Source organism: Miniopterus natalensis, chromosome X (assembly GCF_054644295.1).
Source record: "Miniopterus natalensis isolate mMinNat1 chromosome X, mMinNat1.hap1, whole genome shotgun sequence".
NCBI lineage: Eukaryota > Metazoa > Chordata > Mammalia > Chiroptera > Miniopteridae > Miniopterus > Miniopterus natalensis.
In genome coordinates, this window is record NC_142103.1 from 10,618,854 (window position 1) to 10,739,372 (window position 120,519).

The window sequence follows — 120,519 nt, forward strand, 5'->3', positions numbered from 1 at the left end:
AGAGAAACATCGATGTGAGAGAGATACATCGATTGGTTGCCTCCCACATGCACCCCAACCAGGGTTGAGCCTGCAACCAAGGCATGTGCCCTTGGCTGGAATCGAACCTGAGGCCCTTCAGGCCATGGGCCAGAACTCTAACCACTGAGCCAAACCGGCTAGGGCTGAACTTGATTGTCCTTTAAGTCGTTTTCTGCATTATTAGTGTTCACTGCCTAAATTGATTGTAAGCTATCTCAGAGCAGAGACTTTTTTCTCAGGACAGGGACAATGTGCTCCCCCCCCCCCCAAAAAAAAAAAAAAAACACTGGCAAAATGCTGAGCAAGTGCTTGGTTGCTTGGTTGGATGATGCTAGGTAACAGGACTTACTGTAAAAATGAACCTCTGCCCTGGCCGGTGTGGCTCAGTTGGTTGCGTGTTGTCCCATGGACCGAAAGGTTACTGGTTCCATTCCTGGTCAGGGCACATGCCCGGGTTGTGGCTCGATCCCCAGCAGCAGATAGATGTTTCACTCTCACATCGATGTTCCCCTTTCCCTCTCTCTTCCTCTCTCTCTAAAAATCAGTAAAAAATAAAAATGAGCCTCTGCCTTGTAGCCTCTGTTCTTGTAATCCAAGTTATCAGACCCCCATCACTTCACCCACTGCTATGGCTTGCCACTTAACCCAAGTATCACAGGGAACGATTTCTGACTGTACAGACGAGCAGTGCCAGTTGAGGTTTGGCCCTCGATAGCTGGCCTGTAATTAGCTGGGCCACAGCACAGTGCAGAACAGAGCTAGTCACACCCTGCAAAGAAGAGTTGGGGCTCTGCCAAAATATCGAGCATTTGGAACCCACCCACTTGATTTCAACCTCGCTTTTCTTTGCCGTTTTACAAATGCTATCAGGTGGCACATCAGCACCTCTTCTTGATGGTACTAGCCTTTGCCCGGCCACCTGTGAGGCACAGCAGGAGATGTCCTCACACTTTAGCTGGAGAGATAGACCCAAGGGAAGGAAGTATGACTGGAAAGAGGTCAGAGTATGCCTCTTAGTGGAGCATGAGGTCCACATATGTGACTTTGTTGTTGTTGCTTCCATTAACAGGGCCTGTTTTGGAGACAAGAGACTTAAGGCAGAAAAGGATAGGGGTGGGGAGTTCACAGTGACCTACTGCAGGCTGCTTCCTTGAAGGAAAATCAGCTCCTCTAGAGACCCATTTATACAAAGGAACGCTCCCCTCCCTCCCACCGCTACCCCTTCCCTTTCCCGCTCCTCTAAAGTTTGGCTGTGGCAATAGCCCCTCTGTCCTTCCCTGACTCCACCTAAAGCTGTGCACCCGTTGCCCTAGAGATCGTTGGGACTCAATCCCAGGGCCCTGCTCTCTGAGCAGAGGGGAAGTCCTGCTGGGGCCAGAGGTGAAGCAGGACTGCCACTGGCCTCTTTCCCATCTTATCAGGGAACTTCTGGCGGGCACAGACACATGTACAAAAAAACACACACAGAGACACACAGCCCAGCCAGTGATGACGTTCCCCTGCCTGGCTGGTTCTACAGATGGGTGTGACTAGGTCAGAGTACAGGGAAGGTCTAAATATTTAGATACTGAACTGCCAAGCCATGGTAGGAAAACAGGGATCATCTCAAAAAGAACATTTTGGAAAAGAAACGCAGCCCCTGACATCCAGAAGCTGACCTGGGACTGTCAGCTAGGCCTTGGTGTTGCTACAAACTGGCCTGGCGCTCACCACTAGGCCTGTGTGTTCTGTTGAACATAAACAGATTTAGTGGCATTAGCATGGTACAGGCTGCTCTGACCATGGTGGACCTAGACAAAAACAAGACTACTCCATAATCCTGTGTAAACACAGACAAAAACATTAACATTGCCCAAACCACAGAGATGATCAAAAACACTCCCCTTTCCTGGCTAATCTGAGTGACTGCTGCTTCCTTACCACCTACAGCATTGGCTTCGCTCTAGTATGCCCTCCTAGTGGGTATGATTTATTTAATAAAATGCCCAATCATTGAATTTCCCTGCTTCCTGACAGCATCCAATCCAGAGCAAAGCTCAGCTTCTTTAAACCCTCCCCAAATCATCCAGGCCAGCCCAAATCCTATCAAGTCCTTTCTAGCACCCTCTTCCTGAGACACCCCAGAGTTCCCCCTCACTTCAGTGAGCATGAACCCAACTTGTTCAACCACGAGTGTCCTGGTGGTCTCTGGCTAGTAGGTGTTGACAGCTTTGGGGACAAAGAGCCAAAATATCTTCCATAGGCCCACTACCAGGCAGAGACCCCTGTGAATTTTGGCTAGTTTTGTACCTTCCTGAAGATCTTGCCTCATCCCAGTAGAGCCTCCAAGGTCCGTGTCTTAGTTGGGGAAAGCCCGAGTCATGTCTGGAACAGAGGTGCTGGCTTCCCAGGCAGGTTCCCACCTATGATGTCTTGTCATTTGCAGCACAACACAGAGATGCCTCTGGAGGAGCATCTAATGTGGGTTTTGAATTCATGAATACATACGTACACTAATAAGGGTATTTGTTGGTCAGCTAGCAAACATTTACTGCACAGCTGCTGAGTGCCATGGTACAAGAGTCACTGGAGATAAGAAGATGTGTAATGTAGTCCCTGCTCTCAGTGGCTTTGTAACTTAACCTAGTAGTGGACACAGACAGGTCAAGAAGAACTATCAGTGCAACGTAAGTGCTGGGAGTGTGGTGTGTGAGTTCAGATTGGTACTTCTTTACTCCAGATTGCTTTATAGTTCTGCTTCTACCTAGTCTAGGCTTTTCTTCTTTTTTTAAATCCTTACCCAAGGATATCTTTTCATTGATTTGAGAGAGGGAGGGAGAGAGAAACACTGATGTGAGAAAAGAAACATCAATTGGTTGCCTCTTGTACACCCCTGACCGGGGATCAAGACTTCAACCTAGGTATGTGCCCTAGGCGGGAACCCACAGCCTTTTGGTGCACGGGACTACGCTCTAAGCCACTGAGCCACCCGGCCAGGGCGTCTAGGCTTTTCTTTCACCGATCCCATTATGGTTCTCCCTCCATTCTAACGTTGGTGTCTTCTCTTTCATCCTTAGGAACAGAACATGGACATGTTCGCTATGCTTACATGAATGTGTAATGTGCTTAATACAGAGGATAGAGGTGACATTCAGAGATTCTGCCTCTTTCTCTTCACTTTTCCCCAGTGCCTTCATTTTCTCCGCCCCCTCTCGGAATCTCTGTCGGTCCCCCTCCCTGTTTACTTTCTTCCTGTGTTTTTTCTTCAGGTTCCAGTAAGTGCTCCCTGCCCATGTGTTTTTTCCCCAAAGAGGAAATCTGGATCTGAGTCTCGGCTCTACCATTCACTGCTGGAGAAACAGGGCAGCCACTTTCCTAAATCCCAGCAGCCTCATCTGTAAAATGAGGGGAACATACTAGATCATCTCTCCACACTCAGCTCTAACCTCCTGTATATGGCAAATCTCTTGGGTGCTTGCATAGGACTTTCTTCGTCTTCCCATGGACTCAGCTGCCTTTGATCTCTAAGGCCGAGAGCAGATGCTAATGGGACCCAAAGCCCCTGGCAAAGATCTCTGCTGTCCCTTTGGCTCAACTAGATCTACAGGTTCAGTTTCGTGTGTGTTTGTTCGTAGCTTATGATGCTTCTTTAGCAAGTTACATGTAGACCTAGAACCCCTAGAAGCCACACTGCTGCCTTATTTGTCCTCCATGGAGAGTATGGCAGCCTCAGAACTGGCTCCCTGAAAGGTGACATCCTTTAGCCCCTAAAAAAGTTGGCTTCAAGCCCAGAATTTCCCCAGGAAGGCTTGATGGTGGGATTATTCTCAGGCATAATCCTACCCAACCATTTAATGGCTCCAATCCCTGACAAACACACCCTGCAGAGCTGCTGGCTGGACAGCCACCATAACCCAGGGCAGCTCTCAACTTCATGCCAAAAGAGGAGCTCAGAACCCCTCCCCCCTCATGCCATAAAAGCCCCAAGATCAGCCTGTTCACTCCCTTTGCTCTTAGCCCATAGCCACTTCGACACTGGCCATGGCCTTGACAGAGCCCTGCCTGGAAGTGCAGTGACAAGTGAGCCAGGAAGCTTGCAAGCTTCGGCAGCATCAGGCTCTTGGCTCTTACGGTGGAGACAAAAGGACACTTCATCCAATACCAGGATTTGCTGGGTGGGAAAAGTTGCTCAAGGATCACCACCCTCTGGAGGGAAAAGGGAGCGTCTGGTGTTTCAGAGACCAGCAGAGATCCTTCAGCTTGAAGCCTTCCCTGGCCCTGGCCTGAGGCATTTAGCCACCTTGTTGAGACTAATATCCCAAGCAACCAGTGTGGGATTCTGGTCTTCCACTCCAGTGGAAGTCCTTAAACTAGGGACACAATAGGATAGGGGGTGTGTGAAAAGAGAGAATCCTTGGCTTCAAAGTCACCCCCACCTCAACCTGCACCCAGCCAGTACCAAATCCTAGGAGGAAGGGCCACAGTGACCTATCTGGTGACCAGTTTGATTTAATGCAAGGTTCCAGGGCAGCTCAAGGCTCAGGGCACTCTCTACTTGTCCCCAGGGTGACACAAGTCCTGTATGCTGCCCTGTTCATGGGAACAGTACATTCCGAAGAAGAGAGCTCACCTTCCAAGTGACCTTCTCAGTCAGTTCCGAAGCCCAGAGGAGGGAAGGAAACCCCCACGCCCTAGGCCAGCAGGTGTTCCCTGTGGGAGATGGATAGTTGCAAAAGGATACCTTAGTGGGAGTTTCGCTCAGAGCTGGAAATAGGCGGTTCCCCGGGAGCTGGGAGCAGCCCCGCGGGGACAGGAGGAAGGGGGCGGGGAGGGGGGCAGGCAGGGACAGGAAAAAAGGGATTGAGGGGCAGTTTCATGGTGTGTGCGGGGGAGGGGGTGGGGAATTCTCATGAGTCAGCGAATCGGGCTCAGTGTGACCTCACTGCTTCCCGGGAAGAGGCGCCTTGGGCTAGAGGCCGCTGGGAGCGCGGCAGCAGATGCCGGGTCGGAGCGGCCGGCAGCCTGTGACTGGCCGGGCTCGGGGCTGGCCGGGCCTGCTGGGGCCGGGGCTGGGGCGGCGAGGGGAAGGCACGCGCGAGCCCGGAAGGCTCTGGCCGGGAAGCTGACCTCTCCCCTCTACTCCAGGGCTCCAGTTCCCTCCTGGGCCCCAGGCGCCTCGCCACTCGGGTCTTGCCTGCAGATGGTGCTGCGGAGGCGCCCTGGGCGCACGTCTGGGGTCGGGGGTGGAGCTCAGCCAGCGGGGATCTGGCCTTTGGAAGGCGAGCGAGCGGAGAAAGGGGGTGGCCAAGCTAAGGCAGGAGGGGCCGCCAGAACCCTCCCCCGCCCAGTCCAGGGGGCCCGGCGCTCCCCGCACGTGGCAGGAGTTGTGGAGAGCCTACCTGCCGCGCTGGCGCCCAGGCTTGGGGCTGGCTCCTGCGCGTTTCTAAATAGTCCAGTCCCTCAGGCCACCTCCCTGGCCGTGGAGCTCTGGGCAGCTCACTTTCAGCAAAGGGATTGTGGTTTCAGAATGGCTTTCCTCTCCGCGGACGGCGCTCTTGACCCGCGGGCAGTGGAATGGAAACTTTGAGTCGCGTCTTGGGCGTTGGAGGTGGGTTTTCCTGAACAGCCACTCTCTAGCCTGGCACCCTTGAGGCCCAGAATGTATCTCCTGCACAGGGATAGACTTTGGCTGGTGCTGCGACTCAGTCTGGGACCAGGGCTTAGCCTAGATGAGGGGTTGGGTCTCAGCCTCGGACTGGATGTAGGGGGATGGTTAAGGATTCCAGGCTTGTCAATCTGGTAGTCAGCAGCCACAAAGAAAAAACCTCAGAGGCCCATGTAGGGCTCAAACTTGCAACCTTGGCTTCGGTAGATAGAACTCTGTGTCCTGCCTCCTTGCAAGCGCTGAGCTCTAGAAGGCTTGATGCTGCTGACCTCACGTTGGTTCATATTGTGCGGTGGCCGTCTAGTTAACATATTGAGTATCTGGGCACAAAAATAACCTGTGGCCAGACACCTTTAAGCTGGAAAAAAAAGAGTTGTTGGGGCTCTCACCCTCCTCAGAGGTTCCAGTGGCTACTCCCATGAAACAACTTTACATATGTACAGAGTGCGTTTCCTTTTCCTGTGCCAAGATAAAAAAGCTATGCCCTGTCCTAGTGTTCTGGGTGCTAATTCTCCCTGTTTTCAGGATGTCCAAAGCCATCTGAGAAAGTTATCTAAGGATTTTCCATGAGGAAGAGGAAAGGGGTAAAAAAAAAGGAAGAAAGAAAGGAAAAAATCACCAAAAACCCAAAGGATCCTAAACGTTCCCAGGTTTCAGTGTGTGCCAGGAGAAATACCGGCTGTCTCCCGCCCAGACCTCAGAGCCCGGGCCTCCTTCCTACAGGGCGGTGCCCAGCTATTCCTGGAAACTCCCTCCTTTCTACTAACCCCTTCCCCAAGGTGTCTCCTCCCAGAGCCTGTCCTAGGAAAGGGATTGTATCGTCAAAGCTTGATGTCTTCTGTCCTCTCTCTCTGTCCCCAACCTGACTAGCCACAGTCCTCAGTCTGCCCCCTCCTTTGATGCCCTCGAGCTGGCTTCTCCCGGAGTAGGGCCTGAGCTGTGGCCTCTCCCTCCAACCTGGCCCAGTGCCCCACTAGGTGACTAGGACAGGATCTGATATGCTAATTTGTGTTAATGTGATAATGGGCTCTAATTGGGTCACGTGCTAGCCCCTGGCCAATTTCTAGCCCGGCCTCCCGGCCTCGGCCCCAAGTGGAGGCTGCAGGGATGGGAATTTCTGGCTGACTAATCTCCACAGCCGGCTGCAGGGGGCGGGGGAGTGGGAGGAACTGAAGCCTGGGACGATCCCAGGGTGCTGGTGCCTTCGAGCTGCTGCCTCGGTTTCAGTTTCATCCTTGGCTGACACTTTCCTCCGACTAGTGGAATTGCTTTGGTTCCCCTCCAACCTCTCTCCCCTCCCCAGCTGCACCCCTTTGGACTGCTAGCTTCCCTCAGCCAGCCCTTCACTTCTTGAGGGGAGAGATGGGAAGATAATTTGGCAGCAATGAGGAAAAAATGTACACGTAGACACCCTCAGACACACAGGCTTACATACCATACTGCCTTACAGGCGAACGCATGAGGGGCCTCGAAACTCACATCCTAGAGTTGGCCCTTGCTAGTGCGCCCCCCCCCCCCACACACACGGGCCAGGAGGACACACACATAGGCAGGCAAGGCCCTACAGATACCCATCCCACACACAGACCCACACACAACCGCTCACACACAAACCAGCAGCAGCCGCCGAGTTGGATGGCTTCCTCAAAAGAGGGCTGGAAAGTTTGTTTGCTGCCAGCGAAGGGGCCTAGACATTCCGTGAAATGACTCATACTGCACCTTTATAGACATTAAATGTTGTATTTTTCTGGATTAAACAACAACAACCCTGGACCCCTGTCATGGGGGCAGGGCGAGGAAACTGAGGAGTGGCTTCATTCCCATTGGGCCTCTGTCTAGCGCATGCCTCAGGCTTGTCCTTACCTCTCTGTGGGATGGGGCAATCCTGAAAGAGCAGAATCATCTACCTCCTGGCACAAACCTCGGCCTGGAGCCGCCCCTTGGCAGGATGTGAAGTGGGTGAAATTAGGAGCTGACGAGCCCCCTCAGAGCCTCTCCCCACTATGCCACCTCATCCCCAGTCCCAAGGAGTTGGAGCCAAGCATAGTGCCCCCACTGTGGTAGCCCAGTCTGAGTGCTTCCTGATCTCTCTTTCCATTCAAACACTCCTTCCCAACTCTCGTGTCCATTCTTACTGCCACCGCCCTGCCCAACTCCAGGGGGCACTATTCCCTGTAGGTAATTTGTAGTGCCCCAATGCAATGCCACTGGAGCCCCCTCCACTCCCCTGAGCCTCCCTGGGAGGGAATACCCAGCTTGATGACTGCTTGTCCCTGTCCCCCAGCCCACCCAAGGACCCACAGAAGGCCTCCACGTGTTGGCATCCCTCTGCTCCCCACCCCTTGGCCCAGATGTGGCCAAGACCTCATTAGGCCCACTCTTTTTCCCTGTGGGCCATGAGGGGAAGCACCTTTGGAGCATCATTTAGCATCTCTGCAGGGCCTGGTGGCACAGTGCAGCCACCTGCCACAGTGCAACACAAGATAGGTGTTGGGCCAGCAGATGTGGAGGGTTGATGGGTTAAATCTGGCTTCACCAGAGTGGCTCGAAAACTCTGGATGCTTCTGTGCCTCTGATAGGTGCCCCAGAGCAGGCTCCTACCCTCTGCCCTGGTCTCAGGGACTTTTCCAAGCTAAGCCTGGCTCCCAGATAGGGACTAGGGACCAGTGGAATTAGAGATGCCATGGGGCTTGCCTTCATTTGCTGAACTCTGCCCCAAACCACTTCTGCCTCATCTTTTTGCAAATGAACCACAAGATTAGGTCCCTCCTCCTCCTCCTACCCCACAAATCTCCCACCAACCCAGAGGGGGCCTGAAGGGCACTGAATTTGCCCCCCCCCCCCCAAATAAAGCACTAGGCCTGCAAAGGGCACCTCCTATATCAGGGTTGCCATCTCCCTCCAGGCAGGCCCCTGAGCTGCTTGTCCAGCCCTCTGAGAAGTGAAACCCAGCAGTCCTCTGAAGTTTTGTAGGGGCTCTCACGGTGCCAAGTCCTGGAGAGCAAAGGTATAACTCCATTTAAGTGAGAGCAGGGTTCAGTCAGAAGAGCAAGTGGCTTTCCAAGAGCCCCAGGCAGGGAAGGTGGTAGGCCAGATGAAAGTTACGGTCAGGGAAGTTGCTCCCAACCTCACTTTTCCACCCATATGCCTGTGCTTTGGCGTAGGCAATCTCCACCCTCGTTACCCCCTAATATGAACCAGGGCAACAGACCATCATCCCAGGAGGGAGCACTTTGGTATAAACTCTCCCAAGGAATTCTATTTTGCAGCTATTCAACAATCTTTTTTTAATTTTTTATCCTCAAGGACATTTTCTCCACCGATTTCTAGAGAGAGTAGAAAGGAGGGAGGGGAGACAGAGAGAGAGTGAGAGAGCAGGAGGGAGGGAGGGAGAGAGAGAAAGAAGCATTGATGTGAGAGAGACACATCGATTGGCTGCCTCCTGCACGTGCTCCCACCAGGAACCTGCAACCTTGGTACATGCCCTTGATCCCTTGACTGGGAATTGAACTTGAGACCCTTCAGTCCACAGACTTACTCTCTAACCACTGAGCAAAACCGGCCAGGGCTCAATAATGTTTTTAGAACAAACACTCCTTATGGTACCCTGCCACAACCTGGGACTTAGAGGTTTCTGCCTATCATTGAATCCAGCTAGGGCCTGGTCATGTAAACCCAATAGAGGCAAACCTGGAGTTACTGAACCTATTGACACAGGCGTGATTACTGGCTGGATAGATGGGATTATAGGGAGCTACTCAGCCTCACAGGTGGGAGGGTTCCTTTTGAACTATAACTTTTCTCCTGGTTTTTGAATATGCTTCTCATTCCAAAAGTCTGATTGATAGGCAGCTTTTCTAGCATGTGTCTTTGGTGGAAAGTACGGGTGATGGCCACAGATGCTGTGGCAGTGTGGTATTTTGTTCTGGCCAAGGGCTTGAATAGAATTTCAGGCCAAGGGGTTCAGGGAGAGGGAAGCAACCTTGTCTCCAAAGAACCTGGGGTGATCTGCAAAAGAACATAGGCTGTCAGGCACTACTTAAAAGAGGGGACAAAGAGGGGCTGAGAAAGTTGCTGAGATGGAAAGGCAAGTTGAGTGGAAAAGTGGGAGGTATCCCTACGCAGGCTATGGGCAGCCAGGAGGCCCCTTCACTCCTGAATGATCCAGGTTCTGAGGCCTGACTGGACTAAATAGGGGTTGGAGAATGAGGGAAAAACAGGGCTGGAAGGAAAGAGGCTGAGAGTGCACGCTGGATGGCGAGGCCTGGGCATCCACGGGCAACTGGGCAATTCGAGAAGGGGAATTCCTGCCAAGTCAGGGAATGAGCCATTGGCAGAGACAGCGTGGCTGTCATCAGGAGTAGTGATCTCAGCCTGCTGGCCCCGCCTGGCTGCAGCTCACCCGACGGGGTGAGTGGAAGAGCAGGGAGTCAGGTAGGGAAGGGCTGGCGGGCTGGGGAGCAGCAACAAGGTCATTGGGAAGGGCAGCCCGGCTGACCTGGAGCCACGAAGGTCATTCAGGTGACCCATGGCTCCCCAAGGTGAGCTTGGCACAAGATTTTCATCAAGGCGGTAGGGTTTGCTTTGGCTGTAACTCCCAGATCATGGGGCTGTGGTTAGTTCCGAGTGGCTGGGGAAGGTGGAAACTTGTGGGATTCCCACAAACTGTGGGCTCCAGGTCACTGGCAGGCATTAGGGCCAGTCACTGTGAGCTGGTCCGGGCAGCACTGTCCTCTCTCCCCACGCTTCCCAAGAGGAAGACCTCTCTCTGCTCTGGCTCTTCTTTTCTTGAGGCTCTAGCCTTGGTTTAAACCACAAACACTCACAGGAGAGATCCACCATTAGTCTTCCAAATCTTCTGGCCTGGCCCCGTCAGACCTCCCCACTCTCCCACCTCAAGAGCTGGGTAGAGAAAAGCGAAATAAAGATGAAGACATACTGAAGGTCACCAACGTTTATCGGGGGCTTGCTGGGCACCAGGCAACGCCATAGACACAGGTTACCTCATCCAATCCTCAGCACAGCCTTGTGAGGTGGGTTCTTTTTCTCTCTCACAGCAACAGTATTTTTAATAATCTCTAATTCAAAATTATTCAAATGTCCCTAAACAGCAGAATGAATAAATACATCATGATGCAGTTCCAAACATTATACTATACAACAAGAATGAATGATCTATAACTATCTGCAGCAACGTAGATGGATCTTACAAAGTGTTGGTCAAAAGAAGCCAGACGCAACGACATTTATAGCATAACATTCCATTTATATAAAATACAGAAAGAGATAAAGCTAATATATGCCCCAAGAAGACAGTGGTACCCTTTTTGGAGAGTGAGGTAGGTTCTTATCCCCAATTTAAAAATAAAGGAAGTGAGGCTTAGAGAGTTTAGTTGACTTGCTTAAAGACACACAGTTGGAATAGGAACCCAGGTCTGTCTATTGTTAGAGACCCATTGAATTCTCAGCAACATGGAAAAGTGTGTGTGTATCCATTTGTGAGTTTCAAGGTCAAGATAAAGGGGACTTAGGGGACAACTGGGACCTACCACAAATTTGATAGCAGAACCTCATGGACAAGAGGCCTGCAGAGAACTGTGTGTCTCTAGGACCTGGATTCCCCTGGGGGAAGTGTGCACACTTAGAAAAGAAAAAAAAGTGGAAAATTTGCTTGGCGCTTATTTCAGGGACTTGGCTATAGGTAGCCAAGAGGTCTCAAGGGCCAGTGCCCCACTGCAGCCCCTAGGGCTTTCCCTGGAAACCTGTCACGGGCAGCTGCCTTCTCAGGCATCATCAGTCACCACTCCTGTCCCCCAGTCCTGTGCCAACGACCATCTTTTCCCAAGGCTGGGGAAGCAGGCTGGTGCTGGTGGCTGAGCAGGTCCCTGAGCCTCAGGCTCTTTGGGCACGCCTGCCCCTCAGAGGGCCCTCCTGCCCCTGGGGGCTTTTCAGCCTTGCTGCTTTCTGCCAAAGAGATGCCAGGGCTGAGGCCTTGTTGGCACCCTCTTCGAGACTGTATAGAGCCATAAGGAGGGACAATTGCCAGCGCCTCCCTCCTAGAGCCTCCTAGTTGTAGGATGAGGAGGGGAGGCTTGTGTGGCGGCTGAGGCAGGTCAAAGGAGAGGGAGGGTAAGGGGGAGAAAGAAGAAACTGGGGTTCAAGTGGGTGCCTCAGGCAGAGCAGCCTGGCTTTGGACAGAAGGGGGCATGAGAATTCTCCCAGCACCCCAACTCGGGCTGCCTTTGCACCTGCTGTGGCAGCCCAGAACCTCTTTCCCCAGCCCTTCCCCCATTCATATTCATCCGACCCCTTCCACCAGGAGCCCTAGGCCTGACTTCTCTCAGAAGTCCCCCAAACTCCGCAGTCGCCCCAAGCTCAGGATGCGTTTGGCCAGGGACTCCACGGCATTTGGGATTTATTCTCAAATTGCATTCTCTGGGCATCTCCTGGCCTCACCCACTCGCTCACCCCGCCCGACCTCCAGGTCCGCACGCGGCGGCAGCTCCATAATCCGGAGTTCGGGGCTCGGGCCAAAGGCGTCGAGCAAGCGGCATGTGCAGGCCCAGGCGGCTGCATCGGGCCATCCGTAGTCCCCGGAGAACGTAGTTTCCTCCAGGGCACCGTGCGGGGTGCTTCCCGCCGGGGCCCAGGCGGAGCACCGGCTGTGCTCTCTGGGGGCGCCCGGCCCTCGGCGTCCCCGGGGGCCAGCGAGCCGCGAGGGGAAGGAGAGGCCGCGCGGGCCCCTGGCACGGCTCCCCCTGCCGTGCTGGCGACAGCGGCGGGCCCCGGGTGGAGGGGCGCTGTTTCCACCGCGACGCCTCCGCCCTCCGCCGCTCCCTCCCTCCCTCCGCCCGCGCGCCCGCGGTCCCTCCCGTCGGTCCCTCCCTCCAGCTCTTCCCTCCCTCCCACCCAGCCTCCTTCGCGCCCGCCCCAGCCGCCGCCTGAGGGGACGTGTGTGGCTCTGGTGCAATTTCCCCTTTCGCTCGCTCGTTCGGCGCAGGTCTCGGCCGGCTCGCGCCCCCTCCCCGGGCGCCCCCACCGGCCGCCAGGGCCCCGCCGCGTCCGCCCCGCCCGCCGGAGCCGTTTCCTCAGGGGCGCCGCGGGTTCACCTGGTATTTGCATCTCGCCCTCTAACTTGCCATTGGCGGCGCGACGTGTGGGAGAGCCAGCGCCTCGCCCGCCCGCCCGGCCCGCCGGCCCCCGCGCTGAGGTGAGTCACGGGCGCGGGGCCGCGGGGCCGGCGGGCGGGGAGAGGGCAGGAAGGAGGGAGGCGGACGCTGGCCCGGCGGCCGCGGGGACCGACCGGCGCGGCGCTCAACTTCCACTTCTCCTTTCGCCGGCGCCGAGATCCCGGCGCCACTGGCCCGGCCCGGCTTCTCGGGGGAGCGGGCGGGCTGGCGGGGCTGGGGACCCGGAGGCTCGGCCCCCGGAGCGGGGAGGGGACGCGGCGACCGAGCCCACTACGCCTCAGGTACGTCGATGGCGCCGTTTCTCGGAGCCTTCGGGGACTTCGAAAAGTTTGTCCGAGGGCGGGAGCCGGGCCGCGGGGCCGCGGGGTGTGGGGTTGGGGGCCCGGGAAAGGGGGGGGAGCCGCTGCGTGTCGAGTCCCGCCCTGGCCTCGCCCCACCGCGTGGACGTTGGGGAACCCGGCGCCCGATCCTGGGGTTAGAAGCGGAATTGGTTTCCCGAGGCGGGGTCGGGGATCGTTTTCCCTCCGTCTCGGGCAGCCTGTGTCCGTTGACGGGACCGAACGCGACCACAGGCCCCCAAAGCTGGGTGCCTGAGGGCGGGAGGTTGGGCGGGTCCGTGGCTGGGCTGTTAGTTCGATCGATCCAACGGCCCGGAGGGCTTCTGGGGCCCAGAGCCTTAGGGTGAAATACACACTCACACACACACACGTTCACACGGACACACACACACACTCTCACACACACACGAATCATTGGATCGCCCAAATAGAGACCTCTTGGCGGGGTGGGGGCCGGAGTTTGCTTGCGAGCCACAGGCAGCCCTCCCTCTCCCGCTCCCGCTCCCGCGTTCCCGCTCTCCCGGGTTCTCCCGCCTCCCTGTTCCTGCCGCCGCTGGCGAGGGCAGTCCGCAGCCACACGGCGCGGGATCCCTGCCGACAGCGCGGAGACTGCTGAGGCGGGAGTGGCTTTACGAACTCTTGGTCCCCCCACCGCACCCTAACTCTGCCGCCCTTTCCCGAGACCGTGTTCGGGGACAGTGCATTTCTGACCAGAATCACCTCCTGACCCCTTGGCACCTGGCTCGTTCGGGCTCTCCCTGGCTGCTCCCACCACCACCACACCCCAACCGTGGGATTTGATGGCCTTTTGAGTCCTGCCCCCCATCCCTCTGCCCGAGATTGAGGCCTGTCTAGTCCTGCAGCTTCTTCTGGTTAATGTTTGACAGTTCATTGTGGCTAATCATTTTAATTAGCTCTTAAAATGGGGAGGAACAGTTAACCTTGGACTTCTCGATTTTTGCCTGGTGGGGCCTCAAATGGGAGGAGTGCTGGGGAGATGGGGAGGTAGGAGCGGAAGTGAGGTCACCACCCCAGGGCCTCAGCCACCAAGGCTGGGCCCCAACAGCTGGTGGGCACGCCCACCCATCGGGGACTCACCCCCTAAGAGCTCACCCCTGGCCTGATTGCCAGGTGGGAGGGGGATGAAGGGAACAAATCTAGCTCTCCCCTTTGGCACTGAAAATGCCCAGGGAACACGTATGCCTGGCAAGAATGCAAATCCCTCCTCACAGTGAGTTACACAGGGTTTGGCCGGTTATAAGGCGCTTCCTACCATTAATTCAGTGGACCCAGAGCACAAACAGCTTATCGGGGAGTTATCTTGAGTTAAGTGAAGGACTGAACTGTTCTGGAGACTTCCTAAGGCCAGCTGGTGTGAGGAAGAGGCTGCCTTGCATGTGGTTGTCTCTGAGCCTGGGTTCAAAGGCTGGGATTTCTGGGGGGGGAGGGGGCGTTGAGCAGGCTCCACGTTGCCACCCTCACCCAGCCTCCACTGTGAGCCTAAGGAGTGGCTTGTTTGCAACTATGTCTGGCATTCCTCCCACTGCTGCACTGTTTGCTCGGTGGTTGCTCAGGAACTGGCGCCCACCCATGGACAAGCTGGGGGCCTGAAACCCACCCTCCTCCTGCCTAGGGCTAAGAGGTGGCACAGTGGCTTCTGACTCCTCTGTCCTATATTGGGATCTAAAAATGAAGGTGCTGTGATCTATCATTCGTGGGCCTGATTGAAAGGATGTGCAGAACACCCCAAACTGCAAAATTCAGAGCTTTTGTCCCCAAAAGCCCCAGCCAGAAGCAAGTGAGGGGGACTGTTTTCCCAGGGAAATCCCTGATCCTGTTTGACCTTGGCCCTCGCCATCCCCCCCCTCCCAACTTTTTCATTTTCCCTCCAATCCTTAGAGCCAGACTGTTTGGGTTTTAATCTAGCTTTCTGATTTATTAGCCATGTGCTCACAATCAATTGTATGCCTCTGTTTCCTCATCTGTCTAATGGGACCCACCTCACAAGGTTGTTCCGATGATCATGACAGTATGTGGCACACAGTAAGCACAGACTAGCATAATGATATTGCCCAACTCAGTGCCTAAAGCTCAGGTTCAACTCAGCAAGCATTTGCTGAGAACCAGGACCAGGCACCAGTGGCAGTGAGGAAAGTGTGGTCAAGAGGATACCACCCGCTGTTGGGGAGCCCAGCCCAGGTGGGTGGGGGTGGAGGGGTGGAGAGAGTGGCTGGGTCATCTGTATAAATAACCGTAAGTCAAAACCACACAGCAATCCTTGAGCTAGTGTGAAGAGCTAGGTACCCCCTTGCCTGGGGGGCCCTGGCTGGGTTCTGGTCTGGATGCCCCCCCAGGCCTGTCCAGGAATTTGGGTGAATGACAGGGAAAGGGAGACCTCGTTCCTATGTGGGCTGCAGTGGCAAGTGTTCAGTGGTGTCATTTGTTCGGTTTCAGGGCAGGTTGACATTATTTAGGGCTACCCCCAAAAACCCCTCTGACCCCAGGAGTGGCAGGGCCCATGCCTGTCATGGCCCTTACATGCCCCAGGGGGTTCCCAATGAGCTGGGAAGGGCTTTGAACAGCCTCCGCTCCTCAGGCTTGGGGCTGACCCCCAGCCCTGGCTTGCTTTTCTCTCTGGGTTTTCTAAACTGCAAAGAGGTTTCTGGCTTCGCTGCCATTTTATTCCCTTTGTGGTTCTCAGACTGAAAACTAGTATTGCAGGGGAGAAAATAAACTCATCCACGGTACCCAGAATTCCATGGGCGCTTGTGTAGGTATCAGAGGCTTTTCTCATCAACACCAACCTGCCTGCAAATCTCTGGCCGCTGAGCCTAAGTGGCCTGTAATTGTCCCTGCCGCTAATGCCCTGTAGCCCGGGCCCCAGCGCTGGTTGCCAAGGAACTGCTGGTTGTGGAGCTTATGAGGGTTCTGACCTCATAGCAGCTGCTGAGTTTTGATTTGACAGACATTTATTAGCACCTACTGTGTGCCCAACCTGTGCTAGGTGCTGTGGGGGAGGCGCACGAAGGAGGCCGTGGGGCGAGAGATGACTAAGACACCGAAACAATCAGAGGCTAGGACAAACAGACAGGCCAGTGACTGGTCAGGTGCTAATTGTGCTCCTTGGAGCAGGGGCCAGAGGCGGCCAGGGCTCTGAGGTCAGCAGCAGCTGGAGGAGGGAGGGAAGGCTTTGTGAGGGATGAGCCTCAAGCTAGACCTTGAAGGGGGGTGGGGTGGCACAGGGAGATTTGACTAGGCAGAAAGGAGAGAAAAAATACCTTCCTCCCTGTACCCTGGCCACAGATTGACCTTGGAAGCCTGGAGAATTGTTTGGCAAGTGTGTGTCACATAAAAGACCAGGTCAGTCAGTGTGGGTGGCTCAGTGCAGACCCCAGTCGCCACTCTAGGAGGTATAAAGTGCCTGGCCCAGACCAGAAGCCCAGCCTGTATTGATAAGACACAAAGGATGGCCAGGCTTCCCTGCCACCCAAGCTGAGGGGATTTCATTTTGACATCACCCTCCCGCCCCACCCCACTCCCAGGCCCTGGTGAGAAGAGAGGGGGAAAGAGAGATAGGGGATACCAAAGGAACAGGAAAACTGACACACCACAGGTGTTCATAGCAGCCACAGGCTGGTTGGGTCTCACCTTCTCTGGGCTTCTGGGAGTTCTTGGGAAGCCCAGGGGTACAGGTGGGGGACAGTGATTTTCATTTTCTCATCCATCTGAGGACCAAGGGTCTAAAGATTTCCACGTGTCTACCGGGCAAGGGCAAGGGCAAGTACTAGCCATATATTTGTTTTGCTGCTTTTGTGTCTCCTGTGGCCGGGCATAGAGGGGAACTTTGCCGTTGTTGGGTTTAATTGGATATAAACACCTGGACGCACACATGCCTCCAGCGCATCACTTTTCCTCTCTCATTGCCCTCTTGTCCTGCCCCCTCCCCGGGAACATTGCAACACCGCAGGGGCACGCCAGAGTGCTCTGACTTCTTGGACAAGAAATTGTATCCTAAGGTGAGTTTCTTTGCAAAGAGACCCCAGCCTGCTCCCAGGGTAAGGAGGAGGGGAGGGTCAGGCAGTAAGGGGAGGTGTTTCATGCAGGAGAGTCTGCAAGGGAAAGTGCCAGAACATTTCTCAGACAGACCAACAAGAAGCAAGAGGCCAGGCAGCTTGCCCAGGCTGAGCAAACTTTTTCTTAGGCTCCCTCCTTCTTGATGGATCACTTTCTTGTTCCAGTGCTGGCACTTCCTGCTCCATAGTCCACCTGCCCCTCCTGGAGCTTCCTTCCCTTTTCTAGTCTAACCCAAAATCCTTCTCAAGAAGCGTATTGTCTAGAAGCAGGGAAGGGCATAGGCTCTCTACCTTCATATCCCAGACTTACCGCTTACTGGCCATGTGACTGGGTTCTTCGCTTAACTACTCCGGGTCTCAGTGCCCACCTCACAGGGCTGGAGTCCAGATTAAAGGAGATAATGCATGTAAAGCACTCAGTATGGTGTCTGGCAAATAGTAGCTTCCCAATACGTGCAAGCTGTTATTATTCCTGTGGCTGTTGTTGTTGTTGTTATCGTTTCCCCTTCACACACCCGTGACTTTGCCAGGCTCCAGGGGATGAACTGCTTCTCTGGCAGTGCTGGCAGGGTATGCCATATACATTCCTAAAACCAAGAGGAAGGTTTTCCACATCTTTCTGCTAACTTTTGTTAATGCTCCCATCACACAGGATAAGGAGGCAATGTGAAAGAAGATTGTGTTTGTGTGTGTGTGTGTGTGTGTGTGTGTGTGTGTATAGAGGGAGACTCATCTTTAATATTTTTATTAACGTTGCCATCTTTCTCCCTTCACTTTTATCTTGAGCATCATTCGCTGCAGGAATCAGGGTAAGTTAGTTCCTTTGAGAGCAGGCCTCACATTCCACCCCTGGCGAGTATTTAGCAATCATCAGTTTGTTGTTTTTACACTACTGAATGAAGAATTCTGGGAGCTGACTGGCCAACACTGCTCACTTTCTCCCTCTTTTCGCTGGAGTAGATGATGGGTCCATTCTGGACCAATGCCCGGGAGGCCTGGGGTTAGAACTGGGGCACTGCCTTTGCCCAGAAGACTTCCTAGGGGGCTGGGCCATTCCAGTTCCAAAGGCCTCCCAGAAAGTAACTTGGAGATTCCATCTGCTATCAAATGGGTTGTGTTTGCTTGAGGAGCCTGTGGCCACCCGCATGGCCAGGAGGCCCAGGATAAACTGGATCACCCTTGGACCACCCCTGGAACCACTTCACTCAGTCCCTTGGTCCAGCCCCTCAGATTAGAATTGCTAGGCCTCAGGGGATTGGAGAGTGGGCAATTAGTTTTAATCTCCCCAAATTCCCGATGACCGGATAACAAGGAGGTACTTAGACATACATTTAAGAGCTAATATGTCTTTTTCCCATAATGCCTTCAGAGGATAAGAGACGCTAGTTCAGCTCTGCTGATTCTCTAAAATCCATGCACAGAAAACACCTCTCTCATTAGGTGACCACTTTCTTGGCGCCAAGCTAATCTTACACACACACACACGTACACACACATGCACACGCACACACACAACGAAACAAGCCCAGCCTCCTGCTCTGAAGGATCTAAACCCAGATCTAGAGCTGTAGCAATACATATGCACATAGTCCTGCAGCAGGCTATGGCACTTAAGATTTGGAGATTGGGTTATAGTGGGGGTCCACGGCTAATCTAGAGGAAAGTCATTCTCCATTCTCAGCTTCATTGGGAAGGCTTCCTGGAGGTGAGAGAGCAGATGATTTTTCAAAATAGGAAAGAGAGCATTGGCTGTGCTATAGGGGCATTCGAGGCTAGGTGGGACAGTAACCCTGGCATGAGAGTGAACACAAGATTAAACAACACAAACCCACTAGAATCAGCCCACTCAGTAAGTCCCAAGGTTCAGAATTTGTCTCTACTGGTGGCACCAAAGAATGTTTTCTAGGAGAGCATGGGTGTTCTTGCTTCTTTTGTCTTTATTGCTGTTATAGAATAAAACTGTACATTGTTAGATTACATAGTAATGTAATTATGTTACATAGTAATGTGACTTAGTAAAATTACAGAGTGCCATTATTATATCTATCTGGGGAACTGAACTTTCTCTTTATTTAACAGCTTTATTGAGGTAATGTTGACATACAAGAAACTGTACATATTTAAAGTGTGCACTTTGATAATATTTGACATATGTAGATACTCATGAAACCATCACCCCTGAAAGTTTCCTTGGGCATCTTTCCAATTTCATGTTCTCATCCTGAGCAACCACTTATCTTTCTGTCACTATCTATTACTGTGTATTTTCTTTTTAAATTGAAGTATACTTGACATATAATATTGTGTAACTTTAAGGTGTACAACATGTTTATTTGAACATTTACATATTGTAATATGGCTGCTGTTGTGATAATTAGCACTTCTATCACTTTACATAATTATCCATTTTTTTAAAATATATTTTTATTGATTTCAGAGAGAGGAAGGGAGAGGGAGAGAGAGAGAGATAGAAACATCAATGATGACAGAGTCATTGATTGGCTGCCTCCTGCACACCCCCGACTGGGGATGGAGCCCACAACCCAGGCACATGCCCTGACCAGGAATCGAACCGTGATCTCCTGGATCCTGGGTCAGTGCTCAACCGCTGACCATGCCGGCCCGGGCTATCCTTTCTTTTTAGTGATTGGAGTAATTAAGATCAAGTCTCTTAGAAAGTTTGATGATTATAACACATTATTGCTGTCCTATAGTCACTATACTGTGCACTGGAGCTCTAGGGTTTATTTACTACCCATTATAATTGCTTTCATTCTCTAGAGTTTTATATAAATGGAATCATGTAGCATGTACTCTCATTTTGTATGGCTTCTTTCATCCAGCATATTTACTTTAAGACTCATCTATGTTCTTATACATATTAGTATTGCATTCCTTTTTACTACTAAGTAGCATTCCATTGTATGGATATACCATATATTGTTAATCATCAGTTGATGAACATTGCATGGTCCCCCCCCCCCACACACACACAGTTTTTGGCTATTACAAACAAAGCTGCTATGAACATCTATGTACAAATCTTTGTGTGACTATATGTATCCTTTTTTCTTGGTTACATACCTAGGAGTTTGATGGCTGAATTGTACAGAATTTGTACGTTCAACTTTTTAAGGAACCGTGAAACTTTTTTACAAAGTGGCTGTACCATTTCACATTCCCACCAGCAGTATATGAGGCTTGCAATTGCTCCATATCCTCTCCAAAACTTGGTGTGGGCAGCCTTTTTAGTTTTAGCCATTCTAACAGATGGGCAGTGGTATCTCACTGTGATTTTTTTATTTGTATTTCCCTAATGACTGATGATGTTGAGCATCTTTTTATGCACTTATTTGTCACCCATATATCTTCTTTGGTGAGATGTCCATTTAAATCTTTTGCCCATTTGGAAATTGACTTTTTTTTTCTCGTAGTTGAGGTTTGAGAGCTCTTTACATATTCTGGATACAAGACCTTTATCAGATACATGCTTTGCAAAGATTTTCTCCCCGACTGTAGCTCATCCTTTCATTCTCTTCACAGTGTCTTTTGAAGAGTGGAAGACTTTAATTTTGATAAAGTCCAACTAATCAATTTTTACTTTTATGGATCATGCTTTTGGTGTTGTATCTAAAAATTTCTTCACCTAGCCCCAGGTCACAATTTTTTTTTCTACTTTTAAAATTTTTTCAATTACAGTTGATATTCAATATTATTATACATTAGTTTTAGGTGTACAGCTTAGTGGATATATGTGTGTGTGTGTGTGTGTGTGTGCACGCGCTGTCCCAAATGGTAAGATTTTATTCTTTTTTAGGTCCAAGTAATATTCCTTTGTATATATACCACCACTTTTTAAAAAATAGTTTATTGATTTTTAGAGAGAGAGGAAGGGAGAAGAAAGAAACATCAATGTGAAAGTGCAACATGGATGGGCTGCCTCCTGCATGCCCCTTACTGGGTGTGAGCCCACAGCCCTGGCATGTGCTCTGACTGGGAACTGAACCAACAACCTCTCAGTGCACCGGACAACTCCCAACCAAGCCACAGGGGCCAGGGCATATATCGCTACTTTTTATCCACTCACCTATTGATGGACACCTGGGTGTTTCCATATTTTGACTATTGTAAATAATGCTGCAATGAACATAAGGGTGCATATATCTTTTTGAATTAATGTTTTGGATTTCTTCAGATAAATACCCAGGAGTGGAATTGCTGGGTCATGAGGTAGTTCTATTTTTTTAAATTTTTTTTATTTTGAGGAACTTCCACACTGTTTTCCACAGTGGCTGCCCCAGTCTGCATTCCCACCAACAGTGCATGAGGGTTCCCTTCTCTCCACACCCTCGCCAGCACTCGTTGTTTGTGGGTTTATTGATGGTAGCCATTCTGGCAGGTGTGAGGTGATATCTCACTGTGGTTTTAATTTGCATTTCTCTAATGATTAGTGATGTTAGCTGTTTTTCATATGTCCATTGGCCATCTGTATGTTCTCTATGGAGAAATGTATATTCAGATTCTCTGCCCATTTTTTAAAATTGGATCGTTTGTTTTCTTGGTGTTAAGTTTGTATGAGTTCATTATAAATTTTGAACATTAACCTCTTATTGGATATATCATTGGCAAATATTTTCTCTCATTCAGTATGCTGTCTTTTCATTTTGTTGATGGTTCCTTTGTTGTGCTAAACTTTTTAGTTTGATGTAGTCCCATTTGGTTTTCTTTCGTTTCCCTTGCCTGAGACAATATATCAGAAAAAACATTGTTATGAGAAATGTCAGAGATTTTACTGCCTATGTTTTAGGATTTTTATGGTATCAAGTTTTACATTTAAGTCTTTAATCCATTTTGAGTTTATGCTTGTGTATGGTGTAAGAAGATGGTCTAGTTTCATTTTTTTGCCTGTATCTGTCCAGTTTTCCCAACACCATTTATTGACTAGACCGTTTCTACCCCATTGTGTATTCTTGCTCCCTTCATCAAATATTAATTGACCATAAAGTTGTGAGTTTATTTCTGGGCTCTCTATTCTCTCCCATTGATCTGTGTGTCTGATTTATGCCAGTACCATGCTGTTTTGATTACTATAGCCTTGTAGTATAGTTTGATATCTAGCAGTGTGATACCTCCATTTTTTTTCTTCTTTCACAAGATAGCTGTGGCTTTTGGGGGCTTTTGTGGGTCCATATAAATTTTAGGATTACTTGTTCTAGTTCTTTGAAAAATGCCGTTGGTATCTACAGATTGCTTTGGGTAGTATGGACACTTTAATGATGTTAATTCTTCCTGTCCATGTGCACGTGCTTCCATTTAGTTGTATCTTCTTCAGTTTCTTTCTTCAGTGCCTTATAATTTTCCAAGTTCAGGTCTTTTATTCTTTGGTTAAATTTATTCCTAGATATTTTATGTCTTTGATGCAATTTTCAATGCGATTGTTTCCTTAATTTCTCTTTTTGATAGTTCGTTTTTGGTGTATAAAATTGCAATGGATTTCTGAATATTAATTTTGTATCCTGCTACTTTACTGAATTCATTTATCAGTTCTAATAGTGTGTGGGTGGGCAAGTATTTTGTCTCAGGTTTTCTTTGAGAAGTTTTATAGTTGTAGGCTTTACATTTTGGTCTTTGATTCATTTCAAGTTAATTTTTCTGTATGATGAGAAGTATGGATCCGAATTCATTTTTTTTTACATATAGATATCCAATTACTCCAGCACCATTTGTTGAAAACGCTATCATTATTCTACTGCAGTGTCCTTATATATGTGGACTTATTTCTGGACTCCATATTCTGTTTCATTGATTGATCTATTTGTTTATCCTTATGCCAATACCAATTGTTTTGATTACTGTAGCTTTATAATCATTCTTGAAATCAGATAGTGTTTGCTCTTCAATTCTGTTCTTTTTCAAAGATGTTTTTGCCTATTTTAAGTTATTTAAAATTTCATATGAATTTTAGAATTAGGTTGTCAGTATCTCTTTTTTATGCTTGAATTTATCCCGTTTACATTAATAGCTACAACAGGCATACTTGGCTGTGCTTTTGTGATCTTATTTTGTAATCATGGATGGCCCTGATGTGACTGTCATTTTAGATGTTTTATTGGTACGCGTCAGCTAAAAAGTTCCTTAACTTCACTATGCATTCGCAAAATAGGACTATTTATGTGCCCTTCTTTTATAACCCATTTTTTGTAATGCACCAAACTAATATATATGGCCCCTTGTAACTATCTGAATATTATATCCGTAAAGAACTGATTGGATCTGTTCTAAATTATAGTTATATATCTTGCTCCAAACATTCTTTTATTTTTATTTTTAAGTTTTTTCTATTTCCTTCCCATTCCCCTACTTCCCTGCCCTCTGGCAGCCATCAGCTTCTCCTCTATGCCTGTGGGTCTGTTTCCAGTTTGTTTTGTATATTCATGTGTGTTGTTTAATCCCACAGATAAGTGAGATCATACAGTATCTGTCTTTCTCTGTCTCACTTATTTCACTCAGCATGTCTTCTAGGTCCATCCGTGTTGCTGCAAACAGCAAGGTTTCATTCTTTTTTATTGCTGAATAATACATCTTTCAAATTAGTGTTTTTGTTTTCTTCAGATAAATACACAGAAGTGGAACTGCTGGATCATATGGCAGCTCTATTTTTATTTATTTTTAATTTTTTGTTGTTAATCCTTACCCTAGGCCTTTGGGTGCATGTGCTGATGCTCTAACCACAGAGCCATGCCAGCCAGGGTAGCAGCTCTATTTTTAATTTTTTGAGGAATCTCCATACTGTTTTCCATGGTGGCTGCATTAATTTACAGTCCTACCAACAGCGTATAAGAATAGCCCATTTTTGGTGAATGTGTCCATGATTATCTGCTCCATACGTTGTTTTATAGATGTCAGTCATATCCCTTTTCAACCTTATCTGTCTAGACAACACAAGGCCTCTTTAAAAAAAAAAAAAAAAAAAGTTGTTCTCTTATAGTTATCCTCACACCCCATTCTCTTGAATCATTTTAGCTCTTAAAACGGATCCAGCATTACGAAGTCTGTCCCAAGGGTCCAATGACCAGACCAGCACCCAATATCCCTGGGGTTGAAACACTGGTTTTGTACAAAAAGTCAATGCTTTAATGATGGCCTGATTGATCATCAGCTGCCCTCTTGCTGCTTGGAATAAACGGCTCTAGGTGGTATGTGTTTCCCCTAACAGAGGCCAGCAGCAAAAGGGACAAGTAATGTGCCAGCCTGGAGACCTCTGCTTCCTAACTCTATCCCTATCCCCAGACTCTATCTAGCAGGACCTGGACTCTCTTTTCTAGAGATTTTACTCAGGCTGAGAATTTACAGGGACTTAATCCATGAATGTCCAGACCTGTGTTAGAGTCAGAAGATGCGATAGGCTTTAATCCCACGGATTTTACTGCCTGTTGGGGAAACAAGACATACACATGAATTAAAGAACAATTCGAGACCTGTGGGATTAAGAGATTTTGTGGTGGAATTTAAGGGCTTTGGGAGTTTAGAGAAGGGGGCCTCCATGGGTGTGGACTCTAGTTATCAGGGTGTAACCAGCTCCATGGGTTTGGGGACTTGGTTGGGACCTTGCTGGATGGGCACTATTTGATTAAGCAAAACAGAGCAGCAAGGGCATGGCAGGCCTGAGAAACTCTGTGAATGAGCCTGGAATGTTCCCTCAGGGGACCATGAGGAGACCACTGGGCTTGAAGCCCAGGCTTGAGTTGGGAAATCATGGGAAACAAGGCTGAGTAGGTAGGGTGGGGTCAGACTGTGAAGGACCTTTGGAAACCAAGCAGATGAGTTTGGACTCTAAAGCTGTGCCTAGTATGGCTGGTGTGGCCACAGCCATAGATCTAAATGTGTGCCCTGGAGTAGGAGTTGGCACCAGCTCAAAGGCTGAGGGAGGAGCTAGGGAGAGGCAGGGCCAGGACTGGAACTTAATCTTCCTCACACCCAGTCAAGTGGGCTTTCTGTTGCACCGAGCCTCAGTGTTAGCTTTTTCAAAGGTTTTCACATCCACTCTGTACAGTTTCCTAACAGAGACCACAGGCCGGGGGAGTAGATGGTAGATGCCAGCTTGCTCCTTGGCTAATGGTGTAATGGGAGGCAGAGCCACTGCGAAACAGCCCTGGCTCACCTATCCACAGGTCTGCTCCACTGTTGCCCGGGGGCCTTCCTTAGGCTAAAGCAAGGCAACTCCAGATGGTCTTTTAAAACGAAAATGTGTTAAGGAGAGAGGTGACATATTAACCCATTAACACATGAACATTAAGTGGTTTATATATCTGAGCAGTGGGAAAGTCATTCCTGGGGAGATGGGATGGTGGCCTGCGGAAGCCCTGATTGCGACTAGGGTCAGTAAGCTTGAGAGGAGCTCTGGGCAGCATGAGATCTATAGTGGAGGGGGAGGAGGGGAGGTCCAAGGCTGTGAGAGCCATGTGACATAGCATGCCTGTGGTTACATAGCCCATTAATGGCAAAATTGTCTGAGCAAACTTTTTCCAAACTTTCCCACCCTAGCGCCCCAAACTATTGAACTATGCTTTGCACCTAGAAAGACACAGTCTCATAAAATTTCTCTGGAGTATGACATTTTATCTTTATGTTGCAACCTACTGCCTAAATATAGTTTCATTGATTTATCAGTGAACAAAATGGAAGCCCGTGGAAGATAAGCCAGGTTTGGACAATGGCTTTGATTCCTGCTCTGGGGCTTTGTCAGCTTTAACAGGCAGGCCCTGTCCCTGTGAGCCCTGCCTGTGGACAGGCCAGAACTTGAACTATCAGTATCTTAGCCCGAATGCTGGAAGGGAAATCCATCACCTGCAGCGTGTTCATTTGCCTACTGTCCCCATATCCTCCCCCTCCTTGGTTCAAATGTAAACTTTGTGTTCTGGGAGAAAGTTGTTGAACTTGCTCAGTGGTCAGCTCTGGCCTCAGCCTTTGGGTAGGTGAGCAGATCCCAGGGTGGGATGGAGACAGCGTGGGACCCATGAGGTTCTGAAGTCTGGGCATGGATTGGTGGAAGTCATGCCCACAGATTCCCCAACTTTTCCTCCTCCAGCACACTCAGTCTGCAGCCCCTCATTCCACCCCACCTTTAGCCTTCCGGCCTAGTGCTGCACACACCCCCCCCCCCACCTCTTAGTGGCTGAACACAAAAGGGCCAAGGAAGCACTCCAGGTCAAAGAACCTCCTCAGCAGCCTAAACACCTCATTCCTGTCCCAGTAGCCTGCCCACAGAGACAAGACAATATAGAAAGAACAAAGCGTGCTGTCCCCCAGCTTGGGCAAGGTAGATAAAGCACTATGAATATTCAGGTTTCAGTAGTGAGCCTTCATCCACACACCAGGGCCTGCACGGGAGGGTGCCTCTCCAGACTACTGTGCCTGTAGTGACGAAACCACAGCAGGTAGGGCCCTGGGCAGGCTGGTGGGGCGGGGCAGCCGGCTGGGTGAGGCCCAGATTCCCCAGGCTGATAAGGCAGCCTGTAAACACCCAGCAAGGGGAGGGGGCAGAGGGCAGGCGACCAGATGGCAGGAGAAGGGGGGAACCGGAGGCCAGGCCTAGCTGCAGGAAGTGGGGCTTGATGTGGAAACATCCTGTCCAGCGGGGGCTAGACCAGTGGCCATCAGCAATCACTCCCTCCTCTGCAGAGGCAAGCTCAGCACAAGGTGGGGCTGCCTGGGCTCCAGGCCAAGAAACTGGTTCCTGACGTCTCCAGAGGACGTGATCAATGGGTCTCTATTATAGGTGATTCTCTCACTTAGCACTGCTGGAGGGGAAATCAGCGCCAAGCTACCCCCCACAGAGAAAGGCAGTGGTAGAGCCTTGGATGGTGTGACCAAGTGGTTAGAGCATCTCACACTGAAGGGTCTCGGGTTCGATTCCCAGTTAAGAGCAGGTACCTCGGTTGCAAGTTCGATCCCCAGCCCGGTCAGGACATGTGTGGGAGGCAACCAATCAATACATCTCTCTCACATCGATGTTTCTCTCACTCTCTTCCTCCCTCCCTTCTAATCTCTCTAAAAATTAATAGAAAAAATATTCTCAGGTGAGGATTAACAAAACAAAAAAGGCAGCAGAACTGTCTGAGAGAATTTGACTCTCACCGGAAAGTCCTGGTCATCACTAGCAGTGAAGGGCATCGATTGGAACACCTAATTATGTCCAAGGCCCACTGTAGCACTCCCAGGACATGCCATTCTATTCCATCTTGCAGTTCTTTATAATTAATTAGAATCTCAGAGCTGGCAGAGCCTTTTGCAAGGGATCACCAAACTCATTTACTCTACACATGGGGACGCTGGGATCCAGAGAGGGGCATCGTCATGTTCATGGCAGACCTTAGTTAAAGCCCCTGCCCTAGAGCATTTTCCACTGTCTACCCTGTTCCTTTAGGTTCAGCTGCCAGCCTGCAGGCACAGGGCTGGCCTTGCCTTGCATACTTGCTGAACCTCGGTAGTTATCCTTGCTTACGGTTATGGTGAGGCTGGCAGGAGAGAGCCCCAGAGACATAATTCAGAAGACCTGGAGTCTGGCCTGAGCTGCTCCGTCAACTCATGTGCGGCCTCTAGTGAACTGCTACCCCTCTCTGGGTATCGATTTTTTAAAAATTATAGCTTTATTAGATATAGTTCAATAGCATATAATTCATCCAATTGAAGTACACAATTCAGTGACTTCATGTACACAGAGTTGTATATCCATCACCAGAATCCACTTAGAAATATTTTCATCACCCCGCAAAGAAACTCTCTACCCATTAGCAGTCACTCCCCATTTCCCCACAACCTCTGGGCCTCAGTTTTGAAGATTCATTTGCTCTGGAAGTGGTTTTTTGGGGAGAAACCCCCCAGCAATACTATTCAGGCAGATGGGCTAACCCAGTTTACTGAGAACTTAGCTATGAAGAGACCTGACCACAGCGAAGAATAGGGTAGACCCAGCAGTAAGCCCATGAGTGCTCAGGTCTGACTTTCCATAAATATTTGAATGAGCATGTGAACCAACACCCCAAGATAAGAACTCAGACCTACATATGTGTCAGCCAAGAGCAAGTGTATATTTATGGGGCAGGGACCACACCATGGCCACTCCAGGTCTCCAGGAACTCTCTGGAAGCAGTAGGCCCCTGAGGGACAGGAATCGCATCAGTTTCCTTCATACCAGAGCTGGAAGCCTCCTGCTCCACAATACCCTTCCTCCACAGCTGGCCACAGAGGTGCAACTTGTCACCATTTTGGTACAGACTTGGCCCAGGAAGTTAGGATTCACTTATATGGAGCTTTGGTTGAGATTGAGGCCCCAGGGGGAATGGAACATTGGCTTAGGGAGCTTTTGTTGAAGGGGCATCATAGAGGCTCTGAGCCTTCGAAGTTGGGTCTTGTGAGCAAGGCCTGAACTACGGATCTGAGCAGCTGCTCACCAGCATGGGGCAGAGGGAAAAGCATGGACTTTGAGATCAAGGTTACACAGGCCTGGGTTTGAGTTCTGCCACCATTCTTAACAGGCAGCGTGACCTTGATCTTGTTACCTAATCTTTTCTGAGCCTCACTTCTGTATCTTAAATGGAACTATTAAGGCAGGATTATTACCAAAAGAGATTTCACTGAAAACAAAGTTCAAAGAGCAAAATATTTGGAAATAAACCTGGGTTCAAAAAGCGAAATATTTGAAAATAAACTAACTCTGCCACTGACCAACTACTTTGTTGAAAGAATTAAAGGAGAGAGCCCAGTAAAGTGCCTGGGGTAACACCAGCCCCACAGCTTGTACTCAGTAAATGTAAGTCCCTATCTCCTTTCCTCTGCTCCATCCTGTCACCCTGTAATTTTTACTGTTTGCCCTCTTCCCCAGAAGCAGAGGGAACAACTTGAAGTGACATCAGAAGGCACAAAAGAAAATCTTAGGTTTAAACAAGTACATGTGCCCCTATGTCCCTCCCTCAACAGGCCCATGGGTGAAGGCTGCAGTGGCCACATCTGCCGTCCCTGGCCCAGCACTAGCTCAAATGAGTGCCAACCCCGAAAGCACTTGCCCTGAGCTGGCACTGATCTCAAGCACTTCCACCCCCTCCGCCCCAACTAGATGTCTTTTTTTTTTTTTTTTTCTTAAAATGTATTCATTATTATTTTTTAATCCTCACTTGAGGACATGCTTAGAGAGAGGAAGAGAGGAGGGAGGCAGAGAGGGAGGGAGGAAGGAATGTCAATGGAAGAGAGAAACATCAATTGGCTGCCTTCTGAACATGCCCCAACCAGGGGTCGAACCTGCAACCTGGGTATGTGCCCTGACCGGGGATGGAACCAGCAACCTTTCAGTGCACAGGACAACGCTCAACCAACTGAGCTACTCGGGCCAGGCTAGATGCGCTTTCTAAACATATGCCACCAACTTTGAATTGGGCTTGTAATCAAATCTTGGCCTTTGGTTTGCACTGCAGATGTTGGGAGGGGCTGGCAGGAGCCAAGGTGCACATCCAGATGTTGTCTCTAAGACTTTTGGCATCCGTCATACCAGCTGTGAAGAAGTATTTACTACACCTTCCAGGGGTGTAGTAAACAGGCTAGTGTGGAGCAGGCACTCCCCTTAGGGCCCTATCTCTGGGGCACTGGGTCCTATTTGCCCTGAGGGAGTAGGGAGAGGGAAAGTGGGATTCTACTCTTTTGATAGGAGGCCTGGCTGGGCAAGGCTCTTGGTTAAAGGCACAAGAGGATGACCTCTCAGAGAGGTAGCAAAACCATCTTCCCATCCATAGTTTTTGTTGGCCCACCCAGAACCATCATTTCTAAGGGGTGGGGTCCCCTTAGCTTCTCTCACTACTACTTAAACCTCGTGGAACAATATTACCACAGGGAGGACCAAGGTGATGGTGTCTACCTACTACTAGGCCCCTGTCCCAGGCATCAAGGCTTCTAGAACCATCATCATGGATTTCTAACCTGTCCACAGGGCCTCGAGCAACTGGGCAGAGGTCCAGGGCCTCAAGCTGCTACTGCTTCTCTGACCCATTGCCTTGGGAAGGCCTAGCAGAGCTGGTCACTTGCCCACAGGATTCCTCACAGGCGCACAGCCCCACTGCTAGGAGCCCCACCTTGCAAGGCATCTGGGAGGTATTTACAAGTGGAAGTCATCACACCAAATCTGCCTTGGCTATGGAATGTGATAGCTTTCTGTTCCAGTCTCCTGGAAAATGCCACTAGTCTTGACACACGTAGTTTTCTCCATTGTTGCCTCTTCCATTGATGCTAATGACAGAATTATGCAAAATTATGAAGTGATATTGATTTCAGTGTCACCTGCTCTTCCAAACTAACCCCCACTGTGGGCCACTTTCCCCAGGCTCTTGCTTCAACCTGCCCTTCCCTTCCATTCGAAGCCACCCAGGGCTGGTCCTCAGCTCAGATGGACATTGACCTCAGCAGTTATTGTCCAGTCTCTTACCCAGTCTTCTAAGGCCAGGCTCACTCTGTCCCCAAGGTGATAGCTAGGTAAGCTGATGAACTCACCTTTACTCACCTGCTAACAGGATAGGATTTTTGGAAACAGCCCCAACTCCCTCCCAGGTTCCCACTCCCCTAGCCCAAACAGGCTGACAGAGGAGCTGCTGGGGCATCCTCTGGTGTAGACAGCTGTCTTCTCAGCCTTCCAGTGGAGGGTCCTCCTTGCTCTCCCTAAAAGCTCCTCCCTTCCCTGTGCTCTCTGACCTGTGTGGGACAGGGGCGGGGCTGGGAGGACCAGCAGGCCCTGAAGGGGAAACTGCTGAAACCCCTGGGACAGGAAGTGGCAGAGAGGGGCTGTTTCCTCAGGCAGAGCAGGGGTGCGGTGAGAGCTGGCCCTACCTCCTGCCTGCCGGCTGTGGGTCCTGGGAGGCTGGGGAGAGCTGAGAGCCTTTCTTTCCCTGTCCCCACCACTACAAAAGAATGGAAGCTCTTGGCCCACCAGATTGGAGGGGGAGCTCTCTCAGAGGAGGCCATGTTCCTTTTGCAGGGAGAGGAATTCTGAGAGAAAGGCAGACAGGTCAGCAGAAGGGAAGGGTGGAGCAGGGCAGGTGAGTATGGAGCCAGGGAGCCCACATTGGCAGCGGAAAACCACAGCTGGGCAGGGGAACCTTCTGTAAGCCCTTGTTGTGTGAGAAAGTGATCAGGACTGTGCCTGCTTGAAACTGTGTGAGTTATAAATGCAACAGATTGCTGACTCTCAGTCATAGGGCTAGAATGGACCTTAGACCATCCAGTCCAATCCCCTCATTGTGCAGCTTAGGGAACAAGAGGCCTGCAAAGCAGAAGTGACTTGCTCAAGGTCACACCATGGGCAGAGCTAGGACAGACTTTCTTTCTGATGAGAAGCTGCCAAGCTTGTATTTGGTGTTCCACACCTCCCTCCAGGCACCTCTGAATGCTCCGTGACGTTCTTCTCAGAAATGAACTTGATTAATCTATTCACTCTAAAGGGGGGTGAAGCCTTTAGTCTAGGAGTCAGCAAACTTTTCCTGCAAAGGACCAGATAGAAAATATTTTAGCCTTTGCAGCCCATGACAACAATTCAATTTAGAATGCAAGAGCAGCCACAGACAGTGTGTAAATAAATGTGCATAGTGTGTTCCAATAAAACTTTATTTGTGGATACTGGAATTTGAACTTCATATAATTTTCATGTGGCATGAAATATTATTCTTCTTTTCATTTTCTCCCCAATCTTAAAAAATGCAAACAGCATTCTTAGCTAATGGGCCATACAAAGATAGGAGGCAGCCTGGATTTGGGACATAGACCATGGTTTTTGTCCCCCGAGTTTGTCTAAGAAGTCAGGCTAAGGTGTGAGGAGAAGGAAGAGGGGAAGGAGAGAATATACCAGGTGGGGAGGAAGCACAGAAGGCATTTGCTTTAAATCTTGAAGACTGTGTGGGAATTGGAGCCACAGAAATTGAGGGAGGGCATACCAGGCATAGGAAACCGTGTGAACAAAGGCACAGAGCTGGGGAAGCCTCTGCAAAAGTTCACTGTGTTCTGCACATGCATGGCCTCATTGTTATTTGCCAGCCCTGGGCCATTGGCTGCTGTTTGCTCTCACCAGAGGAAAGGGTCGGCTTGATTGAGGATGCCGAGAGACAATGAGGAGGGAAGGAGGCAAGATCTCCTGGAAGTCACAGCAACTAGCTGTGTGACCTTCAGCAAGTCACTGCTCCCTCGAGAACTTGGTGTCCATGGTTGGATGATAGGAGGGATGGATTCGATGATCTTTCAGGCCCCTTTTAACTTTGATATCCTGGGATTCTGGGTCAAGGAGATGCTTTCAGCCACGTGGGTGAGGGGGAAGGAGACACCCCTGGGAACTCCTGGTGACATCAGAGCTTAGACTGCCCTCCCTGTCTGCCCAGGTCACACACCCCCATAGGCCATCTTTCCACCTCATCCTTCAGTGTACCCTCCCCTGGGTGTGGCCAGCGGTGGAGGGTGCATTTGGATGGGCCCAGAGCCCAGCAGCAAACCCAGCATGGCCCCTGGGGGAGTCCAGATCTGAGCAAGGAGCCTCCGCCTCAGTTTCTAGGACGTGAGCTGGCAAGGGTCATGACAAAGAACACTGTCCCTTCAATAAAAGTTATCTCACTTAATGTTCTGTCGGTGCCGAGTCACAGATTACCCCAGTTTCTAAAGAACAAAGTAATGGATTTAATTAGTCTCTGGTCAGTGTTTCTCTTCCCTCCCTCCCCACCCGGGCCCCCAAGGAAGCAAGCCAGCCTTTCTGGGGGTGGGGGTGGGGTGTGTGCCATTTGAAGCCACCTTTCATTCAGCACATGCAGCCTCTCCCACAGTACTGTGTCCAGATTGCCAGCCTCACCAGGCCAGGCCTGCTCCTTTGGCCGCTGAAGGCCTGTTGAGGCCCCTCTTACTGTATGTTTGTTTGTGTGTGTGAGTGTGTGTAGCAATGTGACTCTCTGGGTCCTCTTTTTACTACCATTAATCCTGGGGTTTTTCAGATAATCCCAACTTCAAAAGGTCCAAGCTGAACTCATCTTCTTGCCATATTTCCCGGCTCAGTCACTTCATATCTCAACATTCTTACAGCAAGAACAGATTATACATCTTGGAGTCTCTTCAAGTACTGCATTACCCCATACTCTGTAATCTCTCTCCTCGGGTAGCCCTGAGATTCACCTCCTGGACTCCAGCTGCCTCACCTGGTCTTCCGTCTCCTCCGCTCATACACCAGACCAAACCAGTCTTCCTAAAGAACTGCTTACTTTGCGCGCCTCCCTTGTTCAAGAATCCACAGTAGCTCCCAGTTGCTTTCTGTATTTTCACATTGTGCTACCTGGTGGATCTCGGGTCTATGCACTTACTCAACTCATTTCCCTGAATCCCCAGCCAATCCTTCCTCCCCAGAGGCAAGCTGGTTGCCTCTCCCTGACGTAAGTTTTACCGTTGTTGGTCATGTCTTCCCTCTGTTTTCATTTCATCTCACCATCTCCACTTCCCTTTCTTCCTGCCCATCGAGGTAATGGTATACTGAGGACTTAATGAGTGACCGTGGCCAAAAAGACACAAATCAGACCAGGAACGTGAAAAACATGTTTGGGACGTAACAGAGAGTTTTCACCTACATTAACTCACTGGCCTTTCACGACCGCCCCTGGAGCTAGGGCAGGTGTCCTCATTTCACAGAAGAGGAAGGGAATCTGCCTAAACCCCAAGGCAAAGCTGGATCTTTTTGCTGAATCCCCAGGCCTTTACTGTACTGGGGTTCAGTAGCTGTCCTGGACATGGCTGTGCCTCCTTTCCTGCAGTGTGTTCTCCCCATCATTGGCTTGGCCTTCACTTGACAGGAAAGTTTAGTGCCCCTCTGCCTCCTCCCTATCCCCGGGCACTGGAGAGGAGGGTGTGAACCACAGGCACCTCCAGGGGGTGCTCTTTGGGCTTTCTCAGGCAAGGCTCCTGGCAGTCAGGGCAGCTGGGGGAATAGGTTCCCTTTGTCAGTCACCCTCCCCCTCTCCCTCCTCCCCTGTTGGGCTTCTGTAGTGTTCTTGCCACATAACCACAACCCAAAGGGCTGGGGTGGGGTGAAGGTGGTGAGGGCAGGGGACTGGGAGCATTCCTCCAACCACAGCAGCCTGCCCCTCCCTGTGGGGCCCCCAACCCAGGCAAGGAGCCAGGCCCTTCCCAGCCAGCAACTAGGAGACTCCAGCTCCATCCTCTCTATGTTCTGAAGCCAATGGGGTGACCTCTGGGGGGCTTCCTGGGGTCCTCAGTCCCCCTTGCTCTCTGAGGTCACCTGAAACTCATCATCTGGATGAGTGCTTTTTAATTTTCCAAGTGCTTTCCCACCACCACCTTCATTCACCCGAGACTCCCTGGCGAGCATCTGCGAAGCCTGACTTACCCTTGGCCCGCACCCGCTTGAAGGATGACAGATACCAAGCCCAGAGTGATGGCTGACCTTTCCAGGGTCACACATTTGGTCGGGATGCAGCCAGGAGAGGACTTCCGTCGTCCTGCCTCAGCCTGAGAAGGGTACACCACACACTGTGGGTAGGCTGGTGTGTCTCCTGGAGAAAGACGAGGGGACATCTCTCTGCCTGTGGTCCACTATCTCCTGCAACCTTAATTGCCCCTCCACTGGGACAGCTTCGGGCCTGGGAAGGTAGGGACAAAACCGGAGCTGAGAAAGGGCTGGGAGCAGCTGGAGAACAGCTCTGGGCCGGCCTCGCCACCCGAGTTGTGACAGGCCCTAAGCTGGAATCAGGCAGTGACCCAGGGGTAAGGAAGGAAACTGGGTTTCTTATAAATAAGCACAGAGAAACCCCAACCAACAGAGCTTGCAAAACATTTATTTTTTCTCTCCCTCTTCTTGATTTCATCTGAAATGGAGGGGGTGGTGGAAAGAAAGGAATAGAGGAGAGGGAGCGGACAAAACAGCTGTGGCCAGGGCCCTTTCACTGGGCACTTGTGCAAGGAGAGTTCAGCCGGCCACCTGAGTCAAGGTTGTGCGGGAACCCTATGGCCGGGCTACCTCTGCTCCATCCATCCATGGCTAGAGATTGGATCCCTGCCTCTGGCCCTCGTCTCCTAAAGACGTGCCACTGGTCACATGACACAGCATGCAAATTTGCTGCTGGATGACTATTAGCTGGAGGAGGGGCTGTTTTTCAGTGGAGGGTACAGCTGTTCCTGGGGTAGTTTCCATTTTGTTTGTGGTTGTGGGGGAGGAGTGTTGAGGGAGTGGGAAATGGCATGAAGGAAATTGTCACTTCCTTTCCAGAGAATTCCAGAAAGGTTTCATGGGGGACCGGGTATTTTAGGAGCGAGGGCTGGCTCCGAGGGGACAAGGAACTGGAGGAGAACTCTGCTCTGTGGCCCAGCTGACCATCTGGCCCCCATGTTTCCTGGCGTGTGTGAAAATGCCACGGGTGTTGCTAGCAGTCGGGTGAGAGCCATTGGCTCAGCCAAACGGGTGTAAATTTAAACTCACTCCACGGAGCCTGTGGACGTGGCTTTCGCATAGGGGCCGTTTCCTGTGGAGGAGGCCAGATGGGTGGGTGCTGCACACTGCTTGACGTGTTCCTGTGACAGCCCCAGAAAGGGTCTTTACGTCTGCACCACCACCCAGCTGTGGTGACGCAGGAGCAGCCCAAACCACTTCTATTTTGCTATTTTGGTTTTGAAATGCAGTCAGAACCACAGAGAGCCAGAGGTGTGCATTTGCAGGCCTGGGACTTAGGCGCCCTCACTTGCTCGCTCCCTCCTGTGGCTCCCACACTCCCACACAGTGTCCAGGGGCCATGTGCTCACTCTCAGAGGCTCTGCTTTCAGCCTAAGGAGGACTGGCCCTGGGAACCAGGGATTCTTCGGCAGCCTCCTGGTTCAAGGGAGTGGACTTTGGTGCAGTGATGGAGCGGGGTGGGGGGAATTCACCACTGGTTACTAAGGGTTTCCAGGCGCCTCAATTTCTTGAGCCTGTGTGTACCTCCCTGGCCCCCTACTCGCTGGCAAGACAGTGCCCAGGGCTCTGGGCCATTGAATAGGCATCCCAATGTGTCTCTGAGGACACCGGAGCAGGGAGCCCCTGGTGTGGGCCCCTCTGGTCTCCAGCAGGGCGGGCCTTCTGTGGTGGTGGCCTCTTTGGTTTCAGGTTCCTGGGAGAGGGAGGTTATTTTGAGGGACTTGGGGAGGTGGTTCACTCCTCTGCTGGGGAGAGTGAGTGAGCATGCAAATGAGCCTCTCTCCACCTCTCACTTTCAAATCCTCAAACATCTGAGCGGGGAGGAACAAAACTTTCTGGACTGGAAGGTTCCATGGTGGTGCGGGGAGAGTTAGCCTCAGCCAACAGAGTAGGACAAATGGGAGAGCTAGTTGACCCCCTACACCTCTTACCCTCAGCTTCAAGCTCGAGCTTAGCAGGAGACAGTAGGATCAGCTGTGGACGCTGGGCGCAGCCTCCCAATCCTCACAGTCCTGGACCAGCGGTGTCTGCACCAACCAAGTCCTTATTTAATTCAGAGACTTAGACATGTGGACACTTAAAGAAGACACTTGGACTCATTTCTTCCTTTTATTTCAAACCTCTTCTCCTGCTGCTGCCTCCCCTCTCCCACCACCTCCCTAGAAGAGTGGACCTTGGGGCCTCACCCCAAGGACGCATGGGCCACATACATATTCTGCAGGCGCTCTCTCCCTGGAAAGCAGAGGCAGTGGCGGCAGCCCCCCCCCCCCATCTTCACCACAGCCTCTTTGAGCTGGCAGGAGCTGGGAGGAAACTGATGACTGAGCTCGCTGTCTCAATGGCCTGACCAGAGCAGCCCTTTGACACACAGAGGCTCTCACACACATGTCCCCACACTTGGGACACATGGGCATGCCCTGCACGCGTATGTCTACCATGTGTTTGCACACACACAGCGAAATCCCATTGTAAAGTACAATGCAAAAATATGCAGATATTATGTACACAGAGTGCACCACACATTCCTCTCATTCTCGTATAAGCCAGAGGACATGACACCCGCCCCATACCCAGTGTACACATAGATAGACTTATGGCCCAGAAAACACACCTCACTTGTACAGAATGACCAGTACCATTCATTCATTCATTCATTCATTTGTTCTGCAAACACGAATTGAGTGTCTGCTACATGCCAAACATAGTGCAAGAGTGCCAGTTTCATCAATGACCAACACAGATGTCCCTGCCCTCAAGGAAGCCAGTGTCTAATGGGGGAGGTAAGGAAGGTGCCTTGAGGTTCCACCGGCTGGGGTAAGGGGCAGTAAGCTCCCAAACATGAAATACTCATCTGTGAAGAGAAGCCCAAGAGATGAGCAGACCCAAAGGCCCACGATGGGAAGGCCCAGGCCCTTGGCAGGCGAGGAAGCAGACACAGGAGTTTCAGAAGTTTCGTGTTTAGACAAAGTGGGATTAGGTGAAAGTGATAGCCTTTCGTTTGATTAGCTGGAGAATGCTTCCTGGGGGGCAGACAGCAGGCCTGTGGGAGGGCTGGAGCTGCGGAATGTGGGCCTTGGGTGCTTTGACTGGGGGAGACAGACCTTCCAAGCATAAATGGCCCTGGGAGGCCTCTCAGGCCACAGGAGACCGGGTCACATGCGGGGTCCGGTGGGGGTGGGGCAGGGCGGGAGGCGTGGAACTCAGGCGAGCGTCATGGTTCACCAGTGCTTTGTCTGGGTCCCAGCAGGCATCAGTCTCTCATTCACCCACAGAGAAACTCAAACCCGACAGGTTGAGTTGAGTGACTTGTCAAAGGTTTTTTTTGGGGGGGGTGGAGAGGTGTGGGGATGAGAATGGGGGTGGGGAGGGGGAGGGGCCAGCCCTGTGGGCTAACGGAAAGGAAGTGGGAGAGGCTACTGGGTGTCTGCTGTGGGGGAGAGCGGTCATCGGGGAGGTCACCCGTGGTCCCCCACCCTTTCCTCCCCTTTGCCCCTCTCTGAAGTTCCTCATTTCTTTCCGGCCAGGAGAAGGTTTTGCTACCCACGGCACTGCCAAAGGAGTATCGGGGAGGTAGGGGTCAAGTGTGTTGCTCCCACTATGATGCGTGACCCTAGTTCTTCAGACGCTCATGGTTGAAACAGGCTGTGTGTAGACCCAGTGTGCGCGCGCGCGCGCGCGCGCGCGCGCGCACACACACACACACACACACACACACACACACACACACACGCTATCACTAAAACCAGAACACTAAGGACCAAAGACGTGGCACCTGGACGTGGAGAAGCCCAACTGTTCAGGGCTGGAGGAGCAGAACAGACTAGCAGGAGAGACGTGGGAGCAGGGGCTAGGGCTTTGGGAGGCAGGCATGGGTGGGACCCTACACAGCACGTACCAGCACAGCGAGCACAGGAAACAGTTGGAGGCCCGGGTGCCATGTGAATGCCTGAGGTACAGACTGTGAGCACGAGAGGCATTCAAGGAGAGGAGAGACGTGCGAACTACAGCAGACAGATTTCCTGGAAACAGAGGGCCCCCGAGCCTGCCCTGGAGGATGGGCAAGGTTCCTCGGGCCCCTCCCCCAGCCAGGGCTCTCCTCACAAGTTCCCAGGGTGACAGTTCAGTCTTGAAACTGAAAGCAAAGCTGAACCCAGAACATAAGCCCACAACTGGTGCAGAGGCCATCCTCTGGCGGGTGGCCCTGTGGCTGGTGTGGCGCGGTGGTGATGAGTGCGCAGATCTCACATCTTAGGGTCCACCCGTCCCTGTCTTCAGGCTCTTTGGAGGCGTGGCCATGTCTGAGAGTCCCATCCCCAAAAGCAGGGTTAGGCAACTGCACAAGCCTCACAGCAAGACATTTCCTCTGTAGATTCTGTCCTGCTGAGCTAAGTGACTCCCACTCCCCAGGTAAACTGAGCCAGGCAGCATCTGGAAGCACACCCTTTATACTCATGTGTCCCACCCACCCCCCTCACACAAGGCTCTTTCCTGAGCCAAAGGAATTTCAGGGCTTTTTCATGCTATTGCCCCATCCATGAGGCCCTGATTTTCCCTGTGGCCACACCCTGGGGACTAATGTTCAGGGCGGAGAGAGACCAAAGTCCCTCTATCTGTCACCTCCAGAGGAGTGGGGGAGGGAAGGGAGAGAGGGAGGCTGTGTAGCTTCAGGGCCAGCTCAGGTGCAAATGCTGGTGACTTAGACTGGCACTGAGGCTTGGCCACTTCCCACTGGAGGTGACTCAGTTACCTTCCTTTCCCCTCCTTTACCTGCCTCCTTTCTTCCCCTTCTCCCTTCTCCCACTGCCATCCCCTTTCAGCCATCCCTCTTCTCGCAGTCAGTCTGCCCTGGAGTGGCAGTCTCTCTGGAGTGGCAGTCTCTCTGGCAGTCTCTCCAGGGAACAGAGCTCAAGGAAGGTGATTTCCTCAATGCCTGCACCTCTCCCTTCTCTCTAGGTCATTCCTGTGGTTGGCCCAGCCCAGCATGCAGCCTTGAATCTGGCTTAAGCCACCACATACTCCAGCTCTCTACACCCGCTGTTCTCCTGTGGCTCGAGGTGTAGGCTCTAAGCACCAAGGCACCTGAGGAGCATCTCTTCATTAAGAAAACCCCGCAGCTCCAGAGGGCCCTGCGAATCCTGCGGTCAGCTCTGAGAAGACAGTATGGCCATTACCCTCCAGCCCAGTGACCTGATCTTTGAGTTTGCAAGCAACGGGATGGATGATATACACCAGGTACAGCCCCCAGAGAACAGAGCCCAGTCAGCCAGCGCAGACGATCAGATAGACACAGACGGGCAGGCAGACAGCCAGTGAGCCAGCCGGCTGGCCTGCTAGCCAGTCAGCAAATATTGATCAAGCACCTACTCGGTTCAGGGCACTGAGCCTGCTTGCCAGCCAGACTGCGTCAGCTAGTAACTCATACAGCCAGTCAGTAATCACTGGGCGGTCATTTAGTGAGCCAGTTGCCCACGTGCAATTACAGGGCACGTGCAGTCACTAAGTCAGCCAAGCAGCTGCTAAGTATACCAGCTGAGCTGTTGGCTAGTCAGCAACATGGGCTGAATGCACAGTTGTGTGCTGACCTTCTTACGTGTTTTCAGCCACTTCCCGTCACCCCCAGTGTCACAGTGAGAAAGTTGCTGGGACAACCACATAGCAAGAGTGAGCACTGCCATCTGGAACTGCAGGGCAGAGTTCAACCCCTGGCATTTTCAGGCTCATGGCTCTAGCCTGGCTGATGAGCCCTCCCAAAACCTTTTTTTCAGCCTTGATCTTCAATTCAGGATAAACTGGAAATGGAGTCTTCTGGTGGGAGGAAGTTAGAAAATAGGACAGACTTCGGGCACTCGGTTCCTCACCACTCCATACCTTGCCCTGCACTGGGGCTAAGAGAGAATGTTTTCCATGCACTTAGCTGTGCCCATCGGATAGTGTCCTGGCACACTCAGCGCCACCCTCCACTCCCCTCTTTTCACAAACTGGAGAAGAGGCAGCCAGGTACAGTAGAAGGAATGGAAGATTAGGAGTCAGGAGTCCTGGGTTCTCATCCTAGTTTGGCCACAGTGTCACCTAGGCAAGTCCTGTCCCCTACCCTATCTGGCTGCCATCTCCCCATCTTCACCAAAAGGAGATCCAGCTCGATCATGTCTAAGGGCAGGCACCTCAGCCCAATTCTGATGCTCTCTGTCCTAAATCCTTGTGAAGATGGAGAACTTTGTGCAGTCCCTAGCGGACTACGAAAGGCTGCCCCCTAGTGGGTTTTGAGCACATTAAACTTTCTTTCCTGCCCTGCCTTGCCAAAAGTTGCTTGGTTTTATTGAACACCCCTGGAGTGCGTAGAGGAGAAAGCAAGAAAAATCTAACCTCACCTGGGTTCTCAATGCTACTAGTCAGTTTTCAGTTGTTTCTAGTCTGCTCAGAAACTGTTTCTGTTCTTCACAGAGGCTGTTCATAGAAGCTCCCAACCCCGTACCTTCCAACCCCACACCTGCCCCTTCACCCCCAGCAGACAGCCTCTCCTCCAATCCACAGAGAAGCTCAAAGCCAGGGACACCCTCAGTTTCCCCTCTCTCCTCCCTTTTATTGATAACATCACTGTTCTTATTTCCTTTCCTCTGGCCTGAGAGAAAGTGTCCCTGTTTCTTCCAAGGGTACCTCCTGGCCCTGTACCTAAACTCTTCTCTCCTGCCTCCTTCAAGCCCTCAAGCCATCGATTACCTCCTCTCTTTCTGTTATATCTTTCAGACCTTCCATACCGTTCTTCTCAACTTAGAACACAGTCAGGTCTCCCCAACCCTAAAAGAAATCCTTCCCTCTCTTTCTTTCCAAATACCACCTTGTTAGCACCTTTCTTCCCCCCAGCACAGGCTCCACCCTGTGTTTACTTTCTCACCTCCTCTCTCTCTGTTTAGGAAACAATTTTTATTGCAAAAATTTTTTGTATCATGAATACAAAAAGATGCATAAATCACGTGTGTGTGTGTATATGTTTAAAGAATAACTATAAAATAAACACCCATGAATTCACCTCCAGGTTAAGAAACAAAATGTTACCAGTCTCCTAGAAGGCCCTGATACCTAAAACAATGAGAACCTACTCTATGCTGGGCCCTGTTCTAAGTGCTTTATACATATTGATTCGTTTAAATAACCCTATGGAGTCAATAATATGACCCCCCCCAACTTTATAAGTGAGGAAACCAATGCACAGAAAGGTGACTTGCCCAAAGTCACACTGCCAGTAAGTAGTAGAGCTTGGTTTCAAACCCAGGCAGTCTGGCACTAAACCAGCACAATGCAGTAGAATATTCCGATGCTAGAAGTGTTCTATATTTGCATTACCCAGTACGGGCCACTAGTCACACGTGGCTGTGGAACACTTGAACTACGGCTAGCACAACAGAAAAACTGATTTTTAATCTTGGAAAAATTTGTATTTATATTTAAATAGTCACCCGTGGCTAGTGGCTACCACATTGGACAGATGGCTCTTAACTTTATGGCCTTAATCACTACACCTGCCTGCCTCAGTCTGTCCTCTCTGTGACCCACTGTAACGTGCCTCGGGACTCCAGCACTCCCCTGAAACTGGTTTAGCCAGGGTGACTGCCCAGTATACCCAAAAGCATGTTCTTAATTTTTGTTCTTCTGCATCCTTCAGGAACGTTAGGCAGAACTGAGCATTCACATTCTTTTCCCATTCACATTCTTTTTCAAACAGTGCCATGAAAGAAAATTTGAAACATACAGAAAAGTAGAAAGAAAGGGGGAAAATCACCCAAAGTCCCACAACTTAAATATAATCATTATGAACATTCTGGTATATTTCCTTCTACACACAGTTGTTTTTTTCAATCCTCGTCTGAGGATATTTTTTCCATTGCTTTTCAGAGAGAGTGGAAGGGAGAGAGACATCGATGTGAGAGACACATCGACTGGCTGCCGATTGGCTGCCTCCTGCACCCGCCCGACTGGGGATCGAGCCTGCAACTGAAGCACGTGCCCTTGGCCTGAATAGCACCCGGGACCCTTCAGTCCTTGGGCCAGCGCTCTAACCACTGAGCCAAGCTAGCCAGGGCTATACCTAGTTTTTAAATATCAGTTGTGATCACTCTCCTTTTTTATTTAGCTTTGTTTGGTTGTAGAACAACTGTGTCCTCCAGTGGTCAAATTCTCATCCTGATCATTTTTTCCACTCCAAGGGATTTAGCGAGCACCCTATTGAACTCTTGGACACATATTTTTGACTCCCTGAGAGGTATCTCCATTTTAAATATCTCTAGGGTACCTCAAACTCACCATGTCTAGACACTGTCCCCCTTACCTTTCTCCCAAAACCTATCCCTCCTCCTCCTTAACCGGAGTGTTTGTGTGCACCCATTAAATCAAACTGGAAATTGGCATACTCTCCCCCATCCAGGCAGTGACTGAGCCTTTACCTTTCTACCTCTGTAATGCCTCTGTTCCCCCATCTTCATTGCCACAGATTGAACCCTAAGATGTCAACAACCTGAGCCCCTCACCCTGGGTACCCAACCCTGAGTGTAGGCTGAGTCCATCACCTGACCATGAATCAAGCCCCTCTCCCTTGCCATTGATTAACCCTTTCCCACTGGCCTCAGAATGAGCCTAACCCTTTCCATAGAATTGAGCACTGACCCTGGCCATGGATTAACCCATAACTACAACCAATTCAAATTGTCTGCCCTTGGTTGAATGTAGGTGGTACAGAACTAGCCCATCTTTATTAATTAAAAATTCACTCAAAGGATCATCTAGTGGAGTTCGACCGAGAGCAATGTCATCTTATACAAAGGACAGCTCCTGAGGGTTCTAAGAATTAGGAATTGCAGGAAGGGCAGATTCTGGTAGGGGTGCTTCCTGGAACAGGTGGGTGGGTCTTCAACCAGATTCCTCTCTTCTCCACAGCTGGAAGACCCCTCAGTATTCCCAGCTGTGATCGTGGAGCAGGTACCCTACCCCGAATTACTGCATCTGTATTCAGGACTGGAGCTGGAAGACGGTCACAGTGGCATCATAACGGACAGGACCTTGTGCATGACACAGGATCAGATCCTGGAGGGCAGTTTTATGCTGACAGGTCTGTCCCCTTCTTGGGCAGGGAAGGTGTGGAGGAGAAAGGACACACACACAATGGCTTACAGTGACACATGCAGCAAAGGCAAGGCCGCCAACAGTTGGAAATTAGATGGGGCAGTTAGGACAGACAAAAGGTAGTACCGCTTCACAGAGGAGGAAGCCATCTAAATGGATTCGTGATCTTTTGCTGTGGAGGGGGACAGTGAAGAGTGGAGCTGGCTGGGGTGGGTATAGAGAGAAGGCGGAGGCTTAGGGCAAGGGGAGCACTGATCCCTTCCTGGCTGTCCTTTGGCTCTTTCACACTATTCTCTGGGCTGGCCCTGGTTATGGCTGTACCCCTACCTCAGACCCTAAGAATAACTTTCTTCTTGCCCCCACCATGGAACCTGGAACCAGATGAAAATGAAGCAACCTCACAAACCGTGTCAACCACTGAAGTCTTGCTCAATGTTGAGTCTCCCAACAACATCCTGGATGAAAAGCAGATCTGTAAGTGTGAACCTCAGGGCCTTAATGCAAGGTGACGCAAATGCCATTTAAGAGATCACGTCCATGTGCTGAAGTCTCACATATGTGTGCGTGTAGCACATGTACCCACACCCACCGACATACATGTAAACTTACTCTTGAGCTGTGACTGGAACCGGGGGGGGGGGGGGGGGGGGCGGGGCTGGAGGGGACCACAGACAAGGAAAGATGGCCAGGGTGACATTTTTCCCAAATTTTTAAACTGGTAAGATACACATAAAATTGGCCACCTTAAACATTTTTCAGGGTACAGCTCACTGGCATTACGTTCATTTGTATTGTGCAGCCATCGTCCCCATCCATCTCCAGAACCTTCATCTTGTAAAACTGAAGCTTTCTACCTATTAAACAACTCCCTTCACCCCCCACCCCCAGCCCCTGGCAACCACCATTCCACTTTCTGTGTCTATGAATTTGGTTACTGTAGGTAACTCATGTAAGTGGAATCATACAGTGTTTGTCTTTCAGAAACTGGCTTATTTTACTGAGCATAGTGTCCTCAAGGTCTGTCCATGTTGTAGCACATGTCAGAATCTACTTCCTTTTTTTTCTTTTTCAAATGTTTTTATTGATTTGAGAAAGAGAGAGGATGGGAGAGGGAGAGGGAGAGAGAAACATCAATGATGAGAGTCATTGATCGGCTGCCTCCTGCACGCCCCCTGCTGCGGATCGAGCCCGAAACCCGGGCATGTGCCCTGACTGGGAATCGAACCGGTGACCTCTTGGTTCATGTGTCGATGCTCAACCACTGAGCCACACTGGTCAGGCAGAATCTACTTCCTTTTTAAGGTCGAATACTATTGGCCAGGGTCACTTTTCAGTCCCCTTTCTCTCTTGCTGGGTTCCCAGGAAAACTGTGCAGGGTGTGGCTTATTTTAAAATGTGCCAGGTTGGTACCCCCTCATCCCTTTCCTGTTCTGGGAGGTTGGCCACCCCTCCCCAAAAGGCCCCCAAGGCAGACTTCTCCTGCAGGACTCCCTCAGACATTTGCCCCGACTGCACAGGAGGATTCCTGGCCCTAACTGTCCATTCCCAAGGGGAGCTAGGATACAGTGCGGGAGAGAAAGCCCTGAAGCTGCGAGTTGAGAGTCCCAGCATCTTTAATCCCGACTGTCACTAATATTCATTCAGGATTCAACAGATATTTACTAAGTGTCTACACGTACAGGCATCAACTTGCTGTGTGACCTTGGGCACATGCCCTGCCCTCTCTGGGTCTCAGTTTTCTCATCAGGAAAGCAGAGGAATCAGGCTAAATTATTTCTAAGGTCCCTTCCAGTTGTAAAAGTGAGTGAATGACTAAATCAAGGTGGCCCTTTCCCCTGGGTGTCTCCTGGAACTTCCCCACCACCCGCAGTGGGCTTGACATGTGGCAGCCGTGATTGGGGCCGGCCGATGCCCACAGCTCTGCAGATGTTTCCTCTCCCCATGGTGTGAGACACATGAGACGCTTTCAGGTGTATCCTGTGCTGGGGCTGAGGGAACAGCACCTCGGCTCTCCCCGGAGCCCAGCATTCTCGGAGCACTGGGAGACCACGCTTCTACCCTGCACTGGCCTTTCTTTTGTAGTCAGCACCTCCGAAATGCTTCCGGACTCAGACCCTGCTCCAGCCGTCACTCTGCCCAACTACCTGTTTCCTGTCTCTGAGCCCAATGCCCTGGACAAGGCTGGTGACACTGGTGACCAGGAGGGACATTCTCTGGAGGAGCAGATCCCTAGAGAGGAAAGCACCAAGAAGACTGGAAAATCAAAGAAGAGAAGTAAGAGAGAGAGAAGTGTGTGAGTGTGTGTGTGTGTGTGTGTGTGTGTGTGTGTGTTCAAGGGGGTGGGTGAGAGGAGAGGAGCAGTCAGGGAAACCATAGGGGTGAGTGGGTTGAGGCCCTCAGACACATTAAGGAGACAGCTCTCTGGTATGGCGGGGTGGACGGAAACCTGGCCCCATGGGGTGGGTCTGCCCAAAGCCTGACAGTTCCCAGGCCACCCCTGTCTGCCCGGCATAGATGTAAACTTCCAGAAGTGCCGATGATCCCAACAGGTTGAATCCTAGGCTGGGTGTTCAGGCACCAGGCGTGGCCCCCTGGCTGGGCCCGGGCCCCCCGGGGGGCCTCTGCTGTGTGCTTCGCGCACTTATCTTCCTTCTAGGAGCGCATGGAACTGAGGCCAGATATGGGAGAGGACTTTGGGCTTTCCCGAGCCCCGGTTTATTGATTTACTCAGGTGATGGCTCCTGATGCTGCCTTGTCAGCCTGGCAACCAAAACCCCAGTGTCGCACTTACCTGCACAACAGCCACACCTTTAGGCTTCCTTTTCATTTCAAACATCAGACGAGGTAGATTCTGACCTAAAGGTGACTCTCGTGCAAGCACTACACTGCCCCGGCATCGTAGAGGCTTTTCTGGTCCACCTTTGGGGCCTGAAAGTGAGGGTGGACCATCGGGCAGGTGCAGGTGCCCGAGGGCTGTGGCCAAGGAGAATGATCCCGGGCTCCTCCTTGTCTGCCTTGTCGCGCCCAACTTGATAAGCTCCAGGCCCTCCCTCTGGGAGCCTACCCTGCAGCGCTTGCCCCGGTCTCGGCCTCATCTGCTCTCCCCTTCTCCTCACAGTCCGGAAGACAAAGGGCAACCGCAGTACCTCGCCTGTCACTGACCCCAGCATCCCCATTCGGAAGAAATCGAAGGATGGCAAAGGTATGGCTGGGAGTCAGGAGAGGTGGGAGGGGAGCCGGGTGCCTGGGCCGCCCCTCACCACCCGCCCGTCCTCAGGCAACACCATCTATCTGTGGGAGTTCCTCCTGGCGCTTCTGCAGGACAGGAACACCTGCCCCAAGTACATCAAGTGGACCCAGCGAGAGAAAGGCATCTTCAAGCTGGTGGACTCCAAAGCCGTGTCCAAGCTGTGGGGGAAGCAGAAAAACAAGCCTGACATGAACTATGAGACAATGGGGAGGGCACTAAGGTAGGGGCTGCTGGGGGGCCCTGTCCTGGGGGAGTCACTAAGCTCTTCCTTCCCTGCAAGAAGGCCCTCCTGCTGTGGGGTCTCCCTACGTTCTCATTTGCTTGCCCATAAGCCCACTCCCCAGGCCCCTCTGGAAGGAACAATCCCCTCCCTCTTGCAGATCTGTCCTGGCTTTTCTTTTTTGATACAAGGCATTTTAGGGCCTCCCACCCCCCAGGTCTTCCTCACATTCTTCAAGCCAGAGATCTCGGGGGGGGGGGGGGGGGGGGCAGTTACCCACAGCTGGTGCCTCAGGCTGAAAGACTGCTAAAGGCCCATCACCCATCCATCCTGCCCCATTCTTCACTCACCCTGTCCTCTGCCCCAAAGCAGGGTGGGGCTTCAGGGTGGGGCTTGGCATTTGTTAGCCCTTTTCATGGACCCTCTGAGTCCTCGGGACATCTCAGAAATTTCATAAAAGCCTTCCAAGTCCAAGAGTTGGCCTCCCCACTGCCCTTGCCCTTGAGCTCCCAGCTGGCTCCTGGCCAGCCCCCGCCTCATGCTTGCCCTGCCCTGCAGGGTGGTATGCCCCCAACTAACTCCTCAACCCTTTCCCCCAGATATTACTACCAAAGGGGCATCCTGGCCAAAGTGGAAGGGCAGAGGCTGGTGTACCAGTTTAAAGAAATGCCCAAGGACCTAGTGGTGATCGAAGATGAAGACGAGAAAAGTGAAGCCGCGGAGGCCTCCACTAAGGCCTCCGCCTCCTCCAGCAGCACTGCCCGGCGAGCCAGCTCCAGGGTCTCATCCAGAGCCACTGCCCAGAGCAAGGGCAGCCCTGCCTGGGAGAAGCCGAAGGTTCAGCACGTCGGGCTGCAGCCATCTGCGAGTCTGGAATTGGGACTGTCTCCAGATGAGGAGATCCCCACTACCTCCACTGTGCTGGTCTCTCCAGCAGAGGGCCAGACCAAACTCACCAAAGCTGGGAGGTAAGGGCACCAGGTCATGATGCATCTTCCCATAGTACCTCGAGTTGGGACAGTTTTCAACTTCTTGCAAAGCCCTGCTGTGTCCAGCCTCATGGGACCCTCACAGAATCCCTGGGAAGCCAGTAGGGCACTTGTTGGTCAAGGAGTGAAAAGCAGCTTGTCCGAGTTCACCCGTCAGAGTAATGGCAAAGCCAGTACTTGACCTGGGGGACTTCTGTCTCCAGCTGGGGCTGTTCCTGTTACCCCAGAGGAGGGCCCCCCCGAGCAGCCAGCAGGGGCCTCCACGTCTTGGCCTCTCTCCCTGAGCCTCCCCCACTCCAAACAAGAGGCAACAGAGAGTATTGCACAGACACCCACTTGGCTTTCCTTGGGCCCTCCAGGCCCACCTGGAAAGCTCTTGATACCTCTTGTCCATGCTAAGTGCTTCCAATTTTCCCCGAAAAGGCTTGGTTTTGTCTGGGATGCGTGTGTGTAGCTCTCACTACGCTGGCATGAGTCACTGACATGCCCTTCTAGAGAGAAAGCAGTAGAGTGGCGCAGCGAGGAGCACGGGCGCTGGAGTCAGAAAGCCCCGATGAGAGTCCGTGCTACTAGCTGTGTAACCCAGGGCAAGTGATGTAACCTCCCTCTGCCTCAGTTTCCCATAAAATCAGATTATTACCCTTATTCAGCTCGTGGGCTGTTGTGAAGATTGAGGGAGATGGCAAATGATTGACATGTGCCATTTCCCTCAATCTTCACAACAGCCCACGAGCTGAATAAGGGTAATAAATGTTAAGATTAATAAAAGCACTCAGTAAATGTTAGCCAAGTCCTGGCCAGCGTGGCTCAGTGGTTAGAGCATTGGCCCATGCACTGAAGGGTCATGGGTTCGATTCCCAGCCAAGGGCACATACCTGGGTTGCTGGTTCGATCCCCGGGCCCGGTTGGGGCACGTACAGGAGGCAACCAATGGATGTGCCTCTCTCACATCGATGTTTCCCTCTCTCTCTCTCTCTCTCTCTCTCTCTCTCTCTCTCTCTCTCTCTCTCTCTCTCCCCCCCTTTCTCTGTCCCTCCCTTCCTCCCACTCTCTCTAAAAATCAATGGAAAACATATCTTTGGGTGAGGATTAACAAAAATAAAATAAAATAAATATTAGCCGAAACAAAAACAAAGAACCAAAACACCTTCAGCTCCTTTCCCCTGATCTCTCCTTTCTAGCCAGTTGGGAAATGCCTCCCACCTTCACCAAATCTGTTTTCTGTTTCTTCTCAGTGCTCCTTCAGTGGCGGGCAACATCCACCTGGGAGTGGCCCCTGTGGGGTCAGCCTCGGCCTTGACCCTGCAGACAATCCCCTTGACCACAGTGCTAACCAATGGCCCTCCTGCCAGTACTACTGCTTCGACCCAGCTCGTTCTGCAGAGTGTTCCGCCTGCCTCAACCTTCAAGGACACCTTCACTTTGCAGGCCTCCTTCCCCCTGAACACCAGTTTCCAGGAGAGCCAGGTGGCAGCGCCAGGGACTCCGCTGATTCTCAGTGGCCTCCCCCAACTTCTGGCTGGGGCCAACCGCTCGACCAATCCAACAGCGCCCTCCGTCACAGGGGCTGGGGCAGCAGGGCCCAGCTCTCAGCCCCCCGGGACTGTCATCGCTGCGTTCATCAGGACTTCCGGTGCCACAGCAGCCCCTGGGGTCAAGGATGGGCCACTGAGACCCTCCTCATATGTGCAGGGCATGGTGACCGGGGCCCCCATGGAGGGGCTACTGGTTCCTGAAGAGACCCTGAGGGAGCTTCTGAGGGATCAGGCTCACCTTCAGCCACTTCCAACCCATGTGGTTTCAAGGGGCTCCCACAATCCGAGCCTTCTGGGAAACCAGACTTTCTCTCCTCCCAGCCGCCCCACTGTTGGGCTGACCCCGGTGGCTGAACTTGAGCTCTCCTCAGGCTCAGGGTCCCTGTTTATGGCTGAGCCTAGTGTGACCACATCTGGGAGCCTACTGACTAGATCCCCAACCCCAGCCCCCTTTTCCCCATTCAACCCCACTTCCCTCATTAAGATGGAGCCCCATAACATATAAATGGGGGGGTCAGGGAGGTGTGGCTCACCAGGCAAAGCTGAGCAGCATTTTCAGATGGACTGCCTCTAGCAGAGACTGACTTGAGCAGCTCTCGTGCCCCTTATCCTTCGGTGGAATGTCAATACACCAGACTTCCCCAAGCCTCACCTCTGCCTGATGTCACCATGGCCAAGCCATGCGCAGTTTGAGCATCCCTGGCATCAGGCCATGGCCTCCAAGAGCACTAGGGGATACACTCTTGTCGGGGTAGTGGGCTGATGTGGTGACGAACCCCCTGAGAAGTTGGTGGCCAAGGCGGGTGCAGGGGCTTCGTGGGAAGATGATTTTGCCTGGCTGCATCTCACCACCCGTGTTCCCTCAGCAGGGGAGTTACTATCCCACATGTGAATATCTCGGTATGTATTTGTGTGTCCTCATGGGTCTGTGCCTTCGTTTCTTTGGAGAGGACGAGGGTGCAACTGTGAGGTCTTCAGGAACATGTGTCTCTCTGGGTGTCAGTGGCACAGAGGATTTAAGGAAAAGAATTCTCTAGTTTCCTTTGTACAAACCAAGATTCAGTTGTTTTGAGACTGTGGGGTGTAGGTTGCATCCCCCAAATCTGGAGAGATGTCACAGAGCTGAAGCAGGTCCCAGGTAGAAGGGCTTTGACCGGTTGTGTGCTGGGGTGACTATAGTTCTGGAGGACAGGAGGCCGCCAAGTGGGATAAAAGCATGAAGAGAGGGAAGGGAACTCAGCACTGGGGAGCAGCCCCCAGCCTAGACTGAGGCCATCTTCCCGGGCTTGGCCTCACTGCCCACCAGTCACTTGGCAGCACGCGTGGAGCCTTGACCACCCTAGCAGGCTGCGCTGAAGGGTTAGATGGGCCGAGTGTCCCTCCAGGGTTAGACCCAGCCGCCACGCCCCCCGGCAGGGCTGTTAATTGAATGTTGCACCAAGGGCTGGGGCTGTAGGACCAGCCTTCGCGCCGGCCCACACCCTGAACCCTGGGCTCCCTCTTGGTTAATTTCGCTCCTGGTATTTCCCTGCTGCCAGGCATCGCTGGGGTAGTCGCGCAGCGGTGGGGACCGGGTCTGCCTCCGTTGCTGCCCACGTGTGCCTGCGCGCAGCCAGCCTTCTACTCGCCTGTAAGTTTGCCAACCCGCCTGTCCCCACCATGGCTGCAGCACTCACTCACAGGGACTGTCGCCCCTCTTCCCCATCTCTTCCCCAAGGAGCCAGGAGCCAGCAGCTGCGAGCTCCCGTGGCACTCCTGCCCGCGTGACTTCTCGCTTCCCTCTTCCCTCTTCCCTCTTCCTGAGGAAGGCTCAGCTGATTCTCTGCACGCCCCCTCCTCCACCCAGGGCCTGGATCCCCCCCCTTCTCTGCATTAGCTTGCGTCTCTCCCGCCAAGTGTGGGGCAAAGCTAAGAGCCAAGACGCGTCAGCCTAGGAAACAATTGTTATCTGGTGAATTTGGTTAATGTGAATCAGTGCCTCAGGACCTTTGCTATGTCCTTGGGCAAAACCATCCACTTGATCTAACTACCTCCCCAGGTTGCTCTCTCCTTCTGGTCACTGCTGAGCCTACTATCCTCTCCCGCTCCCTCCTTCCCCCCAGAGGGAACTATATACGGTTGTGCAGGTGTATTTATTACACGTCTCCAGCACTTGGCATTAAAGTGCCTTTTTCTAATAAATCAGTTTATTATGACAATTTCCTGATGGTGGAAAGTAAAGCAACTTGAGAAAGTCACCTTTAAAATTTTTTTTGCATAAAGATGTTGCGTGGCTTAGGGGTGGTCCTGTCCTACTCACCCCACCTCCATAGAACTCATCCTCTGAAGGTCACTGGTATCTTCATGGTGACATCAAATGTCTTCAAAGTTCTTGGCCCCTGTGAGCCCTCACAGCACGTGACACTACTTCCCATCACCTCCCGCACCAGCCCGGTTCAACTGTGCCCTCCGTCACCGGTCCCCTGTGCAGTGCTGGCCCCAGACCTGCCACTTTCAGAGGGGTGTCCCCAAGGGTCTCATCCATCCTCTGGGCTCTGGATCAGCTCTTTGGGGATGAGCCCAAAACCTAGAGCTACAGCTGCCACTTTTCTCCTCAGCTCCTGGCTCACAGGTCCAGGGGTCTGCTGGATGTTCCCACCTAGATGCCTGCCAGGTCCTCAGTCGATTTTGAAAGTTTCCACACATGCACGCAAAACCTTGCCTATTTCTGTTAATGGTGCCACCAATTTTCTGACTTTCTAAGCTTGAAGTCTCAGAGCCATCTGAAGGGTGCCTTTACTTGACCCTTCCCCCTCCCCCATTTCAGATAGTCCAGTGCCATTCACGTCTCTCAAATCTGGTCTTTCTGCCACATCCCCAGAGCCTCAACCTACCCGAAGCGTATCCCCTCCCTCAGACACAGCCAGAGCCCCACTTTGACCTGTCATGTCCCCTCCAATCTGACCTGCTAAAAGGTCTCAAGGGCTCCTCACTGCCTACACAGGTAGGGGTGAGACTCAAAATAACCTCTAATCCTAGGCAGCCGGGCATTAATCCTTTGTTTGCTGCATGAGGCAGTCCGGGGGTCCTGGGGGATGGGGACACTTTGGGGCTCAGGGCAGTAGTTCCGAAAGTATTTTGAGTTTAGCATCAGCCGTGTCTTCAGACAAGGTCCCAAGTCCTTGAGCTCCCAGCAAGGTCCTTCACCATCTGGTCACATCTGACTTCCCCAGTCATCTCTCACATTGCTTCCCCCATCCCCAATGTATGGCTCCAGCCAAATCCATAGTCTCGCTGGCCTCGGAACAGGCCTCTGTTCGTTTCCCACTTCTGCGTTCTTCCTTTACTTGGTTCTGCTCAACCAGAATGTTCCTCCCACCCCACTAGTACCAACTGAATACTATCCATCATGGAAGCTGCCTCCCCAGGGTTCTTTATTTGAAACTTATAGCAATTGCCACTCTTTAAGCAACTGATCACAAACAGCCTGTGACATCTCTGTTGTAATCACAAACTGTTACTTAAATCTTCAATGACCTGGCCTTATTTAGTCACCCCAGTTAGTGTGTTACTTTCTGAGGGCTGGGGGCATATCACCCACAGAGCAGGGCACACTACACGCGAAGCACTTAGGGAGCATCAGCAAACGGTTACTGATTGAGCTGGTGAGTGATGGGGACCAAACTCTGAGATAGGTTTGAGGGATGCTGAACCCCCTCTGCACAGGCGCTCACCACAGGTGCTCCGCTGCCCAGGGCCTGCACTCCCTGGCTCAGTGCCCTCATAGCCCCCCCCAGCCTCCACACCCAAGAGTTGTTACTACTTTGAATGTCCCCCACCCCTAAAGAAACTTCCCTGTCCAGTTTCTTTCCTAACTCAAAGTGTTAAATTAGCTAATATAAACTAACCTGTGCTGATATAGTTATGGGAGAGGGCTAGAGGAGAACCTCAGGAGACAGGTGTCTTTTAACCAGGGTCATGTGGCAACATCCCTGCCTTTGTGATGGTTTAATGGAGTCGAGAGACTCACTCCTCGCCCCCAGCAGCTGATGTATTCCTCCCTCCTTCGGGCTCCCACAGCACTTTGTATATACCTCTTACTGTAGCACTTAGCACGATAGGTCCTTAGTTACATGTTTATGTGTTTCCCCTCCAATAGACTGTGAGCTCCTCAAGGACAGGGACTGTGTGTTAGTCACTGATGTATCCCCAGCGCCTAGCACAGTGCCTGGCACACAGTAGGTGCTCAATAAATGTTTATTGAAAGAATGAGTCCTGTATCTAATCATGGGGAATGCAGGCCTATGCTATGGCAGGCAAGAGGGGAGGGAGGAGGACAACTCATACTTGGGGGCAACCGCAGATTTCTGACTTCTAACACTGCAGGCAGCTGCTTCCTTTGCCCGGGGCTGTGGCAACGAGGATCCCAAGGCTGCTTCCAGCTGTGCCTTGCTGTCACCAGGTGTTGCGGGCGACTCCTGAACTCCTGCCCTTAGCCGCTGCCCCTTCCTGGGACAGCCTCATGACCATTTCCTCATTCCTGGGTGGGACTGAGTGACAGAAAGGTCAGGCCGGGTGGCAGGGGCAGGACAAGAAGTCTTTCTCACGAACACAGGTCTTTCTGGCCCCATCACATATTTCTAGCTGCTGGCTCCAAGGCGACTGAGCTCATTCCCGGACCGTCTGCTCCCGGGGCTGGGAGGCCCAGGCGGTCGCAGCCTCCGCGAGCCTCCGCCCTCGCACGCTGGACGTGGGGCCGACGTCCAGCAGGGGGCGCTGTCCAGCCGAGGACCGGGGCCTGGTGGCCCCGCTGAGCCCAGGGAAAAAGCAGCAGCAGGGGCGGAGCCTGTCGCTCCCGGCAGAGGCGGACAGGGCCAGCATCTTTTAGCCCTTAGGTCCTGACCCTGCGCCCCTAACTGTCCCTGGGTGACTCCGGTCCCCGCCGAGGCCTTCCACTGCTCTGAAGCTTCTAACTTCCCCCCGGGGCCCCGCCCCTCCACTTTCCTGGGGAAATGCAGCGCTCCATCGAGTGCCCTCTCCCCATTGGCTGGTGGCGCCTTGGCCCCGCCCCCAGCAGCCCCCCCAACCAGCCTCCCGGACGGGCAGGTGAGCACGCGGCAGGCCCCGCAGCCCAGCTGCCGCTCTCCCAGCCCGCGGCTCGAGTGTGCCCGGGCCGGGCCTGCCCACCTCCCCTTCACGGCGCCTTTAACCACACTTGCACGCAGCGCCGCTTTCTACCTTGAAATCCGAAAGCGACCAGGGCGCCCGCTACATCCGTTTGTCAGCCGACGGCCGCGAGTGCCCGCGGCGTGAGCCCGGGGACGCGTCTGTGCCCAGCGGCCAGCCCCCTGCACGCTCCCCTCCGCAGCTAAGCAGGCGGACCCCACCCTCCCCGTCACACACACGCACGCACACGTCTTAGCGGGGCAGGGCACAATAAACACACCTGACAAGCTTCCTCCGTCATAGGTTAGAATGTGGAAGGGGCGTGAGTTTACTGCCCAATCCGCCCCCTCCCACCCCAATAGGGATGCGGAGACAGCGGATGGCCCTTTTCTCCCGGAATACTGACACTCGGACAGGGCCTCCGGTTCAACCCCGCACCCCAGAGGAACCACCTGGGGAGACCATCACTAACTAACTGTAGGCTCATGACCTCGGGCCTGTGGGAGGAACTACTTCGAGCTGAAGAGCTGTGTTTACTCGGTATGATTCTCTTCCGTAGTCCGTAAATTGAGCCCCATTTGGCAGATTGGGCAACTAAGGCTCGGAAACATTGGGTTCTTGCCCAAAGTTAACCAACCGGCATGGTAAGTGGTGGAGCTGGCCCCTTTCCCCTAGGCCACACTGAAAGGATTGGAGAGGTCGTTTAGTAAGAGGCCACCGTCCCTATGCCATCTCCACCAGGGATGCAGATTTCCTATCACATCGCGGCAGGTCATCCCTCCTGCTTTGATCTTCCCACCCGGGCTGAGGGGCAGCCAGAGGACTCCGGAGAAGGTATGGGGAAAGGAACCCAAAAGCAAGGAAAGAAGACACTGCTGTTCTGTTCCACTTTTAACTTGGTCTTTTTCCGGGGGACTAACGGGGTGTGAGCACCCACATAACCAAGCCCAAATGTCAGTAGCTGTCCATGGCTCGCCCGAAGGCCACTGCCTATTCCTTTGGGTCACCCTGATGCTGCCCACAGCATCTCCTTCCTGTCTTCAAAGGAACTCCTTGTAGAGCTCCCACCCTTCTCCCTTCATCCTTTGTGGAACCTCAAGCAATTACCTTTTCCTCCCTCTACCTGCCCCACTTTCAACACAATTTCTTCAATTTATTAAAACAAGAACCAACCACTCTCACTACCCAGTTTCAAGTCTGCCATGGTTCCATGTCACCTAAGGCAAAAGTCGGGCCTTGCTCCTTGGCATGGCCAGCAGGGCTCCTGCATCCTCCCTCCCCACCTGTCCCTTCCAGCTGCAGTGACACTGAAGTGGGTTGTAGTTTCCTGCACATATTACCTTCGTCCCCAAACCTTTGCTCAGATTGTCTCCTCAGTTCAGAGATTTTCCCTTGCCACCCAATTCCTACTTTCCTACTAAAGTGTACGGACATCACCTCTCCCAGAAAGTCTTTCCGACCACCCCAGTGCCCTTGCCCACCTCTTCAAGCTCCCAAACCAGCCTGGGCCCAGCTGAGTCCTTGCCCTCACCACATGGCTTTCAGGATCTATTGACATATCTGAGTTCCTAATCGCAAGTGCCAAACAGAAGACTGACCTGGAATTTACTGTTATGAGGTTGTTTGGGAACCTAAGGCAACTATACCGGAGGGCCTCGGGATCAGAAAGTGGGGAAGCGAAGGACAGTGAGGATAATTCATGCTGGGGCTCCAAGGGGACGATACTCCTCCATCTGGTCAGAAAGACTCTGGTTGAGGCTGCTCCTGGGGCTTGAGCAAAGAGAGCAGCTCACAGTTCTTTCCTGGGGATGGCTGGACTCCAGTTGGCCAGACATACAGATCTCCTGGCCTATACACTGACAGGGCTCTCCAGAGACCTAAACCACAATGAGAGGCCCTAAGAATGCTGCTTAAAACGGTCTCATCCCAGGCCTATCAAACATCCCCTTCCCCTCAAACAGTAATAGGCACATTCTGGAGGCAGTGGTCAGAAGGAATCATAGCTTCTACTGCTGTTTTTCAGAAGTGGGAAGAAAAGTTCTAAAATCCAGGGCACCCAGACAAGTCGAGCCTCTTGCCTCCATAATAGCTGGATCGTAGGCAACCGGAGCCTCGGACGGTCTGCAGTATGTGGGTGGGCAGCCAGGACACTGGCTCAACAGTGAGGGCTGTGGTAAGACCCTGCAGTCTGATGCGACGTGGGTGGTCCAGGGCAGGAAAGAGGCAGGAGGCAGGTGATTTCCTGGAGTTAGAGAGGACCATGCCTCACAGCCTTTAAAAGGGTGCTCCTCCCTCCAATGTGCGTGCACATGCACATACACACACACGCGCACATGCACACACGCCTGCACACACACAGACACACCCTAAACCAATGGAGGTAAGCAGTTCTCCCCACCAGCCCACCCTCGGGGACTTGCCCCTCCCTTTCCTTTTCTTTCCAGATCTTGCCCCAGTTGCTCACTAGCCACTCCACCTTGTCCCCTTTAAGGACCCAAAAGTGCAAAGCAGGTTCCAGGGTTTCCCCTCTGACGTCCCCAGGATGCCCATCTTCTTTAAACATGGAAAAGCCAACACAGAAGAGCAAGAGAGACAGGAGACAGGAGCCCTGACACAGGGTTTCAGTACGCAAGTGTTTTTGACTCCACAGCCAGTTGCTTAAAATGAAACATGAAGGGCAGCCAGGATACACACCCAAAGGCCAAAAAGTAAAGGCAAACACAAAACAAACCACGAAATACCATGAACCCCAACAAAACAAGAAATTAAAACCCAAAACCCCTTAACTTGAGATATATATATATATATATATATATATATATAAAAATATATATATATATATATATATACACACACATATATTTGTTTTAAAAGGGAGAACTGTTCAAAACCAACCGGGCAGTATGGTGGGGGTGGGGAGCAGTCCTACAGACGGGGGCTGAGAACCTGCCCCTGGGAACAAAGAACAAACACAATACAAAGAAAATAACCACCAATGCTCCTGAATGCGTCAGGAGTCTCCAGAGAACAGATTGTCCCCATCCTCAAACTGGCTTTTTTTTTGTCTTTTTTTTTTTTTTGTCTTTTTTTTTCCATTTTCTTCTTTTGTTGTTGTTGTTTTAGCACCTGTACAATAAAACTGTACCATCTCCAACCAGAGCTGGCCACGGCTAGGCCCTCCTGCCTTTGGATGGCACATACTCTCTACAAGGATTGTTCGGAAAAATAGCAATTGGTAGAAAAATAAGAACAAGAGTGGGAAAGACAATTCCACACAGGGGGTGGGGACAGAGAAGCAGCCCAAGCTCCTCCCTCTCTCTCCCTGGACAAGCCCAGTGCTGGAGGCCACGTACTCAGCCCCGGGGCCTGCCCGAGACCAGTCTCCTGCCCTCACCGAGGAAACAGCTGAGGCCCGACTTCACATCTGGCAGCCAACCCCAGAGCCCTCTGCAGATTCCAAACAAGAAGAGGGGGCAAAGGGAGGAGAAGGAGATCGAGGAAAGGGGTCCCACAAGTTTGGTGATGGGGAGAGAAGGGGGGCCAGGGTTGGGAGCCGAGAGGCTCAGTATCCAGAGGGTAAGGGCAGATGGGGTGGTGGCTGGGGTGCAGGGGGGGACAGCGGCAGGAACATACCCATACTGTGCACTGAGGGGAGCAGGGAAGAAAGCGTGAGGAGGGGGCGACCATATCCTTCAGACCCTTTCTCAACTCTTCTCTGTTAGAGCCCCTCATTAACCTCTCACTCCCACAATCCTGTCTCTTCCCCAGTAAACACTAATGTCAAGATAGCAGGGCTGCTGGGAAGGGTAGGGGGCGATGAAACACACAAAACTGGGGGTAGGGGAGCACCAAAGCCTCAGGATTTACCCCTGATCCCCCAGCCCTGGGCCAGCACCAGCCACCTTCATTAGTCACAAGCGGATGGCCCCCACCACTCTCCGCCCCCTCCCCAGTGGGAGGGAAAAAACCCTGGGAGTAACTTTGTCAGTGGCAGGGAGGGAGCAGCTCCAGAGCTTATCAAGAGAAAAACAAAGGAAGGAGGTGAAGAAAGTCCCTCAATACAAGTTGTCTCAAATTATCACAGTGATACAGACTTATCAGAAACCAATGAAACACAAATTAAATACTAATAAAATAAATACTATGAAAGACAGAAGAACACAGGGGAATGGAAGGGGCGCTCAGAGATTTAGGCTTTTCTCCTTTCTCCTCCAGACAGGCCACGGCCCCCCAGGGCCCAGGTTTCGTCTTGGTCATATACAAGGCGGCCAGTCCAAGGGACCCTGGTGCCACCTCCCCCCCGCCCCCGGGGCCTCATCCTCAGATGTGGAGTTTAACTTTCCACCCCCATCATCAGCCACACAACAATAACGATGACAGGGACATGAGAACTAATTGTAACCCCCCTCAAAAAAATCCAGTCATAATGCTGGCATTGGTAAGGCGGCTTCTTGTTGGTCCGTATTATTGCCTCATTCTGCAGTCTGGGGCTGGGGGGAACCCGGGCAGTGGGGAAGGGTGAACTTGGGAGGAGAAAGGAGAAAAGGGGAGAGCCGTTTTCCCCATCAGCTGTTCCACGGGTGGAACTCCACCTCGGACCCCAGGAGCCGCAGGATCTCGGGCTCATACCGCAGCAGCTCCACAGTCTCAGAGGAGCCCGGGGGACATTCGTCCATGGCTCCGGGCCTCTCGGCAGGGGTCAGCAGCTGACTAGAGGCCACCTGCCGGTAGAACTCAGCCTTGGGCAAGGTGGTGATTTCAAAGTGCGGGAACCGAGCCTGAAAGATCCGCGAGGAAAGCTTCAGCCTCTTCAGGACGTCAGTAAAGAGAAACCAGTTGCAGGGCCTGGAAAAGGAAGGCTGGGCGTTAGGGAGGGGGCTGCAGGGAAGCTGCGCACATGCCAGGAACACTCTGGAAGGCCTGGGAAGGCTGCCCATCCAGCTACCCCCCACTAAAACCAGAGGCTCCTTGGGTGTAGCTGAGGCAAAGTTTTTCCTGCCTGCTCCATTGGCTGGCCCAGCTTTCAGCTAAATGGCGAGGACTCAACCCATGACTGACTGACCTCTTCCAGAAAGTGGGAACAGGAGGGAAAGGGGCCTAAAGCTCTCAGCAGGCTTCCCTGGGCCTTTGCTGGCACCAGGACAGGACCTAGAACTGACCATCTTCTGGGACCAGTTCGCCAACCCTTGCCAACCCCGCTGGTTTCCCTTCCTGTTCTCACTCCCGCTTCCCCTGCCTCTTTGCTCTCTGAGATCTTCCCCAGCAGAGGGGGGCCATGGAGAAAGGCCGAAACTCCGGGTAATCCAAAAGGCATTTCTCTTTGGCTCTGGAATGCATTAGACAAGTTTTTTCTCCAGCGGCAGCACCGTCGTTTCTGCAGGGCCAGAGCTCACATTACAGCCAGTCGGTCTTTGCTGAGCACACCCGACTGGGTGGCAGCCTGGGGACAGCTGGGAGGGGTGCTGGAGAGGCCAGTCATAGGCCAACCGCTTGTGTTGCCTACACCAGGAAGAAATGCTGCATCCCCACGTCGGGGGTCTGTTTCCACGGCTTTCCCTTCTTGCTATTCCACCACTGTTCCACGTCCAGCCTTCACCACTTCAGGCCTGGACTATATGACATCAGCTTCCTAACTGGTTTTCCTCCTCCCGAGAGTCACCCTTCTGCTCCCACCCTGACTGGATCCTCTGTTGCTATTAGTTTCCTAAAAAGAAAACCTGACCTGCTCACTTGTTCCCTAAACAGCTTTCAATGGATCCCCAGTATCTTCAGCAAAAGAACACTACCAACTCTTTGGAGCAATATTATGCCTTCCAAGCATCATGACCCCATTCAACCTCATCAGCCCAATTCTCTACCCAACACCCCCCCACACACACACACACGGTATCCCCCCACCCAAGTGCCAGCCATCTGAGGAAGGACCAGCTCAGCTTTCTGAACTTGCTGAGCTTGTCTCAGCGCCTTTGCTCATGCCATGCCCTCCCTCCTCTTGTCCTCTCTGGCCCAGCTCAGACGTCACTTTACCTGTGAAGCCTTCCCCCACCCCAGTGTACCTGGCTGCTCGTCCCACCTTCCACAGTCTCGGGCACTTGGTTCACACCCCTACTATACTATTTACAATGGAGCCCATTCCGGAAAGACGTCAACCATGGTTCTCTCTGTGGCACAGGAATGGGGGCTGGGGGCGGGCTGGACTGTTATTTTTCACTTGATGCTCTTCCGAGCTGTTTGAGTTGCTTAAAATAATAAATCTGCTTGGACATTTGGCCTTTTATTAGAGTTAACTGTGTACCCATCTATCTCCTTCACTGGACTGGAAACACTCTGAAGGCCAGAGATGTATCCTGGTCCTCAGCATCTGACCTGGTGCAACTGCTTAAAACATGTTTATGGAATTTATAGAGGCACCTAAAACTTCTACCAAGACCCACAATTCTTATGCCTAAAATGCAACATTTCTTCCAAACGAGTGCGGATTCTGCTATCTTACATGCTCAGGCACTGGAGTATTCTGGTTAAGAGAAAGGACTACACCTACCATACACCTGGACCATCAAAGAATGGAAACCCCTAGAACACTGACAGCAGTGATCAGAATTCAGCTTTGCTTTGGTGATGGGGAAGCCACTTCTGGGCCCCACAGGGCTTCAGAGAGTCACTGTCCCACACCCCTACTTCTTGAAAAACAAAATTTTCACACTGCGCTGCAGCTGTGGGGAGGGCAGATCCAGAAGAGGCGCCAGAAGATGTAACATCAGGAAAACCAGTGTTACCCACACCTAGCACTTGACCCAAAACCCGCCTGCCACCCTGCCTGCCAGGCGGTGTGCAGCCCCAGATGCCTGTGTTCTGTCCACACCTAAAGCACACCACCCTGGTCCTTTTACTGCCTAGGGCCCAAGATCCTGTTTCAGAGGAGGAGGTGCTGAATACTTTGGAGGAATTAATTAACTGTGCAATACTATATCCCAGAGGCCCAGCCCCGCCCTCAGGGATCAGCTTATGCGCACAACAGTAAGGACCCAAAGCCCCTGAAACTTGATCCTCACTAGTGTCATCATATAGGCTATTTTTATTCTTATCAGGCCTTAAGGGAAGGGATGCAAAGAAACTGTGGCTGAATGGTTAGAGTCCTCAATGGAGGGGCTCGCTTGAAGGGTTCCTAACCCACTGCCCCCCCCATCACATGCACTTCATGGGCTTCCCACTTAAAAAAAGGATCTGAGATTTTAAGAAGAGACATCAAAGGAAAAGTACCCTTAAAAGTGTTTGCAAAGGTGTTTGAAATATGTGAAGAAGAGACCAGGAAGAAAATACCTGGTGAAGGCTAAGAAGAAAAGGACAATGCCTGCTGCATCGCCCTAACCAGCACTGCCACATGCCACACAGCGCCGGGCGCTGAACCTGACAAGAACCTCAGCCCTGCGGGCCGTCCAACTGCCTTCTGCATCATCAAGTAAAGATTAAACTGCGTTCAGCCTAATGTTAAGTGTCAGGTAAATTCTAGTCTCTGACAACAGGGGATCCCTGTTGTACTATACATGCTAATCTGAGATGCCAGCGCTGATGCCATCATCTCAGCAGCATTAAGGCTACAAGAAATCAGCCTGTGGATTATTTAAGGACCCGGTGGCCCGCACCTATGGCAGCCATATGTCCTGGCTTTTCCTAGAATCTCGAGTTCAAATATTCTGTCTGGCTATCTCTAGAAACCACAAAAATGTTCCAGAGATTCTTACAGTTCATCAGCTCAAATATCTCCCAGAGATCATCTCTGACACCCAGGAAAAGCACAAAAATCCTTCAGAGAGTGAATGTAGATTTGGAGTTTGGGAAATAAATACGGCCAGTGTATCTAGAGTTTACAGCCTCTGCTGTGAACTGAACTAATCTGTGAACCGAACCAATCTGGCCTGGAAAGTGAGGCTGGCCTTGGTCATATATTATCTTTCTCACGCCAGCATTTGTTCACTAGGTCTCAGCTTCCTTCTGGAAAACTCCATCCTTCCAAGGCAAGCAGGCCAGGGGTTGCCAGGATCCTGGCACTCGGTCCCCATAGATGTCTTGGACACTTACCCATGGGACACTGACACTTGGAGGTTGTAGCAAGGGAGAAGAGGCTTGTCTGAGAGCTCAAACATAAAGTCATCCTTTTCGCCATCGTCTCCTTCATGATCAGAGTTCCCAGGGGGGTTATGCAGGAGGTCACAGGCAAACCCTTCTTTTTCCTCTGTAAGGAGAGCACACAGGGAATTAGGATTTACCTAGATGCACAAAACTGAAGAACAGAAATGTTCCAACAAGACAAAGGGGTATGGCCCTGGCCTATGTGGCTCCGTTGGTTGGAGCATCTTCCCGTACACCAAAAGGTCACAGGGTCGATTCCCGGTCAGGGCACATGCCCAGATTGTGGGTTCGATCCCCAGTCAGGGCGCGTATGGGAAGCAACCAATCAATGTTTCTCACATCAATGTCTCTTTCTCTCTTCCTCTCCCTTTCTCTCTAAAAATCAATGAAGCCCAGCCGGCGTTGCTTAGTGGTTGAGCATCGACCCAGGAGCCAGGAGGTCACGTGTTCGATTCCTGTTCAGGTCAGGGCACATGCCTGGGTTGTGAGCTCAGTCCCCAGTGGGGGGCATGCAGGAGGCAGCTGATCAATGATGTTTCTTGCTCATTTATGTTTCTATCTCTCTCTGTCCCTCTCCCTTCCTCCCTCTCTGAAAAGCAATAAAAACATATTTTTAAAAAATGAATAGAAACATATCCTCAGGTGAGGATTAAAAAAAAAGACAAAGGGGTATGAAGGTGGGTGATTAGAAGAAAAACAACAAGCCTACAGACCCCTGGCCAGGGCCAAGGTTCGATGATCCTATGGCTCCCATCCGTGGGGGGGCACATGAAAGGTCGAGCCCTGGAAGATAGTAATCTTTAGTGGCCAGAGATTCATTACACTACTCCATCTTTCAATTGGAAAAAAGCAAGGTGATGTGAAGGACGGGCTGTTCTACTGTTGGAAATGAAAGCCTGAAGGTACCATCACAGTCAAAGGTAAGGTAAAAACACCTGTCCTTCACTTCACCCCGTTTTCCCAAATCACCCCAACTGCCTGCTGGAATCTCCAGAAGCCCAGAAGGGGCTTGGCCAGTTCCCTTCCCCAGATGTGAGTTTGGTTGTGGTTTGTTTCACTCCATCCCAACCTTCTGCTCCAGCTTCCCCTAAGCTTAAGGGTCGGTGCAGCCCCCCGGCCTGACGGTGAATGACAGATGACTGACACAGATAAAGACTAAGAGAGGAAAGCTCAGGCCAGGAGGCCGAGGGCTCGGGAGACAGCAGCTATCTCAGAAACTGTGCACACTGTGGGGCCAGGGGAGGGAGTAGCAGCTGCCAGATGAGGGGCTAGGTCCCTCTTGAGCATGAGCAATCCCACAAAAGGTGACAATGTGCATAGGGGCGGTGCTTCCACCAGGGTCAGGACAAAACAAGGGAGGAGAAAGGGACCTTGGAAGACAGTGAATTAAAAATAAGTACCCAGCCCAGATGGGCGTGGCTCAGCAGTTAAGCACCGACCTGGGATCCAGGAGATCGAATTTCGATTCCCAGTCAGGGCACATGCCCGGGTTGCAAGCTCAATCCCCAGTCAGGGGTGTGCAGAAGGCAGCCGATCAATGACAACTCTCTCATCACTGATGTTTCAACTCTCTCCCTCTCCCTTCCTCTCTCTGAAATCAATAAAGATATATTTTTAAAAGTAATAAAAATAATAAAAATACATAAATACCCAGGGTGCGGGGTGGTAGAGGGCTAATGATAGCTTTTTCCAAATAAGTGGCATCTCCTAGTTTAGACCAATGAGTTCTAAGTCTGGGGGAGGCATGCACTAGAGTTTGGGCTGAAAGGGTTTGTAAACTACTAACGGGAAGAAGGGCCACCTCCACAGGGCCATTCCTGCCTCTAAGAAGAATTAGTGAAATATCAAGCAAATCCCACATCTCTGAGCCACAGACGGGGTTGGGGGATTAGAGAATCCCACCATAAGCTTACCCAACACAGAACTGCTGTAGAAGTCCCAGGATACACCAGGATCACCCTCTGCCCGGCCCTGAAGATCCGAGAGGTGATCTGATAAAAGAAGAGAAGGGAGTAAGACAAGGAGGACAGGCTGGGTAAAGCATCTGTAGCAAAGTATGTCCGCATGGGGCTAAGAAAATGGGAGAAAGGAAGGACCACAAGAGGCACTGGGAGTGATGACAGAGTGACATGCTTCTGGCTATCAGAGGTTGCAAACCAGCAGCCAGGAGCCAAATCTAGCCCACCGACCACCTGGGGTTTGACCCAGTGTTTTAAACAAACAAAAAATAATTAACGTTTTAAAATTGAGAGATTTCACTTAAAAAAATCCAGATTCCTAACTTTTCTTGAAAAAAATATCAGAAGATCTGGCAACACTGAATCTACATTCCTGCATGTCAACAGTTGGCTGGAGGGGGAGGCAACATGTGCTGTAGTCCACTTCACCAGTCCCCACCCAGCCTGCTCTGCTCTCTTACAGGATCAGCCTGAAGGCATTTAGGTCTGAGATTCCTGCTTTAAGTGGTGTAGGGCAATTACTCTGCCAGCAGAATCCCAGACCTACCCCAGGACTTGAATTCCCTGATGGTCACAATGTTCAGTTATCCAACTGCCATCTCCCCAATTCAAAGTAAGATAAGGAAGCACAATTCCTGTTTCATCTTTCAAAAACATCTAAGAGATGGCCAAGCCTATCCTCACAAAAACCTAGATACAGACACACAAGAATTGAAAACGGGTGGTCAAACACAAACCTATACCCAAATGATCACAGCAGCTCTATTCACAATAGCTTCAAAGTAAAACAACAGAAATGCCTTTCAGCTGATAAAGGGATAAACAACATGTGGTATATCCATACAATGGAGTATTATTCAGCCATAGGGAGGAATGAAGTGCTGATATATGCTCCAATTTGGATGAAACTTGAAAACACCACACTAAGTGAAAGAAGCCAGACACAAAAGGCCACACATTGCTCAGCCGGGCATGGCTCAGTGGTTGAGCCTCGACCTAGGACCCAGGAGATTGTGGTTCGATTCCCTGCCAGGGCGCATGCCCAGGTTGCAGGCTCGATCCCCCAGTCAGGGGTGTGCAGGAGGCAGCTGATCAATGATGACTCTCTCATCATTCATGTTTCTACCTCTCTCTCTCTCTCTCCCTTCCTCTCTCTGAAATCAATAAAGATATTTATAAAAAAAAAAAAAAAAAGAAAAAAGCCCACACATTGTATGATCCCATGTATATGAAATGTCCAGAACAAGCACGTTTAGAGACAGAAAGTAAATGGGTGGTTGGAAGGGAACAGGAAGTGACTGCCCAATGGGTACAGGGTTTCCTTTGGGGGTGACGAGAAAGTTCTGAAACTCGATAGTGGTGATGTTTGCACAACACTGTGACTGTACTTAATACCACTCAACTATACACTCTGAAATGATTAGAATAGTAAATTATGTTATAGGTACTTTACCACAATAAAAAAATTTTAAACCACCTTTCACTTACTTGGTCCGAGGACAGATACCAGGTCAGCCTTAGCCTCGTTTCCCAGCTAAGCTTCATCTAGTAAAACTGTTTCACTTCTCAGCCCCATGTGCACAAAAAGCAGGTTTTCATGACAAATTCAAGTGTGTCATCTGTGGGCACACAGCCCAGTAGTTACCAATATGCCACCTAGTACAGCTGGCAAGCTGATTTATCTGTGTATGGTTGCCACCAGCCCTTAAGTGATACCTGGGCAACAGGACAGGAGAGTCCACATCGTGCAGATGACGTGAGGGTGCCCCCCGGAAAGGAAATCCCAGGAGGAAGAGCCAGGCAGCCACTCTTAAAGGAGAAGGGCTATTTTCCCCGGATGGAAGGTACTATCGCACTCCAACATACCTTCGCATATCCCATCAGCAAAAATACCTAGCAGCCGTTGTGACCTACTGAAAGAAATCCTTTTTCAGCAACGTTCAGGAGATGAAGGGTTTCTTCCAGTAGGAAAAGGCAGGCAAAGAGAAGCTTTCAAAGTAATGGCTGAGTGGCCAGGATGGAAAGCCTTTAGCCAAGTATATTAGATCTTTGGTGCATCCCATGTAAAAACTCTGAGGTAGTGGCTGCCAGCTGATGTGCTCCTCTGTACCCTGTGCTACCTGAGAGGTGGCAGTGGTTTCTTCCTACAGCATCTGTCAGTTAGATAGGTGTCTATTCTGTGCCTAGCCCTGTGCTAGGTGTCCTAGGAGACAAAGGAATGATATCGTTACATTCCCAAAAGGCAGGGACCACTTGGTCTTGTTCATCATGGTCTCCTCGGTACCTAAACCCCAGTGCCTAGCATATAGTAAGAACGTAATAAAAACACGGGAAAGAAAGGAAGGGAGGGAGGAATTCCTGGCAAGGCGAGACTAGACTATAAAGGAATGAAGTACTGAAATGTGCTATCACACGGATGGACCTTCAAAACATGCTGTTCCATGAAAGGAGTCAGACATGGAAAGCCCCATATTGTATGATTCCATTTATATGAAATGTCCAGAATGGGCAAATCCATACAGACAGAAAGTAGATGAGTGGTTGCCAGGGGTTGGGGAGAGAGGGAAATGGAAAGCAACTGGTTAATAAGGTATGGGGTTTCATTTTTGGGGTGATGAAAATGTCTTGAAATGAGATAGAGGTAGTGGCTCTACAACACTGTGAATGCACTACTGTCACTGAATTGTTTACTTTTTTTTTTCTAAATCTACCTTTATTGATTTCAGAGAGAGGAAGGGAGAGGGAGAGAGAGAGAGAGAAACATCAATGATGAGAGAGTCATTGATCGGCTGCCTCTTGCACGCCCCCCACTGGGGATTGAGCCTGCAACCCGGGCATGTGCTCTGACTAGGAATCGAACCTTCATCTCCTAGATCCTAGGGCGATGCTCAACTGCTGAGCCATGCCAACTGGGCTGAACTGTTTACTTTTAAATCGTTAATTTTATGTGAATTTCACCTCGATTAAAAAAAATTTAAGTACTCAATGTGAGTGGTCAACCTGGCAATCAGAGCTTCTCTGTTTCCCAGGGTCCCATGATACCCCTCCCCATCTCCTCCAACCAAGTCACCAGCTGAGAGGCATGAAAAGAGAGAAAAAGAAAAAACAAGCAGTCTTAGACATGGGGTCATATGGCAGAGGTCTTCAGCAGGAAAAACAAAAACCTGTGATTCAGTGACCTCGAGTGGTAACTTGCTAACCCTTTCATCAGTGGAAGGAAAGCAGTCCCGATACCTCCTCCAATGCCCCACACCAACTGGCAACAATGCCTCCAGCCCCCACATTCTTTCCGACAAAGGAGGGAAAGCAAATCTGTTTCCCGTCAGCTAGCTTACTTTTCTTCCGTTCAAAGGGTCAAAGGCAAATCAGCCCTGGCCCGATTGGCTCAGTGGTTAGAACATGGACCCTCGGACCAAAGGTTCTCTGGTTCGATGCCCGGCCAAGGGCATGTACCTGGGTTGCAGGCTCAATCCTCAGCCCCGGTCTGGGTGCATGTAGGAGGCAACCAATCAATGTCTCTCTCTCACATTGATGTTTCTCTGTCTCCCTCTCTCTAAAATCAATGCAAAAAAGTGATAAAATCAGTCACATGCCTGCCTGTCATTTGGGCCAAGAAGGAGGTCTTCCAAAGGCCTTGGGGGGGGTTTGGATGGCCTGGTGCTCCCAGCCCCAGTACATAAGAGAAAGGGCTCACTATCTGGTCTCCAGTATCCAGCATTGTACCCAAAACCTAACAGGTGCTCAATAAATGCATGGACGAATGAGCGAATGAAGGAGTTGCCACTATATCCTTCATGATCTCAGGAGAAATGGTCTCACTGTAAGCCAGCCCAGTATAGGAAATCCACACTTCCAACCCAGTTGAGTATCAGCATCTTCTTTACTAAAGGATTCACTACAGGAGACCTGTACATAGTAACATTCCTTTGTGTATTTAAAAGAGGATTTGATTCCCAGACTCTTCCTGAACAAGGGCCTTGCACGAAGTGAGGGAAGCTCCACTCAAGCTGCAACCCCGAAGCTCTCGCTCACCTTTGCCGCCTGTGGGAAATGGAGCCCTTTGAACCCTATGGGGATTCGCCTTCATTTTCTGCCCAGTGGGATTCTCCACTAGGGGAGGAAGAAGACAGGGAGAATCCCATCTATGGAGAGTCTGGTTAGGCAAATGCTTTGGGATGAAAAGCAAAAAGCTTTTAAAATACCTCAGCCAGACAGGGAGAGTAAAAAAATATATATCCAGAAGTCCACCCAAATGCATCCAGGTGTCAGGGTTGGGGAGGTACAGGTGGGGGGGAACTGCATCTACAACCTCCAACCTCATGGTGCTTCCTGGAGCCACTGTGCCACTGTACCCGTGGCTTCTTGAGATCTAGGGAGGAGACGTACCAGGACAAAAAAAGAGAAATACTCAGTTCAAGGAACCAAAAAAGCACCTCATGATGGTTGCACAACATTGTGAATGCACTAAGTGCCACTGAACTGTTAACTTCCAAATAGTTCTCAGGTGAACTGTAGCTCAATTTTTAAAAAAAACCCTGAGTATTGTCCTCTAATCCCCCCAAAAAGAGTCTTTGGATCCAAGGCCCCCCTCCTGGAAGCCCACTGACTTCTGTCTGTGTCTGCCTTCCTAGGGTGTGGGGTCAAGGTCCTGGCCCCGCTTGCTAGCACTTTCTCCAACAGCCAGACAGAGCTCTGCCTTTAAAGCCATTTGGTATTTGCATGGAAAAGAGGTGGCCAGTTTTAACATTCCCTTCAACTTCTGGACCCCATTATGAAGCTACAGCTCTATCCCATAAAGCTGAGAAACATTGTCAAGATTTGAATGAAGGTGTTCAACCTGGACAAGCTAGGAAGTGCGGGAATTAAGAAGTCTCTTGCTTCTCCAACAGGGACTGGCATAGAGTTAGTTTCAGTGGGAGGAATCAAAAGGCTGCCTAGTAGTTAGGATGAGTTAACAGAAATGAGAAGAAGAGAGAAAAATGTGTTTATTTCTAATTTCTTAACTACTTAAAATGGTTTCAACATTCAAACTCCTTCAGGATTTTGAGGAAGAGGTCAGGGAAGTGAAGAGTTCGGCTGCTTACTCAGGTGGTGAAAGAGAGCTTTTTGTGGACCCGGAGGGCCCCAAGACCCTCAGGGGGGCAGTCTCTAGCCCACAGAGGCCCTGGATTAGAGCTGTGGATCAAAGACAGAGCTTCATGTGGTGCATTGGTCAAGTTGAGGAGCTCTGGATGGTCATCTGTGCCAGCTTTTCCAGGTAATCAAATAGCATGAAGACTACACGTGTGTGTGTGTGTGTGTGTGTGTGTGTGTGTGTGTGTGTGAGAGAAAGAGAGAGAGAGAGAGAGAGAGAGAGAGAGGGAGAGGGAGAGAGGGAGAGGGAGAGGGAGAGGGAGAGGGAGAGGGAGGGAGGGAGGGAGGGAGGGAGGGAGGGAGGGAGGGAGGGAGGGACGGAGGGAGGGAGCGAGCGCATGTAGGTCATGGGATGTGGGAGGAGGCGACAAAGAGTGCTTGCCCTGAGCCCTGCACCCTGGTGATGGTTCAGCTAAAGGGAATAGGAGTCATCCCTGGCCCAGGACAAATGACTGACAGGGCATCACAGAGTGGCTCTGTCCCTCAATGACAGGGGCCTGGGACCCCAGAACTTGGAAAAAGGAAAAGGCAGTCCTCCTTCCCTGAGCCAGGAAGGGCTGGGTCTGGCTATGAGCTGACTTGACTGGGGACCGCATGGAGGCTGGCTGAGCAGAAGCCAAGGTCCCCCTCAGTGGAATCCCATCACTCCCTGGCAGCTTTTATTTGTATCAAGGTGGCACTTGCCGTCTAGTCCTCCTTTCACGAAGATCTTCAGTTGCAGTCCCTCTGTTTCTTCCTCTATCATCAGCTACCTACCTAGTTAACCTTTGTTCAATAAGCAAATGAGTCCTTGGTTGGCAGCCCAGAACTGTCTCTCTGGGGTGCGGGGTGGAGATTAACCAAGGAGTGGCCTTAGGCAAACCCTTGGTCCCGTGGGCTCCCAGTCTGAGAGGGGTTCTACCACAAACATCAACACCTCCGAGGAGGGTCAGTGATACAGTCCGTCTGTCTGTTGCTCACACAGTGTGAGGAAGTAACTTCTAGAGGGCCAAGTTGTGATGTCACTGAGGAGGCCGGGTTTCTCCCTTCAGGGGTCAAGTCTGAGGAGCTTCCCACTGAGCATGCCCAAGCTAGACTTCCCTCCTCACCTTCCTCCCGCTGCCCATCTCAGTGGAGCTATCTAACTGCAGACAAACAGCTGCCATCTGCTAATGAGAAAATGAACGCGTGTCAGTTGTGGCCCTTGCCACAGGCCTGAACACCAGACACTTTTCCAGGGGGATTAGGTGAGGGAGGGAAAGGAATGGGGGGGGGGCTCGCAGAGGGAACATCACAGTTACCACAGGCAAGGGCTGTGAGAAAGCATCAGGAGGGAACCCAAGGGTTCCACTCTGATCACTGACAGTAGAAAATGCAAAAACGAAAACAAAAGCAAAACACTAAGCATCACTTCTCTGCAACTGACATCCCATTCAAAGCACAGGTCAAGACATTTTGCTCCCAACTAAATCTATTAGCGGGGCTGCTATCCCACAGGGAAGCCTGCCCCATATGCCTTGCTGGGACATAGGTCCCCACAGGCTACCAGGGTCCTGAAGTGGATACATTCAATGTGGACACTCAGCATAGGCACAAGAGGAAGCGGGCCTCAGAGCTTTTTAAAGTAGACAGATTTCTGAGGCGCTGGGAAGAAAGCCTCTGAAAGGGCTGATGCCCCTCATGGGAGCTGTTTGAGATGGAAGGAGGTAAGATCTCCTCAGGAATTCAGGAATCAGAGGCCAGCCTCAAGTCCAGGCTGTGCTTACCACTGAGAAAGCGCTTCATGGTGTCGCTGCTTGCCAGCTTCATGGCCGTCTGTCCGGAGTAGGTGGCCAGTGTGGGATCGGCCCCATAGGACAGCAAGAGCCAGATGGTCTCCAGGTTGTCGTTGACCACTGCATCATGGACTGGCCTGCGGACGTGATACAGGATGAGGACAATAGGGCCCAAGGGGGAACCTGGGTTTCTAGACCACAGGCTACCTCGTCAGAGAGAGGTAAAAGAAGATGACCCCAGTGTAATGTGGGTAAGACTTAGAGCAGTGGAACCACCTCTGGCCTGTACCCCCCACTACATCTCCCCACCTCCTTCTCTGCCTGGCCCTCTTTCTCCTCCCTCCCATTTCTTTCTCTTATGTTCCCCCCACATCTTGGGACAGTCTCTATGGTACAACGGAGCTCCAGTGGTAGCTCTGGAGCTGGAGAGAATGGGCCCCTGACTGAGGATAAACTTAAAGCAGATGCTTGGGGTTATGAATAGAAGAACCCGATGACCACCCATGAGAGCAGGGATAAGCAGAAAAGCTCCACACTCCAGGTGGCGGCCAAGCAAAGCCAGAGTCCTTTGACCACTTGGTATGTGGCTCATGTCTCAATTTTGCCCAGGAAGTAAGCTCTCCGACAGAGCAGAGGAGAATGGGTGGAATTTCTGTAAGACACAGCACGTGTCTTTTTAAAAGTATATAGAGATTAAATCAAGAATTCAATCTGGCCTGGACAGTGTAGCTCAGCAGTTGAGCATCAACCTAGGATCCAGGAGATTGAGGTTCCGTTCCAGGTCAGGGCACATGCCCAGGTTGCGTGCTTGATCCCCAGCAGGGGGCGTGCAGGAGGCAGCCCATCAATGACTCTCATCATGGATGTTTCTATCTCTCTCTCTCTCTTCCTCTCTTTCTGAAATCAATAAAAATATATTGAAAAAAAAATGGAAAAAAAATTCCAATCTGGATGTTAACCTAAGGTCAGCCTCCTGGCTCTTGAAGCCTGGGACTCGGCCCAAGACAGGTGCACCACCAGGATGGCCTGAGCAGCCTTCCTGGGGAAGCTGCATGTGATGGGGTGATCCCTTGACAATTGCAGCCTCCCCTTGGTAAATGCTGTGGACCTGTCAGCCAGGAATGTATCCACCTCTGCCCTAACCCGGTTCCCCCCCATGCAGTCTGTAGATGTCTTCCCAAAACACCTCCTGACAAGGTCTCTGTGCAACATGCAGCCTGGCATGCTGCAAAGGTCTAGACGGGAGCTGAGCTGGGGGAGCGGGGAGTGGTGGGGGGCAGGGAGCATGCCTTGTGCCGTCCTGCGCACTGCAGTTAACATTGGCCCCATGTTCCAGCAGGATGTTCAGAATGTCGGTCCAGCCCCGGGAGCAGGCCTCATGCAGTGCCGTGTAGCCGGCGTTGTCGCGGTGATTCACATCCTCACTGTCTTTCTGGAGGCAGTAGAGAACAACGTCCTGTGGGGACAGGCATAGCTCCATGAGCAAAAAGTGGCCTAATTCTTGAAGCCACCCCAGTTAGGTTGGAAACTCTCAAGTGTCTGGGAGAGTCTCAGAGCCCACCCTTTATTCCAGGGACCAACAGGCAAGTCTCAAAATCTTTTGTCAACAAAGTTAGTCCTGAGTGGCCATTGCCAGGGCCTCAGCTCTGAACTGCTTCCTCGGCACTGGGGAGGCATTTATGACCAAGAACACTCATCTGGGTGTGGATTGCCAGAGTGACATCCTCAGAGAGGCTCACCTACCCACCCAGAGCCCAAACCCTCAGGCCTCGACTTCCTGAGCACCGATTCCTTGGTCCAGGGCTTTGCAAGGGCAATGAGACACGTGGCAAGCACAGCCTCTGCTGGTAATTCGACAACAAGGAAGAAAGAATTGGTTTAAGTACTGTCCGTGGGTGCTGGTTTTCATCATTTTAAGTACTATCTCTGGATGCTCCCCTCAAATCAAGATTGTTTCAAGTATAATCCAGTGCAGTCATTCATCCACGTAGTGATTATTAGCTTCCCTGGGCTGAGATGACAGGACAAGAAGCAGGACTTCGGACCTAGAAGCACCCTAAACTAGTCTGGGATGAAGCTGGTGAATCAGCTGAGGGGGAGGGCAGAGGCCACAGCAGCTACCAGGAGCCCATCATCAACTCTCCCAGGCCCTGGTGAAAATGGCCTGCTAAGCCGTGCTGACTGACAGCTAGCTCACAGGCCGGCTGGGAGTGAGCGAGCAAGCATGCACGTGAGCAAGTATGCCTATGCTGGGGGTGCTGCCTCCTGGAAACAGGAACTGTCACACTGCCTGTGCCTGGGGGGGAGGATGAGGCCCCCTACTCTCCCAACCACTGCAGATATTCGCCTCTCCCCTAGGCCTCCCTCCTGTGACCGGCTGCCCTACAGCTTTGGCCCTGTCCTGGTTGGTTCTCCCGCAGTTTCCTGTTTGCTGGTTTGGCCCCAAGTTAAAGAAAATTAATGTCGAGGGCAGGGGTTGGTTGTTGTTTTTTCCTTTAGATCTCCCTTAGCAGTTCTTCAGGCCCCCACACTAGGTGTTCAAGAAAGATGGTAGCTTGCCAGTGAGACACTGTCAAGGCAGCTCTCCTATGCAGACCAGTCTAGCTGAGAGGGCAGCTGTTTTTAAATAAATGAGTCAGTTATAGCCATCAGAAGTCTAAAAAAAGAGGGCCTACTCTACAACCCAGACGCTCCACCCTTAAGAACAAATCCTGAGGAAACAGTGTGGTGGGCCAACTTAATGATATCAAGGGAGTTCATATCAATAAAAAGTGGGAAACAACCAAAATGTCCAATAATGTTATTTCATGAAGGTCAATGAGTCAGGCCTCCACCCCTATCCCCGTACTTGGGAATCAAAAAGACCTTGGTGTGAATTCAGATGCACATACAGGGTGTCCCCAAAAACTGTTCATACACTTTAATGGCCGACAGCTCAATTTTAAAAATGAAATGTATTTTAATAAACACTGCCTTTATAATTATTCAAGTGTGTGTATACATTTTTTGGGGACACTCAGGATATGTAGTAGGTGGGTGATCTTAGACATAACACTTAACACTGCTAAGCCTTGATTTTCGCACCTGTCAAATGGGGCTAATAAAACCTACCTCCACAGGCTTATGGTGAAGATGAACTGACATGAAGTAATCAGAGCTCTTAACATGACAGAAGAAGTGCTCAATGAAGCCAGCTTCCTTAACTGCTTTCCTTCTGAACCACAGGGAAGTCATTTACAGTGGGCTAAGCCCAGCCCTGCCCTCCAACATACTCTTGACCCTCCCCTACTAGAAGCCGAAATGAGGGGAAGCTACATGAAGATATGAAGAGTACTCCTCCTCCTCCTTTCTGAGTGGGGGAGCCACTGCACAGGGAAATTCAAGAAAACATCACCTGCCCAAGCCCATTTCTGGCCTAGAAATGTATTGCACGATATTATTGTGTTACCATTTCAATGATCGCAAATTGCCATTTAGATGAGCTTGCATTCACACACACTATGCCAGGAGCAAGGCGGCCAGCAGTATAGAGGCCAGCTGGGCTCAAGCCCCAAACAAAGCCCTGCCCAGGCTTCAGAAGAGCCAATGGGAGAAGTTTCTCCGCAGATGCCAGGGCAATCGCACCCTGCGGCTGGATGCTCCTTACCTTATAGCCAAGACGTGCCGCCCGTTGCAGGAGTGTCTCGCCCGCATTTTTGTTCACTATGAGCCGACGTGCCTCTGGGGGAATCTGCAGGGTTGCAGGGGACTCTGAGGCCTCCTCTAGGCTGGCACTTCGGGACTTAGAGGGGGTGCACGGTTCCGTAGGTTTCACTGAGGTGGGCGACTTGGGAGATCGTGTCTTCTGCTGGTTCCAACGCCCTTTGGCCTGGAAAGCAGAGATGCAGTCCTGGATCAGCACAGGTTCCCGCTCACTTCCACCCAGTGAGAAATGCTAAAGGGCTCCAATCCTCAATCAAATGAACCAAGGAATGACAAAGGATTAGAAATCAGAGATTGAGAGGACATCTCAGCTTCTCACAGGCACTCTGCGTGCCTTCTTTACCTGTCTCAATCTTCATTTATACACCGTCTCTATAAATAAGCAGAAGTAAACTCTGAGAGTAAAGATAAGCAGAGATGACTATCTTTGACTAAAGAGGCAGAGCTGCAGAAGCCTTCACTCCTGTTGCAAAAACCTTTGTCTAGAGCAAGTTCCCATGCCTGTCCCACACCATGATATATTGTATCTATGGAGACAAGTAACGTATCTCCTTAGTTCAGGAGTCTTCATATTGAGAAAAACTGTGCTCTAGGAGCTATGTTCAAGGAACTAGACCTAAGAAACCTTACCAGAACCTGGCCTTAAGTTAGATGATGAGATTCTACATTTAAAGATGATACCATATTTGAGACTGAGGGGCCTTGGGAAAGATGGGTGTGCCTTGCATGTGGGAGGGACAGGAATCATGGAGGGAGGGCAAAAGGAAGACTGTGCCTTCATCAGACTCCAAGATGCCCCCTGACGATCCCCACTTCCTGATATACATTCTCTTGCATAGCCCCCTCCCGCACTGGATTGGGCTGACCTTGTGTAGTCAATAGGAGATTGCAGGGATGGCGATGTGTGACTTCCATGGCTAGGACCTAAAAGACAATGTGGCTTCTGCCTTGCTCTCTTTTGGATCACTCGTTCTGGGGGAAGCCAGTTGCTATGTCATAAGGACACCCAAGTGGCCGTTTGGAGAAACCCATGGGCAAGGATCCTCCTGCCAAGAACCGACATCAACTTGCCAGCCACGTGAGGGAGCCACCCTGGAAACCCCAGTCCCAGGCAAGCCTTCAGATGAATGTAGCCCTGGCTGATACCTTGACTTAACCTCATTAGACCCCAAGTCAAACCCATCTAAGCTGCTCCTGAATTACTGACCCCCAGAAACTGCGTGACACAATACATGTTTATCATTGTGTGAAGCTGCTAAATTTTAGGATAATCCGTTACACTAGAATAGGTAACTAATACATGCCTGTTTATCCAAATCCCTCAGGGCATCAAGGTCTCACTTAAATCCTGTTTTCTACAACATTCTACAACACTCTGGTCCCCACTGCCCCCTTTCTCTGCATACCCAGAACACCTTGTCTGAATCACATAAGCCGGTGCCTGATGTCTGACTGTCTTAATTTTCTTTCATCGTTTCATAGGCAAGTCTGGCCTCCCCTGCTAGGTTTTAAGCTCCTTGAAAAACAGGGCTTAATACTGTCATCTTCTCTTTTGTTCCTTATAGTGCTTAACTCAGAGCTGGGCACAACAGTGCAACAAATATTTGTTGACTTGATTCAAGCCAGCCATGTGCTGAGCCCTAGGCATCCAGAAAAGTTGCCTAGAAAGACACGAAGCCAGGAAAGGAGAGCCCAGGCATTTGTTTCCTCTGGTAAATCCCGAGACAACATGAGCTGCTATCCATCCCCATCCCAAAGGGGCAGAGAGGTACAATCGCTAGCAGGAGGGCAGAGGTGTATGATGGCAGTACTGGGGGATGCTGGGTCAAGTGCCCAAGTTTCTGCTAAGCCAAGACAGGAGCCAAAGGGTGACTCTCCTTCTAGGGGCCAGAGTTGCCAGAGACAAGGGAGGCTGCCGTAGAAGGGGAGGAACAAGAGAAAATGGGGGCCACCTTCCCCTCCCCTCTTTCATCCTGGCTGGGATCCCCTGTGGGAAGAAGCCTTTGGCCAATGCCCCAGCTTTAGTGTTGCAGGCAGGTCCCCTGCCGCTGCTGCCGCAGCCCCCCCCCCAAGCCTACTACAAAGCACGATTCCATGGGGGCAACTGGAGCAGGTGGTGGTGACTGGGAGAAAAAGGAAGGCGGGAGGGAGAAGGGGAGGCCCTGTGAAGGAACAAAACCTCTCCAGGAGGAACATTTCAGGCGACACACTGCCAAGCAGAATAACCAGACAGAAGGATCAGCGTGTGCTCCTGAATGTCAGACGGCTGGTCACCTTTGTGTAGGACAGGGCCATGTCAGTGCTGGAGGAGCAGAGAAGGGAGGGGGACTCCCACCTTTTGCCAGAACTGCTCAGGGTTGCAGTGTTTCCCTGCCCAGCCGGCCCCTCCCCCAGTGTCTCCCAGATACAGACAGCAGCCACCCATTCACTGGGTGGAAGCATATGCAAAGAGCAGGTGGGGGTGGGGCTCCAGGGGGTAGCCAGGCCTGCCTTAGGACCCAACTGTCACTTAGGACCACAAAGTAACCTTGCACAAGCCTCCGTTTCCTCACCATAAAAAGAAGACCAACAGCGCCTACCTCCAAGAGTCCCTGTGAGAATTAAGAGCCATCCTGTGAATGGAGCCCTCAGCACAGACACGACTTCCCTGCTCCTCTCCAACCCCCTCACCCCGTCCCCTCTAGGGGTCATAGGGAATGGTCACTGCTACCTTGCTACTCCGTGCCTCTGTACCCTCATTCTTGACTGGGCTAAAGCTGAAGGATGTATACCAACCTCGAACAACAGCACTTCACAATTATCAAAGCCTTTAAACAGCATTGCCTCCTTTGTTCCCCTAAGCACCCTTGTGAGATGGAAGGAGTATCACCTCTATTTTCAAAGATGAGGAAATACGTTTGAGAATCTCGTCTGACCTAGAACCAGATTCCAGAATGAGGAAGAGGAGGAAAGGAGGGGGTAAACAAGCACCTAGTCTCCCTGCTTTTGCCAGTGCCACACAGGAATCCCTGCTTGGGAGCTGGAAAGAGCAGGAAGAGGCACAGCCACCCAAACAAGCTCAATATGATTGTATTTTTGTTGTTGTCAATGACAAATACAGGTACACATTTGAACCCAAACCTTCACGTCTCTCAAATGTACAGCTCACCCAGGATAAGAACTGTGTGATTTTTTTCAAATTGTACAATGTGGAACCTAACAGCAATGCCATGAACATCAGACCCAAAAGAGATGTCGTCCGGCTGGGCGTGGCTCAGCAGTTGAGCATCGACCTAGGATCCAGGAGATCAGGGTTCGAGTCCCGGTCAGGGCACATGCCCTGGTTGCGGGCTCGATCAATGACTCTCTCATCATTGATGTGTCTATCTCTCTCTCTCCCTCTCCTTTCCTCTCTCTGAAATCAATATATTTTTTTTTAAAAAAAGAGATGCCAATTTTGAACAGGGTTCAAAATTGATGGTGAGTGCCCACTTACCTGTTCCTTTGCTACCATGAGAAACAAAGGGACTAGACAGTGGGTGTGGGAAAGGGTGGCTATAATGGGACCCAAGTGGAATTCCTTCAGCCCCACCCTCCAGCAACCTTTGTCTGAACACCAACTACCTTGCTCCTAGTAAGTTGTTTTCTACTTTGATTGACTCAGAAATCTCCTTGATTGATTTCCAGTGACTTAAGCCCAGAAAAAAGCTTCTTGTTTGGATGTTAACTAGCTATTCAGGTTAACATCCTGCCATATTCTTTAACTCTTCCTTAACTCAAAGGAGATCCAAGGGTTGCAGAAGGAAAAGCCATCAGGAGCCAAACCCTATACTTTGCAAATGCTCATTGTTAGCTCTAACTTTGGTTCCCATTCTTCAAGTTCTCCCCTCAACACTTCTAGAATTAGTTGAAAATACTTTAATAAATACGGGTTAATGTGATCCTCACTCACTCACTCACTCACTCACTCACTCACTCACTGAACTGTTTACGAAGGAACCTCTGGAAAGCCTGCCACCCTAGCCCTCTCCCGTCCCCCATAGCTCCCCTTAGCTAGCAACATACTTTTGCCTCTTCCGAGACGTTCACCATGTGCTTGGTCTTGCACTTTCGTTTTCCTGATGGCTTTTCTGAATTTTCAAGGCAGGCTGGCTCCTCCAGGTTATTTGGGAGAAAACCATTTGGTGAATCCGAGATCCCCTGGGCTTTGTTGGGCAAGAGAAGGTTCCTGTTCCTGAGGTGGTGCTCCGAACTTTGGGAGGAAGTCTTCGGCTTACGGGCCTTTAAATCTGAAGGCAAGAAACAGGAAAGGATGGATGTCAGGGAAATGGAACACAGAATAGTAAAGCCTTCCTCCAAAATGAATCAGAGGAATTTGGGGATTAGAATCTCAGTACAAAGTTGTGTAACTATCCGCTACCTGTATTAGTGAGGTGCTGACAATTCCACTAAAAACTTCTCAAATGAACATGTAATTCAACATCAGAGTCCCTCCTCTATAAGCAGGTGACAACTCCCAGCCCTACCAGGAGGGCGCCAATCTGGCTGTCCCCAAAATGAGGGTCATGTTTAAAAGATTTCCCCATAGCCGAGAGCAAATCAGAACTTCCTTTTTCAGCTTTCTCTCTATCCCCTTTGCCTCTTTCTCCATTCCAATAGGAAAACAAATTGAGAAGTTCTGCTGAAGTAAAGTATGAAGCACACTAGGGTGGGGAGTAAAGGGTAGGAGGCTCCTTCATAGCCTCAGCTCTATCCACATGACCACCCTGTTGGTCACTCTCTGAGGACACAAAGATCAAAGCCACAGAAACTTCCTAAAACCAGAAAGTGCCATGGGAACTTAGCTGGTGGACAATCACAGAAACCTGCTGCCTCTCTTGGTTGGAAATCAAGTTACTGGAACAGATGGGGTAACATCTCTAATTCTAGCTACAGCTCACTGAACACAGCACCTCCTAATTTCAGAAAGTGTGCTTGTGATTCTTACAACTGGTTCCAGCTCCAGAGCAGGGATCCCTGATTGGTACTGGGAACCCCATTACTAAGAGCCTCATCACCCAGGTCAGTCCTAAACCCCACATGTAGAAGGGGTAGACTGATCTCTTAGCTAATATTAGTGTTACATGGCTTGGCCACTGGCTGTGTGACTGGCTGGAGATGTCATAATCTCCCCGAGCCTCATTTCTATGCTGTAAAATGAGGCGGATATAATTCACATTGTAGGACTAGTGTAAGAATTAAATGAAGTAACATATGCAAAACCCCTTCATAAAGTGTTAGAAAAAATAAGGCATCATTATTGTATTATTGAAGCAGGGCCATGCTCATGTCTTCTTTATCTCCTCCATAGGACTGACCACCATGCTTACCTAGCACGTGGCAAAAGATCAGTATGTCTGTCAAATGAATAACTGCAGCGTTGGTTTCACCAATTTGTAAAATGAGGGGGTTGCCAAGATCCAAGAGTTCTCAACTCGCCTCCCTGGACCTTGCCATGTGCTCTCACATGTGACATCAGCAAGGGCAGATCCAGATGTGGCAGCCATTATTATAGTAGAAGGAATTGGCTGGAGGTTATGCAAAGCTCTTAGAAGGCCAGCTGTAATACCGCCCCTTTCTCCTAACTAGGCCCAACCCACTAGTGGGTCCCCACACCTGTTCAAGAACTGCTGTACGAGATGGATTGTAATGGCACTTTCAGCCAAAATATTCTAAACCAGGGCTTTTGATGCAACAAGTTTGGGCTGAGGCAAAAGAGGAAGGGATAGAACCGCACCTGGTGAGGACCTCAGGAAACAGGGGGAAGCTGTATTACAGCATTCAATGCCACAAAAAAAGCAGAGGCCCCTACCCCTGTTACTCAGGCCAGGGCAGGCTCTGGAGTTTATTCAGTTGTGATGGAGCAAGGACTTCCCAGTAGCATGGAAAGGAACAGAGAGTGGAGATAGTAGGTGTGTGAGTGGGAGGGAGTGGCTCTTCCTCTCCGCTCTGCAGGCCAAGAAAGGAGATAACACAAGCCCAGAACCAAAGGAAAGATCATGAAGCTCAGACGGGAGTAAGGTGACCTGTCTAGTTTGACTCTCTGATGTCCACCTGAAAGATAGGTAATAGTAATAGGAGGGGCTCAGAGCTTTTTGAGGAGAGAGATATTTGCCAAGCAATTCCTTCATGAAGGTCACTATCAGATCTGGAGGAAGGTGGCCAGAACATATGCCAAAGACAGCCTCACTGAAAACCTTAGACACACACATGGAGGGGGAATGACCTACTTTCCAACAACTGGAGCTGCCCCCAAGTCAAATAGGAGGCCTTGCTAAACAGTGCTCTCCATGCTCCTGGAGCTGTTTAAGTAAAGGCTACCTGCCAAGAATGCTGTGGAGATCTCTGTACTGGGTAGAAAACGGGACCGGGCAACCTTGAAGGTTCTCCTCGTTTCAAAAGCCCAAGTTCAATAAGAAGCTTCCAAGCTTCTAGGAAACCAGCCCTCATTAGAGAAGATTGGAGATACAAAAGCTCCTCTTCATCCTAACACAAGTGGCTGAGGCCAACGGCTTGACAACTCATTCCTAACTAATCCATTATGGCTCTGGCAGAAAAAAGGAACACTATTCCTGCTGTCCCACAGAGTTGATGAAAATGAGCTCAATTACTCTCCTAAATGTAGGGATGGGTATCATACATGTCTCTATTTAAAACAGCGCCGGTTATGAGGTTTAGCCTTCTTTGCATTATAGCAAGCCCAGTACCTACTACCGGCTCGGTATGCAGTTATTCAGTTTTCACTAATCAGGAAGCTGCAGATATTTACCAGCAGCTCAGGATGAATATATTACGGGAGACAATCAATTGTTGTTTCACGGGCAGAGGTCAGAGAAAGAGAGTGAGTGCGAGACAGAGGTGTTATTTTGGAGCCCAGAGATGGGTGTTTTGCTCATCTGGAAATCCATTATAGGAATGCTCCTGAACAGTACTTAGCGAAACATACTGATATTAGCTAGGTGACAGGCTGTGCCTTCATGATTACATATTATAGCATCTGATGTGGCCAAAGAAAGCCTGGTTTTCTCCTTGGGTTGCCTGCTTTTCCAACTAAGGTCCAACAAAATGATGGTATCTCGGTCACCTCAAAGCTTCATCCTGCCTCTTAAGAGCCTTTGTGGCTCTAATGGAGAAAGCAAAGCTGTGCATACTTGAAGTTCTTCTGCTAGGTTTAGAAAACCATTGTACTTTTAGTTTAGGAGCTGGAGACATCCCAGAAAAGCCAATTAATACCTTCTTTCTTCTTGAACCCAGGATTCTAGGAGACAGAGCCCAGCCTCCTGAAAGACCCGACTCCCTCAAGCCAACCAGAGAACTCCCTGGTATCGAGTTGTACCATGCCAGGATTTCACTGTGGTCTTGTCCACAGATTCAGACTTTTATAAGAAATTGAAGGGCTTGGGCCTAATGTGTCCTCAGCTCACCTGTATGTAGGTCAGTCCAAATTCAATCAATCTCAACCCCAAGCCAAAATCTCTGACTAGCGTTCAATGACTCCCTCTGGCAGCAGGGGATCATAGTACCAGGTTTCTATGGGTGCAGAGGCCTTTTTCAGGAGTACAGAAGGCAGAGGTGGGAACACTCAAGATGCTGGAGGGCACCCAAAAGCTAAAGTCACTGTGGCTTGCCCAGCCGGTGTGGCTCAATGGTTGAGAATTGACCCATTAAGCTGGAGGTCACCATTCGATTCCCATTCAGGGCACAAGCTGGGGATATGGGCTCGATCCCCAGTAGGGGGCGAGCAGGAGGCAGCCGATTGATGATTCTCTCTCATCACTGATGTTTCTCTCTCTCTCTCCCTCTCCCTTCCTCTCCCTGAAATCAATAAAACATATTAAAAAAATGAACATAAAGTCACTGTAGCCTGGGGACGGGTGACAGCAGCTCACCAGAGCGGCGCCCCCAGCCGGCCTTACCTGCTCTCCCTTTCCGCCGCTGCTCTTCTTCTTGCTCAGTCAGGTACTCCCCGGTCTGGTACTTTCGGTTCTTTTGCCGTCTCCGTTTCTTCCTCTTCACTAGACCCTCCTCCTCATCTTCCTCCTCCTCTTCATTGGTATCCCACATTTGCCGGGCAGCTTCTGTCCTCCAGGGCATTTCTCGGGCTCGCCACAGGTGCCTGCGGCCCTGGCTCAGCAGAGTCTTATCCTGGGCATGGTGGCTGCGATACTGGGTATCCTCTTGGGTCTTTCTCACCTTCCGACGCTTAGCTGGGGTAGGGGTCACCTCCTCTTCCTCCTCTGTGGGGAAGACTTCCTGGCTTCCCATGTCACTGTCTGCCATTCCGGCAAAGGAGCTACAGATGCTTCCTATGGATGGGATGTACAGAAAGTGGTCAGCTACCTCTTCAGAGGACAAAGTATGGCATTGAAGCAAGTGCTCTGGATTTGGAATTTGAAGGTCTGGGTTCAAGTTCAGGCTCCACCTGTTATTAGCTGTATGCTGTAGGAAAGTTCCTTCACTTCTGTTTCCTCCTCTATAAAACGGGGATACTGTTCTCTGCCTTACTGACCTCACAGGACTGTTATGAGGCTCAAAAGAGACAATTTGCCCATAAGCGCTTCACAGAGTCTAATATACCACACAACTATCGAGTATCAAAACCACACACCCTTCCTCATCCACGTTGCCACTTTATTTCATTCCACAAACTCTTACTTAGTGCTTACAAGGTGTCAAGCATTTTGTGAGGAACAGGAGAGGGCCACAGGTCCTTGCCCTTTGGGAAGTTAGGGTTTAGAAGAGAGTGAGGAAGGACCGAATGGCATGGCATGTCCCCGCCCCTGCTCACTATGTGACCACCAATCTCACTGACGGAGCAGCCACCCTAAAGAAACAGATCTCTCACAAAAGAAGGGTCTCAGGAAAAGCGAAGCAAGAAGGAATTCCTTTCCTGTGGCACAGCCTGGGTTAGTCCCGCCCAAAGGCTCCTCAGGCACTCCCTCTTCCCTTACATTGACCCCACCTTCTATTGAGTGGCCAAGAGTTCAGGGGTGGAGCTTTCTCCCTGGCCCCTCCCCCTGCCCCGCTGCAGCTGTTGGCCACTGGCAAAGCATTTCTCCCTTTTCTCCCCACCACCCCAGGATGGTGGGATCTTCCCTGCTCTCCTCTGCCACCTTGCCAAGAGGCCATTTTCCTCCCCACTCTTTCCTTCAACTCTGCTAACAACAAAAGTACAACCCTAAATTGGCCCAATTTAGCACTACAGGGGATCTGACATCTCCCTCAGAAGCACATCTGAGACACTACCCTCTTTCTCCCAAGGCCTGGCTATTAACTCAACAATCTCCAAAGCCAAGTGAGGTCAGCAGAAGAAAGAAATGGTTTAAGGCAAACAGAGCAGCCCTTGACCAAAGTGTCAAGTAGTCACACCACTTAAAGAGCACATATCTAGCAAACTTTCCATTATACAGACCAGGCAGGGAACAAAGTGTTCTGGTTAATTTAATATTCTGGTTAATACAGAATCACCATAGAGATCACACAGGATCACCAATTTCCAAAGAATCAAATGCAGTACAATGTGTTTAACAGGAAAATGGGACTCTGCAATGTAATTGCTCTTCGATGATTCAGAGGACACTTCAGGATTTTGTGAGGCCTCCAGGCTGTCATTATGAGCCCCAATTACCACTGTGCTCTCCATGTACTGAGGTGCCAGTTAACAGAATGTCAGGCAACTGAGTTTACACTGTGCACGGCTTCCCCAATCTATCCACTTTGGATGAAAATCTGGGTGAACCAGGGTTAGGGTTTGGGTTAGGGTTAAATGTCTGTGCTGGAGATTGGCCCCAATAATCATTAGATGTCAAAGCTTGCAGTAGAGCCAGTTTTCCTAAGTGGCACAGGCCTTTCCTCTTTCTACCATTGGCTGCCAACAAGAGATGTCAAATCCCTGTTGTGAAAATCTAAGTAAATAGTCCTAAAATCTTGTGCAATCCCCCCGCCCATCCCCACCCTGGGTTCTCTTGTCTCCGCCAGGAGCTGAGCATCAGTCGGCCAGATTTCTACCTCTCTTGGCAGTGCCAAGATGGACCACAGCCTCAGACTCACTCACCAGACTGACTGCGCGTCCGGGTGCTCAGAACAACGGGGATGAAGTCACGGAAACTGCTCTTTGCTTTCTTCTCCAAGGAACCTGAAGTGATGTGTGGTTTTGGGGCAGAAGGCAGAAATATCACAATCAGAGTCTAAGGACTGGGAAGCCCCCCTGAGAGGCTCAGGTGAGAAAATCAAGGGGGGGGTCTGTGTTTTCCCTGGTTTCAGTTATCAGCTCCCCGTATGCTGCTATTATCTACGAATCTCTTTTAGAGAAGGAGCATTTCCTGGTGGTTTTGAAAACTGGGAGTTGGGTCATTTTTGCTGACACCAAAAAAGGCAGTGCATCGAATAGATTCGCCAGCATGCCAGAAAGTATAGAGGCCAGGCTGCCTGTATGACTCTGCGGCTGCTGCACCTCCACGAAGTTCTAACAGAGCTGGAGCAAGTCCCAGAGAAGGGCAACCTCAATGAATATTAGAGGACTGAGTGAGGCAGGAAGAGGGGAGCAGGAAGCGGCAGACAGAGGGAAACTGCTATATGAGAACAGACTAGAAAAGAGGCAGGTCGTATCAGACCGGCAAGGCCATGAACACAGGCTACTGTGGGCAGAAATACTTGGGCTTCTCTCTCTGATGAGGGCGCCAAGGAACTATTAGTGGCAGAGCACACAGGTTAAGTACACACCTCCCCACCCCAAACATCTTGTGTGTCCCTAAATAATAAGGGTTTAGGATTTCACTAAACCCTTCCAGCTAGCTAGTTATTAATTTTTAGCTTTTTATAATGGGAGTTTTCAAATATACCAAAGGTAGAGAAAACAGTTTAACAAATCCCCAATTCTGCTGTTCAGTCTCAATCCTCATTAAAAGCCGTGTCTTCCCTGAGCCTAGACCTACTGCAGGGTAATGGGTTGTCTACTCTGCTGCAGGACTGACTTGTGTCTGTCTGAAAAGCACCTCTTTCGGCCTTCAGAGTATGTCTTATTCTAGCAACCAGGGTGAGGCAAATAAGCCGCTTCTCCCTTCTCTCCTGCCTTTGATTTCAGAGGTGTCAATTATATCCTCTTTCCAGAGTGAGGAAGTCTCACTTTTTGATTAGTCTCAGAGCCCCTCCTCCCGGCCTGCCAGAGGGATCAGACCCCTCTGCAGCCCAGCCCAGCCCAGAGGGCCAGGACCCAGGGGCCTACCTTCCTCATGGCCATCTGCTCGTTTCCCTGGAGACTGGGACTCCGGCTTGGTCGGCTTCCGGTGCTTGTGCTTTACCCTGACTCCATTGTGCTCTTTTCCTGAATCTGACGCCCCCCTGGGGCTTTTCTTGGTGATTTCCTGGGAGTCACTAGGTGGCTTCCGGCACTGTGGAGAGGTAGAGAGGGTCAGGTGTGAGGTCAGTTTCCCTTCTTAAGAAAGCTCTCATAATGTTGAACCCTGTGCCCCAATTCTGACACATGGACACAAACTGCCCTGGTGGGGGCTGGGGAAAGGGGCCCCTTGCCACCTTCCATAGTGGGCTCCTGAGGTTTTCTGAACTGAATTCTGTACCCTCGCTGATATTCATAGATATCCACACCCCATCATTTCAAACAGGTCTACAGAGTCTGCATTCACATGCTGAATGAACACCCAAAGTCATTTTAAAAGGTGCAAAGTCAGGCCCCATACTCTCTATATCCAAATAGCAACAGAGAGACAGGCAGAAAACAAAAGTGCCTCTTCTGCAAGCCGGGTGACCACACTGTTCATATAACTTCACTGTGAATGGTATTGATACCAACAACTGAAAATAATTCGCTGTACGGGCCAACTCAAGAAAAATTATCTGTTTTCACGTGCAAATTAATACCAGAAAACAGATTAAACTGAAACAAGAAGAAAAACACAGAAGCAATTCAAGTCTCTGCACTTACAAAAGACATGGAAAAGGCCCAGGCATTATTACTAAAGCCACATTATACTCTGCAGCACTTCCAGGTTTTCAAAATACTCTCCTCTCTATTATTTGTTTTGATCTTCCCAACAAGCCTGAGAGAGAAGCTAAAATCATTCCCATTGAACAGACAAGGAAACTGTGGCTCCAAGACTGTAAGTTAAATGATTTGCCCAGGGCAACACATAACTCACGGCATATGCTCACTCAGGGGCTGCCGCTTTACCAGGCAAACCTGCAAGTTAGCTTATTTGTGCCTGCAGTGACAAAGTGGCAGCTGGGACTCAGATCCAGTGCTCCTGGCTCCCAGCCTGGGTCCCTTAGCATCAGTTCTCATTCTTCTATTTCCTACTTGCGTCCTCGACTGTTTTGCTCAGCCCAGCTCACACCTACTGTCCAATGCAACAGATAAGCACAATGGTTGTACTTACACACAGGAAGGACACTCTCAGCCTAATAGTCACGTATTCTCACAAGCTTTGAGGTCTCTCCATGCCACCAAACAAGAAATAGGACAAGGTAGGGGCTTCCAGTATTCTAGTATCCAGGGAACGCCGAATAAGCAAAATGTCTTAACAATGAAAGCAAGCCCGAGGAAGAAAGAGTTGTTTCCCCCCTAAGCAGACCCATACACCACCTTCCAGAAGGTTATCAACCATCTAGCTCCAGCTAAGGGGGTGGCAGGTATCTTACTGATGGAACGTTTTCCATGGGAAGGGGGACCTCAATTATCCAGGGACAGGGAAGTCATCACTCCCCATCAAATTCCAAGGACTCCTACTATCCCATGAACTCCTCCTGCTTCTCATTCAGCAGAGGAGGAAAAGGGAATTAAGGAGGAAAGAAGATGGGGAACTGCTGCTTAAAACCTGACCTTCAGGTATGGCCAGAGAAAAACTATTTTAAGTCAAGGGGAATCAAGTTCCATGCATGTAAATTTGAACATGCCCTACTTATTTCTGAATATCATTTTTTAGCTGGCTCTTTCAAGTACAGATCATTAACTTTTACTTCCTCAGACAGACAAAAACAAGTACAACATCTAGAAGGGATTTCTGTCTATATCTTCTGCAGGGGCAGCACTGAGAGTAAGGATATATTATGCACTCTGACTCAGGCAAAAAGTTGGGAGGATGGGGCAGGTGAGTAGAGTTTTGAAAGGTTTTCCAAAGAAATTTACAAAGGATGAGAAGACAATTAAATACACCCAGAGCCAGATGAAGCAGAACTCTTTCTTTTCCAGAAGGCTTTTCAGGATTCTGCGAGGCCCTGGGGCAGGTGGAGTTGGAGACCTGAGACTCTCCTGATTCTTGGCCATGCCCTGAAAGGGGCTGTTTTAAATTAACTCCCGATCATAGTTTGCTTATCAATGGTTTCTTTCTCAGGAAAATGGAATATGAGAAAAGAAAGGTCTACGTTATTTGCTCTCCTGAAAAATGGACATTTATTGAATCATTACAGGCCATTGCTAAGCGCTGCTTCAAGGCCCCTAATCCTGTAACTTTACTTTCTGCCCTCTGCATCTGTCAGTGGGCCCAGTGAACTGTTCATCCAAGACAGGAAGAGGCAGTGCCTGCCTGCCATTGAGTCATCTGCAAGATATAAGCTCCATGAGAGCAGGGAAGACGTCTATTTTGTTGGCAATACTAACAATAATAACAGCAGCCACTACCACTTTAAGCACTTACTATGTGCCAAGCTGTTCTCAGCATTTACATATATCATCTTATTTAATCTTTTTTAAACAGCTTTGTTGACATATAATTTATTGAGATACACCATACAATTCGTTTAAGTTTACAATTCAGTTGTTTTTAATGGTCATAGAGCTGTGTTACCATTATTACTATCTAGTTCCAGAACTTTTTTATCACCCCAAATGGAAACCCCATACCCATGAAGCCATCACTCCCCAAATCCCCACCCTTAGAGGACCACTCGATTCAAGTCAAATCCTCCTGGCCCACCTTTTTGCCTAGAACCCCGCCACTATCCTTAGCCTATAAAAACTCCAGGTCTAGATGCCCACCTGCCTTATACACCAAATTTCCAACAGGCAGAATCCCAAAGCTGCCACCTTAAGCATTGGAGTGGGGGTGGAAAACTGGTGAATGAGCCCAGAAGCCAAACTGGCTCTAGTCCCACTAAACTCCAAGCAAATCCTGAGCAGGCTCCCCAATGGTGCAGACAACAACCTTGTCGAAGGCCCCTTCCCGCCCTGGGCCCCAAGTTCTCAAGGCGGGCGGTCATCTTGGAAAAGGAAAAGGAAGAGTGGTTTTGCTGGGAAGGGCCTGTTATTGATTTCCCTCGCCAATACCTTCTTCCGCTTTCCAACCTCATCTGGGACAATGGCTTCCCTCACCTCAGGAACCAAATCATTTCCCACATCCTACAAAATACAGCTCCTCCCCATGTGAAAACACCATATACGGAGAACGTGACTTAGAAAGGGGACACCAGCCTTCCAATCAGTTCAGCTCCCAAAGCTACTCAAGAACACGGACGCGGTTAAACAAGGTTGACACCTGCAGGACAAAGCAGACCACTGGTGTGTCGGTCCTGGCTTCAGCCTCAGCCCAGTGCTCACCTTGGGTCCATGAGGACTCGGGGCTGTGACTTTGGCTGGTGGCTGCTGCTCCTCATCCTCCTTCTCTTTGCCGCACTTTATTTTCTTAGACGGCAGAGATTCGGTCACCCCATCGGTCACCACCGATTCTGGCTGCCACTTGTTCTTGCAAGCAAAAACCCCTACGCTTTCCTGTTTCACTCGGGCCTGTGTGGCCTTGTTCCGAACTTCGGCTTGGCCCCTCTGGGGGGCTGCCGGGAGGCCGTCAGCACGGAAGCAGGTGGCGAGGTTGAAGACCGCATCGCCGTCCACCTTCTCCATTTTCACCCGCCCCAGGTCCACCTGGCTCCCAAGCTGCGAGAGCTCTGTGCTGGAGCCCCTCTTGCCGCTCGGGACCACGTCCAAGATGAGTTCCTTGGGGCGGCTGTCATGAGGTAGCAAAGGCAGCTCGGGCATCTTGCGCAGGTTCTGAGGGGTGGCCAGGACCAGCTCATGAGACATGTAGGTGGCCAGCACTTGGTTCTTAGGTTTTGTGTCTACTGCCAGCTTCAGGCCACAAGTCCCCTGGGAGCCTTCTGTCTTGGGAGTGCCATCAGAGCAGAGGTGGCTCTCTGATTCCTCAGGCCCCTGACTCACTCTTATGTCCCCACCACCAGGCTGAACAGACAGTGCCAGAGCCCCTGTCTGAGGGCTGAGAGTCAGGAGGACAGGGCTGACTTGTTCTTCATAAGGCTTGGCAGCAATGCGGCAAGTTTTGTTCTTTGTGCCAGTGTCCTGCTCTGGGGCAAAGGGGCCCCCAGGCCGTGGCTGCCCCTCAGAAAGTCCATGTACAGCATCACTGGGGCCAACAGATGACACCCCAGAAAACTCAGAAACAATGCTGGTGGGCCTGATGGGCACCCCCTGACTGGGGGTCAGCTGCCCGGCACTGGAAATACCAATGGAAAGCAGAGATGTTTGGTGGTATGGTGACCAGCCAACAGGCAGGACCTGGGTGCTGGTGGGTTTCCCGTTGACTGAACACCGTGGGTAAATAGTTGCTGGCCCCGTGGGCTTCCACAGAGACAGCTCCTTGCTTTGGCAGCCCGGCAGCCCTGGGGCAATGCGGGCTGGGGTGTGACGTTTGCCTGTGCTGGGCTGTCCTTCAGTCCCAGCCTGGCTTCCCTTCTTGCCACAGGAGGCAGCAGTGCTCTTAGGCTCTCCTTGATCAATGATGGAGATGGGCTCCTGCTTGGGGAGATGGCGGGGGTCTCGGCTGAGGCCCAGGTTGGGCTCTTTGTTCAGTAGAAGAGAAGCAGGCACGGGGTTGGCCACTCCCACATAGGTGCCGGGAATGGTGCTGATCAGCGCCGTTGAGTTCTTCACCCAGGTGCTGGGGTCCCCGTTCCTCACAACCTCGGGAAAGATGACAAAGGGCGAGGCTGTGGAGCCCAGGCACGAGGTGACGTTGCTGCCTGCGGCCTGGGTTGTGCGCTGAGACCTAGACAGGACTGTGGAGAGGAGCGCTTTGCTGCTGGTGTGCACGGGAGTCAACACAGGCATGGGGGGTGTCTTACGCTGGTTCGGCAACGGGAGCTTCTGGCGGTTGGACTTAGAGGAGAGGTCGAGGGGCATCTCGCTGCACTCGGATGGAGAAGCCATCTCTCGCTCCAGCTGTGGTGGTGACTTGAGGGGAGAGAAAGTGACGGAAGTCCCTTCTGTTTGCTGCTCAGTGCCACCTGGCATCTTGGTGGGGTGCGGTGGGGCTGAGCTCACGCTGGGGGCTGGCAGCAAAGGCTGTGGTGTTGGAAGCACCTTGGCAGAAGCAGTGGAGAGAGAAGTATCTGCCAAAGGCCCGGGGACCCCATCGGGCGCAGGCTGGGTGCTGGTGCTGCTGGACGGGGAAACACACGGGAGCCTGTTCACCTCCAGAGAGACCAGCTTGGAATCTGAAGTCAGAGGCCGGGCTACAGAAAATGCGTATGGGTAAGACCGTAGCTCTGGGGAAGCCAGCACGCCAGGGAGACACCTGTCCTGTAGGTAGGATGGCAGGACAGGGAGTGTAAGAGTGGAGGAGACTCCCAGAGTGGTTGGCAGTGTGGCCACACTGAGCGGCTGCCCACAGCTCGGAGGTGGGATATACACCAGCGGCTGGCTCGGTGTCAGTACTGTCCCTGGCTGAAAGGACAGAGGAACTTTTTGCATAGCTGGTGCCTGAGCTGCAGGAAAGCACACTCGACTCAAACTAAAAGAGGCCGGGATGGGTGCGGATGTGGGAATGGCAGTTGGCGTGGCAGCTGGCATGGGCGTGGGGGCTGGAGTAAAGATTGGGGCTGGGGTGGGTGCAGGCACTGGTGTAGGAGCAAAGGCAGGGATAAGGGTAGGGGTAGAAGGTGGGCCAGAGGATGGGGTTGGAGTGGCCATCGGCACTGACGGAGCACAGGGAGCTGCTGGAGGTGTGGATGCCGGCATGGGAGCCAGAACTGAAGTGGGGACAGGAGCGAGGACCAGGGTTGGAGCCGAAGGGGGCACAGAAGCCTGGATCAAGGTCAAGGAAGGAGCTGAAACTGGGACTGAGATGGGGGTAGGGGCTGGAGCCGACAGGGGAACAGGGCCTGAAGGGGGAGCAGAAGCTGGCACAGGCACCAAGACTGAGGCTGAAACTGAGAGGGGGCTCGAATCCGAGATGAGTGTGGGCACTGATGGTGGCGCCTGAGCCAGAGCTGGTACTGGCGCTAAGGGAGGGGAAGGAGCCGCAACCGAAGCAGCAACCTGGACAGGAACTAGCCCAGAATGGGGCACTGAGGTGGGGACAGAGAGAGGAACCTGGAATGGATCCGGAACAGATGGGGGGACAGAGGCAGAACTGGGAGCAGGAGGGCAGATGGGTGCTGGCAGCGGACTAAAGTTAGTGGTAACCAGAGGCAGGGTTCCCTCCACAGGCACTCCAGTTCCCAGAGTTGCCAAAATGAAAGTATTTTTCTCCCCAACACCATGCCGAGAGTCCAAAGCCTTTACCCCAGCGGGCGAGCAGTCCACCTGTTTGCTCATTTGTGTGCTGAGGGGAGTCCAGGAGCAGTCGGCCCTGCTGTTGCTGGCCTCGGAGCCGTCAGTAGGGGAAAGCTTGAGCCCGTCTCCCGGGCTGCTCAGGGGCACCAAGAGGCCCTCAGCCTCTGCCACATTCCCAGCATAGTCCATTTTTGGCTGGGGGTTGTCAGACTTGTCTTCTGACTTGTGCCCAAGTTTTTCTGTTGCATTGCCATCTGCATCTGCCCCCCGGGCATTGCTGCCACTTCCAACTGCTGTGAGCTCCACCTGCAACGACAGAGCAACGTGTCCATCTTAGTAGCTCTCTGTGGATGGGGCAAGTTTCCCAAGGCCCAGAAGAGGCAACTGCTGGTCCTCTTTGCAACTCGACCAATTGGGTCTCAGCAGAAGCAAAGAGCAGCTGGCCAATTTCTGTCTTACAGCAAAACTCCTGGGAAACACCCTGTCCCTTCCTGTCCCTCTTCTGAGGGTGACAGGCTGGGCACATTGCCCGGGCAGTTCAGCTCCACCCTTTGGCGGGTGGCATGTGACTCCATATGGCCCCTTACCTTGGAAAAACTGCTGCTGACACAAAACTCCTGAGATCCAAAGTGCTGGCAGTCACCTGTCGTGGACTCCTCATCAGAAAGAGGTGCTCTTCTAGCAGGGGAGACACAACCATAGAAGAAACATGAGGCTAGTCTTTGGACTACTGCTACCTTCCCCAGAATGTCCCCTGCCTGTCTGAGTTCCCATAAGCCTTCCTGTCTTGCTTCCCTTGGTGGCTTGGAGGAAATCACAAGGAACTGGAGAGTCCAAGTTGCAAACTGGAGCCTCCATATCTAGCTTTGCAAGTTCTTGCAAAGGAACCTGGGCTGACGTCTATAGACTTCCCTCTTTGGGTTGTGTATCCTGTTTTCTAGGGCTCTGGTCAAGAGTGTGAAAGATACCCCAGCACCTTTGCCTTGTCCCCAGAGCTTACCCTTCAAAGTGACCATCCAGGAGTTATTGGGCATTGCCCAAAAGGGCAGGGGTAAGTTACATAAGATCTCAAAAGGCGGATGCAAACTGCTTTTCTCTTAAATGCGATCTTATTTTAAGTCTACAAAGGAAGCAGACTACAGGTACCGTAAGGGTAATCCTTTCCTAAAACAAATAGTCACCTCCACTGTGTTTTATGTTCTAAATCTGACTCATCACCTAGTCACCGGCTGGGCTTGCCTGGAGCAGATACACATTTACCAGCACATGTAATGATACTGATTCGAGGCCACCAGGTCACTGGGTACTGAGGGGCATTTCAAGGGCACAACTTCCTTCTCTCCAGGGTACCTCTTCCTACTTTGTAGAGCACCACCGAGCTCCAGCTGTGCCTTCCTCCACCTTTCTACCCTACCCTGCCTGTGTCCCACCCCTGCTAGTTCCCACTCTCCCCTTGACCTCCCAGCACCACTGCATTCTCTTCCATCCCAAAGGGAGGCCTTCAAGGCCACAGGCTCCAAATTCAAGTTGGTATATCACAAGGGGGAAGGGTTCAAGGCCAAAGAGCTGGGCCCCAAAGGAGAAAAACTTAACTGTACTCCCATCTGCTCAAAAAGTCTTCTCTAAATTTTGGATAAGAACCTTAGAAAACGGTACATCTTGATGGGAGGATGGGAGGGAGGGAGGGAGGGAGGGAGGGAGGGAGGGAGGGAGGGAGGGAGGGAGGGAGGGAGGGAGGGAGGGAGGTCAGACTAGGAGTTAAAGAGAGAAAAACACCCCTGGAAGTTTTTGGTGGCTTGAGGACAGCAAGAGCGTACCACTGTCTGCCCTAAGGAAGACATGCTGGGGCAGCAGCCATAGTGCGAGTGGCTGAGGGGGAGGTTTGGGTGCAAGAATAAAACTCCAGCAGAAGTATTGCACTGTGCTTCCTACGGGGCAAAAGACGAGATGCTCTGTGGGGCCTCTGGGGAGATGGGCTGCCTGGGTTTTCTCATCCCTTCTTCTGAGCCCTCTCTCTGAGCCCCCGAAGAAGCCAGCACCCACCTCACCTGCAACCCTAGCCAAAGGGCCATTCAGGCACCTGCAGTCAAGCCCCAGGAGAAAGGGGAGGGCCATGCTAACTTCCTCCCTCCCACTGGAACAGGGCACCGTTGATGACTCCAAAATTATAATTATACCTGGGGCAAGAGAAGCAAAAAAGGCAAGGGGGATCACTTGCAGGCCTCTCCCCGTCTTTTCAGGGCTCCACAAGTGGCAATGGGAGTGGGCAGGGGTGGGTTGTTCCTTTTAAAAGGCAGCTAAGCTGGCAGAAGTGGGAGGGTTCCACTGCTGGCAACAACTGTTGGCGACAAACAGAAATGATGGTAAGGAGAAGCGAGGGCTAGAGATGCAATCAGGGGTCTCGAGGGTGGGGATGAAGGGGAGCCTGAGGAAAAAGGAAAACATACTTTGACACCAACTCCTGAGAGACCAGGAAAGCAAGACCTAGCCCCAGCCTTGGGATGGGGGGGAAGCGTTTCCCAACTAGACTTGCCAAGAATGGTTTGGGGGGGTGTGGCAAGGAAAAACAAGCGGCAGTGCCCCCTGTTCACCAACTCCACATGAAGGACTACAGAGGATAGGTGTTATCTGTTTACATTATTTCCCCTCCTGACCATGCAAAGGGGAACTGGCTGCATACTCGACGCCCCCCACCCTTGCTCAGCTCCTACCTGGCATAAAATCATCATGAAAACAGAAATCCTGCCCCCCACCAGAGAATGCAGAGCCAGCTGCCATCCTAGAGACTGGAGGTGGCAGCAGCAGTGGCAGCAGGAGCAGCAGTTCTGGCTACTCCAGCCATCCCACGCCTGAGTGCCAGCCCCCAAGGCTCTGGGAAAATGTCGTGAGGCCATGTTTCAAATCCTCTGAGAAGAGGGGTGTGCAAAGCTAAGCAAACATTAAATTGCTCCATTGAGAGAACCTGGGACAGGAACAGCTTGCAGGGGAGGGGTATACCCGGAGAGCAGGGTCAACCAGGCTAGGTTAGGAGGGTTCAGGTGGCCAGGAGGAGGGAGCAGGGGTCAACGCAGGCTTCAATCAGACTGAAAATCAATCCCACAATTTCTTCCCAACAGAGATGACCCTGAGCTGTTATGCTCAAGGCTTTGTTGAACTTAAACCAGAACTGGCCATAACCTTTCCAGGCCGTTTTCCTAAGTATTAAGGGCCAGCACCACTGTCAGACCAGGCCTTTTTACAGTTCCCTGACCACATGATACACACCCGGCTCCTTATCTTCCAGCCCCTGCAGACTTTCCCTGCTTCAGTCCCACCACACTCCAAGACCACCTTCATTCCACACAGGGTCTTCCCCAAACACACCATGTGGGAAATGCCAACCCTCACCTTAAACTCCTACTCATCCCTCAAGCCCCAACTCCAATGCTACTGCCTCTGGGAAGTCTTCCCTTATTCCCACAGGAAGTCTGTCAATCTTGCATCTAGACTCCCACAGGACCTGTATATGTCACTCTATAGCAGTCACCCACCACTAATGTCTCGTGATGATTGGTTTGCTCTCAATGGGTTTAATAAATGTTTGTTGAATGCAGGAATGAATGGGTGCAAGAAAGGAGGCGAGTACATAAGACAGATTTAGCTGGAGGTTTGACTAGAGTCAGTCGCCTTGGGGCAGGAGAAAGTTCCTGCCCCCAGCCCCTGCAGTCCTCACTGCATCTGATGAAGCTGGGGAGGCTTCCCAAACATAACTTTAAGAGTTAAGCCACAGGTGCAGCTTTCTACCCAAAATGCTTAAGTTCTCCAAGTTGTAAAGGGCTGAGGACAATGGTTTTTAAATAAGGTGAGATAACATTTTGGAAATCAGCTATAGCATGGCCTAGACTGTAGTGGGGAGGTGACGATAAAGGGTAGATGAGATCAGAAGTGACAATGCTTAAAAGGTCATCTTAACTACTAGGCATATTTGGTAATTTAACATCCCAAGAAAGGTCCACAAAGAGGGAAAATCAGGTTTCAGGCCCACTCCCTGCTTCTTTCTCAGAAGGCATTTAGAATGGACAGTGACAGGAAGTAACTTGTACATTGATATTTTTGGAGGCTCTAGTCCAGATCTCTGCATCAAAGTCTCAACCCCTTATAACTAGTTGCCAATGAATACTTAGGCAAATCAATACCACTACCCTGCCTTCCCCAGACCATTCTGGATTAATTATCTAAGGCCATACCTCATATGCAACGAAAAATACCTTCCTCATGCAGATCTGAGAAGAATTTTGTCTTATTTTTCTTGATCTTGACTTTTATATTCTAAAATCAAATTCCTTTTAAGTCCATCTCTAATTTGTTCTCCAGTATTAAGCTATCAGGTGCTAATGTGCTAATGGCTTTTTAAAAAAATAAAAAAGGTCTTTTCTCCTTACCTGAACCTCAGACAAGTACACACTTCTCCAGTTAACAACAGAAAAAGAAAGTAGATACACACAAAGACGTCCATTCCCTTTCCCTTCAAAACTGCCAACACTCCCCCATACATACACATCCATACATACACTTGTAAGATTTACCCAAGGAATAGCCAGATCTTGAATTTTAGGAAAAGCCGTTATCGTTCTGTGTTCTAGGTGATTGATCAAATGTAAGCAGTCGATGGATTGAAAGAAAAGCTAAACACCGGGGGCAAGCATGGGGGAGCCATGCCTTCTCTAACAATGGGAGAGGCATTGCAACCATCACATGCAGCTCTTTGGCCAAGGTTTATGAAAGTAAAATATAAAATCTAAAGGTCTTTTTGATTGTTCTTCTTATGGGGCATGATCAGAAAATAGCATAGCTTGGTCAACAAAATATTCTGGTGTACAGAAAACTGAAAACATACACAGATAGGCAGACATCATCAACTCTCAATTTCATATGAAAACTACGTTAAGCAGTTCAATCTCCCTTATGAAGATAAGGATCTTACTGCGAATCACCATTAGCCTCGTGAGGCAGGAAAGCACTGGTCACCAGAACACCCACTAACAGCACCCAGTATAAAGCTGAATGATAGAACCACCTTTCTTCCAGGCTTGTATCAAGGGCCAAAAATATCTTATGCGTCTCCTGAGCACCAAACATGGATGCAGCAAATAAAAACTGCAGTTGCCTGAGCTTCCCCTTATTCCACCGTCTGACAGTTCTTAATGAGGAGACAAGTACTAGCTGGTGAAAGGTCATCTGGTGGCCTCCTCACCTACGTCTGAACAGGGACGGCAAGGCAGAGCAGGCCACTCACATCCCAGTCCCATCCTATCTCAGGAAAATCAGAAATGACTAAAAGCCACCTCCCCCAAGGTCCCTCCCCAGGCCCTGCTGCGGCTAACCCCTCTGGTGAGTAGGCACCGCTCTCCGGAAGCCGGCAACAGCCACCTTCCCAGCCTCCTCACCTCTCCTCGTTGATACCGCACATGCGAATCCGGTCAGAACTGGTCCAGTTGTGAACGCCGCTGTAGAGCGGTGCTGTAGAGATCATGACAGCCACTCACCACCAGATAGGACCTGCTGTGGCCACTTCCCCTGAGGAAAAAGAACCCCCCAAAAATCAAAACTTGTAACCACCTGCTTAACCACCTTTAGCAAGGAAATGCTTAAATAAAGGTAATTACAGCACCAAAATGTTCAAGCGGTCTCTCTCTCATAAGCCAGCCTGCCATGGGAAATTAAGGTCCAAATGGGGATGAGGGAGCACCAGCTTTCCAGGAATCCATAGGTTTCAGGACGGAGGCGAGGACGCTGTTAATCACCTAGAGTGATTTTTAAATTATCCTAAAGACAGATATGCTTGAGTGCTCGAGGAAATTCAATCTATTTCAGACAAATGAGATGACAGTATGTTTTTCTACACACATTTAGCCTAACCAACTACAATTAGAGGGTCGTTCCCATATGTGAACAGTGAGTTGAAAGACTACTGAGGACCTTTTTCTTGTCAACTCTAATCCACGGGTACTGAAGTATTTGAGCGACGTAGCCAATTCAAGCTCTCCAGAGGAAGCACACACTTTCTTTATAAGCCCTTCAAAAATACTCTTTTCTGATTTCAAGTGGGGAGTTATACAGAGATGATGCATATATCTAGCCTGCTTTAAAGCTCCCTCCAAATCAGATACAATACTCCTTGTACTCTGACCACAAACAAGCAAACAAGCAAAAAACAATGTCCCATCAAGAACCACACATTTCTGTCCTTGTTCCTTCCTTCCTTCCTTCAGTCTGTCATCCCCATGACCTACCACCCCTTTCACCAGCCAATGTCCAGCCCTCACTGTTGATAACCACTGCACAGCCAACTCACCTTCTAGAGAAAATGAGGCATCAAAAAAAGAGACTTATCCAACGAGCTTGTCTTGAGACCCTTAAACTCTTTACTTACTAACCGAAAGCCTTATTCATCAAGGCTCAACTGAACAGAACCCTATAGTGACCAGAATTTTACACTGTTCTCCACTTTCCAAAGAAGCAAATCATAGTAAAATAAAATAGAGTCATATTAAGGATTTGTTTCATTTATCATTTAAACAATTTTCAGAGATTGTCCATATTCAACACAACAGTAATATTCATTTAACAAATACTTACTGAGCCAGCATTGTCCTAGGTACTGGGAATTCAACAATTAACACAAAATCCCGCCTCCATGAAGCTTATGTTCTGGTGGTATGAGATGGACAGTGAACACATTAAATGATTCTATATTTATAATAGTGTTAAAAGGAGGTATAACACAGGCTAAGGGGCACGGCGATGGTCAGGGGTAGGGGGCAGAATGGGCTCCAATTTGAAAGTGGGTGATTAGGGTAGGTCTGTCTTGCTGAGGAGTAGACATTTCAACATCTTGAAGGAAGCAAAGGGGTGAGCCATGTAGATATCTGGTAGAAGATAATTCCATGGAAAAGGGAACAACCTAAGCAGAGCTTCTAAGGCTTGGGACTGCCTGCTAAGATCAAGCAAGGGCCAGGAGGCCAGCATGGCACAACAGAGAATGAGCAAAGGGCAGTGAGGGGTGAGCAGAGCCACATACTCCCATCCTCTTCTTGGTCCCCACCCTACTCCCTATCTCTGCAGCATAGGCTACTGTGCCTTTAACCCTTTCCCTGGACTTGGCCCTCTCCTGGCTGTCCTGACTCAGTGCCTGCTGGCTTCTCTAGGGCCCTTTTCTCTCTCCACCCACGCCAGAAACCTTTACCATCTTCTCTTCCCCTTCCTTCCCTCATTCTCTTCCTACCTGCCAGGCATCTCTCTCTCCCTTCCCTTCCTCCTCAATCTCCCTATTTCCCTCTATTCCTCCTCATCACCTCCCTTTACTCCTATTTTTCTCCCAGCTGTCTCTCCCCTTCTCCCCCGTTTCTCTTCTCCCTATTTCCTTTGTCTCTCTGGCACAATCTCCTTTCCTCCAACTGTCTCTCCTTTCCCACCTCTCTTGCCCCAGGTCCTTTCCCTCCGTTATCTCACTTTCCTCTTCTTCCCTCAGGCTCCACTCTCTTCCTCCCTCTCCCCCCACTCTTCTTCACACCTCAGCCTCCAGTCTTCCTCTCTGTCTCTCTTGTCTTCCTCCCGTCAGTCTGGCTCCCACTGGCTCTCCACTACCCCCACCTCTCTCCCTCTGTGTGTATGTGTATCTGTCAGCCCTGCCCCTCCTTCCCTCTCAGCTCATGAGCTCCCAGTTTCAACTCACCCAAATCTGTATCTGTAGCCCTGACCTCTCTCCTTAGACCCAGACCAGAGTTTCCAGCTGCCAGCAACTTGCTGTTAATTGGATGTCCACGGAGCCCCTCAAACTCAATGTGTCTCAAACTGAACTCATTATCTGTTCCCATAAACCTGCTCCCCACCCCACCCCCATGCCCAGCGTGTTTCCTCTTAGTCAATAGCACCACTATCCCCTAGCCTGGAAATTTCAGCATTGTCCTTGTGGCCTCCAACTCTTTCTCTCCCCCACTGCCTGCATCCAGCCAGGAGCCAAGCCTAAATAATGCCATCTCCATCCTCTCTCAACCCCTTTTGCCACTACCCCGATGCAGGCCCTCATCGTCTTTCACCCAGAATGTTACAATAGCCTCTTAACTGGTCCCCGTCTCCAATCTCCTGATTCTATAATCAATTCATCTTCTAAAGCACCAGTTCGATCCCCTCATCCCCTCCCTCCTCAAAAGCTTTCAATAGCTTTCCTCTGTCTTCAGAATCAAGCCTGTGTTTCTTAGCACAGCATTCAGGGCCCTCCAGGACCAAGCCTCAAACCTCTCTGTCTTCTCTGCCACGTCCTGCCATTCCCCTGCTGCCCTTGTCATCCTGACCCTTCCCTGAACAGGCCATGCAGTTCCAGGACTCTGCTGTTTCCTCATCCTGAAATGGTCTCTCCCATGCCCCCTCTTCCTCTCTGTCACCCTCAAGGCCTAGCTTAAATGTCATCATGTCATCTCCCCAGCCCCAGTCCCTGGTCAGTTAACTCCTCCCTCTCTGGTTCCAAAACATGTCATTCCTACCTCTACCGCAGCCCTGATTCTTATCCTCAAGTGTGGTTAGCTGTGGGAGAGGCATTATCTGTCTCCCCCACCAGGCAATCAGCTACTTAAGGTAAAGAAATACCATCTCTTCTTTTGTCTCTAGTTCCTCTGCAATGTCTTACATATAGTAAGTAATTAGCAAATGCATGTTATATGGAACTGAATCCTGGATGAGAATTGAGGTGATGACCCTAAGAAATTACAAAAAGCAAAATCAACCCCCCAAAAAGTACCTACCATGTACAGTTACTACAGAAAAAATGTTTGTGTTTCAATGAAAAAACTATGCATTGTCTATAGCACACCCTTCTGGAGCTGCCTGATCCTAGCCTGGTTCATTATCTTTAAGCTATTTTGCACCTCTGTAAATTGTAGGTAACTGATGGATATGCAAACTGTCTTGTCCCATAGACTTTGGATTGACTTCCCTCCCCACTGCAGAAAAACCAGTTTTGCCTCCATTTGCAACTCAATTCCTTTGCTCCGTATAAATCTGTGCTTTTGGACTTTTTCTTTCAACCATCTATAACATGTCTGGTTCCCTTGTTGATTAGTGAGTAAAATAAAATCTTTAACGTGTTCATTTTTATATCTGTACAAGACTCATGATTTTACCTTTTCTGAAAATTATCTTTAACATTACCAAGACAGTTATATGAGTTAACACATAATTTTAGAAAGATTTCAACAAGGAGTATGACAAATAAGTTGTCTCCTTTACATCAGTTCACCAGGATCCCATTCCCTGAATATCCTGGTTAATCAAGTTTTGACTGTTTCTTACAATATCTTGGAATATCCCAGTTTAAGAAACAACAGCTCAGCCTGCTGACTGATACACCAGGTACTTTTTTCACCTTTTCTCCCTATGAAGCATTAGAAGACTCCCGGTCATAGAAGGGGCCATTCTTGCCATAAGATGAATTTCAACATGAATTATGAGTTTTAAGGGCTACCTGAATATTTGTAAGCAGCAGATAAAAGTCATGTAGGACCTGGGATAGAAATCTAAGGGGGAAATCCTGGAATTTGGAAACAGAACAACAAGTAAAAATCATCATCTAGATAAAGGAGTTTTTAGACTCCTCCCAAAAGACAAAATAACCACCACTACAAAAAGAAAACCAAGTAAAAACCAAAATAATTACCATACAATACACATTTTATGACTACCTAGAGAGGGAAATTTATATCGGGCACCCCATTCTCACAAGCTCCCAAAGATGGAGCACCTGCTTAACTCTTGGTCTCCCACTCCTGAATTATGCTTTTGTCAGAGCAGCACCCCTTCCTATGTGAAGCCCACTGCTGCTAATTAGCAGTAGCCTTTGAGGGGGAGGGGCATGGAGGGATAGAAAGCACAGGCAGGAAAGAATCCAGCTAAGTGGTCTACACAAGGCCACTAAGATTGGTCCTTCTGAGCCAGAGAGTAAACAAAAGGAACTTTTAAAGAGGCACTGATGGCGTCAATGGTCACATAGGACAGGAGGAGTCAAGATGGCCAGCAGAGCCCTGGCTGGTGTCCCTCAGTGGATGGAGTGTCAGCCTGCATACCGAAGGGTCGAGGGTTCAATTCCCGGTCAAGGGCACATACCTGGGTTGCAGGTTTGATCCCCAGCCCTTGTCAGGGTGAGTATGGGATGCAACCAATCAATATGTCTCTCTCACATCAATGTTTCTCCCCCTCCCTTCCACTCTCTCTAAAAAGAGAGCAATGGAAAAAAATATCTTCTGGTGAGCATTAGCAAACAAACGAAAAAGATGGCCAACACACCAATTTCCCAAGTCAGGATCATTGAGGAGCTTGTTCAAAACACAAGAGTCATGCCCTAGTCAGTTTGGCTCAGTGGTTAGAGCATCAGCCAGCGGACTGAAGGGCCCCAGTTTTCAATTCCAGCCAAGGGCACGTACCTCGGTTACAGGCCCCAGTCAGCGTGCGTGTGGGAGGCAACCAATCGATGTGTTTCTCTCACATAGATGTCTCTCTCCCCCCCAGCTTCCACTCTCTCTGAAAAGCAATGGGAAAAATATCCTTGGGTGAAGATTAAAGCAAACAAAAACACAAGAGACGTAGGTTCCAATCCTGGAGTTTCTAATTCTAATCCAGTGGGCCTAGGGTTTTGTTATTAGCATGTCCAATCAAATCACTAACCACTCAACCTTACAGACACGCCATACTTGGTAGGTTCCGCTGGTATACACACTCATATACCACTTACTTTTGCTCGTAGCACCTGCTCTCATGTGTGGTGTGTGTTCTCAATCTCTCACACTCCCTCTCTGATGGGAACCATCACATCAAAGGCAAAAGGCGAAATTCTTAAAAGGAACTTGGAAGAAACCTGGTAACACCATGTGACCCAGGAAGCACAGGAACAAGGATATGAAATACCTCAAAGGATTTTCCCAGATGTCACAACCATATAATTGGTAAGAAATGAACAGCTGCATGGCCCCAGAATCAAATACTGGTCACTGCCTAGAAGGCAGTGGGGACCACTGTGAGCTGGCCCCACTGTGTGGGAGAAAACTCAAAAGACACATCCAACTCATGGTGAGAACAAAGGAGAGCACTTGCTCCAGCAACCCAAAGTGTTAAGCGTGGCTGGAAAATAAGTAAATAAATAAATAAATAAATAAATAAATAAATAAATAAATAACTTTCCAGTTTAGGAGGCACATGTATACACAACTAGGACTGACCAAGATTCAAGAGAATGACTCCAACAAGCAGGCAGCAGCAAGTAGGTAGCCAGGCATAACCACCATACAGGAGAAACCAAAAAAGCAAAAGGACTAATAGAAAGACACTAACCTTTAAATGGTGGAAACAGCAGCTACGCCAAGGGAGAGCAGGTAGAAGAGAAACCACAATGAAGCAAAAATCTTTCCGCAAAAAAATCCAAAAGGAAAAAAACACACTAGAAGACAAGGGCAGGTGTGAAAGGCATGAAAGAGAAGCCTGTAGGATATAACCACCAAAAGGGAAAAAAACGAAATAGAGGAACCTGAACTATTTCACCACCACGGGTCAAACTGAAACACTGTGGGGAAGCACTGAAGACAGACATTTTAGAAAAGTTTAGAGAGAATATGTTATCAAAAGGGGGAGAACATCAAATTAGAGCCCAAGTCAGGATTAAGGGGAGTTGGTAATAGGGAACAGACAGCACTAAAATCGCAAAGATTTTACAATGGGACAGACTTTTCTGGATTTGTTTGGAAATGAAGATACCCAAGCAAGCAGATTTCACAACTACACGCCAAGCAAAGCATGGTCATCATGCATATGAGGAAGAGGAGGACACAAAAGGAGGTAATAAAGCATTTCTATCTCACAAATGCTTTTTGCCAAGGTAGAAAGTGTTTTAAAAGTTAACCCTGAGCCCTGGCCGTGTGTGGTGTGGCTCAGTTGGTTGGAGCATTGTCCCGTTGAAAGGTTGCAGGTTGGATCTCCAGTCGGGGCACGTTGGGAAGGCAACCAACCAATGTTCTCTCTCACATCAATGTTTCTCTCTCTCCTTCTCTCTCTAAAATAATAAGCATATCCTCAGGTGAGGATTAAAAAAATAAAATAAAAAGTTAACCTTGAAAATGACCAGACAGAGTGTGCGTCCAGCGGACAAGTTCCCCAGAATCATGAACAACATAGCATGAAACCTGCCCATTTATCCACGGTTGGACTCTACCATCAAGACAGTAAATTAGAAATTCAAGATTAAGAAGGTCTCAGTTAAACTAAATCTGGAAGTACTCCCCAGGCTTCTTTGGTTCACACTGCCTGGTGACCTGGAAGCAATTATGACTTTAAAATATAAGAGCTGGAAAATATTCATCTTGAAGCGGGGCCCTGAATCTGTCCTCAAGAGGATAGGCGTGGCCAGCAGACAGTTTAAGATGGAGGGCTGGGTCAGTGATGACTAATAAGTAAAGAAAACCAACTTTGGGACCTATTGCTCCAATAGAAATCCAGAGCTCTGGGTGAAGATCCCATTAGACAGAGGTATTCACATTTAAACTTCACAGAAGCAAAGGAGAGGCCACCCATTACCCCACTTTGGGAAAAGCAGCATCTGAGACACCTCAGACACCTCCAAGGAGATCCAAAAGAGTACTGATATTGAGATCCTAGGGCTAAAGTGAAAAGGCCATAACTTCCACCTAGTCACCACATACCTTTAGAGAGAGGTCAAAACACCAAGTTATTGTTTTCAATAGGAAAGTGTACACATACCCAACAAGGATAACTTTACCTGGCTTTCAATAAGGAACCCCTACCACAGATCTTACCCTTTGTGTCACTCTGCCTTCTTCCATGTGTTATTCAACAGGAGACTAACATTCCCATTTTCCCTACTTAATTACATATGCCAAACCTCACCACCTAATGAGGAAGCTCTCCAATGTAAATTGTTCTGACTAGTTTCCCACACGAGGGTATTCGAATATTCTCCTCAGCATTCCCCCCAGTGTCTATAACCCCTCATCTGTCCCTGCCATACTTTACTTCCCTACCTGATCACTTTACTTAGCTTCCCTCTACCACTGCACACCACCATAAACATACACAAAAGCAACTATAAATAATCCACTGGGCAATTTAGAGGAAGGGGCCCTTTGCACTGTTCATCCCAACCTTCTACCTGAAAATCTGTCCTAGCACTTTCTAGTTCCCGTTTGTTTGGCTATCCAAATATTTCCATTGGTTCTATCCCAAGGGATCAGTCTCATAAGGGACATTGCATCCTGTTCCCAGAGACATCAACTCCTATAATTTACCAAGAAGGCTAAGTAGTTGCCTGTACATAGCTCTAGCATGGGCACCTTCACAGGCCACTTGTGTACCTCCATCTTTAAAAACCTTGCCTATTGCCCTGGACAGCTTGGCTCAGTGGTTAAGAGTGTCAGCCTGGGGACCAAAGGGTCGCAGGATTCATTCCCGGTCAAGGGCACATAACTGGGTTGCAGGTTCGTTCCTCGCCCTGGTCAGGGCACATGCAGGAGGCAACAAATTCATGTGTTTCTCTCATATCAATGCTTCTCTCTCACTCCCCTTCCCTTCCACTCTGTCTAAACAAAGCAATGGAAAAAATATCCTCAGGTAAGGATTAACCAACCCCTCCCCCCCAACACGCGCACACACACACAAACCCTTGCCTAGAGCCCTAGCCCGTTAGCTTGGTTGGTTGAAGCATCACTCTGATACACCAGGGTTGAGGGTTCAATCCCTGGTCAGGGCAGGCAGGGATCAGTGAGTGCATGAGTAGGTGGAACAACAAATTGATGTTTGCACTCTCTCTCTAAAATAAATAAAAATGATTAAAAAAATTTTTTTAAATAAAAATAAATTTTAAAAAACCTTGCCTACCTCGCCTATAAAAATTTATGAGATTGGATACAAATGAATGTCAACTATCTGTTCAACACATGAAAGCTTACACATTCAAATGAATGTAGTTACCTCCAACAGTTGCCTTGGGAGGCCAGACATCCATCTTAATGGAGTGGCCAGAGCTTACAATCTCTCTGGAGCTTTTCAATCTCCTCACTAGGGTAGAATCCCCATCCATTCAATTTGATGTTTAAAAACTGCCAAAATCCATTTGGAATCCTCTAATTGAGAGCATTGTCAGCTCCCACTTTTCAATGATCTCTGACACCTCACTATGTCCATTTACTATGTCATCTGCAAAATGGGAATAAACTAGTCCCTACTTGAAATAGACAACATGAAAGCACTTGAAAGGAACAATGGTAACAGATTCCAACAATGAAATACACAAAAACAAAAGTTTTAATCTCTAATTTATATTTTCATGCCACCAAGTCAGTTTAGGTCTTCTACCTAACTGCCATGATACTTTTTTCCTATTATTCAAATAGTACTCACTTCCATTTCCTGCTGCAAGGAAATTATTTTACTCCATTTAAGGAAAACACCTCATCAAATCTTTATACTAGACCTAGGATCTAATTACAAGATTTTGTACAATTTTTAATGTCACAGATATCAAGAAAGCCTAAGCAATCACTACAAAATTTATCAGTCCTTTTCAAAATGTAAAGCCACCTCAAAATGTCACTTTAAGTAATCAGTTGCTTTTTGAGCACTTCTCATTTTGACTAGATCAAAAATAAGAGTTAGATTTCCTCAGTCTTGGTCTTCAGTAGGACCGTGTGAATATTTGTGTCTTTCACACTCCAAAGTTGAGCCATATCATTTGATACTTGAACCCCTTTTGTGATGCTTTTCTGTGTCCTCCCTCCCATGGACTAACCTCGGCTACCTCCATTTCAACATACTGTATTCATGATATGGAATTTTTATCAGAAGAGGATTCCTCCTCACCAAACTTTGGCCTTTTTTTTAAAGTCTCCTGGACGTCTTATACAAATATTTGGAGAGGTCATTATCAGGCTGTTTTGTCTATTCTGTCACCCCAGCCTATGGGCTCAACTCACTGTATATATGTTACTCATTCAAAGGTACACATATACACACATAGACACATATACTATTAGCTCACAGAATTTCAAACTGTCAATATTGGCTCAACCTGCTACCAGTCTATAGGTTCCTTAAGGAAAGAAAGAATATTTTATACTTTTTCATCCTCACACAAGGACATGCTATTGATTTTTAGAGAGAAGTGAAGGGAGGAGAGAGAGAGAGAACATGGATTGGCTGCCTTCTGTACATGCCCCAACCTGGGATCAAATCTGAAACCTAGGTCTGAGCCCTGACCGGGAATCAAAGCCACCACCTTTCGATATATGGGACGATGCTCCAACCGAACCACACCGGCCAGGGAACAGTACTTTATACTCCTTTTAATAATCCTCCCAATAATGTCTAGAATGATACAAGGCACACAACAGGTACTCAATAAATACTTGCTAAACTAATGGAAAAAACTAAAATCCCCTCTACATCATACAGCAACCAAGAATACTATATAAAAAGCATTGGGCCTATGGATTCCTTTTACTTCCCTTGATCACTCATAAACTTTCTTTTCTTTCTTTTCTTTACTTCCACAATAAAGACAATCACAGAAACAAAATAAAATTGAGTGCGGCAAAACAGTAAAAATCAACTTCCAATTATCTGAGTGTTGTTTAGACACAGCTAATTTTTAAACCCAGCCGACTTACGGACGGACTGCCTTCTACCACTTACAGGAGATGTGTGCTCAGGCAACAACTCATTTTAATATTTGCCTAAGCAGAATATAAATCTGCTGGGGAAGGGGGGTGGGTAGAGAGTAACACATTTCCAAAGTAAAACAGAAATTATTATGGTTGACCCTTGAACAACACAGGTCCTAAATGCACAGGTTCACTTATGTGTGGATTTCCCCCCCCAATAAATATACAGTTGGCCTTCTATATCCCCAGGTTTCGCATCCACTGACTCAACTTACCGGGTTTCAAAAACAGTCTTTTCCATTCGAGGTTGGGAATCCACAGGTGGAGGGCTGACTGTATGCATTGTTCTATATCACTTTATATAAGGGACTTGAGCATCTTCAGATTTTGGTATCTGCGGGGGGCCTGGAATCAATCCCCTGCAGATACCAAGAGACAATTATAGTTAAGTTTCTAGGGAGTCAAAAGTTATTCTCCAATTTTCAACTGTGCAGGGTAGGTACCCCTAACCCCTGCATTGTCCAAGGGTCAATTGTAATTTGTTAACTCATCTGTTTTAAACTGACCTGCTAGCACTCTCTCCCTTTACTGGCCAAACTGATTGCTGGAATCCGAGGCCACTCTAGCTGCAGAGAACTCTATTTTACAGTGCACCTTTTTTCTCTGCTCAGAAGTTTGGTTTGGCGATGCCTGAGCTACTTGAGATATCCTCTCCCATCCAATGACTGATGAAGATCCTTTTCATAGAGCCATACCAAGCCCAAGCTCTATATACCAGCTTTTGTAGAACTTCCAGATGTCAGAGACAGCTGGAAAGCCCAACCAGTCATAATGAAACACAGCAACCCTTTTCAGAAAGCAATGGTTTTTTAAAATGTCACCCCAGTAAACTAGGCTTGGGTCATTTTTTTAGCATGGCCCAAAATGTTCCCTGAAGTTTCAATTGGATAGACACTCTTCAGTTCCTGCCCTGAAAGACTAACAGTGTTACAGCACAGCTTTTAAAGAAGCTGCCACTTCCACCTCAAAGATGGATGCGATAATGCAGTGATGAGCCAAACTATTTCTTCCTGCCATTGCTAAATATGTACTACAGGAATGTGGAGAAAGAGCATGGAAAATCAAGATAGAAGGGGAGTGCTCGGGAATTATTGACAGTTTTCATTATGCTACCAAGTTTACCACAGTGTAATATAAAAGGTACTGTCGTAGGACACAACTGAATAAGAAAAACTAGGATTATAACATAATAATAGGTGCCATTTATTGGGCACCCTGTATGGACCTGGTAATACATACATATCATCTCATATAATCCTCATGGTCCTATGAGATTGGGATTATCGTCTCCATTTTATAGATGAGAAAACTGAGGCTCAAGAAAGTTAAGTGACTTGCTTCCTGCCACCCAGCTAGGAAGTAGAAGAGAAAGGAATCTAACGTGCGGCTGGCTGTATGTCTCCAAAGCCCCAGGTAATTAAATAACCACTGTACGACACTAACCTGCATATGGTACAACCAAGTTAAACCAAGTAAAACCTCATCACCATATAAGATACCTAAGCACCTCATGGATCCAGGTAGAGAGTGAACTGACTCCTCTCAGGGATTAAGGTCACGTATAGTGCACTTCTCTAAAGAACTTGGAAAAATAAAAAACCGTTTGTTCTCCTATGCCTGCACACCAGCATTATAACAAAACTCAACTGTACCCTTAAATGGCACTAACACTAAGATTTCTAAGCATACCTTAGCAGTGAGGTAACCAAATTTTGTTTCTTAGCAGACAGTCGATAAAGAAGCCTGACACACAAAGCTTTGCCTGCCCCATCAGTACTCTCAATTCTTCATGGCCACTTAGCTTAATTAAGGTCTTCTTAAAATCCAAATGAAGATGTATTCTGCCTCACATACTCTCACAAGTAAATCTGAACATTACCAAGTTTTACAAATAATGAATCATCTCTCTTCAAATTCATCACCATTCACTGACCTGGGAAAATATGACCTTGACATGCAGCCTGCAGCCACTTTTTAAACAATTATCCATTTTTAAATGTTTTATGGGAAAAGGGTGGCTTCTGCTTTAAAAACACACACACACACATGAAAACAGAACAGCACATTTGAATTATGGGAATAGAAACAGTTAAAATCTTACTCTTGACCAGAATTCAATTTCAGTTCACATAAGAAAGTTGTCATCATAAAAGACTGCTTTTAAGGTATGAATGGTAGGAAAGGGTAGATTTGGGAAGAGAATGATTTCTACATTATTTTAAGGATGACCATTCAAAAACTGGCATTAATAAAGCCTGGTTTGCATGTGAGACTACGTAAAACACTGTACTAGCATCCTAGTGGCCAAAAGGTAAATTATGTCTTATTACCTCCCTCTTTGGCCATCTTGAAGCCAAACCTTCTGGCAAGCATAGACTCATACCTAACTAGAACTCCAGCAAAAGCAGAGTAAAATTTCCTTTCTTTTTAAAAACTCAAAGCTCTAGCTCTGGACAGTATGCTAAGTGGTTAGAGCGTCAGCCCTCAGACTGAAGGGTCATGGGTTCAATTCCTCATCAAGGTCACATACCTCAGTTGAAGGCTGGATACCAGGCCCTGATCGCAGCGCATGTGGGAGGCAACCAATCAATGTCTCTCTCTCATGTTGATGTTTCTCTGTCTCTCACCCTCCCTTCCACTCTCTCTAAAAAAATCAATGGAAAAAATATCCTCAGGTGAGGATGAACACCACCACCTCAAAGGTCTAGAGTCTTCCTTACCCCTTACGTAATTGTCAGTGGCTTCTCCCATCTATTGTACTCTATCAACAATGTCCACTTTCCCCAGCTTTCTCTGTTCCGCTCTAGGGGTCCACTTTCCCACCCAGCTCAGTAATGAATTCCTCCTCTCTCAAACCCAGATGCTGACTGATGCTGGAAAATAACTTCCTACCCGCTGTGGCTCTTCTAGTCTATCTCAAACTTAACTCAGCTTAGGTTCAACAAACCACTCCAGATGTTCAACTCCTAATTAGCACCTCTCCTCCATGCCCCCACCCCACCCTCCAATTCTGGCCCCAGGCTCTCAGGCCCATGTTCTGAGAATTTCCATCATTCACCTTCCTATATCTAGGATCCCTCCCACTTGCAGACTGGAAAAACTGGTGTATTCCCACTTTCTCCTTCTTTCAAGGCCATTCTATTTAGGATCATGAATTCCTTCCCCCATTCAGTATCCTTATTTAGTCTAGATTGTCTAATTAATGCTAAAACTTGTAAGCCTTGGATCTCAGCTAACCTCTGCTTCCTGGGCTTTCCCAAGGTAGCAACTACCAATTTTTACCTTTTTTGACACCAGCTCCAAATAACACCTGAGTAACAAGGTCTTCTTCTTTCTCTCACATTCTGCATTTTTTAGCCTATATACTATCTCTAGATTCTCTATTTCCTTACAGGTAAACATTATATTTCTTCCTACATGCTGGTTTCTCCCCAATCCTATTTTTACCCAAGATCACTCTTCTCTCTTGCCTCAACTTTAGTGATTCCAGCATGTAAATAGCCTTAAAGTTTCTTCCAACTTTACTTTGGAAAACATTATCCTGGAGATTTCAAGGTTGCACTCTTTCCTTAGTTGGCCCTAACATGGGACCAGTGATGATCACCTTTCTTCCTCCTTCACTGCCCAACCAGCCCTCTTCCTGACTTCTCTTTTTACCTCCCTTCTTTCTTGTGTTCAAGTCCTTTTTGCCCACAATTCTGTTCCCCTAAAAGAAGTAGCTCTATAAGACCCATTATCCAGATTGGTCATGAGATCCCCTGCCACTTGTACGAAACTTCTTCCCTATGTAGTGAACTGCAGCAAGATTAAAGCAAAGAGACCCTTGGAGGAAGCCCCTTTGCTCCCCAAGAAAATCTATGCCACTGAGAAAGAAAGGGATCCTCCCTCCACTCCTAGTAAATCAAAACAGTGATATCTAGGAGTGCCCTTGGTACAGCCACCATTTCTTCTGGAGCTCCCCTCCCCTCTGCCCAATCCAGACTCCAATAGCAGAGTCTGCCAGGGACTTAGCTTCCTTTGCCCTATCCTAACAATTTGCCATCTAAAGAACTAGTCCTCTTTAACCCAGACATCCGAGTCCCCTCCTCTTCTATCAGTGACTTCTCAGAGCCAAAATAGAAAGAAACCTACCTTTGCTCCAAAGCTGGTAACAGGGTCAGCCCCTCTTAAACGTTAATTTGAGTTGTGCCCCACAGCCTGTGGCTCTCACCTCCCACGTCTACCCCAAGGGAAGCTGCCTCAGTTGCCCTATCAAAAGATGAGTCTGCCGCCCTGGTCAGTTTAGATCAGTGGTTAGAGGGTCCTGGGTTCGATTTCTGGTCAAGGGCACGCACCTACCTGGGTTGCAGGTTCACCCCACCCAGGGGCACGTGTTTCTTTCCCTCTCTCTCTCTCTCCCTCCCACCCTCCCCCCTTCCACTCTCTCTGAAAAGCAATGGAAAAAAATATCCTCAGGTGAGGATTAACAACAACAAAAAATTAGTCTGCCTATCAATATCCACATGGCTTAGTCAAGATGCCTATTTCCCTCCTAAACTATCAACCTTCAGATTCTCTGAAGTTGAGTCACCTAGCTCCCAGCTCCTCCCAGGTCCCCCAGTCTTTCCTACTAATTTTGCTTCTCCATCAAAATTTTACAGGTTCCTCCCCCAATGTTTTACTCCTATTTGGAGCCTCCAAATGATTCTCAAGGTTTGGTCACCCCATTTACTCCCCAGTGGAATCCTCCAAATTTCTTTCCTATATGCTGCCCTCTTTGGTACCACATGGTGACATCACCACCCAATTTGAGTACTCTAGTACTAAACTAAACTCTGCTCCATTGTGCTGCCTACCCTATCTCCCCCCAAATAAACCTCCCTCTATCCCAATATTCAAGGATAGGACAGGCAAACAGAGAACTAGATGACCTTTAAAGTCCCTTCAAACTTAAGAATTTTATTATCAACCTAATCTACTCCTAACCCCAAATGCATTCCCCTTCCTTCCCCCAAAAAACGTTTCAACAGTGTGACTTTGAGAGTCTTCTAAGCCGAATGAACCATGGGGCTTCCAGGGAAACGCTAACCTACAACTGCATCCCCAGAAATCTCACCAAGGAATTTTGCGACAGTATTCCACCTCTGTGCCACAGGGACGACCTCCAAACTGTCTTGAGAGTATTCAGCTGTCGCACAACTTACGAGGCCCCCTTCCCACAATCGCTTAAAGAGGTCCTAAACCCTGAGCTAGATCCGTCCTAGGCAAAAGACGACTTCCCTTACCGTCTACTCTGGCAGATACCAAGAATGAATAAGTATCACCACATCGACGGCTAATACAGCCAACGTTTAAAATTTCAAAGCAATAAAAGAAAAACATAGTGCTTCCACTGGGGGGGAGGGGGAGGTGCGGATGGAATAGAAGGGCACCCCCACTGGCCTGTGCTGTTGGCCTCGTGGGTTTGCAGTGTGCTTCCCTCCCGCCTTTCCCCTCAACCACATCTTTCCCTACAACAATCTCCCACACCTCCATAACGCGTCCCCAGCCTTGCCCCGGACGGCCCTCTGGCCCAGCCTTCCTCTCGTCGGGACCCTAGAGAGGAAGGCCCCCCTCCACCGTCCAGTTCACCTCCCCATCCCTTCCCGGACTAATGGGCGCCCCTGCAGGGTTCTATCCCGAAGAAGAGCCTCGAAGAGTCAAGCCCACGAGACCCGTCGCGGGACCAACCCCCCACCTTCCTTCTCCCGGTACCTAGTTCTCCACAAACCGGCCCCCGGGGCTCTTCGTCGTCTCGTCCCGGATCGTACCGCCCCCCGTCGGGGCTCCACCCACCCCCCCGCGCCTGCTCCCGCCCCCAGGACTGCCCCCTCCCCACCGTGCGCCGCCTGCGCCCTCTGCCCCGGCACGGGACTCCCTTTGGCCTCCGTTCCCCGCCCAGAAGCAGCGGCGGCGGCAGCAGCGGCGGCGGCGGCAACGGCTGCTGCGGCCCCAGCAGGAGGGGCGGCGGCGGCGGCGGCGGCAGCGCCGCCCCGGCCCCGCCCCGCCGGAGCCCCACGCCCCGCCCGCCCCGCCGCCGGACTGCTCCCCCCGAAGCCCACCGCTAAGCCCCCCCACGCCCCAGCCGCGATCCTCTCGGATCCAGCTCCGCTGGGCCTGCTGTCCATTCCTCACGCCCCTAAGGACCAGGGTGGGGGAGCCCTGGGGTTCGCGGCCATCCCTCGCCCTCCTTCTCCAAGGGCTGGGGGATTGCCCCTGATCCCGAAACCCGGCCCCGTAACCGGAGCCTCCCTCCTTCCAGCCCTGGGCTCTGCTCTCAAACCACTTGCCTCCAGGCCTGGCGCGAAGCGGGTGGAGAGCTTGCACGCCGGATTCCCCCCCTGGTTTGCCGGAGCTAGTGGGAATTGCCCCCGATCTCATCCCCCTTCAATTTAAGACCCCTCCCCGCCGCGCCCGGCCTGGCGGCCCCCGCCCGTTGAGCGAGGGCAGCGGAGCCAGGGCGCTCCGAAGTCATCCCCCGCCTTTTTTCCAGGGACTCAGATAATTGCCCCTGCCCCCATCACAGCACTCCCACTCCCTAACCCAGGCCCCGCCGCCACCTAGGGGTACCCCTTACCCTACGGCTCCTGCACCCCAACACCGGGGAAAACGCAGCCCTGAAGAGCACCCGTCGCACCTCCTCTCTGAGGCTGGAGGATATTTCTCCTGGTGTCTTAAAGACTTCACCACGGACAGTACCCCCCCCAAAAAACAAGACCTTACTCGCCCTGCCCTGCTGGCCATCCTCCCTTCCGAACGTCGAATCCCTGGATCGGGGGTTGGGGCCAGGTAGTTAACAAAACCGTAGCCTCCACCTCCTTTTCTGAGGAGTGGGGTAATTCCAATGGTTTCCCCCCTAGGATCAACCAGACCCCCCGTTTCCATGGAGACCCCCGCCAGCCGGTAAGAAGACTCTTTCAAATCCTAGCGAACAAGTCTCACCTGGCTGAGGGAGAGGGGTGAGGTGGGGGTAGGGTAGGGCCGGAATGGGGTACGAAGGTGGGAAGTGGAGAGGAGCAGTCCCGAAGGGAGGGGCGAGAACCGAGCAAGCTCCAGGGAGCACTACGTCCGGGGACACGAAGAGGACGGCGCCCCTGGGGGGCAGCTGAGCGGCCGCGGGGCGAAGAAGGGACAGGGTTGAGGAAAGGCTTAAGATGGAAAGAAGCGGAGGGTGGGAGATACGAGAAAACCCGGGAGCCAAAAGGGGTGGAGGGGTTGGGGGAGAGAAAAAAAAGACGCACCTGTTCTCGGGTCGGCTCCGCGGGGAGGCTCAGGCCGCCACCCGGGCTCTCTCTTACCCCCTCAGTACCGCCACCCGCCTCACACTGCCCGGATCTGATGCCCCCCTCCGCCCCTTATCGCCACCGACCTCCTTCTCGTCTCTCTCCGCGGCGGCGGCGGTCGGACTCTAGGAACTGAGAGGAAGAAGGGAGGGCTCGGCAAAGCGGAGGAGAGACAGAGCCACACACTGGCAGCAACCGCGGCGAGGGAAAGAGTGAGGGGGAGAGCGGTGTATGTGTGTCTTGTGTGTGCGAGCGAAGCCTGGTGGAGTGGGTGCTGGTCGCAGGGCTCGACGGGAAGTGGAGTCCGGCGGGGTCCGCGGGCGGCGCCAGCCCCCGCTTCAAGGGACTACAACTCCCAGAATGCCGCGTGTCCGGGGGGAGGAATGGGGAGGAGGCGGCGAAGGGAGGGAGTAAGCGAGAGAGGGAGGGACGAAAGCAGGAGCGAGCGGCGGCGAAGGGGGCAGAGCCAAGCAGCCCCGGTGACACTGGGAGGGGAGGGGAGGAGGAGGGGATCACTGCGAGGACCGAGCAGATTCCGGAGAGGGAGGCAGCGGTGGCTGAAGCAAGCCGGGCAAAAAGCTAGACTCTCGAGAAAGGCGGAGGAGCTCTATCTGAGGGTCTGCAAGAGCCCCGTGCCCCCACCCTCGACGCCCCTCGAAGGGGAAGGTTGAGGAAAGGGAAAGATCAGTGCACCAAGGCCTAAGGGTTCTCCCTCTTTCTCCCAACGCTCTCCACCTAATGCCCGACCTGACTTTCTCAGGCCACTGGTGCCTGATCCAGTGTGCAAATCCAGAGACCCCAGATCTTCCCTTCTGGGCATCACAGAGCAGACCCATTGAGTCCTCTTCTCCCAAGGGTCTGAGGGAGGCTCCCCTTGCTGGCAGGGCGTGACTCCCCTCTTCTTCCCGCCACCCCCCCCATCTCCCTCCCTAAAATCCCTCCCCTGAAGCCCAGGCTCGCGTCTCCCTCCCCGCCAAGAAACGGAGTACCTCCGGGAACAACTACCCAGCCAGTTCCCTTATGATGGCCCCCTACCCTCCAGTATCCCCTTCTTATCGTTGCCCCCCTCACCGAAGTAGTAGTGGGGGCGACCCGAGTTGGACTGGTGGTTACTTTCCCTCTGAGACTAGCCGTCCTTGGAACCTCGACCCTGTGTAGAGATAGAGAATAACATTAATACTCCCGTTTTCCCCCAGCCAAGTTCGTATCCCCATGGAAATAGCTCATAAGGAAAGGGGTTGGTAGTGGAAGTGAGCTGGGGGGGGGGGGGGTGAATCCCAATCCTAAAACCTCACCCAGGGCATGGAAATCCAGAGATTCGTCCCTTTCCTTAAAAGCCATCAAATCACTTGGTGGGGGGTTAGTGGGCAGTAGATTATCTAAACCTTAATGTCCACAAGACTCGAAGCGACGCTACATGCAGGAATAAGATACGAACTAGGCTGCCGTGGCGGGAGTGAAAGTATACTCCCCACTCCCCGCCGTCGTCCACCCCCAAACACACACCCCTAAAAGAGTCAGATGGTCAAGGGAGGGGGGAGGCGGTGGGAGCGCTGGAGAGTCAAAGGGTTGTGGCTGGGGAGGGTCCGCGGCCCCCTGAGAGCAGAATCCAGATGCTAAGAAGTGGGTGGGAGGTTTGGCATAATTGCAGACGGTGTCTTTTCCTCGATTTTTCCTGAATTGCCTCTGAACACCGTCTAACACTCGCAGTTGCTTACCAGTCAGTCCCCTAGCCCCATTTGTGCGCATGAGGCGGCGGGAGCCCGGGAAGCCCAGGCACAAACTCCGCGGAAGCTGGCCTTCCCCGCCGCTGAGCTGCCGCGGGCCTCCCTCCCTCCGCTGGCGGCCCCGCGAATCTACCTTCGCCCCCGGCAGAGGCCAGACCCCGCTCGCAACTCCACGCCCCTACTCCACCCCCGGTTCCCCCTCCCCTCGCCCTCTCCCCGCGGGTCCGGCCCAGCCCCTAGCGCCGCCCCGCCCTACGGCTCGGTCCCGAGCCCAGCAAGTGCCCCGAACTCGCCCCCCCCGCCCCCACGCCCAGGCCGGTCCGGCCGGGCCTGGTTTCCCCCTCCCGCGGCGCCCCGCCCCCGAATCCACGTCCTACTTCGCCACCCAACTCGGCCCGGTCCGGATTCGGCCCGCGCCCAGGCCCCCGGAGTCCCCGGTTCGGTCCGGTGTACGGCCACCCACCCCGCCCTTGCCTGGGTGCTGGCCTGGCCCGCTGCCTGCGACCGCCGATTTGGCCCAGGCGGGCGGTCCGGGTCCAGGTCCCGGTGCCGGCCTCGGTCCCGGCGGCGTTGCCGCGTCTCGCCACGAGGGCTCGGTCCACGCAAGATCCGAACCCGCGCAGGGTGGGGGCCGCGGAAAGCAAGTTTCTTTATCTTCCCTCCGCCCCTGCCGCAGGGCCGCACCGTTTCCCCCACCCCCCACCGCGCCCCCTTCACCTGGACAGAGCCCCCGACCGCTGTCGCAACTTTGCTCTTCTCCACGCCGCCGGGGAAGCGGGCGAAGCGGGAGGAGGAGGGAGGTGGCGGGGGTGCTGGGATAAGGCCGCTGGGCTCTGGGAGGACACGTGGGGGAGGAGGGGAAGGAGGAGGAGGAAGGGGGGGGCGGGCCTGCCGTTCTCGGGGCTCCCCCTGCCAGCCCGGGGGAAGCCGGAACCTCGCCGGGCAGCCGCAGACCCCGCACTGGCCACGGGGGAAGAACAGAGCCACCTTCCCCCTGCCAGCCCCCGGCTCCAGGAAGGGGGGGGGCGAGCAACGCCGCTCGGGGTCGGAGATCGAGCGTTTTTTGCTCGTGCTTTCTGTGTGATTCTCTCTCCGTTTAGACTCAATGTACGCGGGGGCGTAGGGTCTTGCACTCGTGGGGGGGCGCCCTCTCGGGACGCCCCGCCCCTCTCCCGGCCCCCCACTTCCCTAACCCGCGCGACCTCAGCGCAGGGCTCCGGCGCTCGGGCACCCAGGCAGCCCGCGGGCGCAGCCCCAGCCCCAGCGCCAAAGTGGGACAGGTGCTGGGGAAGGGAAAATGCCGGGGCTCGATGCCTTCGCCCCGCATCGCCAGGGCGGCCCACCCTTCGTGGCAACCTCCGGGGCTGCAACCCCCCCTGGGCCGCCCTCAAAAGGCAACCCCCGGCCTGGGCGGGGAGGCATCTGGGGAGGGGGCGGGAGTGAGAGAGGCCCGAGGGAGGAAGGAGGACGACGTACGGGGGGGATGCCTGCAGGACTCGGGGGCGAAACCCTGGCTCGAGGAGGACTCGGCTTCTGCCCGCAGTCGCCGTGCTCCTCAGTCACCAAACCCAGCCCCTTGACCCTTACCCTTTACCCTAACGACTCCCCGTCTGGCCAAAGGAATAAATCCTCGTGCATGTTTACATCCCAGGCCATCCCCAGGACTGAAGGGCTGAGCAGCCAGTGGTCCACATTGGAACTCGGATGACTTTACATTAGCTCCGAGGAGAGCAGCTCGCGAAGGAGCTGAAGCTGCCGGCAGACTTCCTTTCACTCTTAGGGTGTTTCTTGCAGCTCCAACCCTGAGCCCGGTTGGGGACTTCAAAGACAGCGCCTCAGCCTACAGGGTATTAGGGGAGGTGCCCAGCAGTTCCAGGAGGGTTCAGGGCTTTGTAAACGGAATGTGAAATGAATAGCAGGAATTTGAAGAAAAAAAAAAAAATCTTTCTGTGCAGATATATTGATATAATTTATTATATATTTATCTATACGAAGGAAGCAAGAAGGTCCTTTGGACTAGAAGGAAGCCCTCCTGGATTAATGTCTTCCTCCTACTCCCTGCCCCCATCCCCTGTCACAGGCCCAGAGGTTTCACCTCTAAGCTTATGGGGTATCTTCTCTCCGTTGGAAGGACTTGAGAGATGGCAGTTGAGACTTGCCTGGTATGTCTCCCTCACCTGGTTTGAAGGATGTGTGTGAGTATTGCGGAGGATGGCAAGCCACTAAGGCTGCAGTGGCTTTGCTGCTGTCTGAGGCCCGCTTGCTGTCCTCACCAACCTCAAATCTATCGCCAGCAATGGGGGACATAACGCTTGTCATTTTACTTTGCTTCAGGAAACTGTTTTACTTAACCACTCTCACCTTGCCATGCACCCCACACACACACCTTAAAAAGTTTCTGGCCTAAGAAGCACCCAGGAAAAGTGGAGATTTGGAAATGGTTTGATTAAGCCAATCAACATATGAACTCAAAAATGCGCTGTTATGTGTGGGTGAGGGGTGGGAATCACCTCTATTGAGCCTGATAATGCAGGCCCCACCAG

General features: G+C 50.7%; 2 protein-coding genes across 3 annotated transcripts; one reads left to right on the forward strand and one right to left on the reverse strand.

The window, feature by feature from the left end:
• The first annotated feature begins 39,690 nt into the window (after positions 1-39,690).
• ELF4 (E74 like ETS transcription factor 4) lies at positions 39,691-52,087 on the forward strand. Its single transcript, XM_016215972.2, has 8 exons — positions 39,691-39,965; positions 43,662-43,833; positions 44,229-44,321; positions 45,930-46,121; positions 46,966-47,049; positions 47,125-47,317; positions 47,917-48,285; positions 49,542-52,087. The coding sequence occupies exons 1-8, from the start codon at positions 39,894-39,896 to the stop codon at positions 50,344-50,346; spliced, it is 1,980 nt and encodes a 659-aa protein (XP_016071458.2). The 5' UTR covers positions 39,691-39,893; the 3' UTR covers positions 50,347-52,087.
• Positions 52,088-59,041: 6,954 nt separating this feature from the next.
• Positions 59,042-118,806, reverse strand: BCORL1 (BCL6 corepressor like 1). 2 transcript variants are annotated; one of them, XM_087813553.1, is made up of 15 exons: positions 118,694-118,806; positions 117,321-117,399; positions 98,623-98,752; positions 93,784-93,874; positions 90,230-93,502; positions 86,906-87,071; positions 85,736-85,816; positions 83,598-83,987; positions 79,708-79,931; positions 75,608-75,829; positions 73,251-73,417; positions 71,953-72,098; positions 65,030-65,107; positions 63,066-63,219; positions 59,042-59,831 (listed from the first exon to the last, which is right to left on the reverse strand). In XM_087813553.1, the coding sequence occupies exons 3-15, from the start codon at positions 98,706-98,708 to the stop codon at positions 59,552-59,554; spliced, it is 5,358 nt and encodes a 1,785-aa protein (XP_087669679.1). In that variant the 5' UTR covers positions 98,709-98,752; positions 117,321-117,399; positions 118,694-118,806; the 3' UTR covers positions 59,042-59,551. The 2 variants fall into 2 exon arrangements, with proteins under 2 accessions (XP_087669679.1, XP_087669680.1); XM_087813554.1 differs by lacking the exons at positions 117,321-117,399; positions 118,694-118,806 and adding an exon at positions 116,336-116,422.
• Positions 118,807-120,519: the final 1,713 nt, after the last annotated feature.

Coding starts and splice junctions, on each gene's coding strand:
- ELF4 (XM_016215972.2), top strand. CDS start 39,894: ATGGCCATTACCCTCCAGCCCAGTGACCTGATCTTTGAGTTTGCAAGC. Junction 44,322..45,929: donor CCTGGATGAAAAGCAGATCT/GTAAGTGTGAAC, acceptor TTTCTTTTGTAG/TCAGCACCTCCGAAATGCTT. Junction 47,050..47,124: donor GAAATCGAAGGATGGCAAAG/GTATGGCTGGGA, acceptor GCCCGTCCTCAG/GCAACACCATCTATCTGTGG.
- BCORL1 (XM_087813553.1), bottom strand. CDS start 98,708: ATGATCTCTACAGCACCGCTCTACAGCGGCGTTCACAACTGGACCAGT. Junction 87,072..90,229: donor CGAGTCCTCATGGACCCAAG/GTGAGCACTGGG, acceptor ACCTCTCCACAG/TGCCGGAAGCCACCTAGTGA. Junction 63,220..65,029: donor CTACAGCAGTTCTGTGTTGG/GTAAGCTTATGG, acceptor CTCTCCTTACAG/AGGAAAAAGAAGGGTTTGCC.